This window comes from Cinclus cinclus, chromosome 10 (genome assembly GCF_963662255.1).
Source record: "Cinclus cinclus chromosome 10, bCinCin1.1, whole genome shotgun sequence".
NCBI classification, from domain to species: domain Eukaryota; kingdom Metazoa; phylum Chordata; class Aves; order Passeriformes; family Cinclidae; genus Cinclus; species Cinclus cinclus.
In genome coordinates, this window is record NC_085055.1 from 21,294,158 (window position 1) to 21,414,948 (window position 120,791).

Consider the following 120,791-nt stretch of genomic DNA (forward strand, 5'->3'; position numbering starts at 1 on the left):
CTTAGTATTCCCCCACCTCCCACTCCCAGGCCCTCCCAGCCAGGAGATGAGCCCACGGTGGGCAGAAGGTGCCCAGGATGGGCAGCATAATGCCAGAGGTCTCCTGAAGAGCCCAAAGGCATCTCCACTCTGAACTTGGGAGCCCTTGGGAGTTCTCCTGGTGTGAAGACAGAGTCTTCCAGCCTGCCCAGTGTCTGGGGTGGGTGACAGCAATGGCCCTCCTGACACCAGGAGGTGAACCTGAACCCCACGCTCCAGGGAGTTTATCCCTGACCCTCTAGAGTGTGAGCAAGGGATTACCCTTGACCAGTCCTTCCAGACCCACCACTCTTTATCTTGTTTCACCAACAGCTGCTGGACCCTCTGGTCCCTGGACGGTGTGTGGTGCTTATCTCCCTTGGGATGGCTTCTCCAGTGACTTCAGATGGGAATTGCCAAGCTGGAATCCTCAGAGCACTTGGAAAAGCCCTGGAAAGGGATGGTGCTGGCTTCTGGGAAAGGGCTGCACACTCAAAACAGCCCTGGCAGTGTTCAGAGAGTGCTGAAACCATCCACATTAAAACAAATGTTTACTGGGACAAAACCAGCTCCTGAAGGCTGCATCAATGTCCCAGCCATGAGCTGGACATGAGTTGGAAGGTTCTGGACTGCTGCTGGTGATGAGCAGGGGAAAGAGAGAACAGGAACTGCTTGCAGGAATGATATGATGTGCTGAGATTCAAACCCTCAATCATGCAAGCCATGATCCCGTATCTGTATCCCATGGAGCACCCCCAAAGCCATGGGGGACTCTGGGAAAGCTTGGGATGCAGGAGCGGGTCTGGGGTGAGATTTTTGGGGCAGGCAGCTTCACTCATGCCTGAGCATGAGCTGCACTTTGGGATAAGGAACAGGTTGCCTGGGGAACTTGTGGCTGCCCCATCCCTGGAAGTGTTCAGGCCAGGTTGGATGGGACTTGTGTGTCTGCCCATGGCAGGGGGTGAAAGATGAATGGGCTTTAAGATCCCTTCCAACCCAAACCATTCCAAGAGTTTGTGATCTCAAGCACAGGCTTCCCCTTAACTCTCACTTTCACCAGGTGATTTATTTCCCTATCAGTCTTTCTGCTCTTCCAGAAACCATCCATGAGTGCAAGCCAGAGCATCCTGCTGGGACAAGCCACTGGCAGCTGGATTTGGAGCAGAAGTGAACAAACCATATGTAACAGGTGAGATCCAATTGCACTCTCTGTGGTGTGGTTTGCAGAAAGATGAGACAGGAGCTTTTAAACAGCCCCCAACCCTTTTAGAGGGAGGATATTTCCAGCTCACAACAATTTCAGAGCCCTCTTGCTTTCTCACCCTGCTTTCTTACCCCTCAGCAGAGGCTGTCCAGAGCCCTGTCCAGCCTGGCCTTGGACACTTCCAGGGATAGCAGTTCCCTCCTGCCTTTCTCATGTAAAATCCTTGAACCAAAATACCAGTGTCAGACAGCAAAGCTGTGGCTTCTCCTGAGCTGGGAGATGGGACTGGAGAGGATGGGAGTGTTCCCACTCTTTCCAGAGCCCTCAGGGCAGGATGGGAGCTGACAGGTATCACCACAGCACGATGAACACCACTCTGAGCCTGAGGGTCTGGGGGCTGGAGCTGGAGCAGAGGCTCTCTCTGCTCCCCTGGGCTCAGATTCAGCACTCCGTTTATTCAGAGCGACCCTGCCTAGCTCACCCAGGAGCAGGGCTGAGCCTTTCCAAAAGGAAAACTCACATTAAGCTCTGCCACAAGGCTCTGGTGACCATATGGAGCTGGGAGAGGGGTGGGGGCCAGCCCTGACCTCTATTGAAGGGAGGGCAGTGCCACTGACCCTCTCCCTGCCCCCTGGGGTGGCTGTTCCCAGGCGGCTCAGGTTGTTCCTCACTGCTAAAGAAGACAATTAAATCCTTGAGCCCAGGTTTTAGTGTTTCCATGTGCAGCCAAGTGTCTTAATCTGGGCTGTTTGGGGAATTTTTATCCCGTGGATCCCTTGGTATGCCTGGAATGTTTGCTTTTCCTACTGTGTGCGTGTGTTTGAGGCACTCCTGTAAAAACAAGAGCTTCCTGCCTGCCTTGTAAATCTTTCCTTGATTGGCAGAGTGGCCTTTGGTGATTAATCAAGGGGCACGACAGAGCTGGGAGCTCACTCCTAGCAAATCCCCGGCACGGTGGTGGGAGACCTGGGAAGGGACCCCGGGAACTGGCTGCTCTCCAGAGCCGTGTGGTGACATCGGTTTTCGGTAAGAGCCTGGGAGAGGAAGGACCCAACGGAAATTCCAGAGAGTTAAGGAAATGCTCCAGAGGGCCGGGACTTGAGAGGCATTTTCTATTGTATCATCAGGATAAAACACACGGCTCCGCTTGGAGGGATTCACCCAGTGGCCAAACAAACCTTCCCACCTTGGCTGGGATGGGAAAATTTGTCCCAACCAAACCTTCCCACCTTGGCTGGGCTGGGAATTGAGATATTCATCCTAACCAAACCTTCCCACCTTGGCTGGGCTGGGAATTGAGAGATTTGTCCCAACCAAACCTTCCAACCTTGGCTGGGCTGGGAATTGAGAGATTCGTCCCAACCAAACCTTCCCACCTTGGCTGGCCTGGGAAAGAGGAGATTTGTCCCAACCAAACCTTCCCACCTTGGCTGGCCTGGGAAGGGGGAGGTTTGCCCCATGCATGGATTATCCAGGAGACGGACACAGGATCGGGGACAATGCAGAGAGGAACCACCTTGTGTTCTTCATGTTCCCACTGGAGGCTTTCAGGTGTCACAGGCTCTGCCTGGATGTGGCACAAGGGTTCCAAGTTAGCTCTAACCTCCAGAGCAACAAAAACATCTCCAGCATCTTGGCCAAAGGGCTCTAATTTGTCCCAGCTAACACAGCTACTGCTGTTCTGACCCCAAGCTTGCCTGGAGCTGGCTGTGGGATCCTGCACTGGTGTTGTGTTGTGCAGGCCACACGTGGGCCTGTCCCCATGTCCCCATGATCCCAAAAAGGTTTCAGCTTGGGAAAAAAGCTGGCAGGGCTGCAGGCTGCCAGCCCTAGGGCCAGCCCTAAAATCGTGGCTGTAAGAAAGGAGACCTTCAGTGTGGGAGTCTGGTGGAAACTTGCCATGGGAGAGGTCAGTACTCAGCATTTTAGAGGAAATTGTGAGATACAGCAGGAAGTTTTTTACAATGAGGGTGTTAAAACATTGGCATGGGTTATCCAGAGGAGCTGTGGCTGCCCCATCCCTGGAAGTATTGCAGGCCAGGCTGGATGGGGCTTGGAGCAACCTGGGATGGTGGAAGGTGTCCCTGCCTGTGGCAGAGAATTGGATTGGATGACCCTTAGAGGTCCCTTCCAACCCAAACCATTCTGTGATCTTCAGGTTCTGGTCTTCCCACTTTTTTCCTTGGCTTTTACTCGCTGCTACAGGCAGGATCTGTGCTGTGTGCCAGGACGGGGTCAGGATGAGGAGCACCAGGAACAGAGCACTGTGAGCAGGCAGCCCAGGAGAGTCTGTGTGTCTGTCCCAGGGGAGCGTGGGAGGAAGGACAGGTGGGAAGGAGCAGAGGAGCACTCAGGACACAGAGGAGCACTCAGGACACACAGGAGCACTCAGGACACGCATGCTGGTTGCTTCCTGGATCACCCCTGCCCAATGCTGTCCTTCCCCTTTCTTGTTTCACTCAGCCCATCCCTGCACTGGGGACAAGCTGCCTTTAAAGTGTCATCACTGGGCATTGGAGTGAACAGCACTTTTCTCTCTCTTCAACCTCTCCCCAGTCAGGGTTGCTCTTCCAGCATGGATAGTTCTCATTTATGCTGTATTTGGGAACACAAGGCTGAGCTGATTTTGCCCTGGATGCAGCCCTGTCAGGTTTTGCTCATAGCCAGGAAGATGTGAGATTCCTTAGGGATCCAGATATTTGCGCTTATTTTCATCCCCACAGAGAAATGGGGACCGGGGTGTCTGGTGTCCCCCTGCCCCTCTGGGTTCTGCCCCCTCCTTTTGCAAGTGGTGGCTCCAAATTGGGGTGCAGATTCCCCACATGGTCGTGGGGAGGGGGCACGGACCCATCCATCCAGCTGGATGTGCCCAGTGGGCAAACGAGGAGATGCTGCTGGTGGCCACCTGCCTGTGACACTTGCCCTGTGTCTCTGTGTCACCCCACATCCCCACCTAGCTCTGGGGCAGGGGGTGGAGCCTCCCCTCTCCCAGAGCCATGGGAGGTTCCCTGCCAGGTGGGCAGGAAATCACACCCAGCGCTTTGAATTTCTCAGGAAAAAGAGAAAATTCCTCAAAGGTGGCAAAACAACAGTGAGGGGCTTTGCTATGGAAATGCGGAGCTCTGTCCCCTGGGGCTGGTGGCTCCTGGGGTCTCCCTGGTCTCCACCTTTGTCCCTGCTAACATCTCTTTGGCAGTTCCCTGGAATGGGTCCCACTGGTGCTGGCAGGTCAGGAACAAACCCCTTGCAGGAAACAGGGAAATAAAGGAAGGCAGAAAAGAACAATTTAACATCCAGGAATGGAAATTACTCAGGAGGGGGTTAAAATGCAGGGAAGATGAGAAACAGGAGGGTCCTGGCCCTGTTTTCAGCCACATTTTTCCCCTCTCAGAATTCCTAAGAAGGGGTTTTGTGAAGGTGCTTGTGGCATCATCTCCTTGAGTGTTTGACTGATGAAGAACTGTGTCAGGAGTTACTGGGAGTGGGGATGTGCCCTGGGTTATCTGTATGGGACCTATAGATCAGCTATAGAAGAGGAGAGAACCCAGGAGAAGGTGGGAGGGGGGTGGAGCTGGAGCACTCCAACTCTGTCATCCTTACCTGGAGCAGATCCAGCATCCCCCTGAAGCAAGAGGAATCCCAGGGGTCTGACTCTGGGACAGACACCTGAGACATGGAGGAGCTGGCTGTCCCCAGAGCGATGGGACAGGTGGGAATAGTGCTGGATTCATGTCTTGAGGATGGCTGCCCGTGGGGACGTCCCCATCAGCCTCTTTGGGATGGGATCAGTCCTGGTCCCCTCATTGCTCCAGCTGTGTGCCCACCAAAGTTACTGGTGTTTTCCCCTGGGTGGAGAGGGATCTTTCCATTCCTGAGCCATATCAGTCACCAGCTCACAAAACAGCAACAGGAGTGAGGGGACTTGGCCCAACCAGGAGCATCCCAATCCCACCGATGGCCTCCCCAGTCACACTGAAGCATGTTCCCTCTTGGAGTTTTGGGAATGGAATTCACCCTGTTGCACAGCAGTACCCCAGGCCACGCATTCCTGGGGAATGGGAGTGGGATCAGACCTGGGACACCCCGAAATCATGCAGATTTCAGAGAGAGGACACGGAAGACAAGTTGGCCTCAGGCCTGGCAGCTTGAGGAGGTGTCTCCAGGAGGATAGGATTGCTTTGGGCAGGATGCTGGGAGCAGGGGGAGGGCTGGGGTGCTGCATTGGCTCCCTGCCCATGGGGATGCAGTTCCTGGCACTGGGAAACAGCACCTGTGCTACTCCTTGAACTCCATCTCTCCTTCCCACCTGGCTGCACTTTGAATCCAGAGTCTGGGACAGAAGCAGGTACCTGGAGGAAGCTTTATCAAGAAGATTGCCATGGAGAGGTTTGAGGGGTTCAGCATGGTCACAAGACAGTGCCATTGGTCACGGGACGCTGTCACCAGATGTGCTGAAGCTGCAAACCTCCCCTCCATCCCAGGAACCTTCTTCTGCCCACAATGCTCCAGTTTTCCAGGCTCAGCACGGCTGAGGGCTGAGGCATTTTGGGAGCCTGAAGACAGCCGAGGTGATCTCATCCCACGAGTATTTTCTTGGCTCCCTCTCCTCGCTCCAACGCCTCGGCGATAAGGCTGGGCTGAGGTCAGTGGGAGGGTTTGGCATTGTGGAGCCGTGTGTCACCCCACGGAGCCTGGGACACGGTACCTGCACTGCCCTGGCTCCCGCCAGGTCCCTGACTCCCTGCCCCATCCCCCAGAATGCTCCACCTGGGAAGAAGGTCCGTGCAGGCAGCCAAAGGTGCCCCCACCACGCCCACAGGTCTAGCTGCTATTTCACCTTCTCCTGGGGAAAACAAAAAGGTTGAGGCTTTACTTACTTCCAGCATTAGAAAGAAGGAGAGGGAACTCTTCAGATCCCTTTCCAAAGGGGTGTTATCAGCCCAGGAGGGGTTTCCTGCTGCCAGAAATAGAATGGTGTTAAGATAGGAAGGGAAGCAGGATGACACAGGCATAGATAAGGCTGGGGGGACGAGCCAGGAGAGGAACCCTGGCTGCTGGGGGAGCTGGGCTGGCTCCCTTGGAGCTCGGGTGAGAGCCCCATTCACCTGGGAAAGAGCAGGGCAGAACCACAGCTGGGTCCTTTTGGAGATGCTGCTGCTGGGCTCGGTGTATTGGAATGGTGCATCATCCCTCCATCCATCCATCCATCCATCCATCCATCCATCCATCCATCCATCCATCCATTTATCCATAGAATCACAGAATCACAGAATCACAGACTGGTTTGGGTTTAAAAGGATATTAAAGCTCATTTTTTTTCACCCTCTGCCTGGGGCAGGGACATCTTCCACTAGACAAGGTTGCTCCAAGCCCTGTCCAACCTGTCCTGCCCATCCATCCATCCATCCATCCATCCATCCATCCATCCATCCATCCCCCCCCCCTGTGGTGCTGAGCCTGGGCCAGTGTTTCCAGACTCTTTGTGTGCCTGGGGACACAGGGACAAGTTCTGTGCTCTCGCCTCCTCCTCACACAAAACTTGACCCTTGCTGAGGCTTCAGTGTCGGTGCCAATTCCCACATTTCATCCTTCATCCATGAGGATTGACTTGTCACTGGGAAAACTGGGCTGGAAAACCTGTTTCCTGAGCTTCCAGGTGCTCCTCTTCCTCCAAGCACTGACTCCATCTCCCTGCACTTTCTTTCCATGCTCTCCTGTCTTTGAGTCTGGCACCCGCCACATGTTAGAGATTTATTTTTTTCCTTATTTTTTGGGAGATAACCCAGAGGCAGTGGGCTGTGCTTGCACCCTGGGTGCCCTAGGGGTGATACCAGAGTGTGATGGAGCAGAAGAACAAGGAGACAAGGCTGGGGACCCCCATGTCCCCCTCTGCAGATCAGCCTTCTGGCTCTGTGCCAGTCGGAAGATGCTGAGTTCCCTCAAAAGAATAGGAGCTTAATGTCCCGGAGCTAATAAGCAATTTTCCCCTGCACCTGCCTCTCCCTGCCGCCTCCCCTCCAGCCATCTGCTGTCTCGGGACCTCTGGACTCTGTGCCGGCAGCTTGGGGCACCCGGGGCTGAGACGGGGCTGGTGTTTCACTGCTTCGGGCTGGGGGTGCTCAGTGTCCCCCCCAGAGACGAGCCGGGGTGCTTTGAAGGGGGAGTTTGGCTTCCTGCATCCCTGTGTCCGCCCAGGGAGGCGAGTGGCTGAGCCCAAAAGGGGAAACTGAGGCTGGGAGAGCAGCAGGGAACACCCAAAAGTGCCAATTGCTGCATCCACAGGGAGCTGGCGTCCCCAGCCAGGGAGATGTGAAAGAGGGGCTGTGAGGAAGGGGATGCGAGGATGGAGGACACAAGGAGCTGATGCAAGACAGAGGAATGCAAGGAGGGGGAAGGTGAGGAGGGGGGATGCGAGATGGGGGATGCAAGAAGTGAGACGTGAAACACGAAGAGGGGGACATAAGGAGGGGGATGTGAGGAGGAAGACACGAGGAGGAATGTGACATGGGGAATGAGAGGATAGGGGTGAGAGGGGGGGTGTGAAGAGGGGGATGTGAGAAGGATGTAAGGAGAGGGACACGAGGAAGGGGGATGAGAGGAGGGGGGATGAGAGGACGGAGAATGCGAGGCGGGGGAGGGATGCGAAGAGGGGGAATGTAAGGAGGGGGGGCCCGCGGGGGCAGAGCAGATGGGGCCGGCAGGCTGGGGGTTGCCCCAGCCCCGCAGACAAAGGCTGGGGCAGATTTACGGCCCGGGACAGCTGGCGGGCAGAGCCAGCCCCCCCTGCCCGCAGCTGCCGCTCCCGCTCCCGGCCGCGCTCCTGCGCTGGCGGCGGCCCCGGGGCGGAGCGGGGCGGGACCGGCCCCGCATTCCGGGCATAGCAAAGCCCGGCCCGGCCCCCGCGGCCCCGGGACGCTCAGAGCCGCCGCAGCACCGCTCCGCTCCGCCATGCCCCGGTGAGTTCTGCCGCCGGGACCCCCCGGCACCGGGAACTCCCCGGCACCGGGACCCCCCGACCGCCACCGGGACCCCCCGGCACCGGGAATCTTCCGGTAGTGGCCCCATCACCCCCCCGGCACAGGGAACCCCCCAGCACTGGGACGCCCCCCACAGGCACCGAGACCCCCCCCCCCCCTCCCCCGGCACGGGGATGCTCCTCGGGGAAAGGACGCTTCCCCGATACCGGGAAGCTCCCAGCAGGGATCGGACCTCCCTCGGTACCGGGACCCCCCTGGACCGAGATGCTCCCGGCTGGGTCTGGGACACCCCCCCTGGGACTGGGACTCTTGGACAGGGACCGACCCCCTCCCGGTCCAGGGTAAACCCCCAGCCGGGACTGGGATCTCTCCACGAGAAAAGACGGCAAGACGGCCCCGGGAACCGGGACGCTTCTCCCTGGGAGCTGGACTCGCCCACCCCCCCCCCCCCCCCCACCCCCGCCGGCAGCTGGAACCTCCCGGGGAAAAGACCCTCTCCCATGCCGGATCCACCCCCAGGGACTGGGAGCCCTCCCGGCAGCCGGGACAGGAACATCCCCATGGCACCTAGAGCCCCCTCCCCGGAAAAATCCCGGGACCCTCACCGGGACTGGGACACCACTACAAGTCCGGGATCCAATGGATGGGATGGGAGATCCTGACCATCTCCCGGTCGCTGTGCCCGGTACCGTGGGGCCGCTCCATCCCCCATTCCCGGTCCGGTGCCAGCCCCAGGTGCCAGCCGCTGTCCCGGGAGCGCTGAGTGCCGGTGCTCGGTCACCCCACTGCCGCCACGGGCTCCCACCCCTCCGGCACGTCCCGGATTCCTGACAAACAACCCCGCGTCCATCAGGATCCGCACCTTCCTGCCCCGACTGCTTCCCAACAATCCCGCTTTCCCCTCTTGCAGGTGTCTCGGCGTGGCCAGGCGCTGTTGAGGTCCCCCGGGACGCCCTTCCAGGGTGGAAACGTGGCTCTGCCGGCGGCACGGACGGACATGAGGACGGCGGAGGACTCGAACGGGACGGTGCTGCACCGGCTGATCCAGGAGCAGCTGCGCTATGGGAATCTCACGGAGAACCGCACTCTGCTGGCCATCCAGCAGCAGGCCCTGCGCGGCGGCGGAGCCGGCAGCCCCCGCTCCTCCCTGGAGAGCCTCAGCCCGGAGGAGAGCCAGATGGTGCAGCAATCCACGCGGCAGGAGCCGCAGGGCCAGGAGCATCACTCCGACCACATCTACCTGGAGAACAGCGTCTATCGGCTCTGCCCGCCCAAGGGCGAGGAGCTCCCCACCTACGAGGAAGCCAAGGCGCATTCCCAGCTCCTCGCCTCGCAGCGGGCAGCGGCCGGCGCGGGGCTCCGGGCTGAGACCGCCCAGCGCGGGGCCGAGAGCGGGGCCCGGCGCCCCGACGAGGGGCTCAAGGACCTGAAGCACGGCCACGTGCGGTCGCTGAGCGAGCGGCTCATGCGGATGTCGCTGGAGAGGAACGGGGCCAAGGCGCAGAGCCCCATCAGCGCTTCCCACAGCTTCCCGCAGCTCTCCCGGCAGCTCGTCCCCCTGCGCGGGCAGCAGCATCCCGAGGGCACGGAGCCGCGGGGACCGCCCCCGGAATATCCCTATGTCATCCCGAACCAGGACGCTTACCTGGCTGAACCCCGACCCTGCTCCCGGGAAGGTCCTGGATTTCAGCATCCTGAGATCAGGTAAACTGTGGTCCCTGGGCTCTGCTTTTGGATGCCTCCCAGGAATGTCCGGGATGGATGCTTGGAATCTTGAGGGGTGTGAAGGGCAGTGGGGGCCCAGAGCAGCTGGTCCTGTCCTCACTGGCCCAGGCCATGGGGGTGTGCTGGGAGCCCCCCACTCTGCTGCTGTCCCCAGTTCCCCCAGCAGGGCTGGGGGGAACCAGCGATGAAAATCCCATTCCCACAGCAGACCCTGTCTCCTCCCCATGCACCAGGAGGAATCTGGGGTTAATTTAGGGGATAATCTAGGAGCTGGAAGCAGCCCAGGAAACAGCTAAATGTGGAACAGGTATGGGACAGGGTGGAAGACAAATATACTCCCTGCTCCAGAGAAACCCGTGCCATGGTCCTGAGCTGGGAATGTCCATGTAACTCGGAATTGCTGCTGAGCAGAGCCTGGGCTGGTGCCAGGTGGTCTGTGGTCCCTTTGGCAGCTCAATGCCTCTGGCAAAGCCCCAGAGTGACTGTGAGATGGACATCTGGGGCTCCAGGCATTGCCTGGAATTTGAGGAGGACTGGAAACAACCTCTTCCAGTATGGAAAATCATGGGAAGAAAGGAATTGGCGGCTCAGTGGAAGGACACATTGCTCCCAGCCCTGCTGATCTATCCAGGCAGAGAGTGATAGCATCTGCAGCAGGAAAACCTTCTCCTTCCAGGGAACAAAGAGGGGAAGGGGAGCTGCGAGGAAGATGTATTTATTCTTCCTTGCTCCTATATCATCCCGCAGGAATGCAGGCCCTTGGCGGGCAGCCCGCGGGGGAGCGCAGCGGGGCTGGGCCGTGCACAGCCACCCTGCTCAGGGTATTCCAGGGGGGATGTTGAGGTGGGATGCTGGAGCTTTGCCACAAGGGCCACAAAGCCAGGCCAGCCTGGCTTCTCCGAATATAAAAAGGACATAAGGGCATATCCATAGTTTAGTGGTGAGGAGGCTTCAGTGAGGAGCCCTTGCTTTGCCCAGAAAATAAGGAGAATGTCAGCTTCCAAGGTGCATCCTGTGCCGGGCTGCCTGCAGCACTCCCAGGAAGAGAGGGGCCTGGGGGTTTGGGAGCCCATCCAGACCCACTGGCCAAGTCCTGGAGGGGTCAGGTCCAGGCATCCCTGCAAGATGGGATTTGTGGTTAGAGAACAAGCGCTTCCCAGTTCTAAAAAAAGCAGGATAGGCACTTGCACCTCCTTTGAGGTGACTTGGAGGCACTAGATTGGATGCTGGAGTTGCAGCCAGCTCTCCCACCTTGCCAAACCTTGATCCCCTCTCCTGACTCCCTGCAGGGTGCTGCCCACCCCGGTCCCAGCCGCGTTCCTGCCGCTGTGTCCGGGCGCTCTGGGCCCGGCTGGCGTGGAGGCGCTGGTGAGTGCCCAGGCGGTGTCTGCCGGCAGCCGCCTGGCCCGGGCAGACGCCGTCCTGCGGGAGAACGAGAGGCTCCAGCGGGAGAGCGAGAAGCTGCGGCGGGAGCTGGAGAGCTGTGCCGAGAAGGCGAGCCGCATCCAGAAGGTGAGGGAATGGTGGCTGCCCCGTGCCCCCCCTGCCAGCGGGGGATGCTCGACCAGCTGCTGTGAAAATTCACCCCCTTTAGCGATTTAATCCCTTCTCCTCCTCGCTCCGGCGGCTCGTTCTCCTTGGAGCAGCTGTGGCGCAGCAGCCGGGATTGGGGAGAAGGAGCCCATTCTCCAGTGTCCCTCTCCCTCTGCCTGTCCCCCCATCCCAGCCGCCACAGAAAGCCCTTTGTGTGCCCTTGTACAAGGGGCGGCTGTTCCCCGTGGCCGGGCTATGGCAGAGCCAAAATCTGTGGAGAGACTCTTCTATAAGAAAAAAGACCAAAAAAATCTGTTTTCCTCCCCAAAGCATGCGCTGGGGGTGAACTCGAGGTGCACCGAGCTCCTCCAGCAGCTCAGGTTGTGCTGAGCACCCCAGCTGAGCTTTGACCGGCATCTCCCTTTCCTTTCCTCATTCCATGAATGTCTAACCCTGGCTTGTCCCTTCCTCCACCCCAGCTGGAGAGTGAGATCCAGCGCATCTCGGAGGATTACGAAAACCTCGTCAAGGCATCTTCCAAGCGGGAAGCCTTGGAGAAAGCCATGAGGAACAAGAGAGATTGTGAGATGCGACGGCTCCAGGATTTCAACCGAGACCTGAAAGGTGAGGGACCCTCTGTGTCCCCATCTCTGTGGGTGCTCTGTGTCCCCCGGCTGTTTCCATGGGAAACCCGGCTTTTCCCACTTCCTCCAGCCAAAATCTCCTGTTTAAATCATAACTGGGTTTGATTCTTTTGGACCAGAGCGACTGGAATCGGCGAACAAGCAGCTGGCCAGCAAGACCCAGGAAAACCAGGACAGCAACCAGGGCAGCGTGGCCAAACTCCTGGCACAGAGTAAGTCCCCGGGGGACATCCATCCTTGCCCAGCTCCCCGTGGGAGCTCGGCTGGAGGAGGAGGCGGGTGTCGGGCGGCAGCTCTCGCCCTTCCCCAGGGAGGATGGAGCAGCTCTTGGCGCTGGACTCGAGCCATTAATCCCGGCGGCCGGCCGGCGGCGTGACCCGCATTCCCCACATTCCTGCCGCAGCTCCGGCTCTTCCAGCACCAAGCCCGCACTCCCGCCCCACGCCTGCCCGGCCGTTCTCTCCTTCCTCCCTCCTGCACTTCGCAGCCATGCCAGCCTGGGCTTTTATTGGAGGGAAAATATACTTAAACTTTAGCAGAGAGACGTGATTTTGGTGTTAGTAGGAAGAATTGCATCCTCTTCCCCTAAGGTTGCTGGATTCACACCAGGCAGGTTTCGCCCTTCCCGAGCTAAAATTTAGGCTGGAATGTGGCACGTGGAGACCTTTGGCCATCTGCCCAAGTGGCTAGAATGCCCCTGACCCCCATTTGACAGAAGACCTGGAGGAAAGGGTGTCGTGAAGCAAAGAATCCCCGCTGGGCTTCGTGGGCCGGCCCTTAGGGAAGCCAAATGTCTGAGATTTGTGGGGTTTCCTCGCAGGCTACGAGCACCAGCAGGAGAAGGAGAAGCTGGAGCGGGAGGTGTCCCTGCTGCGCAGTGCCAACGAGGACCAGCGGCGGCGGGCAGAGCTGCTGGAGCAGGCGCTGGGCAGCGCCCAGGCACGGGCGGCCAAGGCAGAAGCCGAGCTCCGGAAGAAACGAGCCTACGTGGAGAAGGTGGAGCGGCTGCAGGCAGCCCTGGGGCAGCTCCAGGCCGCCTGCGAGAAGCGGGAGCAGCTGGAGCTGCGGCTCCGCACCCGCCTGGAGCAGGAGCTGAAGATGCTGCGGGCTCAGCAGGTGGGTGCAGGCGAGCCGAGGTGGATCCAGCGAGGCGCGGCGGGTGCTGCGTCCTCCCCGGCACCTCCTCGTTCTCACCGGGGCTTTGTTTTCGGCCGCCGCAGAGGCAGGCGGGCACCGCGAGCGGGGGGACGCCGGAGCTGAGCGCCCACACGCTGTCGGAGCAGCTGAGGGAGAGGGAAGAGAAGATCCTGGCGCTGGAGGCCGACATGACCAAGTGGGAGCAGAAGTACCTGGAGGAGTGCACCATGCGCCAGTTCGCCATGGACGCCGCGGCCACGGCGGCCGCCCAGCGCGACACCACCCTCATCAGCCACTCCCCACGGCACTCCCCCAACAGCAGCTTCAACGAGGACCTTCTCCTGGCCAGCCACAAGCACCAGGAGATGGAGAACAGGTAGTGCCACCTTGCCAGAGGCATTTGGCTCCCATCAGAATTTTCTGGGGTCTGGTTGGGCAGTGCCTGGATCCTCCTCTCCCCATCCAGCTCCTCTTCCAACTTCTGCCTTTCCTCCTCTCCAGGTTAAAAGCCCTTCATGCCCAAATCTTGGAGAAAGATGCTGTCATCAAGGTCCTGCAGCAGCGCTCGCGGAGGGACCCCAGCAAAGCCCTTCAGGGCTCCCTGAGGCCGGCCAAATCCGTGCCCTCCATCTTCGCTGCCTCTGCCTCCCCAATCTGGCCGGGGGCTGGCCAGAGTGACCGGGCATCTGAGGGCAGCTCCCGTGGCAGCACAGGTAAATGGGGACACCTGCCCACTCCCTACCTCACCTGGCTGTGGGGACCTACTTGCAATTTTCCCCTGTGGTTTTGGAGTTAGAGGGTTTGGGGAGGGGTTATTCCTCCAGGACCAGCCAGCAGTCACAGAATCCCAGGATGGTTTGGGTTGGAAGGGACCTTTAAGCTCATTCCTGTTCTACTCTCTGCCATGGGCAGGGACACCTTCCATTAGACCAGCTTGCTTCAAGCCCCATCCAACATGGCCTTGAAAACTTGAATCCCTTTCCTTGAATCCCTAACAGAGTCTCCTCCAGCAGGCAAAGCCGCCGCTGAAGGGACGGCAGTGTCCACCACCCTTCCCTTGCCATCCCACTCGAAGCACGGCAGCAAGGATGGCAGCACACAGACGGACGGAGCGGCCGGGAGCAGCGGGCAGGGCGAGGGCACCGCAGTGCTGGGTGAGTGAGTCCCCCTGCATGGCACGGGGCAGGGACTTGGGATGCCCCAGCACATGGGCTTAGCATCCCTAGGGCGGGCTTTGCACGAGCATCAGCAATTTTTTTAAGGCATTTTTAAGGCCCCAGCTGAGTTGGGTAGGTGCGAATCCCTGTAAATCAAATCCCTTCTTTCTCTGCAGAGAGCTCGGCCACTGCCAGAGCCCCGGACCTGTCTGACATGGTGGAGATCCTGATTTAAGGCCGCCCAGGGCTGAACGGTGGCCACTCAACCCTTCTTGCCAGCATGTCAGGATGGAGAAGCATGTGGGAAGGAGGGACCGAGCCGGGAGCTCAGCGGTGTCCCCTCGGCCGGTTTCAGCAGTGACCCTGGGGTGTGGGAGGGTCACTGTCCCCCTCGGTGCCCGCACGCCTCCCCAGCTGCGCAGGGCGCGCTGGAGCCCGGGGACTCTGCGGTGGGTCCGTCCCCATCCTGGCTCCATCCCCATCCTGGCTCCATCCCAGCTCTCGCCTCTGGGTCTTGGCCATCAGCAGTCTCCCAGGTGCTTGGCCTCTGACTGGAAAATCCCTCTCTGATCGCCCGAATTGTACCCACAAGCTGAAGTCTCTGCACGAGGGCAGAGCTGGGAGGGATCCCTTGTGGGTCCCATCAACCACCCAGATCCACACGGCCAAGCCAAGCACCAGGAGCACCAAACTTCCATCACCTGCACCCTGCCTCTGGATTTTTCATCATGTGATGGGGTGACAGTGAAACAAAAATGACAATGGAGGGGATGAAAGGTGCAGGAAAAGAGGAGGTGAAAGGCTCCGAGGATGCCGATGGAGGCGGTGGGATGTGCCTCCCTTCTCCTGGCTGCATCCCCTGGCTAGTGGCAGCTGGCTTCTGCCCATAGCCAGAGCCAACATCCTGCTCCTCAGAGCTTCCCATCCTTGCCCTTCGTGTAAATATATATATTTTTCTTTATTTCTTTCCCCTTTCAACGTGTGCATTTGCTGGCCAACTGCATTTTTTATTTTTCTCTCCCCAGACACGTAAAAAATGCGTTCGGTTCTCGTGCATTGTTTACAAAATGGAAAAGAAACAAAAAATTATGAAAGAGGAAAAAAACCCCAAACCCTACGACTTAATATATTTTATATTAATATTGGTATTTCTTTTTAAGTATTTTTTTCGTGCTGTGAACTTTTTTCCTGCCAAAGACGACAAGTTCTCGTTTGTGCGTTTTAAGTTATCTTTAAGTATTTAAACATAAACTTGGCTGTTTCGTTACGCCGCCCTATACCGAGATTGCTGTAGCATTCCACTTGGTATAACAATATTTTAATAAAAAAACCCAAATATCAATCCATGGACTCTCTTTTTCTTCCATGCAACGTGGAGAGATGGAGGTGCCACCAGGGAAAGAGGGTCTGGCAGTGCTGGCCCCCTGGTTCACATATCCTTCCCAGCTCCCCAGGGCAGAGATTTGGGGTGCAGTTGCATGGGAGAGGGGGAAAATGCTCAAGAGCATTTCTGCATTCCCCAAAATCCCATTGGGATCCCATTCCCCTCACCTTCATGGAGGAAAAGGATGGAGCATCCCTGCATCTCTCGCGTCCTTGGTTTCTGCATCCTCGTGACCCTCCATCTCTGTGTCCTCAATCCTTGCCCCCTGCTGTCCTTGATCTCTGCATCCCATAACTGCATCCTGATGGGATCCTCCTCCTCTTCCTCACAAAACCCCTTCCTCTCCTGCCACAGGGACTCCCTGATGTCTTCCAGCATGGATGGACCTGGTCCCCAAGCTCTCCTTGGCTTTGTCAGCCATCTCCGAGCCCTTCCTATTCTGCCTGGCTCCTCCATCTTCTGGAAGACCAGAAGTTTTCCGGGGGCTGGACTTTTATTTTCTGATAGCTGTGGTGTTAATGCTCCCCAGGGAACAACCCTGGGGATTCTGCCATCTCCAGCCAGGCCAAGGCTTTCCCTTTGTGACACCCTTTGGCATTAACTGGGAGCTCATCTTTGTGATCCCGATGTCCCTGGGGACCAGGAGCTCTTGTGCTCTGCTATGGGGTTTAGCTTGGATTATGCAGAACAATGGCATCAGAAACCAGTTTTGCTGCCAGCTCTCCCATGGACTCACAGAATCATGGAATCATTTATGTTGGAAAAGCACTTTAAGACCATCGAGTCTGAGTGTTAACCCAGCACTGCCAAAGCCACCGCGTCCCCAAGTAGCACATCTGCATGGTTTTCAACACTTCCAAGGACGGTAATTCCATCTCTTCCCTGGACAGGACTCCATTGAGGATCACTGGTCCTGGTGGGACAGCTGAATTCCACCTGTGCCCCAACCTTCCCACTCAGGAATCTGGAAGAAGTATGGGTAAGAAAATGAAAATTTGGGTCTTTCTATGTCTGTGGGACAGGTCTCTATCCCTGAGGAGCAGGTTAGGGAAACTTGGAGCAATGAGAATCTTGGAGCTGGGATCCTCTTTGCACCTATGGCTTCTCCTGGGTGCTGCAAGCAGGGAAATCTACTCTGCCCATGCAGAAGGCTGAACAGAACCCTGAACCGGGGCCAGGGATGGGAAGAGCAGGGTGGAAGCTCACAGGGAACTGCTGGGGTTGGGAATATGTCTGAGCGATCCTGGCAGCCTCCAGCCAGGGCTGTACCTGCCCTGCTTCCCCCAGCTCCTGCTGCTCCAGAGCCCGGGAAGGCCAGCAGCATTCCTGGCATACCACAGCTCTCACACCCCACGCTTTATTTACCAGAATCCGGATGCAGAGTGGCCTGGCTGCAGGTCTGGCTGTTTGCAGGGAGCGGAATGGGCTCCTATTGAGAGCTTTGCCCATTGATCCTCACCCCCAGGGCTCTCGATCTTTTCAGGCAGTCAGAAAAAAGTACAAAGCCCACCTGTGGATACAGGAATTGGGCGGTAGGGAGAGGATTCCTGAATCCAGCAGGTCCCAGCTCCTCCTGCCACACATTTTGAGGAGCCGTGTGCTTTGGTAGGGATGCTGCTCAGCCAGAGCACCATCCCAAAGGAGCTGCACACCTTGGCCATGGAAGCTGCTCTGGGGGTGTTATCACCTGCTCTGTCCTCACAGGCATTTCTGCCCGCCCTTCCCACACTGTCTCCCTGGATTTCACCATCGGCATTGCCTGAACCCACTGTCCTTTCTCCCATGTCCCTGTCATGCCTGAAATGCCACGTGGGAGCCAAACCTCCTGCTCCCATCCCTTTACCTGTGATCTCTGCATCCTTGATCCTTAGATCCTCGAGTCCCTGCATCCCTGTGTTCTTCTGTTTCTGTGTCCTTAATCTCTACATCCCTGTATCCCTGCATCCCTGTGTTCTTCTGTTTCTGTGTCCTTAATCTCTACATCCCTGTATCCCTGCATCCCTGTATCCTCAATCCTCACGTCCTGTCTAGGACACTGGGTTCTCACGCCCTGGAAGGGGTGCTGCCTGGGCTGGCACCTGGATGCAACTCCTCCCGTGGGCTGCACATCCACATCCCTGGAGACTTGGGAAAGGGCCAGGAGGCTCTGCTCCAGGTGGCTCCAGTGTCACCTTGGTGGCTTTGGGTGGGATGGCCTATCCTGGGGCAGCAGCTCTTGTGGGTGGCAGGGAGATGGCTCTGCCCCTCCAGGGCTGTCTGGGGAGCTCTGGTCTGTGTCCCTCTGTGGTCACAGTGGGCTGGGACAAGGCCAAGGATCTCCTTGGGGCTCCCTGGCTGTTCACCAAGCCCCATTCCCAGCCAGGAAAACTGGGAATAATTCCCTTGGTGCCACAGCACAGCAGCCTTTCTGCAGCTTTGGCTCCTGCTTTTCCTCATTTCCCTTTGGAGAATATTAGAACTTGGTCCTTGGAGCGTCCTTGAATTTTGGCATGTCCTCTGTGGGCCCTGGTTCCTCCTCCTCATCTCCTTGTGCATCCCCGCTCCTTTTCCACTTGCTGAATGCTGGAGATGAATAGGGAAATACAAGCTCACCACACTCTCCTTCGTATGGAAAACTGTTTTAAAAAAAACAAAAAATCCTTACAGGAATTTGGGAGAAAGGGAATTTCACACCCCCCCACACCCCCCTTCCAAATAATCCCGATCCTCATGGGGGATGTCTGGCAAGGCTGCGAGCCAGCCCTGCAGCCACTTCCCAGCAAACCAGTCAAGCAAACCGGGCTCTTTCTCTCGCCTCAAGTCCCGGCTTGCTCGTTGGACCGGCAGGAATGAAGCTCTCCCCGCTGGTCCTGCTGAGCTCTTCCCTTCCCCCTCCCTCCCTCTCGCATCCCATCCCTTTCCCGGAGGTCCCCCAAGCTTCCAGGCTCCTCTCTGTGTCCAGAGATTGTTGGGGGGTGCCCCCCGGGCTTTCTTCTGCCAGGGTGTCAACGCTCCCTTCCTGAATTCCTCTCATTGGCATTTGCATTCCATTGCAGAATGAGCCAGCCCAAGGTGCCCCCTCCCTCCAAAACTTCAGCATCTCTTGATTTTTGCATTCCCATGACCCCGCACCTCTGTCTTCGATCCCTGTATCCCCGTGTCCTCGGTCCTTGCATCCCTGTCCTCCTGGCTTCCCACACCCCTGCGAGGGGGGGGTGGCTGGAGATGCCTGCTGAGAATCGGAGATGGATGGGATGGGATGGGATGGGATGGGATGGGATGGGATGGGATGGGATGGGATGGGATGGGATGGGATGGGATGGGAGTTGTTATTTAGGGGTTGGCCATGACACCCTCCGGGATGCTCCATCCACTCATCCTTGGAGCACATTCCAACGTGGGAGCCCCCTCCTCGTCCTCCCCAGCCCCAGGGCCACCTGAACCCCTTCCTGCAGGACCCTTGGGGAGGGGTGGGGCCGTCCAGGTGTCATGGTGGGGCTGCCCAGCTCCTGCCCTCACAGCCAGGTTCACCACCCGGGCTTTGCTGGGCTCAGCAGAAGTGGTCGGACCCGCGGTGCAAGCGCGGTGAATTCCTCATTCCTCTTCCCTGCGCTGTGCTGCCTGCCTGCCATCTTTGCATGCAAACAGTAAACAGGCTGTTATTATCCTGGATGCTTTGAATAACTGTGGCTATTTTTTCTCTTCCCAGTATTCTAAAAAGGCAAAAAATTCCCTGCGGTTTCTGAGTCAACTTTTTTTTTTTTTTTCCTCGCTCTCTTTTCTTTCCTTCCCACCACCTCTGTGACCTTGAAAAACCAGGCGGAGGAGCTCCCTGGCTGGCTCTGCTCGTACCCCGCTCCCCGGCCGTGCTCCGCCTGCTGCTCCTGCTGCTTCCCGTGGCCGGAATTCGGGACTGAGCCCTGTGGTGGCGCGGCACTGGCGTGGGAGTGGTGGGCAGGATCCGCCCTGACAATCTTGTTCATCTCCTCCCCTGGATGAGAAGCTAGGGATGCTCAAGGAGGTGTTAGGGATGCCAGATGAGGCTGGGGATGCTGGAAGTGCTGGGGATGCTCGAGGAGGTTTGGGGCGCTCAAAGACGCAGGGAATCCTTGTGGTTCTGGGGATCATTGAGGTGCTGGGGATGCTGGAGGTGGTCAGAGATGCTGAAGGCACTGGGGGTGTGTTCCGGTGGGTGCAGCTCACACGGACATCTGGGCCAGGGACATGGGATGCTGCCTGTGCTCCTCAGTTTGTGTCCCCAAGAGCTGGAAGGCGTGTCCAGGAATGATGTGGGCAGCTGGGAGTTGAGGGACATGAGAACAGCCTGACCATGCATCCTTCCACAGCTCCCCTGACAGGTCTGAGACTCCTTCCTTCCCTTTCCTGCCTCCTCATCCTCCCTTGGAAAGCTTGGGAAGGGAAGGGAAGGGAAGGGAAGGGAAGGGAAGGGAAGGGAAGGGAAGGGAAGGGAAGGGAAGGGAAGGGAAGGGAAGGGAAGGGAAGGGAAGGGAAGGGAAGGGAAGGGAAGGGAAGGGAAGGGAAGGGAAGGGAAGGGAAGGGAAGGGAAGGAAAGGAAAGGAAAGGAAAGGGAAGGAAAGGAAAGGAAAGGAAAGGAAAGGAAAGGAAAGGAAAGGAAAGGAAAGGAAAGGAAAGGAAAGGAAAGGAAAGGAAAGGAAAGGAAAGGAAAGGAAAGGAAAGGAAAGGAAAGGAAAGGAGCATCCTGCTAGATCTGATGTTTTCTTTTTTTTTTTTGTTTTGTTTTGTTGCTGAGTTTGGCAGCAGCAGGAAAATTTGAGAGGTCTGTGGCAGGTCCTGGCACACAGGGCTGGATCCAGCATGGAGAGAAAGGCAAATCACCAGGGTGATGGGCCATGTTCCACCACAGGGTGCTGCAACATGCTCTGGAATATTATCTGGAGGGAACCAGGGATTAATTAACTGGATGGACAAAAATTGTACTCATTAGAAGCTCATTTGGAAGCAAAGAGGCTTGGAAAGGGCACTTCCTCTGCTGGAGGGGGAACAACATCCAGCTGCAAGAGATGGAGATGTCCAGAGCCATCACTCCAGGCAAGTAAAGTCTTCAAAACCCACCCAGCTTCATTTCTCAGGTCTCTCTCTCCCAGTACAGAGTCATTGTACACTAATACTGCTCAGGCCACTTCAAGTGAAACTCCAGTTTCAAGTGTTTTCCCATACAGAAGTAGTTCCTTGGTTTTTATTTTTATTTTTATTTTTTTTAAATTTTTTTTTTCTTCTTCTTCTTTTTAATGAAAAAAACCTTGTCTTCTTCCTTCCAGGAAAAATTGGATATTTGGCCTCTCTGCCCACTGCAGGGGAAATATTTCATTGTGATTTTTCTTTCCTCTCTTCCCCCCTTGGGAGCTGAAATTCTTCCAAATAAACAAGAATTTAAGAATGTGTGTTGGTTAAGGAAAGAGAAGGGGCCCATATCCCATTTTCCCAGAAAATCACAGAAATACTGAGTTTTCAGGAAAACATTTGGCTTCAGGCCAAAGGAAAGTTTTAACTCCCCACACTTGAAATTGTATACGTACGAAGTTTCCTTGAAACATGGTAGGGGGGACAATCACTTTCCTTGAATTTCCTAATTTTTCATTCGAGAAAGCTGGAGAATTAAAAAAAAAAAATCCAAGTTTCAGGGAGAAAAACACAAACAGAGAAAGGCAGAATGTGAATTTTGGCCTCCATGGAAAATGACACAGGCTGGAAAATATTCCCACCCGCATTTTTACAGCCTTAAAGTGCAATCCTGTTATTTTTTTTTTTCCCTCTTGCATAGGGTCCAGCATGAAGTAACACTACCCAGCCTAGAGATCCCATGGCATGTCCCAGGAATTTGTAAGCAATGTTGTATTTGCCAAGTAAACAGGGGTCGGGACAGAGGGTGCGTCAGGGCCACGTGTGTCCAGAGCCACTGGAGAGCAGCTCCTGCCACTTTTGGGAAGGGAGGGCAAGCCCCTACCACTCTGACTGGCCATCCTGGAACTCCAAGCATGTCTTGGATCCACCAAAAGTTTAGGAGCGTGTTTCCAAGGCAACCAAAATATTGTTTTTACCAGCTGCCTTTCCCCCCCCCCCACCCCAAAAAAAAAAAAAAAAAGAAAAAAAGAAGTGGAATTAGAGGGGAAAAAAAAGGAACCATCAGAGGAAATTCTAAGAAAATGAAATCAGATGGAAACCTGGCAGGCTGGTCCCTCTCCCTGGCCCTCCCTGAGGAATGCTGGATGCATACAAACAGGGAAGATGCTTGTGGCTGTCTCTAAGTACACCAGGGCTGCCCTCACCAGCCGAGGCTATTCCTGAGCTGCTGCCCCAAGCCCAGACCAGGAGTGGCTCCATCCTGGAATAGAGACCATGGAGACATGGTTACCCCATGGCAGCTATTTTGGGTTGTGTCCCGTCAGAGTTTAATGTGTCTCCAGCACTCGGGAGGCTCTGTCCTGTGGCCCAAACACAGCTTGTCCTGCTCAAAAGCCCCAGTATTTTGGTCCTTGCTCCTTCCTCTTCCATTCTTTTTTTCTCCCCTTCTCCCTTGGCTTTGTGCCTATTTACTCAGCAGCCTCGCTTTCCTTCTCCATGCTCACCTGGCTCCAAGGCTGAGCAGTGCCTGGAGCCATCATGGTTTGGGAATGCCCATGGATCAGTGGGGAGGAATGCTCAGCATCGCCCAGCACCCCAGCACAGAGCTCACTGGCAAATCAGGAAGACTTGATTGCAAATCCCAGGAATTTTTTTGCACTCTGCTCTCTTGTTTACGGCTGCTTGCAGGGTGTAATCCCTGCTGTCCTCCTCTTCTATGCCAGGCATTTGCTGGCAGTGATTCCCTGCCCTGCCACAGAGCTGCATCCAGGAGAGTGTGAGGGAAGCTGGGCAGACAATGCAGGAAAATCCACTCCAGCATTGCAAGGTCCAAAACATCTGTAAGGGAGGAGAAAAGCCATGGAAAAGAGGGATGTGTGCCAGGTTTGCAGCAGAGCTCAGGGAGACAGCTCATGGCTCTGTGGTCAGGGGAACAAGAGTGAATGGGAATGGACATCTCCCTCGAGACTGCTGCACCATGGGCTGGCTTGGGAGGCTTGGAGAAAGTGTCATTTGTGGTGAAGCAAGACAGTCATCCCATCACATCACCCCCCTCGGCCTCCGCCTGCTTCCAGGCAGGAGAACCAGTCCCAGCCCTTCCAAACCACACGCTCTTCATGCTCCACCAAACACCATCCCCACTCCCATGGTCCAAAGACCATCTCCAGTCCACGGTCCACCTACACTCCCAGTGCTTCTTGAAGGCTGGTGCCCTGCCAGGTGGGAGAACACTGAAAACAACCCCAAAGCTGGAACATTTCCAGCTCCACAACCTCTCCTGGCTTCAGCACCAGGGATCATTGGGGCTAGAACTAGAGATCCTTGGGGTGGCCACGGCACAAATACTTAGGGATGGAATCCTGAGCATACAGGCTCCTGTTGTGCTGTGGATCCTTCTGGATGCCCACACACACAGAGTCATGTGCTGCACAACCAAGGCACGGCTACGCATGTCCCCGACTGTCACATCTCACTCACAGCCCAGGGAACAAAATCCTGGAATGACAAAATAGGAGAATTCCAGGGTGACCTCTACAACCATGAAACAGTGTGAAGAAGAGAGAACTTCGGGGTTACCCAACTGCAGCCTTCTAGTTTCTAAAGGGGATCCAAGAGGGCTGAAAAGGGACTTTGAACAAGGGCATGGAGGAACAGGACAAGGAGGAATGGCTTCCTGCTGACAGAGGGCAGGGTTAGGTGGGATATTGGGAAAAATTTCTTCCCCAGGAGTGTGGTAAGGCCCTGGCACAGGCTCCCCAGAGAAGCTGTGGCTGCTCCATTTCTGAAAGTGTTCCAGACCAAGCTGGATGGAGCCTGGAGCAACCTGGGCTAGTGGCAGGTGTCCCTGCCCATGGCAAGGGGTGGTACGAGATGCTCTTTAAGATCCCTTCCAACCCAAACCCCCCTGGGATTCAATGCCTCTCTCCTGGAGACAAGAATTTGCCCAGTAACCCCATGTGCTCCCCAAGCCTGACTTTCAGAGCATGACTAGAAAGCTGTGGCTGGCTCCAACGTGCCGAGGCAAGAGCTGCCTTTTCCTGCAGGTTCTGCAACAAACTGCTGCTGCTTTGCTATTGTGCAACACCTGGAGCCTTTCCAGAGGCTGGGCAGGTAGGGAGGTATGGGAGCCTCCATAGGTGCTGGGAATGCTGCCGGGTCAGCTTGCAGCCCTGCAGCCCCGAGGTTGCTGCTGAGCCCCGTTCCTGGCACAGCAGGTTGGGAATGCTGCTGCACTCACCCCCTCCTCAGGAGCAGATTTTGTGATACCTTCTTTTATTTTATCCTGCTCTCAAACAGTCACCCATGGGCAGGGGAAGACTCTCTTCTTGTTTTCAGGTTCTGTGCAAAAAAAAATTCCACAAATTCTTTCAAAACTCCCCAACTTTCTCAGCTTCGCTGCAGTCTCAGGGCTTTACCATCCTCCAAAATCTGTGGAATGAGCAGCATTTCCTGGTGTGTTGAAATGCTGATGTAACAGGGTGGTCAGTTAGTGGGAATCTTTCTGCCCGAACCGTGTTGTATCGCAGTTAGTGCTGAAATTTTGCTATTTTAATCCACAAAGCCCCACACAATCCAGCCGGAGTAAATGGCGAGTAACCCTGCTGTATCCAGTTTCAAACCTAGGAACTAGTGAGAACTACATTAATGCAAAACTCTTCTGGTTCATGGGACCCTGCTCCAAACAGACTGGATGCCATGCAGTAATCCAAGAGCTGTGTAACATTGTGAAGTGTATAAATAGCCCTCGCCGGGCGTGTCGGAGGGGCACGGGGAATTAGAGCAGTGTGTTTGCCTTGGAAAGAGGAGCTAAAAGCTAGCTATGGGTCTGGGGCTTGAATTCACACTCAGTCCTGGGTCCTGCCATGTTACAGACATTAAAACAAGTTGGCTTTGCTTAATACCTTCAGCCTGCACTGCCTTACTTTAAGTAACACCCATCAAACTGGGCTGCTGGTCCCTAGCTGCTGGTCCCCGCCCCTGCCAGCAGCTCACCAAGAATGAGTTTGGCTTCTCCAACGTTAGATCTGCCTGCTGCCTTGGACCCAACTCCTCAGCCAGCAGCATCCTCATGTTCTCCCAGCTTTTCCAAGAAAAAGCTGACGCAGCTGCAGATTGAGGGGCAGAGGCCACGGAGCCACCAAAACAAGGACGAACGAGTCCCCAGATGCCATGGCATGACACGGGGACATCCTTGGAGGTGACAGGGGAGCCCATCACTCCTAGATTATGGCAGCCTTGTCACCGAGGGCCAAGTCCTGCTCAGATCCCAGCGTTCCCCTCCTCCAGGGTGAATGAACTCCAGTGCTGGAGTTTGGAGTGGACACTATGTCCACATTCTTCAGCCCAGGGCCGGGAATGTCAGCTCCTGTCCCGACGCCAGGGGCTTGCATTCCTCCCCGATGCTGCTCCCAAAGAATGCCAGCCCAGAAGGTGACAGGGAGAGGGTGCTGCTGGCTCTGAGGGGACCAGGGGAGATGTGCTCAACCCGCAGAAAAGCCTTTCCCGAGCTGGCAGAGCTGGGCAGGGGTTAGCACGTGTGTGCAGCCGTGTGTTTACTAAACACTGCTCCCTGCGAGAGGGAATGGCTGGAATTCACCCCCTCGCTCCCCAGCAGACCCCAAGGACATGCAGGCGGACCAGGGGAATTTGCTCCTCCAGCCTGTTGCCATGGCTGCATATTTCAGAGACTCAAGCAGCGAAAAAAATAAAGGATGAAAACCAAAACATTTCAATGGGAGGGAAGAAAAATAGGAGGGGGAAAAATGCAGAAGAGTAATGAGAAGGATGAGTGAGTCCAAGAAATGTATTAGATCATCCCTAGAAACTGGTGTCTGAGGAGTTCTCCACAGCTCAGGCTGTTCCAATATTTACTGTGTGTTATTTAAACCATGACTCCTGGCACCAGCTGGGGCTCCGCAGCACTGCTCTGCTCGGGAACGTTGTTAAAAGCTTGTCCCGGGCTCCAGGAGAGCTTGAGAAGGGCTGGAAGCAAAACATCCCTGCTGGCTCCAGATGAGCTGCTGGCAGGATGGCAGCAGAGCTGGATCCTGAGAGTGGGACCCAGTGTGGAGCTGGCAAACAGCAGTGTGGGATGTAAACTCCTAAGTTATAGGATCAAATCCTTGGAGAGGCTGAGCAAGGACAGGCAAGGGCTGGCTCTGGCATGAGAATGGAGCTGAGCCGAGCAGAAGCTGAGCCTGAGCGAGGGTGAGATGCACACCTGCAGGCAGGAAGGTATCTTGGCTCCTCTGTTCCTGGAGGGATTGTAGCTATCAGTGCACTGGGCATTTAAAGTCACTCTGCGGGCAGTTTTTTTATGAGAAGGTCTTGGCACGTGGATTATTCCCTGTGCTCCGTGTCTGTGGTACTCTGGAAAAGCATCCCCTTCTCGTGCAGGGGCAGTGCACAGCATTGGGAGCCTGGAGTTCCCACTCTGGCCAGGGTGATGCAAGTCTGGCTCATGTATCCTTGTGGTACCAAGTGGAGCTTGCAGGGGAGCCACAGGCATGCCAGAATCCAGCTGGATTTAAAACCCTGCAATGATCTGGCACCTTTGGCTCCCATATCTCCTGGAGGAATCTGGATCTGCAGCAATGTTTATTCTCTCGTGGGATTCCCACTGTCAATTACACTATAAGGAGAGATGGTGCCATGGCCTCTGCTCCATGCCAGGAGTGCCAGGGCTGTCTGACCACATGTAAGAGTTGGTCTGGAACTGGATGCGAACAGGAATAATTTCCCAAGGGATGAAATCAGAGAAACAGGCCTGGGTGGGAAGGGACCTTAAAGATCATCTATCTTCACCCCCTGCCATGGGCAGGGACACCTTCCACTAGCCCAGGTTGCTCCAAGCTCTGTCCAGCCTGTCCTGGAACACTTCCAAGGATGGAACAGCCACAGCTTCTCTGGGGAGCCTGTGCCAGGGCCTCTCCGCCCTCACAGGGAAGAATTTCTTCCTAAGATCCCATCTAACGCTGCCCTTTGGCAATGGGAAACCATTCCCTCTTGTTTTCCTACTCCAGGCCCTTGTTCCAGGTCCCTCTACAGCTCTCCCGGAGCCCCTTTAGCTCTGGAAGGTGCAGTGAGGTGATTTCAGGATTCTGAAATCACCCAGGAATGGCTGGATGGGATGAGGACAGGTTGCCTTTCCAAAGCCTTTTTCCTGACTCTTCCCACAATTTCAAGATGAGGATCTATGAAAACACAGCAGCACTGAAAGAACAGAATAGAGCCAAAGGCACAAAGTATTTTAATGAGGCAAAAACTAGGGCAAGACTTTTTCCTTTCCTTTCCTTTCCTTTCCTTTCCTTTCCTTTCCTTTCCTTTCCTTTCCTTTCCTTTCCTTTCCTTTCCTTTCCTTTCCTTTCCTTTCCTTTCCTTTCCTTTCCTTTCCTTTCCTTTCCTTTCCTTTCCTTTCCTTTCCTTTCCTTTCCTTTCCTTTCCTTTCCTTTCCTTTCCTTTCCTTTCCTTTTTCCTTTCTTTCCTTTCCTTTCCTTTCCTTTCCTTTTCCTTTCCTTTTCCTTTCCTTTCCTTTCCTTTCCTTTCCTTTCCTTCCTTTCCCTTTCCTTTCCTTTCCTTTCTTTCCTTTCCTTTCCTTTCCTTCTCTCCCGTGCCTACAGCCGACACCTGGCAGCCAGCACCGCCCCCTGCACCCGCGCACGGGATCCGCAAATCCGGGGGCTGCAGCGTGCCTGGAGAAGGGAACGGAGCTGGGGAAGGTGGCTGGAGCACCAGAGTAGCTGAGGGAGCTGGGAAGGGGCTCAGCCTGAAGAAAAGGAGGCTCAGGGAGAACCTTGTGGCTCTGCACAGCTCCCTGACAGGAGGGGACACCCCGCGGGATCAGGGACAGAACAAGGAGGAAACGGCTTCGAGTTGTGCCAGGGGAAGTTTGGATTGGATATGAAGGAAAGTTTCTTTATGGAAAGGTGTTGTTCGGCCCTGGCACAGCTGTCCAGCTGTTGGAGTCCCCACTTCTGGGGAAGATTTAAAATCTAGGAGGGATTTAAAAAGCCATGTGGATGTGGCAGTTCGGGATGTGGGTCAGTGGAATCCTTGGCTGGGGATCATTTGGACTCTTAGAGGGCTTTGAAATGGTTCTATGAGTCCATCTTTATATTGCATTTAGTCACCCATTCCCCACGGTGGAGCTTGGCAGAGGTGGTTTTCCCAGCCAGGACTTTTCCCCATGATTCATTCAGGAACATTCCTTCCTGCTGGTTTCATTCTGCTCACAAAAACAAGTCTTTAATTGACAACCCCTTTGCATGTTCAGGACAAAGATTAGAAATGAGGGATAGGGAATCTGTTGCCCTGTCCAGAATGGATTATGAGCACGGGTGGTGAGATGAAAATAGCACCAATCTAAAAGCAATCTTGAAAGTGAAATGCATAGCTGTAAACTGTCCATACAACTTTCACCCCATAAAATGCCTGTGGATGGTTTTCCAAGACCTGCCTTTTGCTTTTCATGGTGTTCAAGAGATATTAAGCTCCAGAAAGTTCCTTTCCAGCTGACCTAACCCTCACTCTGCCCCACAAGGAGATGCCTCCAGTAGGAAACATGGGATGGAATTAATTGCTGTGACCCATCAGTGTCCAGCCCTGTCACCCACAGCTCAAAAAATGCTGAAATAAGACCCATGGAAGTGGGTCAAGGCCAAACTTCTGCTTTCATAGGGAAAACCCAAGGAAATTCAGCTTATTTTACTCATACAAACAAAACAGCTGAGCACAGTGATCACAAAGCAAGAAAATGCCCGAGGATTTTTGCCATGGAGACAAAATTTTAATCAGGTGAAAATGTATGAGGATCCCGCAGCCGTCATCCAAACTCGGGCAAGACCTGGCCTGTGCAAGTTCCTTCTTCCAGGATCCCTTCTCATTGTCTCTGGGGCTTTAAAAGTTTTCCTAGCACAGAAATCAATGTGGGAATACCATAGGTTTTATGAGAAGCATTTTAAAATGTTTTGCTTTTTTTTTTTTTTTTTTTTTTGAAAGGAGTTTACATTGAATTTTGGGTATACAGGGCTTCATGTGGTGGAAGCTGCTGGAGAGCAAATGGTCTAGCCAGGATTCTGAAATCACCCAGGAATGGCTGGATGGGATGAGGACAGGTTGCCTTTCCAAAGCCTTTTTCCTGACTCTTCCCACAATTTCAAGATGAGGATCTATGAAAACACAGCAGCACTGAAAGAACAGAATAGAGCCAAAGGCACAAAGTATTTTAATGAGGCAAAAACATCCTGCTAAGTCTTTTGGTTTATTGGTGTTGAGCCTGTTCCAAGCCTAAAGAAAAGGACTCCGAATCTATTAAAATAGTTGGCTTGTGGGATCTGCAATGTAAGCATGATTAAAATCCATCTATTTTTATCCATATGAGAATATATCAGCCAGAGGAATCTGTTTTTTTCAGAAGTAAAATATATCTGCCTTCAATAAAAGCGTCCAAGTGAGCTCAGTGTGTAACAGCATTGCCCAGTGCTGGGAAGAGAAAGGTACCAGGGTTTGCTGCTTCCCAGCCCCTTTGCTGACTGGTGCTAGAGACATTCCAAGAATTGTAATGCCACTTGCACAGAAAATGGGAGATAGGAGTTAGATCTCTGCAATCTTAAGAAATTCAGGTTTTCTTAGAGCAATCTAAGCCCAGAGTAGGAGAGTCCTGCTCTTTCCTGCTTCCAGTTTTGATGGATCCAGGGGCTCCACAACCTCTTCTGTAGAGGGTGTGGGATTTGCTCAGTACTTTTTTCTGCTTCTCATTTATCCCGGTGAAAATGGGGATTTTAATACTTTCTCAGAAAGAAAGTCACATAAATATTTTCCACTTCCTGGGCAAATGCTCCAATTGTGCTTTTGTAAAAGAGGGATGGGATGCAGTGACTCCTACAATTAATTATATCCATTCCTGTATTGTGTGTGGCCTCTGAAAAACTGTGGTAAACCATAAACCAGCTCCAACTGCCAGAGCACAGGGAAACACTTGCATAAGTGACCTGTAAAACACAACCACATCAGTTTATAACTGCTGCTCTGTTGGCTTCCCAGGGGAAAAGGGGAAGTCATGGAGAAGACTCAGGTCTCTGAGGATGGGTGCTGTGTTTGGAGTCATGTGCTGAACTACAATGAAAAGTCCACTGTTTGAGCAGAGACTAAATAAAACCCCTGGAGACAAATTTTGAAGGGTCATTTGCTGAAAGCCAACAAAAGACCAAGCAGGAGCAGGTTCAGGTGCCTGCTTTTATTCTCCCTCTGACAGATACTCATCCAGTTTTCCCTCAATTTTTCCATTGAAAATGGTTTGACTTGCAATTTTCTGTCCCAATACCAACTCTCACCTGAGCATCAAGCTCTGATCGAGTGCAGAACAAATTGTAACAGCATTGTAAGCCTTATTGTGCAACATCCATGGCCCCAAATCCTGGCATCCACTGGCAAGGAAAATGCTCCCAATGACACACGCACGTCAGCCAGCAAGCCCTGGGTGTCCTGGGGAGGGAAGAGGTGAGACAGCCAGCCCCCAAACACAATTTATTTCATATTTAGCAATATCATGGCATGCACACTCCCCTTATAAGGCAAACAGAGCAATGGCATGTGCCTTCCCAACCACATGCTGAAACCATATTCCGAGGCTCTGCTCTCCCCCAGCCTCCCTTGCTTAATGCCACAGCAGCTCCAGCCTGCTTCATGTTCCCAGGATGTTTTTTCCATTATATGCTAAATTTCCAGGAACTTGTACAAACATTTCCCTCTACTGCTGTGTGAGTGACTTCCTCCCTGTACATCCCAGCACAAGCAGTCTGACTGCAGCAAAGAAGCAGCCAGCCTTTCCTTCTCCAGGGCAGCTTTATGGACTTGCATGTACAATTAAGAAATAAATAAATGAAAAATAGAAGTCTGGTGCAAAGGTGAGCAGGTTGGAAGTCTGAAGGCTTTTATCTTTGCCTCAGTGCTATTCCAGAAACAGGGGACACCAGCCTTCCCTATGCCACCTGTTTATAGTTGATGTAACAGGACAAAAAGAGTTTGTGGGAAGGTCTGTACATTTTGAACTTTGAAATTTCAGCTCTTCCCTCCCCTGGAAGACTCCACGGGTCAGTGCTGATTTGAGTGAAGCCATCTGTCTATTTATATTACTCAATACGTTGCTCATTCCTTCATTCTCAGTTCTCCTCATGGTTTGGGAAAAGGCATGGCAAATTCAGAGATGTGGGAGAAAACGAGCAGCAGGCCGCCTGTTTGTTCCACCCTGGTGAGCAAGGAGAACTGCAAATCCTGGGGCACCGTGCTCTGTGAAAGACAGAAGTGGGAAACCCCTCAGGAAATGGCAGGAAGTGAAGCAGAGCAAAAGAATGGGTTTGTCCCTGCAAAGAAGTATACAGATGCATCCTTGCCCATGGAAAAGGGTAAATAAATACTAAATAAAGGGGAATACTAAATAATAAAGAGGTCAATCAATACTAAATAGCTTAGGAAGCCTTCTGCTTGCACCAGCTCAGCACTCCTAAATCTGAGGCCCCTCTTGCCCATTTCTAATGCCCATCCATGAGCAAAGCCAAAGCTCCAGAGCACTTCTGCAGAGAAGCCTTTCGGGCAGAGGTCCTTGTGCAAATGATGCGCTGAAGATTCCTAAGCCATGGAACCAAGGTGCAGTTGTGTTGGAAGCCATCCAAGCACTGAAGTCACCTGGTACTTGTAAAGGAGAGAAGCTGTTTGAAGGGAAAAATGCTGGAAGAGTGATTGGAAGAGGCAGCAGGACTTCATTCCTGTGTCTGTGTGAAGGGGCCAGCTCTCCTCTCCAGGGAGTGCTGCACAGTCACTTACAGTCATAAAGAGGAGGTGGGAAAAGCCACCCCCATCAGAGCAGCGTGTGCAAGCGAGTCTGGACATGGAGCAGTCGCTCCCAAAGCCCTGTCTCCCATCCTCCAGCACCCACGTAAACATCCCTGTATCATGTGTCTTCCATGAGGCCCTCGTGTATCAAATTCCTATCAGTGCCATTAATTGTCAGCTATTTGCTTTTACAGATTTGTTTTACATCCAGAAATGAATCCCAGCCCTTCCGTGCCTCTTGGGACCCAGTGGTGGGAAGTGCTCATACAATCGGGCTGGGAGCACATGCAGTGAGGCATCCCAGTGTCTATCCAAGCAAAACTTTTCCATGTGAGTGCTGCGAGTTCACAGCTATTGCTAGCAGCTTGCCACGGACAGACTTTGTGTATCCTCTTGCAATATAATCTGCCCCAGAATGGTTTTGAAAGACCGTGAACTCGATCCTGCCAAAAATAGTCTGTGCAGCCAAAAAAAATCAACACAAGATCTTCAGTGTTTGAGCTGGCCTGTGAGTTGCATTTTTCACCTTTTTCCAATGAGATGTTTCTTGACATCCATGAAACCTTCATTTGGCTTATAATACCCCCAATTATCCTTGCAGCCTGCATTTTAATTACAACATCAGAGCCCAGCAAGCAATTGGCTTCGTGGGCAAGAGGGGCCCAGCCAGGCCTGTAGCCCCGTGAGCGGCCGTGCACAGGCTGGCAGCTGCAGCCCAAGAATGTGTTTATTTGTGTTTGGTTTATGTGGTTTTGGTGACCTTTTGTTAAAATCAGCCAGTGGCTTCCAGGAGGCAAAGTTACATACTCGCTGAAAAGCAATGCAGGGAAATAACCCCACACGGGCCCTTCTGCTGAACGTCACATTTGTGCTGAATATCGTGTCCTTGTGCCCAAGGCAAGGGTGGCTAAGGTTAAGGTTAAAGTCATGTTTGTTATCCATGGTGGCTGCATGAATATTGTCCCCTTAGTCCTCGTGAAGAAGAACAGCCCAGAAATAAGTTTGGGGAAAATGGGGCGCAGTGGAAAATGAAAAATGGACCCCCGTGTTGGGGTTCCTGTGAGTCCTGCCACCATTACAGGGTGTTACAGCTGAGGAGTGTCCATGGTTTTGTGTCTCTTCTTCCAACTCCATGACAAACTCATGGATAAAAAGAGCTGTTTGTCTCCTGCCTGGTGCCTACACCATGCTTTCAACCTCACTGGGCTCACCCAACCTCCAGAGAGCAGCAGCAATTTCTGCTGTTCCTTCACGCTCATTGTGAGTGAAGCAGGGATCTCTCCATGTGATAAATTCATGCCAACACTCAGGTGGCTTAGGCAGTGTCTTCCCACATAAGATGCCTGCTAATGTCACCAGAAAAGGGCATCAAAATTTTTCTTGGGCTCTGGCTGGTGATCCTCAGTCGTGGTTTTGATCACGTCAGATACCACACGTTGTCTGTCTGTCTGTCTACGTGTCCCTGAGGTGCATCAGCAACCACGTGGAGTCTGGGATTTAGGCTACATCTGCAGGGCAAATAAACACACATGGCGAGGCGCCGGGTTTCCAGGCTGAGGAAATGGCCTGTGGAGAAGCTGTGGTGTGGAGGGCTCTCTCAGCAACCAGCACTGTGCAGCCCGGGATACATCCCCCAACTACAAACCTGCATGCAATTTCCAGCTCCATTCCAGTTTGATCTTTTACTTTTTTACGACTCACTGCTGTTTAAGTTAGTGATGGATATCGTGGGGAGAAGTGCGAACAACTTCTCTTTCACGTCAGTGATTAGAAGAGCAGAACTTCCTACACACTTTCCATTCTTATGATTATGAGCTGAAAGACTCAGTGATTAAACCCCACCGTAGCCAATTAGCCTGCAGTGTCCTCCTGTCACGGTGTCCCACAGGAAAAAATTCCTCCCAGCAGGTCAGGAGGGAGCACAGAATTCAAAGACATTAAGGGATTTAGTACTCCTAAGTGAATATTGTGATGCTTCTGCTGAAAATCTCAACCAAGCAGGCAGCTCCCAGCAATGGATTTGCTAAGAGCGAAGTTGTCACTGCTCTGGGGATTCCCGAGGAGCTGGAGAGCAGCCAGGTGTGACAGCAGGTAGGAAGATGACAATGCAGGTGGCTCTTCAGCCTGGAGAAGTGAGGAACGAGGTGTATTTAGGCCAGTAGCCAGCTCAGAAAAACAAAATCCCCTACCTATGCCAATTGGAACAGAGGTTTTGTGTTTCAGGTGAAAGGTGGACACCTTGAAAAAGGGTTTTGCACCAGACTGCCACTGAAATCCTTACTTTTGAAATTCTGCACAGCAGAGGATTTTGGGAAAAGGTCAGGAATGTTTGTATAGGAGATTCAAAGCCTCACACTGGAATTTAATGTTGTTTGCATCGTTGGACTTGATTATTATTGCATTCTTTTAAAATATATCAGCTGTCAAGCAGTCCTGCTGCTGGCATTCCATATTGTAACAGAACAGGAGATGTGTTTACAGTTTGGATTTTACTTCAGGATCGTTACAGGCAGCAATGGCTTGGCTGGAGCTGAAATCCCCATCCTCTGTGGGCCAAAGGCCCTTTGTTACAGTGAAATGAAATGCTGCTGCTTCTTAACTCTGAAAGGACTGTAAGATAAAAAAGCAGATTAAAGTATTAAATATAACACCAGTATGTTTTATATACTTATAAACAGCACATTTTAAAAAACCCTTTTTTTGTTGTTTCTAAAAATTTACTAAAAAAGGAAATTCTCTGAAATGAAACACTGGTATTCCAGCAGTATTTCCAGTTGGGAAAGCTTCTGAGCAGTGTGCTGGGTTTTGGGTAGTGGGGGAGCTATAGGAGTGGCTTCTTTGAGAAGCTGCCAGAAAATTTCCCCTGTGTCTAATAGAGCTGATGCTGGCTGGCTCCAAAACAGACTTCTCATTATCCTACCAATCTAATTGGTAATAAATTCCATAGATATCCTCAAACTGAGTCTGTTTTGCCCATGACAGCAATTGCTGAGTGGTCTCTCCTGTTTTTATCTCAGCTTAGGAGCACTGTATTTTCTCTCCTGTCCAGCTGATGGAGCAGCCCTAGTGGGCACCAGGCATCCCACAGTCTGTCATTCTGGGATTATCTTTTTTCAGGGATATTTTGGCAGAGCATTTCCAGTCATGACCCTGGCCCATCCTGGATGGATGGCTGGTGCAGGCTGGCAGGGTTTGGGGATGGAGGCAATGACAGCTAAGTAGGAGCATGGGGATGTGCAGGGCCTCAAGTGAGCATGAGGTGATTCAGTGGGTTACCACCAGGATGGGTCAGATGCCATAAAGCACCTGGACAAGGCTTTGGAGATGCTGGTCAACAGCAGCTGGACATGAGCCCAGGTGTGCCCAGGTGGGCAAGAGGCCAATGGGTCCAGCAGGACCAGGGCAGTGACTGAGCACTGTGAGGCCCCTTGAGTGCTGTGTCCTGTTCTGGGCCTCACAAGGACATCGAGGTGCTGGAGCGGAACTGGAGAAAGGAACAGAGCTGGGGAAGGGGCTGGAGCACCAGGAGCAGCTGAGGGAGCTGGGAAGGGGCTCAGCCTGGAGAAAAGGAGGCTCAGGGAGAACCTTGTGGCTCTGCACAGCTCCCTGACAGGAGGGGACAGCCGGGGGGGTCGGGCTCTGCTCGCAGGGAACAGGGACAGGAGGAGAGGGAACGGCCTCAAGATGTGCCAGGGGAGGTTCAGGTGGGGCAATGGAGGAATTTCTTCACTGTAAGGGTGGTCAGGCCTTGGAAGGGGCTGCCCGGGGAGGTTTGGAGTCCCCATCCCTGGAGGTGTCCAAGGAAAGTCCGGACGTGGCACTCAGTGCTCTGGGGGGGATGACAAGGTGGGCATCGGTCACAGGTGGGACCCGATGGTCTCCGAAGTCTTCTCCGACCTCAGCGATTTTTTCATTCTGCGACCGGCACTAGGCAGGGACCGGGGACGTTCTCCCTCCTCTTCCTCCCGGCGGCGGGCGGGATGCGGGAAGAGGCGGGAAGAGCCGTGAGGGGGATCCCGCCCCTCCGGCCCGCGCTCAGGGGGCGCCCGCGGCGGCGGGAGCGGCGCGTGCGCGGGGCGGGGCCTGGCGGCGGCCGCGCCGTGCGAGGGTCCGGCGGGGCGGGGGGGTCCCGCCCGCTTCCCCCCGGCCCTGCGTCCGTCCCTCCGTCCCCGCGGAGCGATGGTGCCGCGGCGCCGGGAGCCCGGCGGGGGGCGGCGGGGCCGGCCCCGTGAGGCGGCGGGGGAGGCGGGCGCGGGGCCGCGGCGGGGCCGGCGGGTGCGGGGCCCGCGCCGCCATCTCCTCCGCCTTCTGCCGCCGCCGCCGCTGCTGCTGCTGCTGGTGCTGCTGCTGCCCGCCGGCGTCCAGGGCCAGCCCGGTCCCGGACCGCACTCCCCGGACTGGCCCCCCGGCGGCCCCGGGCCCAGCCTCAGCATCTACCTGAGCGAGGAGGAGGTGCGGCAGCTGATCGGTGAGTGTGCCCGAGGGCGACACGGGGCCCGGCGCGTTCGGGGCTGAGGCGGTGCTGCTGAGGTGGGGGGAGTCCGGCCGCTCCCGAGGGGCTGAGGGGAGTTCTGTGGGCCGGCGTGGAAGTTTGGGGGGCTGGAAAAGGATATGGGGGGCTGTGGGACGGGGCTGGGAATGGTGGGCGTCGGCAGGACCGGAGGTCGCTGTGCGGTCCCAGGAGGGGATCGGGGGTGTCTGTGGGAATGTTGGGAGGGAAGCGGATCTCGGATGCAGGGGAGGGTGGAGAGGGCTGTGAGTGGGGATGAAGGACCTCCAGCTCATGAGAGAATGGGGGGGGGGGGTCTGTGAGACTGGGGTGGCAATGGGTGAATCCAGAGATTTGTGTGGGTTCTGTGGGAGTGGCTGCGAGCGGGGATGAAGGACCTGGGGCTCGGGAGATTGGGGGGCTGAGGCACTGGGGTGGGGATGGTGGGTGTCAGCAGGACCAGGGGCTCGCTGTGGGGTCCAGGAGGAGGGGCACCTCTGTGGGACTCCTGCAAGGGACGCAGATTTGGGGGTGCAGAGGAGGATGGAAAGGGTCATGAGCAGGGATGAAGGACCTGGAGCTCAGGAGGGGATGGAGAACTATGGGACTGGGGTGGGGATGGGTGATCCCAGGGATCTGTAGGTTTTGTAGGATTGAGGCCATGGTGAGAATGGACGAGCCAAAGAGGTCTCTGTGCTGCCTCGTGTGTGTGTGGTTGGGGGAAGAAAAGAGCACAGGGCTTCACCCTTATGGAGAGTGCTCCCCAGATTGGAGCAACTGGGAACGGTGTCTTGTGGGAGCAGGGTAAGCCCTGCAAGAGGTGAGCACAGACCCATGATTTAATTAGCCAGGCAAGCGACATGCCGAGGGCAGAGAGGAGACCTGGCAATAATTGGGTGTGTGTGTGAAAGGAATCTTAATTTTTAGGCAGGCTGACAATTGCTGCGCAAGGACTTGGAGGCAGTTCCTGAAGTCCCCCATCTGGCCCGCTGTGGAAGGCTTTCACAGGAGTTCTGTGCTTGGAGAGTCTGACTTAAACAAAGATTTGTTTTCTGTAGGCTTTGGCTTGCATAGGCTCTTGTTTAGAGTCGGTGGCTGGAGTCTCAAAACACATCTGTTGGTGTCCCTAGAGTTTTGTTTTTCCCAAGGGCCCTGTATCCCTGCAAGCTGGGAAACTGGCAGTGCAAGGCTTTATTTGCATCAAATGGACAAAATAAAAATATCTCCAGTTAATTTGCGCTCTGTGAGCACACAGCTGACCCGAGTCAGGGGATCTGGGGACTGAAGAACACTGTAAACATTTTTTCCCTCATGGTTTGCCCTGGTGATCAGTGTCCTGCTGTTGTCATTTGTGTGTGGCACGTGCTTTCTGCCAGATGCTCCTGTACAAATAGAGGGTGAAAACGTCTGGCTTGGTGGTGAGCTGGGATTCTAAATAAGTGATTAATCTTGGGAGTATGGAATGGTAAGGCTTGAGTTCTCCCCTGTCTAGTGCCTGAAGTCTCTGTTAGTTGGATTTGTTCAGGCTTTTGTGTCCCGCTGGTATTACTCATCATGAACTAGCATCTGAGGAGGCAAGACGTGCTGTTATTATTTTTTAAACTCAGTTTCTTCCTGTAGCCTCACTTATGGGTGTCTGTTACTACAAGGCCGAAGGCATTTACTACTCAGATGTCTGTAGCTGGGTTATATCACTTTAAGTATCTGACATGAATAATCTGTTCTGCCTCTGTGACCCCGGAGACTTGGATAAATTGGAATCTAATGTGGAGGTAAACTGGGAGTTGTTTCAGTTAGTGGAGTTGAGATCACTGGAAATCTGTTGCAAACTGAACTTCCAAGATCTAAATTGCATTGTTGGCATGAGCAGATTTAATTTTAGGGGTATCTTTACACGTGCTCTCTGCTGTAGGTGAGATGTAGTTTAAAGGAGGCATTTAGGCACAGGTCAATTTACCTATAACTTCATGTATTCCTCTGGCAGAAGAAAATCCAGAGGGACAGACAGTTTTGTTCCGGGTCTTCATAATTCTGAAAACAAACACAGCTTTTCATATGTTCCATTTTGTAGTATCTGATTGGGGTTTACAAGTTCATGGTTTAGGGATTTGTGCTGATGTGGGAACTTGCAAAGGAAAGCAAGGGGGTTCAGCTTCTGGAATTTCCCTGAGAAAAGCTGTGGTTCTGCAGATGCTGGGATAGTCAGTCACAGGGGATAGGAAAATGAGGTTGCTTGTGAGGTGAAGTGTTAAGTTCAGTGAAGCTGCTAATAGAAACTGGATTCTTTCACCTTTTGTCTCTAAACAAGCTCTTGTCTCTGCTACTGTCTTGCTGTGGCTGAGCAGAAAAAAAAGTGCTCATAAACCCAAATGTTGCAGGAGTTACTACAGCTGTGCTGTTTTCATGCTTCTAAATATAATCTCTATACATCTTTAGGTGACAAATTTGATTAGGAATAAGTGTAAGCACACATGTGGCTGCTGAATCAGTCACAGCCAGTGATGCAGAGCTGGAGCATCCCCAGGGTCTGGTGGAAGCTCTTGTGGGGCTGTGTCCCCACATGGTCTCTGCATCAGCCAGGCTGACACAGTTCAGTGGAGTGTCTGGTGCTGCTGCTTTCCCCAGACCTGGGGTTTGGTGTCTTGCAGAACCATGGGTTGTATTTTAATCAAGTTGTGGCTCTTGTAAGTGAAATAGGAACTTGTTGCAGAGTATTTGTGGCTGCTGTTCTTTGTGGCATGAAGGAGGGACAGATATGGTGATTTATAGTGAAAACTGCCTGCTCCTTTCCTGTATGCTCACGCCAGATTTCCACTGTCAGGCTGTGGAATTCTGACCGTGTGTCTGCCTTAGGAGGAATTGTTTTGTCGTCTTCATGACTTTATGTAGAAGAAAACTAGAGGAAACTGGCTCGTCTCGTTGTGTGAGGTGGATTTTATTTCGAAACGCTGCGGAGTTCTCAGGGTCTGAAAGCAGGACTTGCTATATGGCAGGCATATGGTGTCTCCGTCAGAAGTATTGCCATTCCCATGGAAAATATTCCCAGCCATCCAGACTACAAGCCTTTGGGAAGAATAATCTGTGGTTTTCACGTAGCTGAGTGTGTCAGATTCTGCTTGCGCCAGGCAGGATTCGGCAGTAGAGGGGCTGGAGTAGGAAGGAGTTAGATGGGGGGGACTTGGCTGAGATGATTCCAGTGATGGCAGCAGGAGCCAGAGGTGCCAGGGTGAGAGCACTGATGAGGTACAGGGTGAGGGGGAGTTGGGGAGGAGGAAGGGAAGTGCTGCTTTTTGGGGGGAGACATCCAGGGCACCACAATCATTTTAAGGGTGTCTGTGAACTCTCTTGACACCACGATCTGTAGCTTTTTGGAGCTGGTTCGTCTGGAGAATCTTTTTTGGGCCTGTGTTTAGACCTGAAGAAAGTTTTGTTAGTCTTACACAGTGACTGTACAGGTGTGAGAATGACACCTGATCCTATCCCTTTTTCCAGTGACTGTGTTGTGGTGCTGAACACACAGGTGGTGTGAAGGTACTGACGAGTTACTCAATAGGAGGTCTCTGCTTAATTTAGTGACTTTCATTCCAGTTTTCCCATGAAATCAGAATGTGGTGTTTGCCTCACGTTGAAAAGCTCCTTTGTTCTGCTTTTCACGGGATCCTGGGATGTGAAGACTGGTATATCCCTGTTTTGCAGGTAGCAATGTAAGGTTTTGGAGAATGAGGTAGAAAATACTCATTACTAGACAGCTCGCTTTAATAATTAAGGACTGGATCTAGTCAGTTGGCTTACGTGGTGCTGTTTGGCACTTTGTGCATTCCTGGTGTATCTGTTGGACCTTGATTGTGAGCTCCCTGTGATTCTGAGGACCAGAATCAATAGCTGCCTGTGAAAACTTGGCTTAAGCAGTTCTCCTGGCATTGCAGGCTGTTCTTTTGCAGCATTCATGGCAGCAGTATGGTGCTTAGGCAGTGAGGACAACCCTTTCTGACCCTGTGGGGGTTTTTTTGGACACTATGTGCCTTTCAGCTGTGAAATTGGTCTTGTGGATAGCCCTCCTGTCACATGACTCTGGGTCTTTTTAGGAGTCTGGTCCAGATGTTAACTGAGACTTTAGTCCCATGGGGGGAAAATACCACCACATTATTGTGTAACTAAGGGCTATCATAATGCATCTATACGAGGCTAAATTAGACTTGTAGGGGAATTTTAAAGTCAGAAGTCCTACAGTGTTTACATTGAGTTTCCAAATTTAGTGTTCTCTGGCCTAGTTTCTTCTGAGCAATCACTGAATGCTGTCTGTTGTTAGTTTTATATTTGCACTCACTCAGTTACAGAGTTAAATTAATTTCACTTAGGTGACTTGTACTTACGTGTTCTTGAATTTCATTAAAAACCATTCTACAGTTTACTAAAATAAGTTGTCTGGCTGGAAGATGCAACATCGATGCAAAAATCTGTTACAGCAGAGGGTTGTTTGTTTGGTTTTTGAATTGTGCTGCTGACTCACAGGGTGGTTGAGGTTGGCGGGGACCTCTGGAGGTCATCTGGTCCCATCCCCTGCTCAAGCTGGGCCACCCAGAGCTGCTTGTCCAGCACCACATCCAGGAGCTCTTGAGCATCTCAGAGGATGGAGACTTCACTACCTCTTGTGGGCAGCCTGTGCCAGTGCTCAGTCTCCCTCACTGTATGCGATTTTCTTGCTGTTCAAGCAGAGCCTCCTGTGTTTCAGTTTGTGCCTGTTTTTTGGATCTTGTCACTGGGCACTGGTGGGAAGAACCTGCTTCCAAACTCTCTGCACACACCTTTGAATATTTATATACATTAATGAGCTCCCCCTGAGCCAGCTTTTCTCCAGTCTGAACAGCTCCAGCTTTCTCATGGTAGAGGTGTTGCAGTTCCTTTAATCCCCTTTGTGGTCCTTCACTGAACTCTCTCTTGTAGTTCTGTGGCTCTTCTCTTGGGAAGCCCAGTGCTCCAGGTGTGCCTTCACCAGGACTGAGCAGAGTCCTGGGAAATTACAGGCCAAATGCAATTTTGTATGTTAGAAATGGGGTCTAAACATCATCTTATTGCAGCAGATGATCTTAATTGTTTTCATTTTATACTGTGAACCGGGTTTGTTGCTGTCACTCTTCTGGGGAGTTGGCTGCCGGAGTTCCCATCAAAAGTGCTTTATGGTACTTGTACTGCATCTATAGTGGCTGGAAATCCTCTTGTTCCTTTGTTGCCTGGTTGTTATGAAAGGGAGCTGAAAGTGTGTATTCTTTGTGATTCTTGAGAAGCTTCAAGGCCTTGTTAAAGCCCCACTCAGCCTGTCTTGGACAGCATCACAGCCTGGAGCACCATGAGCCAGCCAGAGCTGTGCTCTGAGTGAGGGCTGTTAGCAGCCCAAGATCATTTTCCATGGGAGCTGGGGAACTCACAGGTACTGGAAAAAATACAGCAGAGAGCCTCTAAGGATGCAGGAGGATGAAAGAGATGTCCCCCAAGAAGCAGGTGTTCGAGTACCCCAAGGTGTAGAAGCAGATGTGTGTGATACGTGACTTACAGGTCAAGATCTGGTTCTCTTGTATATGTGTTCTGAAATCTTCGTTTCATAGCTTTTAAGTGCTTGGCTCTGAAGTACAGAAGCTTTTTGCAGTGCTGTATTTTTGCTGTGGTCTGTATGCCTGTCTTTGCAGGAGCACAAAATCCCACTTCATGGCACCAGCAGAAAGGGAAGATTTACATGGGTGCACACCTGGGTGGAAAGCATACTTCTGATCCTGACATATACCTGAAACAAAAACTGAACTGCTGAAAACATTCTGATATATCCAGTGAAATGCAAGTGCTGTTTTTAGGATAATAATTCTGTTACCTCGCTCTGTAAAGCCGTTTAGCCCACTGACAGTCTGTGATGGGTGTGCAGTAGCCAGTGGGTTTGGGATTATGGGTGGGTGTTACCCAGCCTGCTCTGGAGCAGTGGGGCTGGGGACAGGCAGATGTTCAGGGCTGTGCAGCAGCAGCAGGTTGTGACAAGTCCCCTGCAGCAGCCTGTGTTCCTTCTGGAGCCTCCCGTTGTGCCTGGGTGCCTGTTGATCTGATTGACCCAGTGCCATGGTTTGCATCCATATTGAGGCTTCTGAGAACGAGGCGCAGTTGGGGTTTGAAGAGAATGCAGTTTCCATTCTGTTCCCTCCCCTTCAGCTTGCGCAGTTCTGATAACAGTGCACCGCCATTTCTCTGGAGATGTGCGGACTCCTATAATCCACTGCAACATTGTAATGCTTGCAAACCTGCAGAAGAATGAGCTTCTAGAGGCTTGAAATAGCCAGTGGAAGGCCTTTGTCCTAGAGGAGGCAGCCTCTATCTTGGATTAGGATTGCTTTGAAACCATATTCTGTGATGCCACTAAGGCAGAAGTCTGAAATAAACTTCAGTCCTTGCGTGTGTTGATCTGCTCAGCTGAGGTGGGTGGTTGATTTCTGAATCCTGCTTTACCGCAGCGGATGTGTTGGGATTTAAACTGCTAGGGGCTCTGTCTGAATCCTGCCTGGAAAAGGCTCTTTCCTTCTGCAAATTGGTGTTCAGACGGGACTGCACGGGCAGAGCATGGCTGGGCTGCCTCGTGCAGCTCTGTCTGTGCTCAGGCCTGGGAGGAAACAGCCATTTCAGCTCCCCAGAGGCCAAGGTCTGTCTAGTGATGAATGTTTGTGGCTCTTGTAACATTTGTGTGTCGGGGATTTGGAAGAAACCTGACCTCTGAGACTGAAGGCTGTCCTGGTGGTGGTGAGAGGGAAAAATTCTCAAAGCTGCATTTCTCACTCCTGTGACTTTACACCTGCATTCAGTTTGGCAGCATCCTATTTATCACTGCTGATTGTTTGGCCTCTTTCTCCCTCCAGTGCACAGACAGAATGGGAACGAAAGAGAGGGAATGGAGGCACAGCTCCCTGCATGCATGAGAAAAGCCAGCAAGAAGGGCTCAGGATACTGGGAGGAAGGCAGGGACCGAAACTGCTGCTAAACACCACCTGCGCAGAGGGAAATACAGGAGATAGGGATCATGTTCACTGGCATGAAAAATCCCAGGGTGGAGTTTTCCTGGGAGCAGGAGCTGTGGAGGCAGCTGTACTGTACACTCTGGGTATTTTAAAGGATGAAGCCTTGTGTTTTTCTCCTCCCCTTCTGCTATTCAGAGTTGTGTTTGGATACTGGAAGAGCTGAATTAATGAGACAGATTCCAAATGTGTTGATTCAGGGTTCTGCTGAGCTCTAGTGAAATGACTTGATGACTAATTCCTACCTGAAGCTATCCAGACTGGAATAACACGGAGGCTCCTACTTTCCTTGCAGTGGAGGGTGTTAAGTCAGAGTTTCTCCTCTCTACTTTAGTGTGAAAAATTGAATCGTACTCGATATCTCAGCCGTGAGAGCAGGGAGTACAGGCCGAAGTGCATTTAATGAGTTGTGCCTAGTGAATGGAGTTCTTTTCCCTTTTTTCCCCCGGAATGGCAGCAGCACCAGCAGCTCCCATGTGGGGATGAATGCTAACACTCTCTGCAAACGCCTTGTGGTGGCACAAAGGGCGTGATGGCAGAGACTTCAAACACATTATTCCTCTTCCATCGCTGCCTTTGTCCTTCTTTCAAGCGGATAACTCACATATTTGCACCGACTGCTCCGGAGAGCTGGGAGCAGAAGCAACAGCATGAAACTAATGTGGTGCTTTAGAATTTCCCTGCCACTTACTGGGTGTTGAATAGCTGTAATTAAATTAACCAGTATATTGATTTCAGCACGCTGCTTGGGAAAGAGCAGAGCAGGAGCACAGGCATGGGAGCTGCTGCTTGGGAGGCTTGGAAAGCTGGAGCAGGATGATAAACTAATGATGGTTATCCTCTCCAGTCTCTTTGGGCCTTTGTTGAAATAAGTTGATGGCCTTGCAGAGTAATTCCTAATAAAAGAAACAAATACTAAGCTCTGTAGGTTTTGAGATGACCACAGGAATTGACAGACCTGGCTTAGTTTTAGAGCTTGCTTTTGTGTTAACAACCTGTGTCACTCTGATGAAAGTGTTCAAAGCATCTCAAAAGATGTGGACAGTGCATTATCTCTTCAGCAGTCCTGTTGGGCACAGAACCAGGAGTATGGACTTCAAGGTTGAAGCACTGAGGGAGGGTGTGTGTCTGTTCTTCCTAATTAATACTAAATTTATTCATACTCTTGTCAGGTAGTCGTTACTGGAATAGCCATGACACTGGCCCAGTTCTGGGGGTGACTTAGGGTCTTGTCTACAGGGATAACTAAATCAGCCTGCAGGTGCTATAACTAAATGAAATTAAAAAATAAAATGGCACAGCTTCTCTGTAGTGACACTGGAACACCACAAACACGTTATTCACAAGCCCAAATGACACCTGGCATACCTGTGTGAGGTGGTGTTTTAGCAGGGAAGATGACAGCAAGTCCCTTCCAAAGCTTTGGGGCACCACTGAGCATTTGATCAGAGGTTGTTTCATTTTGAGGGCTGTGCTCTTGGCAGCTGCAGATCATGAGGAGGGAAACTTTTGGTTTTCTATCCTCGGTGTTTGCTTTAGTTTTAATTCAAAAGGAGCATCAAACTTCATATTGCAGTAATGATGAGATTTACCATAGCTGCTAAGTTAAATTTTTATTTCATAAGTACACCTAAGAATAAAGTTCTTTTTTATTTTTCCCTAAAGTTAGATTTATTTTTTTAGTTTATTTTTTTGTATTATAGAGTTTCCTTTCATTTGCTTCCAACCCTGTACCTGTGCCATTCCTATTCCCACTTGTCCTATTTCCCCTAGCCCTCTCTGTGGGTCCTTACCACTAATTTTTCTCTGCTTTCAAGTATCCATTTTGTACATCTCTACTGCATGTTTCCTTTGCAATCAGCACTTCAGGTAACTCATGTGAACCATCCTGCCTGTTAACAGCAACGTGGTTGCTGGTTTTGGTGGGTCTTCTAGGTTTTCTATTTTTTCTTGAAATGGCCAAATTTCATTTAGAACGGTGTTCTCAGGAGCAGAGGTCACTTGCATTTTGCTCTGAGGTGAGATACACGGTTTGGGTTTCCCCCCCCATTAAAAAGTGTTTAATTTAACTATTTCAGCAGGGATCTTTATATCCTACCTAGCAGAAAAGTGGTGATTTTTTTTTTCTGTAGGTGAAGGTGAGAAGAACAAGCAGGTGGTTGAAATATTATTGTTGCTGTTCAGAGACAAATAAAGGGTAAGCAGGTGGGTCCTAGGAACAATAAATATCTTCTATTTAGTATGGATCAAGTTAAATATTGATTGTATTTCAGCAGGTGGCATCTCCTGGGGGAGCTTCTTTGGAAGTGAAGAAGTCCTCCCTCTGACTTCTGAAAGGCCTTTCAGTGGAAAAAATCCCCTTTGCTTGGGGTGTTGAATTTGCAAATTGTATTTAACAGTATCAATGAGGTGAATTGGGGGTGAACTGCCTGTGAAGATTCACAAGGACTTAATAAAAGATTTTCTCTGTTTGCTGGATGTTGGGAAGCTTCCTGCTAGGATTTCCTGCTGGGGAGTCTTGGTCGATTTTCAAGGGTGCATTAATTGCCTTGAAGTTATGTTGAGTATTTCCTCAAATTGAATGCCTTGCACGTTGTATTCCCCCTCCAGCTCGTGCAAAGCTAACTCTGCACAGGTAACAAACAAACCACAGCTCATGTTCCCTCTGCTGCTGCTGCTGCTTGGAGTTGGGTGAGCTTGCAGAGCTGTGAGTATTGCTGGGTTTGTGCTGCATTTGACAGTCCCTGGTGCCTGTGTTAGGAGACTGAAAAGCTGCTTCATCATCTCGTATTGCTGAAGGTTTAACTTGGTTTTGCTCTGTTTTATTTTTCATCAGTCATCTTTTTCTACAGACTCCCAGCATGTAAGGTGTTTAAAAACAAGTATTTTAGCCCAATATCCTGACCAGCTACTCATAACTGGCAGACTGTAGCTTTGTGGAAAACTCAAGTAAAAATGCAGGTGGAAGGTTGTGGTCAGTTACTTGTTTTATTAAAGCAAAGTTCACTTTTGTTGTTGTATACACTGGCTATGCACAAATATGATGTAAGTAGATTTTTGTGCGTCTGTATTTTCAGAGGTTTAGTGTTGCATTCTGGGTAGTTTGCTATTTTCTAAACTAAATTGATCCATGTGGATCAGTCTGCATTTTTTTCGTTGTATCTTTGAACTCCCAGCTGTAGTTTCAGCCCTGGGCAAGCTGATTGTTGAATTAATTAGGTGCATTCAAGCTAATAAGGCTTGCTCTGAGAACGTGTTTTTTCTACCCTGTAAAAAAAAAAAGAAAAAGAAAAAAAGAAGTTTCAGTAGTCAAGAGCTGATTTTTAATTCTGCAGTCACATTTCCTTGTTGTTTGGGCTATGTTTTCCAATGGACAATTTGTAGAACCTGCTACAGAAAAAGCAAAATTTAGCATTTTAAGTCAGTGTTTCAGACTTAGGGTGCACTTCAAAAAAGAAAATGGAAGTAAAAAGAGGCTGTCTTTCTTTAGCAAGGTAAATTGTCCAGTGGTGGAAGAATCCAAGTGTGTTCATGGGATGGGATGAGCAGGCTTGGGAGGGAGGTGATTTTGGAGGGGTGTTGAACCTTGACGTTTGTATTCTCACATGAATGTTCATCCTGGTGTGGAAACTTCTGGTCTGTCCAGAGGACTAACCCAGATGAGCTGCTCAGGAGCAGAGGTCTCATTCTCTGGAGTACATAACAGAACAAATAAAATGTTTATATAGAGGTCATAACTCACTGAACTGGATGACTCTTCCCTATTAATTGGTTTCAGTGGCTGTGAGTCAGGATCAGGAGTGGCTCTGCACTGGGTGGGCTGTGGTGGTTTGATGTCACACTGCAGAGATTTCTCAGCTGCTGAATGAAGAAACTTTTAAATTACAGACTAGAGAATTAAGAAAACAACCCCAAATTTCAGTAATTTCTCTGCTGGCGAGCCACTGGACAGAAAATTGTCAGCTATTGTTACCAGACTGCTTTTAATAAAAAGCTGTTTTTTGTAATATTCTAGCCCTAGTCTAACAGGAAGCTTGCATTGCATACTCACTTTGGGTCTCTCCATATAAGACAAAATCTGCCAGAATTATGTGATGGAGATTTGAAGTGATTCAGTAATGAAGTGTAACCCTAGGTAAGAGGCTCCTAAACACTGCTGTCATCTTTAAGAAGAACATGTTAGTACTGGTGCGTGTTGCAGGGTAGATTTGCTTCATAAAAATAAAATCCAATTTTCCCATAGTGGCAGAGGCAAGTTTCTTTTGTATGTTGTGCTTAAAATGAAAAAAAAAGAACAGTTGAAGCTAGACTGCATTTGCACAAGGACATTTAAAAAAGTGTTTTGTTAGGCTGCTAGACTGACATGATTCAATTTTGTCATGAGCACAAGGGCTGCCCAGCATCCTTGGCATCTGGGAATGAAAGTTGGCCTTTCCCCTTCCTTTCTGAGTTTCTTCAGATGCTTTGTTATGTTAAACAGTGCAGAGAATGACAGACTTTCCCTGTGCTGCTGCTTAAATTTACCTTTTTGTTTGCCTTCAACTTTATTCTTTCAAGTCTGTGCCCAAGGTACAAAGATGGGGAAGTTAATAGTGAGATTTAGAGTTTGCCTCAGTAAAAGGTTGGTAGTTTTGCCTCAAAATGCAGCAGAGCATTGCCCTGAGCTGTTTTCATGTGTGTTGGTGTAGGTTAGTCAAGTCCAAGCAAGGAGAAACCAGATCCTTCTGTGCTATGCCTTGTCTGCATATGGACTTGTTTAGGGAGCTTTGCCAAAGCAGAACTGCAGCCCAGCTTTTCAAACCGGTCAGCATCGATCACCAATACCCTGCTTAAAAAAACAGGAGCTGCTTTTCCTCCTCTGCATTTTGTGACATTTCTTTGTAAAGCTCTGCACCCCTTTCTTTATGTTTTGCCATTTTGCCTAGAAAATGATTGAGAAGCTTCCCATTTCCTGTAGCTGTTTGTGTTGCATCTCTGTTTTCCTCCTAGAACCACCTGTTTTCTCCTTTTTTTTTACATTCCATTTAGGACACAAAACATTGAATCCATCTTGGATTTGCCCTGCTTAATGCAAAGGAAGAATTGAGCACCTTCAGAGGAACCTGGCACCTTGCAGAATGACACTTTCCTACATTTAGTGGTTCACTGAGCATTCTTGAAATCTGAAACAACTGAGAAACTAGAACTTGTTTCTCTTTTTCTCTGCAGCCTGCTACCTCAACTGGTGCATCTTATGCTGCTGCTGAGTTTGAAAGAAATATACACCAAAAAAGTGAAAAGTTGAGGTCACAGCTCAGGTGTGTACTCAGCTTCAGGCTGTGTATTGGCAGTGACCTGCTTCATTTGATGCTGTTTTTCTAAGCTACCTATGTCCAAAGCATGCTTTGGAAAAACCTTTCAGTATCTGATGAGGTCACAGGACTGTTTTAGAGTAAGCTCCATCTAAGTGCTGCTGCAGTCTTACACCCTCCATGTGGGATGCTCCTGGTCGTCCTCACTAATCCAGAGAGTTAAATTCACTGAGGAGTGTTCCCCTCCTTGTTTTCTCTTCTTGCATAGTGCCAGCTTGACTCCTTGCACTTGGCTTGCTGAAGGCTTAAACACGGAATGTCACCAGGCACGTGTGAGTGTGCAAGTCTGAAGGAAAAGGGGAAAATGCAGAATTAAAGCAATTCTGAGTTGCACTTCGGCACTGTCGTGGTGACACTCGGATGCCACCCCCATCAGTGACCCGGGGCTCTCACTGCTGTTCTCTGCAGTGCCCACTGTCATTCCTGACCTGGCCCTACCTTCCCAGTGCCTCCCTTAGGGCTGGAATGTGGTGCAGCCCCAGGCATTGGGATCAGCACTGGGCTCCCCTGTGGCTGCAGGATACACTTGCCTGCCTGCAGCACAGGCTGGGGCTTTTTCTCACTTCTTCTCACTGCAGGTTCAGCTGCAAAGTTTTGTGTATTTTGCTGGCCTGATTGTGATAAATTATGCAGAGTGCTTGGGGAATTCAGGATTGAGTTGGGGAGCTAGTGAGGGGATGAAAAATTAGGAACGGAAGGATGGTTTGGAAGCAGATTTGTCCTGTGGTGGATTGGAGGGGGGGAGATGGGAGATTGATTATCTGGGGAGGACCCTGGTTCTTAGCTGTGCATGGGAAATGGAATTTTGTCTGTAGTTCACTGATGGGAAGAGATGTGCTAAAGAGGAAATGTTTTAATTGTTGATAAGCTTAAAATGTTTCCAGGCTTGGAGAAAACATTGACCCAGATTCCTAGGAGACAAAATATCTAGTGGGGAGCAATTGGGAGATACTGCCTGTGACTTTAATCACAGAATCATGGAAAGGTTTGGGTTGGAAGAGACCTTAAAGCCCATCCAGTCCCACCCACTGCCAGGGGCAGGGACAAATTCCATTAACCCAGGGTGACCCAAGCCTCATCCAGCCTGGCCTTGGACACTTCCAGGGATCCAGGGGCAGCCACAGCTGCTTTGGACAATCCTCTGTCTTTTTTAGGAATTCAGAGCTGTAGTACAAAACCTTCAAAATTATTTTTCTGTGCCGGTCTTGAAGCATAATATTTTGAAACAATACAACATGACATTGATTCTCATGCAGCTCTTACATTTTGCTTGTGAAATTCATATAATTAGTGTTTCCTATTAGTGCGGAGCTTTTTTTGGCAGTACAGGCACAAAACATTAGTGTCCTATAAAATGAAATTACTCAGTGTTGTACCACAATGAAAGCTTAGGGGTTTGATCTTCTGCAGAGTAATTTGGTCTTTTACACCTTTAGATGATATTGCACAGCAAGGTACTTCTGACAGCTTCAGTTAGGATTGCATTTTGTATTACTTTTATGAAGCTGAGTTTCTGCAATAGGCAATTTTATTGTCATGTACCCATTTGATTACAATGACCAGTTTCTCTACAAAGTTTCTGTTAAATCATGGATCATCATCCTGAAATTCTGAAATGTTTCTGTGGACCTCTGGTTGCTGGGACCGTTTATTAACGGGAGAAGGTTTTCTTTATTCCAGAGGCAGATTCCTTGTTCCAATTGCATTGTTTCACATTGCTAATCCTTTTGTTTCCCTATTTTTTTAAAAATTATTTGTACTTAATGGGGTTAATGAGAGCCTGTAATGACTTTCCTGGATGTTTCTATGAAAAGTCATGTTTCCTTCCATTACATTCCAGCTTTTAGGAATGTTCCTTAGGCTATGGCACCTCTCTGAAGTGATTGCTCTGTAAGGCTCTGGAGCACTCTGTGGGAGCTCACAGCTGGGAGCCTTGGTCTCCAAACCTGCCTCAGAATTTATGGACTGGGGGGGAAGTGTTTGCTTAAACATGCAGATATAAGTGGAGCTGGTGCTCCTGAAAGTTGTTTGCTCCAATGTGTTTGGTCCTGTTCTTCCCTGTCTTACTCTTTTCTTTCTTCTTACAGGTCTGGATGCAGAGCTGTCTTACGTGAGGAATGATGTGGTTAATCACTATGCCCTCTCTTTCAATCTCCTAATACCCAGCGAGACCAACAATCTCCACTTCACCTGGCATGCCAAATCCAAGGTGAGCAGGCATGATTTCTGCTCTGGGTACTTGACACACGAGCTGTTCTGCTATCATTTAATGGCTTTTTTCTTCACAAAAATTAGCATAGGCAAGGTGCAAAATATTTATATGACTGCAGGCAGTTAGTTAAGATGGCACACATCCAAGCTATTCCTTATTTTAGAAAGTTGAAGCACTTATTTCAAAGTACTTTATGCTTCTTGCCCTTGGCCAAGTCTGTGTGTGCATACAAGCCACTTGGCTGTGGAATCTCTTCCCTTGGTGCATTGGACACACAAAAGGGCAGCCATGAACCAAGGCCTCTGGAAGTCATATGTAGAGCAATTGTTGTAGAGATTTCTAGAAACATGTGCTTGGAGACAAGGACAGCCTATAAAAGCAGCATCCAGTATGTTATTACTGAGCCCTGATTAAATGGAAAGGGTTTTCATGTCACTTAATCACCGTGCCTGGAGCATGCAGCAGCAGCTGTCAGAGAGATTGCGTATGCTCTTACATTCTGAAGCATTTCCAGTTACTTAACAATTTATTTTCATGTATGAAATGATCTGTTTAGTCTCTGCCAGATGTTCATTCTGGTTTTTTTAAAAAAACTTGAGTGATGGTTGTTCTTCTGCCCTTAAGAAGGAAAGGCTGCAGTAGAAGCAGTAGCATTAAACAACTCCACCAGTGCAGGTCCTGAGGATTCCTGCTGTCATTGTTCTTCCTTTTGAGGTGTAACTTGTTAAGAGGAGTGACTTTTGGCCTGCAGTGGAGTGGGCTCGAGTGCCAGCCTCAATCCCATGTTGCACATGCACAGTCACAGTTCAGTCACTTGTCATTGGAGTAGGAGTTCCCTTGTCACAGCTTCAGCCGAGGCTCCCTGCATCCCTGGCCCTGCCCTCTGTTTCCTTGGGCCTGCCTGTGAATTCTGAGGAGGAATTTTGGAGCTTCCCATTCCTGTGATTTCACCCCTTGGCATCTTCTGTTCTGACTGGGTGTAGTGTGACTTGGAGGAGCTCAGAAACTGGGTTGTGTCTCTTCCCTTGGCATCTTGACTGAAAAATAAATTGATAGCAGAAAGGAACCATATCAGGTTTTAGAAAGGGAGAAAAAACTAACTACTGGGACAAAGTCAAATTCAGCTGAGAGTGGAGGGGTAGGATGAATTTCCAAGAGGAGCTTGTGACTTAGAGTAGGCCCTGTACCTTTTTTTTTGAATGCATGTTTGCAGAGTCAGCTTCTTAAGTGGAAATAAATTCTTGACTATAGTTGAATAAACTATTTCTAAGCAATTTTGTTTGCAAAACTGACTGTGGGAGGGGGAATTTTTTGAGTTCTAGCAGCTTTAGCAAACTGACTTTTGAACAAGTAAGTTTAAAAGTATCATCGAGTGAGGTTTGTGCGGGAATTTTTCTTAATACAAGCACTCTGAATTCTGCCCCAGATATTAAGGCATGATTTCAAGAGTAGCTTCTGTTTTGGCTTTCTTAATTTGAACTGTCAAAGAAGTCTTGATACTAAAATGTCACATAAGAAACTTGGAATACGGACACCTAAAATTACCAGCACTTCTTGAAAATAACATTTTTTTTTTTATTTTCAAGAAGAATTATGAAAAGGGATGTTGCATTTCTTTCTACTCCTGGACAGATTTCTGATGTATTTTCTCTCTCCCAACTGTTGTTACAGGTTGAGTATAAACTGGGATTTCAGGTCCATGATCCCATGGCTATGGCTCTGCCCCAGGCCAATATTTCTCTACAAGGAGAAGTTCCTCGCACCCTCTCAGGTAAACTCCCCACCCCCATCCATCTCATGGATGAATAATGGTCATTTAGCCACAAATGCAGTTTTAGTAATCTGTGAATACTTACTAAAATCAACAAAAATGAATGTAAAATCCATGTCCTTTAATGCTCTAACAGCTGAAGTGATGAGGTGTGAAGACTAAAACAGCATTTCTTAGTATCGAGTTCTTTATAATGTGATAATCTATGATGCTTACAATGTACTTCATAATCTCAGAAGGCCCTCATTGAAATGTTCTCTCATCCCAGGATCTGAGAATGTCCCACTGCCCTGTAACTCCTGTATTGTATTCACAGTGTTCCGTGTCGAACTCTCCTGCACCGGCAGACTCGACTCCGACGTCACAATACTGATGCAGCTCAACTTGACAATAAATTCCTCAAAAAACATCACAGTTTTAAATTTCAAACGGAGGAAAATGTGCTACAAAAGTAAGAGATTAAATTTCAGGTTTTTAAAAGTTTTTTTTACTGTTTAAGTATGATAGGAAAAGGGAGTGGGATGGTGCACGAACTAGGACAGGAGTAACAGTGAATTTTGGGGAAGATCAGAAGAAACCAGGTAAAATTCTGTCTTTCAGAGAGGAATGGGGACTTTTGACTAAAGCAGAAGCTGGTGAATGAACAACTTTCCCCAAGAGTTCTGCTGCATTGGTTGACCTTTTTATAGATATATAGCAAAAAGCATTTTCACTCTGTTTGGAAAGAAAAATCCAGTTCCCTCAAAACTGCAACATTCTGAGAATTCACATTGTTCTAAGAACTACCAAGAAAATCGACTAACTTTATAAACTGTGATAGAATTTTCTGCTTAGTGAGTGTAGGAGGTGCTAGTCTGTTAGATGCCAAGTACAAAATTATCTTGGGAGATAATCCAGATTTTGAAAATCCTAAATTGGCTCTTCTGTGTTACCACTTGGGAATCTGCATGCAGAATTTATTCTTGGGTTGTTCCTGTTTACTCTTGCTGCTTCCTAGGATTTTCATAGGATTTTCTAGTATTTTCATAAGCATCAGAAGAAAATTATTTTGGAGAATCCCAAGAGCTGTGCCCTCCTTAAAGACAGCTGTGGTGTCCCACTCCTAGGCAGTATTTGGAGATGGGCATCTCCTTCTCTGCATGTTACTCATCTTACTGGAGCCTTTGAGGACACTAGCTGTCTTTCCAAAAGGGGATTTATCACTTTCCTTGAGTGTAAATATCTAAGGATGAGCTCAGGGGCAGTGTGGATGGAAGAGCACATAGCAATGCAATACTCATGTCCCTTTCATTGAGGCTTCAGGGACACCATTCTTAATTCCAAGTGTGTATCTCCTTCTAGTAAAATGGAGGTCTGGCTGATAATGTTGATATTTTTACCTTTATTTCATGTTTTCTTGGGTATTTTTTCAAATCCTCCAGGTGGGGGAAGTCAGCCCTGCTGATCCATTCACAGCTTACTGAGTTGTGAGTGTGTGATGGAGCTTTCCATAAGCACCACACAGTTCTCTGGGGGGTGAGACAGAGCCACTGCCTGAACCATCAGAAGTGCTCCTTACAAAGATCTCATTTCTGCAGGTTCATAAAAACAGAAAAAGGCTTTGTTTGGTGTGTGTTGATTGGTGTAGAGCATACAGAGGTTTCTGATTGAATTTAATGCTTAAGTTAGGAATACGGAGCAACTTGCTAGTGGCTTTTTTCAGGGCATTCCTGATAGTTCCTCCTCAGGTTCAAAAAGGGATAAAAAAGGAAAAAAAATCTTCAATTTTTCACTCCCTTGGATTGCTTTTTTCCTGAGCTGCAGTGGCTTACCAAGGAGTGGCAAGGGGCTGTGCTGGGTTGGACACAACTGAGGGCAGGAAGGGGGATGTGCAAGAGGGACTGTGCAGAAGTCCATGGGATTCCCTCAGCTGCCTGCAGATCCTCAGGGGGTTTCATCTGGAGGCATCTCCTGCACTCCCCAGGTTTGCACTGCTCCTCTTGGTCACCAGTCTCAGAGTGAGCTTAATGAAGATTCACCCACATTCTAAAGGACTGCTACCACACATGAGCTGAGTTATTGTCCTCCTGCCTTCACTTTCATATTTATCAGTATTTAAATAGACATCACCTCTTCCATCCTTCTGTTTTAACTCTTTGAATTCTGACTGGCATCAGCTGTAAAGGCACAGTGCCTGTGTTTGCTTCTCTGACCCCTTCCTAGAATGAGCAACATTAGACTGGAGCCAGGATTTCCTGCAAAAGATCAGGGTAGCCTTGACTGAACATCCCAGCAATTATTTTCTCTCCTGTAGGAACTGATTCTCTGAAGTCTTTGTTTAGTGTCTTAGCAAACGCATTCTCTCCACCTCTTCTTTCTGCTACTTTGGACCTTGTACAAGTTGCAGAGTTTTACATGGATTCAGTGGGTTCAAGCTTTGCCTCCCTGGACATGTGTGTCAATGGTAAAATAGCTGACCTGTGTGTTTCAGTGTGATTTTAATTCTACCTGGCTAGGTATTTAAATAGAAATGTAGTGATCAGTGTAAGCCTTGAGTCAGCTCTTCCATACCTGAGGCAATGAAGGGCTGCAGTAATTAATGTACTCCAAACCTAATGGCTTTCTCTCATTCTTTAGAGCTGGAACCAGAAGTCAAATCTCCAACAGCTGATAAAAACAGCAGCAAGGCTATCTGTAAGTAATCCTGAATGTACAACTTGGGGTGTAAAAACTGAAAAACGTAACATAAGATTTGATTCCACAGCTTTCCCTGTGAAAACAGTCCTCGAGTAGTCTGTCCTATAGTATTGCAGTGGGTTTTTTTGGTAATTAATTGTTTGAACTGGTGAAGAGGAAAAAACCCTGTTCCAAACCTTGTAACAACTTTTGTGTCACATCTTAGGGTCTCTGGTTTCTGTACATGACTCTGATCTATTTTCTTGACATTAGGACCTGTCTGGTTTGCTGTTTTAATTTATCACTATGGAGGGAATAGAACGAGGCAGTTTCCTTTCCTCCCCTTCTAGATGGAAATTTCATTGGCTGACTGTGGCCCCATAATACCCAAAATGAGAGTGGTTTTTGCCAAAATGCTGTTGGAAAGCAGCGGGAAAGAGTCCTGAGTGCTCTCTTTACCTCCCACTGTCTCTTCCAGAGTGGTTGTTCTCCAGGATGCCTTATTGAACATTTGGGATGGCTGAGGCTGCTGCCTCTCCCTTTCAGCCCCTCTCCTTGTATATCTGTAACAAACTAACAAAATGTGGTTTCTTGGGCGTTGTGTTTGGGGATTTTTGTTGTTTTTTCTCCTTCCTGAGAAGGATTCAGTAACTTTTTACATCTGTTGCAGTCGACCCAGTAAACGCAGCTCCCACCACTTCAACCCGGGTGTTCTATATCAGTGTGGGTGTGTGCTGTGCTGTGATATTCCTGGTGGCAATAATCCTGGCTGTCTTGCACCTCCACAGCATGAAAAGGATAGAGTTGGATGACAGGTATGTGTTCAAGCTTTTCCTGTGTGGTTTTTGGACATATTTACTCAGATTTGTGGGAGTTTGGTTTCAAAATGAGCACTCTATGGTAGTTTGCAATTTCTGCTCTCAATGGCAAGCTGTAGCAGGTACTGCCTGTTTGGGGCTGTGGTGAGAGCTGTGCTGCAGAAAGGCAGCAGTTGCATGTGCTCTGCTGTTTATGAGATGGAAAGTTGTTCAGGTTTTGCCAGAATATTTGTGTGGAATGGGAGGATTCAGTCAGAATCAGATCTGCAGGGACTGTCAGGATTGAAGGAAAAAGTGACTTGGGTGCACTGGAAAGGCAGGCTGGGAGAGCTGAGGGTGTTCATGCTAGAGAAGAGAAGGCTCCAGGGAGATCTTAGAGCTCCTTTCAGTGCCTAAAGGGGCTCCTGGACAGGAGCCTGAGATGCCAAGCAAGGGGGAGTGGCTTCTCACAGACCAGAGAGTTTTTACCTGTATTTTACTGGAGGTAGGAGACTGGGAAGAAATTCTTCCCTGGGAGAGTGCTGAGGTCCTGGCACAGGGTGCTTAGAGAAGCTGTGGCTGCCCCATCCCTGGAAATGTTCCAGGCCAGGCTGGACAGGGCCTGGAACAACCTGGGCTAGTGGAAGGTGTCCCTGCCCATGGCAGGGGGTGGGACTGGATGGGCTCTAATGTCCCTTCCACCCAAAGCATTCCATGGTACATTACTGGATGGAAACATTTGGGTTTTACTGACACCTGCAGGAAAGAGAATTTCAGTTTTTCCTACTTTGATAGATTTTCCAGTATTCAGTTTGGCCTTAGGGTACAGTCTAAGCATTACAACTGCTTGGTTATAAAACTGGCAGTGTTGGGCTCTCCCAAATATATTTCCAATCTGGAAAAACCATAGCAAATGTATGGAAAAGGGACTTGTAACATGAGTCCAAGGGCACTGGAGTGGGGATTAAACAGGGAGGAGAAGGGAGGCTGGAAAAGCAGGTGGACTGAGCCTGCATCACATACAACTGTTCAGGGGCAGGCAGTGTGAAACTGGATCCTTTGGAAAACAGCCTGTGGGTGGTCACCCCTGTGAAAGGATATCTTGAACTAAAGGATGTCTTGAACTGCTTCTGTGCTGCCTGCAGCCTCATGGAGTAGTTTTATCTTTTCATCCTCCTCTTTATCCATTCATCTGTTCCTTTCCATTTTCTGCCTGCCATTCCCTCCCCTGGTGTCCCCAGCCCATGTGGCTTTAGTGATGCCACTGTGTTGAGCAGTTGTGGTTTCTCAGTAGATTGTAACCAAATGAACTTGTCAACCTCCCTCAATTCCTTTGTGCCTGGTTGTCTGATGGAGGGGTTTTAATCAGCTGAAGGTGTTAAAGGATGTGCAGCTTGCTTTAATCCAGAAAGGGAAAACATTACATTTATAGTGTGGGACAGTGTCACCTGTGAGGTTTTGAGGTGTCCAGCCCAGCAGTGTGATCAGATATCCTTCCATCTACTCCATTGCACTGGATTTCTGTGGAGACATAAGGTAAAAATCCTAAAAAAACAACTGACTTTCTCTGGAAATAAAGCTAAAATTCCATCTAATGTTAGTCTTCTGTGGTTTGCAGGTGTTAATAATTTGCTCTGAATCACTATATATACTACCAGATAAACTGATAAATTCAGGGGGCTTTCCCTGTCCATGGAAGAGGATTGAAACGAGATAATCTTCAAGGGCTCTTCCAGCCCAGACCATTGTATGATTTTATGAAATTTGTGCATCTCCTGGGGTTTAGCTCTTCAAGCATCATATGATGGCTTGTTTTTTGAGCCTGAAGGTGCCTGGCCTGGCAGAGCTGAGGATGTGCTGCTGTGCAAAAGCTATTTCTCAGACAGTGCCAGAGCAAAGGTGTAAGCAACAGAAGCAAAATGTGCCTGAAAATCAGGAGCTGTGGGATTTGTTTTGAACAAACTCACCGAGGGAAACAAGAACTTCTGATTTGGTTGTGAATAATAATCTCAAACTCATTCTGTAAGAGGTTCCTGAATGGAATATGGGTTAATGAATGTCATTAGGGCTAACGACCTCCCAGGAGCAACAGAGCCTGGAAAACCCACTGGTGCTCTTAATTTCAACCCCCAGAACTAAATAAAACCGAGGAGGGATGTTAACTGGAAGCTCAAGCCAAGCAGCCGAGTTTACAGGCTGCACATGGATTATTTAGGAACATTGTATTGGAAGTCCACAGCAAATGCTGCAAACCTCGAAGCAAAGGCACTGGAAAAGTGCCAAGGAAAGCTGACATGGCTTAACAGCAGGATAATGGGAGTCATTAAAGCAAGAAGGCATCAGTGAAATAGCTGACAGAATATGGAAGCGAGGAAGCTCAGGAATCGAGTTAAACCTAAAAATCAGAATGAAGCCAACCCAAAAGGGAGTTTTTCAAACTTGCAATAAGGCATTAAAAGAATGATTCCTTCCTCACACTTGCCTCCAGCCAAAGGAATCCGCAGGGCTAGTGGGTGATCAGGTTACAAAAGGAGTTTCCAGCCAGAGCAAGTAAAGGAAATGCAAGTTGTGCCTTGGTGTTTGATGTGGTGCCCATGCCAAGACTCTCCTTCCTGGGGAGCTTGCTGCAGAGTGGATCATACTGAAGCAGCTCGTGGATGCAGTAGTGGGAGCACTTCAAATAAGTAGTAATAAATTGTCACCACCAAAGAATATTCATTCAAAAACTCTGAAGGAAGTTAGAGGGGAGGAGCTAAACCACATCTGTAGGATCCTGCTAAATGCTGTCCTGGAACCCTGCACCTGGAAGACAGGGAATATGGGAATAGCTGTAAAAAAGAAAAGGTTCCAAGGAGATATTGAGGGCAGCTATAAATTAATATGTTTGTATTGTGAGATTCAGTAGATATTGTTCCAATAAAAATTTTCAATGGGTGCATCCATGGGGAAGAGTGGACTTGGATTTCTGTTTTTTTAAAGGAAGCCTGGCTTCAAAGGTATCTGGAGAGCATCAGCCATGTCTGACAATCCTACAAGGGTAGCTGACACTGCTTGGTCAGTGCTCAGCAGCAGCCCAAGAAACCTTAAATATTGATTATTTGGCAGAACAGAGGTTGTATCCCAAACCAGTTTCCTCTTTGTCCTCCCAATACAATGGAGAAGCTTTGAACTTGGATCAAAAGTGGGGACATTTGTGTGTGTTTGGAGGAGAACATCAAGAAGGCTTCTGGCCCTGCCATCTGACCTGCTAACAGATTTTTGGTCCATTACAGCTGTAACAGCCCTTTTTGTTGGGTTTTGACTATGAAAATATGACAGAAGCCAGCCTGCTGTGGTTTAGGCTGCAGTTTACCTATTTCATGGATACTTTGTGGGCCCCTGGTCCTTCTGCCCAAAGAAAGCATCTCAAAAAGCACATTTTAGGTGGTGCTGGAAGGGACAGCAGGTACCCTTAGGGAGGGGAGTGACAAAGTGGGGTAGAGGAGTTTGGGCTGTAAAATAGAGCCCTTGTCTCATTTGGCACAATAAGTGTCATGAGAGAAACGTGTGTGAATCTTCTCTGGAATATAAGGGGTGTGCTTGGTATGACAGGGTGGTTCTGGCAAGAAGTGTTTTGTCACTCGGATTATTCAAAAGTGGGGACAAGTACTAGGAAATAGAGCAAATTCTGGAAAACAAAATAGGAGGAAGCTGTGTGTGCTTAGTGCCAAGATTTTTGAGTTACTTGAAATACATTCTCATGTGTGAGAGACTTCAAAAACTTTGCCCTTTAAAGTCTTGCCTGGAAAATCTCCTGGTTTTGACCTCGACCAGTTCATTTGCAGTGTGTTGGAGTGGCAAGCAGCAATGTTGATCTGTGTTTTTGTTTCCCCACAGCATCAGTGACAGCAGCAGCTCTCAGGGGCTGTCTCAGCCCTCCACGCAGACCACGCAGTACCTGCGAGCTGACACACCCAACAATGCCACACCAGTAACCAGTAAGTGTTAATCTAAGCACAGACCCCTCTGCCACGCTGCTTTGGTGTCAAGTGCAGGAGAAAAGCAGGAATAATTCTCTGGCTCTGTCACTTTGCCTCTTGAATTCACACAGTGTGTGTTTTATCCACGCCGTAGTCAGGAGTGAGTTTGGGGGCATGTGAAAGGTCATATGAGCATGAGACTGTGCTCGGCCCTTGGGTTGTTGTCCCTGCACCCAGAGCAGTCAGCCAGCCAGACTTCACCAGCAGCTGTGAAGCTGTGTTTTAACACTGGGAAGAGCTTGCCTTGTGCAGTCCAAGCAGAGGAGAGAGAACAGGATGTATCCACCCAGCCCTGGGATCAGTTTCCAAAGCAGGTGATGCCATGTGCATGAATCTTGATGGCTGTGTTATTCTTGTCATCTCCTGTTGCTTACAGCTTTGCTTGAAACCATATAAAATAGCTGAAGAGAGCTCTGAGTGGAAAGGAAGGGTGGCAGCAGTTTAGATACTGATCTGGTAACTGATACCACAGGATCACAGAATATCCCAGCTGGAAAGGACCCACAGGGATCATCCAGTCCAACTCCTGACCCTGCACAGACACCCCAACAATCCCATCCTGTGCATCCCTGGGAGCATTGTCCAAATGCTCCTGGAGCTCTGGCATCCTTGGGGCTGTGCCCATTCCCTGGGAGCCTGTTCAGTGCCCCAGCACCTTCTGGGGGAAGAACCTTTTCCTGATATCCAATCTGACCCTCCCCTGATATGGCTCCAGCCACTCCTTGGGGTCCTGTTTGTGGTCACAGAGTGCAGAGATCAGAGCTGCCCCCCTTGAGAGGAGCTGCAGACTGGGATCAGGTCTCAGTCTCCTCCAGGTTGAACAGACCAAGTGCACTCAGCTGTGTTGTGAGTTAATTCTGTAGTTAATTAACATATTCATTTCCTGTGGAATTTTTGATCCTCAAATTATTGTCTGGTGGAGGGCTATCCCATCCAGCAGTGCTCCAGGGAAGGGGTTGTTCCAGCTGGAGGGAAGATTGTCAGCACAGGGACACACATGGGGTTTCTTTAAAGCAGCTAGGAAGACCCTAAAGTCTTTCCCCTTGTCCTCTGACTGTCCCATCATGAGGGAGCACAGCAGAAAGGTCATCATTACTCTCAGCCTCCCTGTATTCTCCTTTTTTCCTCTCCATGTGTGGAAGCAGGTGTTTACCTGAGGTTGAACTGCACCTCTGGGAGAGATTTGGCTCGCTTCTAAATTGTTCTGTATCTCTCTTAAAAAACAATAAATCTTACTTGTTCATCTTTCCCTTGCAAAGAGCTGCTTTTAAAATGTATTCGGTATAAGCATTTGTTTAAAAACAGGCTTGTAAAATTTAATGTATGAAATGTTAAAAAATTCCTTCTCACAGAGTTTAGAAGAGACCTGATCTGCAAATTATTCTGGAGCTGGCATCCCTCTTGTCATTTGAGTCCCTCCCCAGCCCTTTCATTTTCTGTCTCTTAGAATCACAGAATCATTTAGGTTGGAAAAGCCCTCCCAGGTGATCAAATTCAACTTTTCCCTCAGCATTGCCAAGGCCACCCAAGTGCTACACAGCTTTTAAGTCCCTCCACCAGTGGGGTCTCCATCAGCTGGGCAGCTGTGCCAGAGCTGGACAGCACTTTGGGAAATGGAATTTTCCCTCATGCCCGATCTAAATTCCCCCTGGCACAACTTGAGGCTGTTTCCTCTCATCCTGTCCCTGTTCCCTGGGAGCAGAATGCAACCCTCCCCAGCTGTCAGGGAGCTGTGCAGAGCCACAAGGTTCTCCCTGAGCCTCCTTTTCTCCAGGCTGAGCCCCTTTCCCAGCTCCCTCAGCTGCTCCTGGTGCTCCAGCCCCTTCCCAACTCTGTTCCCTTCTCCAGACACATCCCAGCCAGCCCCTTGATGTCTTATCCCAGCTCAGGTTGAGCTGTTGATGTCCTGCCCACCTCAGGGTTTTTGTTTGGCTTTCCAAATGTCTGGGGTTAATTTGGCTGAGTTCCAGTTGCTGGAATGTTGTCCCCCAGAATCCTCTGGCCAAGGGCAAGGAACCAAGCCCAGGGTGATGGTTCAACCCTCCTCACCCTGCCCAGGGTGGTGGCCACTGTGCCCAAGTGGCACCTGTTTGCTGAGGGCAGCCCTTGCTTCACAGCCTCTTACCTGCTTTGGGACACCCCCAGTAGCACTGGAAATGGTGAAAATTAGGAGAAGAAGAAAAAAAGGTTGGATGTGTGAAAAAAGCAGGATTGGCATTCTTGGTTATTCCACAGTCGCATAATTTTGTTTTCAGTAATGTTTAAATTTTGAAAAAAGTATTATCAAATTTGAAGATTACTCTAATAATTCATGCACATGTACGAAAGTGTTCCAGTCTTTCTGACTCCGCTGGTGTATCCAGATGTCTGGAAGTGCCAGAAGAGGGCACTGGTAGTTTGTTAATGTCCTGCTGGGGTAAGGCACCTTCTTCCCAGCTCCAAGTTTTCCAGCAGTCTGTTTCCTCCGCCTGAGGGCAGTGCAGTGTTGATCACCTCCAGTACAGGAGTTTCCTTCACCTGGAGTTAATAATAAAAGGTGTTTGTGTGACACTACAGAGAACTCCTGTGTGATTTCTTTCCCTGCAGATGATTATTGTGTTTTTCACTGCTAAATACTACAATTTTTAAAAAATGAATTTATGACATATTTAAGGTCGTGCTGCTCCCTTGTGTGTGGGGTGGTAGGTGGTCAGAGGTGAAGGCCTATTCCTGTTCTCATTCCAAGGGTATTTATGTTGGATTGTTTGGCTCTGCTGGCTCCTCAGGTTATCCCACATTACGGATAGAGAAGAATGATCTGAAAAGTGTCACTCTCATGGAGGCCAAAGCTAAAGTGAAGGACATAGCCATCTCCAGGGAGAGGATCACCCTCAAAGACGTGCTCCAAGAAGGTATTTACAGCACTCAGACACTTCATTCCAACAACATGAAGATATATAAATACAAATACAGCGATATTTATTTACAGGTTTTTCTGAAATCATTCACGTATGACGTTTCTGATCTTTGTGGTTTCGGTGGATGGGAGGAATGATGAGTTGTGTTTGCATTTGGGGTGTGGGGGGGTGGGGAAAGCAGCTTCCAGAATTCATTAGGCTGGGGGAACAACCAGGCGTGCTCAGTAAATAATTCAGCTTGTCTGGCTTAATAACCCACTCCCTGAAATGAAGGGTGGATGAGGAGAGAGCTAATCAGTCAGGGCTCTCAGTGCCAAGCTAACTCACTTCTGGGAGTTCCTACAGGAGAGCTGCTCTTAACAACATAAAAATCAAAGCAAAACCAACCCAAAGCCCAGAAAAACTTCAGTTGTCCAAATTTGGTGTCTCAGTTTGATAACTTTGATTTGGAAATCTAATTGGCAGATGCAACGTTTACAGCCCCAATATAAAAGATTCAGAGATTACCTGTTCGTTTTCATGGAGTATCCTGAATTGGAAGGGCCCACAACGATCATCCAGTTCCTGAATTGTGCTCTTTTTAATGTCCACTTTGAAAGTGTTCATGCACAACATGAATTGATTCTTGTTGATACTGAATTAGAAAAATAGTTTTAAATATTTAATTTTTATTGTCATTCACCTTTACTGCTGCAATTTTAAGTCCCTCTTCCCTGAGAAATCAAAATTCCCAAAGGTAGAGATTGGAGATAATCACTCTTTGGAGGCAGAAAGCTTGGTGTTAGTCTGAGCAGCAGTGGGGGATGTTCCCATTCTCTTTCAGTGTGTGCCTCTGAGGAGGCAGCTCTGTGCTCCCTGCTAGTGTGGGATCTGCAAAAACCTTCCTTGGCATGTGGCATGTGCTTTGTGTTGCTCTGGGCTGCCTGGAGCTGGGCTGTTGGGTGTCATCCATGACTAGAAGTGACTCAGTGCCCCAGCAGCACTTCAGATGTTTGGTGACAGAGCTGCTCTGTTCTGCCAGATGAGGCATAAGGAGCTGTTAAATGCAGTTTGGACCCGGTTAATCCTGGGACCTGGTTTCTTAGCCTCCAGCTGTTAATTTGAGTCAGAACCTTCAAAGTTAATCACAGAGTCATTAAGGTTAGAAAAGCCCTTTAAGGTCATGGAGTCCAAACACTCCCCCAGCACTGCTGATTTCATCCATGTCCCCACGTGCCACATCCACATGTCAGAGGACTTAAAAGACCTGACCAGTTTTAGTTCAGGATCGTAGTGGTGTTGAGTCTCTGCCATTGAAGAACAAAAGAGCTTCAGATGGGAAGAAGTTGATAAAGTAAATACAGATTATGAGATATTTTTTACAGATCTTGGCCACAGATTCATTATAAACTTCACATAGCTTCCATCGCTTCACCTGCTTTCTCATTTTGGAAATACATATTTAGGCTCTTTCTTGAAATCTTCCAAGAACAAAGACAGGAGGATTTTAGTTGCTGTTAAGTAGTTCATGGTGTTGTGGTTGCCTGAGAGTCTCCTGAGTTCAGCTGCTGCTTAGTGAGATTGCAGTTAGAAACCCCCTATCCTGCAGGGTTTCCTTGAAGCCCCAGGGTAGGTGACAGATATGTTGCACTGCCCCTGTTTAAGGTATTTAGAAACAAATAAGACCTGTGTTTCATACTGTCAAACATCTTTCAACCTAGTCAAGCACGAGGAATCTTTGGGAAGGGGCTGTAATGCTGGAATAGACTGTGTGGAGATGATGCACACCTTGGTGCAGAAAACTGTTGCCAAGCTGAACAATTCTCTGTGTGTTACTAGTTGTTCTCAGCCCAGCTCCTCTTCCTGCAGTCACATCAGTGACATCTTGTGAATGGAAAAATGCTGGAGAGTCTGAAAAACCCCCCAGACAAACCCAGTGCCTTCCAGCTGATGTGAAACTTGTGAATAATGTGATGCTGGTTATTTCAAAGTGTTCCATGCGTGCTGGCTGGCCAGAACTGCTGTTTCCTTGTGAATATTTCCAAAAAGCCCTAGTCCTTGTGAGAAATGCCTTGGCTTAGAATTCCAGACTGAGCGGATGAGAAAATGGAGCTGGAGTTCTCTGTGCAGGGAGTTGACTGAAGTGCCACAAATAAACCCTCATCATATTGATATTTAATTTCACTGGGCTCTGCTGCTCTCACTAGTTCACTCTCATGCTTGTCCCCTTAAGTTTTATTTATGCAAAACTTGAGCATTTGCTGCCTGAAATTGTGAATCCCCCTCGTGCTGGAGAGTGGTTGGGTTCTCTCTTAGTTACTTTAGAGGGTTTAGAGACACTTTGCCTGCAGGCATTCCTCACTTTCTGCTGTGAAAGGTATTGTTTGCTTAAGATACTCCTAATGTTATCAGTGTTTCTTAACCACACATGACTAATTGGATGTTCTGTTCCTAGGCACCTTTGGGCGCATTTTCCATGGAATTCTAATAGAAGAAAAAGACCCCAGTAAAGAGAAACAGGTTTTTGTCAAAACTGTTAAAGGTATGTTTGCATAAAGGAGCGGGGTTGTTTGCAGGGGTTTGAATTGTGCTTCAGGCTGAGGGTGCCAAACCTGGCTTTACAGCAACCCCCTTCTCCCCAAAATACACAAATGATGAAAAGCAAAAGCAATTTGGATGCTTCCTTCAGCCACAGAGAACAGCAATCTTATATGGAAGAAAAATGCATGTGTTCGCCACCAGTGTTTTCAGTCATCACCCTTGAATACTTCTGTTTATTACTCTTCTAAGTAAAAATTATATTGTTTTTATTCCCGAGCATGTCATTGTCTTCCCAGTCACAGCCTCGTCCCCTGCAAATTGCTGAAAAAGGCCTGAAATGCATCTTAAAAATCTTTTACAAATGTATGGCTCTACAAAAAGTTTCTGCCCTCCTTAAGCTTTGCAACTGAAGCATGAGAGTTGTCCTTTAGAACTGAATTTATCGAAGTACAGCACCAATGTTCAGGAAATATCTTGTTGGAGTGGTTGAAATGGGGATAGGTAGACTTAAGGAGCAAGGTAGGTGTAAATAAAAATATTGCAAATGTCCTACAGGTCTGTCACATGTATCCTAGGTGTAGATTACAAGTATCCTACATCTGTCCCTTCCTCTGCAATCCTCTCAAATTCTCTGGTAGGTCACAAGAATTTTGCCAAATTTCCAGTACAGGGGTTGTTTTACCACTTGTTTTTGTCATTTCAGTTGGACGTCTTATTGCCTTTGGTTTCTCATTTGACAGCTTCTTTAATTCATTCTTGTAAAAAAAATAAGCATTTGTAAGAATTTCAACTCCTTCTACTTTTTTTTTTTTTTTTTTTTTGCCTGGCTCTTAATTTTTGAAGATACTGATTGGGAAATGGTGAAACTGCTGAATTTTGTTGTTGAATCTTTCTGCTACCCATTTATTCTCTGCCACCTTCAAGAAGGATATGTTGCTTAAAGGAAGCAGCTACCTTGGTCTGTGTCTGACACAATCAGATGACTGTGGTGCTCTTTTCTTTCACATGACACAGAATCATAGAACAAATCATGGAATGGTTTGGGTTGGGGGGGGGACCTCAAAGCTTCACTCCCTGTTGGGGCAGGGACAGCTTCCACAATCCCAGATTGCTCCAAGCCCCATCCAACCTGGCCTCGGACACTTTTAGGGATCCAGGGGCAGCCACAGCTTCTCTGGGCAGCCTGTGCCAGGGCCTCACCACCTTCCCAGGGAAGAATTTCTTCCCAATGTCCCATCTAACCCTGCCCTCTGGCAGCTTAAAGCTTGTCCTGTCCATCTATCCATGGTCCCAAGTCCCTCTCTAGTTCTCCTAGAGCCTCTTTAGGCTCTGGAAGGGGCTCTAAGCTCTCCCTGGAGCCTTCTCTAGTCCAGGTGAACACCCCCAGCTCTCCCAGCTTGGTTTCTCCTATTTAAAAACCAAAAAAATAAGCTTCTTTCCAGTATTATGGGAACGTTTTCTGAATTCTGCCTTCTTCTGTTCCCTTTCCCTGCCAAACAGTTCTATCTTTTTTTTTTTTTAATTGGCTTTTATTTAATACAGTTCTCAAAAACTCAGCCCTTGGCACGCGAGCTACTTTTTATAGCATTGGATTAAACAACATAACAACATTTGTCAAAAGTGATCTTAATTTAGCTGCCTCCCATGACCTCTTACTGAATTGCTTTCCCAAAATGGGACTTACAATGCACTCCTAGATCCATAATTCTCCCTTAAAGTGGCTCATGTCTGTGACACAGCTGTGTCCTACAGGAAAAAAGCTCTTCCCTTTGCAGGAAGGATTTGCTGCAGTGAACTGGAGCATGATATTGAAGGGATTGATGGCATTCATAGGATCACTGTAGGGAATTTCCCAGCATTAAAAAGTATCTATTTCCCAGTATCTAAAAAGTGTAGAGTAGGTTTTGCTGATACTTGGGCTTGGGCAGCAGAAGTTTGCAAGGCAAAAAAATAAAAAATAATATCCCTTCTCCTCACAGCAGCTTTCTTGCAGTGCTGATACTACACAGCTTCATTTTCACACCCTGGCTGTGATTGCTGTGTGTGCAGCTGGGACATGTAATAGGTTGAGAATTTGGTCGGGTTGGAAGAAAAAACCTGCAAAAATTCTCTTGTAAGCAGAGTTTTTCCTTGATCTCAGTCATTTTGTGGCCACACACACACTGCTCTTCTGGCATGAGCAGGAGCAGGGCAGGACCATAAAAGCTTGATGGGTATGAGAACCATTAAAATGACTTAAGTATCTCTTTGCTGAAGGCAATAAAGCCTGAGAGTCATGAAATATAGACAAGGAATAAAGGCTTTGTCTATGAAGTTAAATTATCCCTTCCCAAATATACAAGCTGCTCCAGAACTGTCTTGTATTACCCAGAGATGTACTCTGAAAGTGATAAAATGAAGTCCAGTGGTGCCCCAAATGTCAGGAAACAGTGGGGAAGGGGGAGATGGAGTATCCCATATCTTTGGAAAATGTGAACTGAGGTTCTTTCTGTAGGAACCATGAGGAAGAATAACCTCCTTGAGAGAAAAACCACCTCTTTTTTTCTCAGCAGGATCAGATCTTGAGAAACTGAAGACACTGTTCTGACATTAGGGGAGTTGTTACGGCTTTAAACCTGGAATTTCAAGAGAGTCCTAGAATCCCAGAGTGGTTTGGGTGGGAAGGGACCTCCATGGCCATCCACTCCCATGCCTGCTGTGGGCAGGGACGCCTTCCATGGACCAGGTTGCTCCAAGCCCCATCCAACTTGGCCTGGAACATTTCCAGGCATGAGGCAGCCACAGCTACTCTGGGTGACCTGTGCAGCTATCTGACTTCACAGGGAAGAATAAGTAAACAAAATTTTAAAAATTGTCTTCCTTATGTCCAATGTAAATCCACCCTTTTAAAAAAATCTGTTTAAAGCCTTGTCATGTCGCTGCAAGCCGTGATCAAAAGTCAGTCTTTCTTACAGTCCACAAGCCACAGAAAGGTGTCCTTGGAAAATTTTCTTCTTCAGGCTGAACCCCCTCAACCCTACAAGTATTATAGGTGGGCCATGAGCCTGACTTTATTGGCTGGTAGAAGAGCTCTGCACCACTCGAGCAGGTGTCAAGGTTATGCTGTTCAAGGAATGGTTTCTGAATGAAAATCCATGAAGAAAAGTCTTGTCCCAAGTGCCTGTCACAGTGGATCTCTTTTCATGTGTCCCTCCTTCAGGTGTCAGTGTATTATAGCATCCATACCCTTTCAAGAGGGGTTATTTCAGTCATGGGGGCAGAGGGAATGTGCTGTCAGTTTTCCCATTTCCTGTGCCAGGGAAGGTGAATTTTGTGGCTGTTGTGCTTATCAGGCAATAATTACAGCTGTGGGTATTTCCTGCTCTGGAGGGAGAGTGATTGCAGCCCTGTCAGTTTGTCTCTTCCCCATATAATTTCCCCATGGTTGATTGTTGCCCCCAAAGGATCAAAAGCACCGGTAGTTGACTGCAGTAACTTGCAGCAGCCCTTCCCACTTTCCTTCCCTGATGTTTTAGGGGATGCAGAGCATTGCTGTAAACCAGGGGAGTGCTCAGTGGAAACAGGATCCCTGGATTCCTCTAAACTTCGTGCCTGTTCCCCTTCTGAAGTCATCTACTCCTAAAGGAGTCAATAACACATGAAAACCAAGAGAGCCTGGACCTGCCTGAGAGGTAGAAGAGCCCATCCAGAGTTTCCTGGAATATTCTGCATTCCCTGTTGTCTCAAGCTGGGGTAGAACTATTAGGTCAGACTCTCAAACAGCAAGTTTGAGCCTGATTAAGCAGTATCAGAACAGGGGTTGAATAGGTTGGAGTGTGCTTATTCAGTGTGATCTGACTGGTTTCTCATCTGCCACAGAATTTGGGGTCTTTCATTTGAACACTTCATGAAGTTATTGAAGTACTTTTGAAGTGATTCAGGGATTATTTGTTCTGTAGCTCTTAAATTGGTGGGGTGTAAAAGTTGGAGACGCTTCTCTAGAAGTCTCAACACCACATCTCTTATAAAGACTGGCTGAAGGAGAATTCATGCCTGAGTTACACTCCAGATCCTTAAAAGAGTTTTGTCTTTCATGAAACTATAGTTCACTCCAGGGAGAAAGTTGTAACATGCCCATGGCAGTGACAAAGTTTCTACGTGCAGGTTCATGAAATAGATGAGTTTATAAGGTTTTTTAAATGCTGTATCGTCTGGGTTGTCTGAGCCTTCTGATACATGTAGTGCCTTGTGCCAAGGAAAGCTTAAAAGGAAAATGGATCTCTCATGGCATTCTGGAAGCTCTAATAACTTCGGACTACAAAGATCCCAAGATCTGGGGAAAAGGTGTGACTTGTTCAGACTGTCCTACATCCTTCATGTTTGCCATATAGTTGTTGTGTTGTCTTTGCACTTTGCACTTCTGCTGTGTTCATTTGCTAGGCAAGGTGCTCAGTCAGTTATTCTTACACTTAGACATTTCAGTGGAAAATTCACCTTCATTCTGTCTTCAGACAGACACTGGTGAAGATTGAGGATCTGTGTCATTGCCAGCTAAAAGAAGGATGTGTTATCTAGAATATTTGGGACTTTGGAATCTTTGGATCAACACAACCTGAATAAGTTCTTTGATAGAAGGATGAGAGACTTAGCTGGCACTGGCTTTCTTCATTGTGTTTTTTGTTTTACAGAAAAAATTGTGTTTATGGGGGTGGAATGCTTCAATTTCGAATCAGAGGTTTCCAATCTCTCTCAGTTTTGGAAGTGTCTCTGATGGCATATTTCTCCAAGCTGGCATTGCATCTCTTGCCAGGTTTTAACAGATCCCTTCAGCCTTTCTGGGGATCTTTTAAATCATCTGATGTCAGAGGAGGAAGAAAATCAAAGGTGAAACCTGTGTGTTTAAAGAACACATTGTTTAATGGTGCTTTTCCTGTGAAGGAGAAAATTCTTAGCAAAACAAATGGAATTGTGTTATTCCAGGAACATATGAAGTGAGGGTGAGCTGTGCAGAGCCCTGACTCATTTAGGATGTTCTGGCCAAGGTACACGTTCAGTAAAAACAACCCAGTGTGCTGTTCAAGATAACCCGGCTGCTCCCATTTCATGTTCTAACCACTTAACATTTTTCTATGTACAAGGAAGGAGAGTTTGGAAACAAACCACCCGTGGAAAGCACTGGAAACAAGGCCAGTGTTGACAAAGGTCAGCTCATTAAGCTTTATTGTTCTACCAACTTTTAACAAAGCTTTGAGTTCTGTCATCTTAGGTCACTAAAAGATTTTCAGCATTCTTGGCCATCTCTGACATTTTGCTGTTTAGAAAAATTTATTGCTAATCTAGTTAAGAGGAGATGCCTCATCCCTGGAAGTGTTCAGGCCAGGTTGGACAGGGCTTGGAGCATCACAGTCCAGTGTTAGGTGTCCCTGTCCATGGCAGGAAGTGGAGCAAGATGGGCTTCTTAGGTCCCTTCCAACCCAAACCATTCCATGATTGCAACACTGGTGACCCTGTAGGACTTCATGCAGTTGGGAAGTGTAGGAATAGAAATCCTGAGAATTCAGGCCATGCCAAGCAGGAGAAAGCAGTGGGCACAGTTAGAGGATTTAAGTGTGGACAAGCAGCTCTGTGTTAACCAAGGTGCAAGTTTCTTGTTCACACAAAACAGACACCAGAACTTGGAGCATCCACTGTTGTTCTCAAGGGGTCACTTCTAAATTGATGGAATTTGCTATTCTTGGCAGTTCATTCTTAAAAGCACAGCCATGTAAAAATAGTTCTAAGTTTAAGTTCATACCTCAAACATACAGTATTTGAATTAACTGTTCAAAGTATTTAACCTCCCAAAATTAGAGTGCAGGATCCTGTTTCTGAAGAATATAGCTTATGCCAAAGAAAAAAAAATCAAGAGCTACTGCTCATCTGAGCTAAATTCTTGAGTGTCTTTATAAAGGAAGATACCTGAATTTAAAGAATTTGGGATAGGTAGCAAATTTCTGAATATCAGCCTAAAAATGCACTAGATTTGTCATTTAATCCCAGCTCTTTAAGAAAATATCCTGAGATACATAAGGCAGTACTGTATTCTTCAGAAAACACTGAGGGGATAGTTTCCAGAGTATTGTACTACATCATTTAAATATTTATTATTCCATGTGCTAAAAAACATTCACCTGCAGGACACTTTAATTTACATACAGTTAAAATCTCTACTTGTACATCAGTTTTATTATGTTCTGCTCCTTGACCTTTCAACCATTACATCTCTCATGTCTCCCTTTCCCAGTTTCACTTTGCACTTACTTAACACTTTTAGGTTCATTTTGAGTTAAATGGATTATTGAGCAAAGAGCCTTTTGCTTCCTCCTCTTTGCTACTGCTTCTTGGATTCTGGTGTTATTGTTACACAGGGAACTCAGATTATCCCCAAATCCTGCTTTTCTCTGCCCTTTTCTGTGCTCTAAAACTACGTGCCCATTTGGAATGTAGGAAAACCAGAATAGCATTCCCTATTTTAGCAGTATCATGTCAACTCACTCCCAGGATTTATTAAAATTAGGCTTGGATTTGTCAGTGTGATGTGCCTTGCTTTGCAAAATAAACTCATGTGGTTGATACTTGATGCCTGGATACCAGGGTTGGAAGAGAAATCCTACTCTCTGGAAATGTTAGCAGGACTAAGTGCAGTGTCCTGCACTGTAACTTCCTCCTCCTGTGGTTTGGAGTGGATGTCTTTTCAGAAGACTGGAATTCTGTAGGATGAAGAATTTTTTTTGGAAAAAGCAGGGGGATGTTGATGTGTGGAAGTGATGACCTGAACACCTCCCAGGAGCGAGGTGTCCTGTGCTCAGTCTGTGGTAGGAAGAAACACTGGATGCTCCACTGGCTCCACTTGGCCCTGTCTGACTCCTGGGGCTTCTGGAAATTTTAAAGCTGAAATATTTTTTTTATGTGTACTTCCCTTTCTGCCTATGAAAAAGCAGGTTGGATCATGACTCCTTGCATTCCATTAGCATCCTTGTGGTGAAGGAAAGTTGTGAAAGTTACCTGCTAGGAGCATTAAAAATGTCCTGTGCAACAGATGTGAGCACGGGCGTTGAATTTCTTCCAAAGACTTGTGTAGAAGGGTTAAAGCAATACTCAGGCATGCATTCTCTTTGAACTGGGGTGGAATTCTGCCTTGGGAGCAGTTTTACCTAATTAATTGCCTTGCAGAAGCAGCAGTAATTAACAAGGATGTGTTGATACTGGGAGCATTTCTCACCTGGAGCTGCTCTAGTCCTGGACTCTCAATTCCTGTGGCCACACTGTGTGACCACTGTGCCTTGCCTGTGTGCCTGTCACACTTCAATAACTGGAGCTTGTGCACTTTGTCATAGGGTATTTGGCAAAGCCCACAGAGCTCAAAAATATTAAGGGTAATAGAAGCTTGTGAAAACAGGCAGGTGTGTAGAAAATGGGCTGTGTGATGTTAAATACTGCTGTTGGAAACATTCATCAGAAGCCTTGGAGCTCCTGGCTGTAGAATATGCAGAGCGGCTTCTGACAGGAGAGCTGAGAGAATCTGCTGTTACTGCCTTTAGTAGGCTGTGAGAGGGTTCAAATGTGACTCGGTTCAATTTTGAAACCCGTGGTTACATGGATTTTCAGGTTTTGCTTTGTCTTCTGAAGAAACAGATGTCAGTGACCATTCTGTAATCAGAATTCTTTGAAATTGTGATGCTGCCCGAGAGGGGATTGGGGTGGGGTGGGTGTCGTTCTGTTCTCCCAGGGAACAAGGGAAAGGACAAGAAGAAATTGCCTCAAGTTGTGCCAGGGGAAGTTTAGGTTGGATATCAGGGAAAATTTCTTCCCAACAAGGGCTGTCCAGCCCTGGCACATCTGCCCAGGGCAGCAGTGGAGTCTCCATCCCTGGAGGGATTTAGCAGACTTGTAGATGTGGCACTTGGGGACATAGCTTAGGAGTGGCTTTGGCAGCACTGGAGGAATGACTGGACTTGATGATCTTGGAGGGCTTTTCCAACCTATAGGATTGGGGGTCTGAGTTTAAAAGTGACTCATGAAAGCATCCAGCTAATCAGTTCCCCATTGCAGTATCCAGGTAATTGCTGCTTTTCATCTCTGCTACATCTTCTGGGGTGTGGAGTGACTTTTCCTGGTGAAGCAGAGCCTGGTGCCCTGCAGCTAATGAGTGCCTCAGAGCTGATGAGTGGTCTCAGAGCAGGCAATTTCCTTCGGTTTAATGTCATCACAGAACTTCCCCAAGATCATTTCACCTGATGATTCATGTGATTAGTGAATGACAATGAGCAAATATTTTAAAATACATTTTTGCAACTGAATTTTAAGAAGTTGGTAAAAATGGAGTAGGTGTTTTTTCTCCCTGTGAACAAGGCAGGGCCCCAGCACAGAGGGATCAGCCTCTTCTGTAAAATCAACAGTGCCTAGAGCCCCGCTGTGCCTGGCTGCATATAAATCCTGTGGTATCAGGAGATGAACCTGCATCAGAGCTTGGAATCCTGCCTTGTGCTGGGCCTCAGGGCAGGCTTTCACAGCCAGGCTTTTGGGTAAAACCAGGGCTTGGAGAGCATCTTCCTCTCTGGAATGCATTTACATCTGTCTCAGTCTTGGTTTTAAGCACCGTCTGAGAGTTGGTCCTAACTGAGTATCTGGGATATTTCTGAGTGTTAAATCCTCCTCTGAACTTACCTGAAGTTGCTGCTCTTTGGTTTCTCAGTTCTTGGTGCATGATCACCTTATGGAAACCTGGCTGCTCCTCATGACTATCCAACTGCAGCTCCATTCACGGCTGAGCACTGACATGTTCTTAATCACAAATATCTTAGTTTAGCTTTTTTCAGGGCTTTGAGGAAGTTTTGCAACGAGCCCTTTTTGCCTCGCCCTGGAGCACTCAACTTAAATTCAGGGCTGTTCCTGGTGCCCAGATTTAATAAATGGGAGACTGTGACCTCCTCAGTTGTGTCTCCAAGTAGCTGTTGTAATTGCAGAGGTTTCTGGCTCTGTGGGAGGCTTTCCCCCTCTCCCTTCTGTAGCTGTGTGTGGCTGTGCTGCTATCTGACATCTTCACAGATGCAGGGCAGACAAAAGGAGCCACAAACGCCTGTGGGCATCCCATGAGTTTGACGGGATGCTTCCCCTGTTTTGAGTGGCTTCACAAACAGCCCTGAGAAGAAAACAAAGTGTGTGTGTGCTTATGTGTAGCACTCAGGGATTGACACAGTTTGGGGAATTTGGGATTATATATTGGCCCAGGCAGGAGGATGAAATCTGTAGGATTTCATCTCACTATATCCTTGGTAAAATGTCTCAGCAGGCTGGGACTGCTGTGGCACAGCTGTCACTGGCTTGGTTCTGGGACTCTGTTTCTCTTATCAAAACTAGAAATCGTGGGTTTGCTGGGTTGGTTTTAAGGGTTTTCAGTACAGGATGGTCAGATTCACCAGGCCCTCACAACAAAAAATGTAATATTGCCAAAATCACCTTTGTCCTGGTCTCTGAAGAGGTGTGTGTTGGTTGCTCAGAAGTGGTTATAATCTACTAAATGTGACAGGGTTTGTTGAACTGAACTTTTTCCTTTGTAACTGATGAAAATGGCCTTAAAAGGAATCCAGTTTGCAGTGGGACTGTTGCAGTGGCAGTATTTTTGTGTTCTTTTCCCCCTTTTGACAAGAGTCACTCAAGAAGTGGTGATTAATACTGTGTTTTGAATTATATCTAGTACAAACCCACAATAATCAAATTGTGTGGTGGCTCTAAATTGGCACTAGGGGAGGATTAGCCTTGAATACTATTGTTTGTTCTGAGACTGTTGAATTTGTTGGTGTTGGGTAAGTTTTTTTCCAGGCAGAAAACAAGGAAATAATATTGATAAGCAAACACAATACTGATGGTGGGACTGTTTCACAAGATAAGATTTCAGTTTCTGTATTTACTTGCCTGGGAGTCAATCGTCCTTTTGGGTGCTCAACCACTGTAACATGGAGAGAAAACAACAGAACATCACAGTGACCTGCTGGAAACTTCCCTGAGTGCTAGAAAGGGAAAGGCATCAGCAGAAGAGCCACCATGAGGAGATGAATGGGTGCATTGGCCAAACCAGCCTGACTCGTTCTGTTGATTTTAAATCCATTCTTAAACAATCTATGATTTAAAGCTTCAAATTATTGCTCGGTGGCTCTTATAATTAAAAGCAAACCAGTTCAGCAAGCACAGGGCCAGAGAGTGTGTGAGGAGTTAATCAGCTTAAACTCACACCCAGGGATCTCTTTCTTTCCTTCATCATGTGCTGGGTGAAGAGGTTGAGGTCTTTGGACCCTGTAGTTGCTGCTTTTGCACCTGAAGCTCTTTACAGGAAACCTGCTCCTCTGACTTCTCAGAATCTGCTTTTCCACCTCCATTTTTTATGCTGGCTTTTAGAATTGCCTGATTCAGTCATTCACGGCAGTGTAACTTTGTTGTAATATAGGATCTTGGTTTTTCTTTCCTCTTTCCAAGCCTTTTGCAACTGTTTCATACATAATCAAATTCATCAAGTGTCCAGTCCACAGGGCTAGGACCTTCTCTTTCTCATGCTTCTCTTGGAGTGCAGACCAAAGACTTCAGCTGGCCATGGCTTCAGCGTCTCCTGCACTGTAAGAACCTGTTCATGCCATCCCCACCACACAGACTTGTTATCGAATAGAAGGGAATTATAGATTTGTTTGTGTTGGAAAAACCCTCCAAGACCATTGAGTCCAACCATTCCCCCAGCACTGCCAAGACCACCACTGACCCATGTCCTGAAGTGCCACATCCACACAGATTTAAATCCTCTACCGCTGCCCCAGGCAGCCTGTTCTAGTGTCTGACCATCCTTTCTGTCAATAAATATTCCTCAGTATCCAGCTTAAACCTCCCCTGGCACATCTTGAGGCCGTTCCCTCCTCTCCTGTCCCTGTTCCCTGGGAGCAGAGCCCGACCCCCCCGGCTGTCCCCTCCTGTCAGGGAGCTGTGCAGAGCCACAAGGTTCTCCCTGAGCCTCCTTTTCTCCAGGCTGAGCCCCTTCCCAGCTCCCTCAGCTGCTCCTGGTGTCCAGACTCTTCATGGATGCAGGTCCTTGGTAGGCCCAAAAGCACTGGCTGATGCATCCCATAATATACCACAGCCATAATTGTCACTAATTTAGTGGCACCTCTGAGCTTCTCCAGAGTGCTCCCATCACTCTTCACTCAGCCGCAGTCACATTTTCTTTTGCAGGGCTCAGGCTCAGTTGGGAAAGGGTGTCGGGGCTGCACAGGGAGCGGGATCAGACCTTGGAGGAAGGAAAAGAGCAGAAGATTTTTTTGCCTATTCTTCCTCCCAGGGCAGTAAAACCTTGGCTTGACTCATCCACAACATGTAAATTCTCCCTAATGCAGCAAGAAGAGCACCTTGGGCTGTGCTGGGCTCTCCTGTGCCAGCTCCTTGCCAGAACTAGTCCCAGCAGGAGGGAGACAGGGAAAATGCTCCCAGGTGTGAGGAGGGTGGGACTGGGAGAGCTCTCATTGATGTCTCCTTAAGCTTCCCTGGAGCTTCTTGCCACCAAAGGGGGGAAGAAACCCCAAATACACAATAAACAGTGGTGGGAAAATTGTTCCAGGCACCTATTGTGCTTCTGCCCAGTGGATGCTCTGATTGTGCTGTGTGTTACTGGAGTTATCACAGGTGCATGAATATTACCTGACAGCAGTGGTTTTATTTATTTATTCATTTCTAAAGGTGGGGGAGAGAACAGCAAACAGTTCTAAGGTTATCAAGAGTCAAGTGTGTCAGAGAGCAAGGAAATAAGTAAGTCTAGAGATAAACAACCTCCAGCCATGTGTCAGTAAACACAACTGTACCTGGAGTGATAACTCAGCAGCAAAGCAGTGTCCTTGGAGCACATTCGTGCTTGAGAAGCATTTGGCACATCCCACTGCTTCGTGGGCACCAGTCCTGTGCAGGATGGGACCACACTGCCCAGTGCAGCCAGCTTGTGCCTGCCCAGAAGCTGTCAGGAAGTGCAGAACCATGGCCCATCAGTGCCTGGAATGTGCTTGATTTCCTTTCTGGGCTTTACCCCACTCTTGAGAAGAAATGAGCCTCAGAACTTGGCCTTGAACTTCAGGTTTTTTTTTGGAAGTGCCATTTTAAGAAAGGAGGCAAACAAGTTCTGTTCGTGCTCAAATGACCTCAAGTGACTTGCAAATCTGGACTGAATTGTAATTAATACGTTGATTTGTTTCCAAAGTTTATCTGTGGTTCTTTTTTCCCGCAGATCAAGCCTCGGAGGTGCAGGTGACAATGATGCTGACAGAAAGCTGTAAACTCAGAGGGCTTCACCACAGGTAGGGCAGGCAGGGCTGGTGACAAATCCATGTCACTGTGAGGTGGAAGTACCTGGGCTAAAGCTCCCTGAGGAGAGGGAGCACTTTGTTGGGGAATTCAGCAACACTTCTGTAGAATCATGGAATGTCTGAGGGGTTTGGGTGGGAAGGGACCTTAAAAGGGACCTTAAAGCTCATCTCTGCCCTGGGCAGGGACGCTTTCCAATATCCCAGGGTGCTTCAAGTCCCATACAATCTGGCCTTGGACACTTCCAGGGATGGGGCAGCCACAGCTTCTCTGGGCAGCCTGTACCAGGGCCTCAGCACGCTCCCAGGGAAGAACTTCTTCCCAAGATCCCATCTGACAGTGGGAAGCCATTCCCCCTATGTTCTGTCCCTCTCCAGCTCTCCTGAGCTCCTTTAAGCACTGGAAAGGGCTCTGAGATCTCCCTGGATCCTTCTCCAGGCAGGACTTTCCCAGCTCTCCGAGCCTCATATAATAGAGGCCTTGCCTACAATACAGGAGTAGCAGGGTCTTGGTGGAATACACCTAAAATAGAAACAAAATGAACCTGCCCCACTTTCATCATTCCAAATGAGCTGTTGTCCTCCCTTTTTAAAGTTAAATTTAAAAAAAAAAGTCCAAAAAGCTTTCCTTCCCTGCACTGCCTGTAAATCTGGGATCTTCATGGGTCTCTAGAGCTCATGAATGTGACACCCAGCTGTGAGAAATTTTCAAGAAAAAAGTAAGAAAATTCAAAATTAAAAACAGTTGTAAGTAATTGTTGACTTTTACTAACGGTTTTCAGTGGAAAATACAGGTATTTAAAAAAGTGATAACAGAAATTGAAACTGTATCCAGTTTGGTTTGAGTTTCTGTGAATTTACCTATTGATATATATATATATATATATATAATATTATATTTCTTCTAGGGAAGATGTGCAGAGACATTGCAGTGTGTGGGTTAACTGAGCCACAAAAAGCTTGGAAAGGCCCTTAAAGTGGCTGATTCAGAACTAAAATTTTCTGTTCTGTCACTTTACAGCAGGTCAAACATGATGTTCTAAATTTTTTTTTTTTTTTTTTGTCAAACTGCCGTTATGGAAGTATATGTTTAATATCTGTAGTTGATTTAGAATGCTACACCTGCCAGTTTAGGATATAGCATTTCTGTGTACAGGTGGTAATCTGTATTCACAACAGTTTATGTCAGCCCTCTTGGGCCAAGTGAAAACATTTGGAGGGTTCTTCATAACGGGAAAGTAATCAAATATTTTGTTTATTAAAAGAAGTACTAGTACTAGTCTAGGGCTTCAGTGATTTGGACACGTTGTGCTCTGCAATTCCTAATACAAAATTAAATGCTTTTCTTCCACATTGAATCAATTTTATTGCTGTGTCTAGGAATCAAGTATTCCTATCAAATTTCAGTTCCATAACATAAGGAATTTCTCTGTCTTCCAGGAATCTGCTGCCCATCACTCATGTCTGTATAGAGGAGGGAGAGAAACCAATGGTGCTGCTGCCCTACATGAACTGGGGGAACCTTAAACTCTTCCTGAGACAGTGCAAACTGGTGGAGGCCAACAATCCTCAGGTATCCTCGGGCATGTGAGACTTTGTGCCCATTAAACCCCCATTTGCTCTGGCACCTGACGTTTGTGCCACCAGAGGAGTGGTTTGTGGCACTCTCCTGCTCAGTGTGATGGCAGGAGAACTGCAGAGGTGGCTCCCCAGCAAGAGTTTGCCTTGATTCCCACCAGGAAAGCCTTCCTGGCTGTTTATCCTGGGTGTTCAAAGGGCAGGAAGCTGAGTCAGCTCTCTTTAGGGTAGGAACTCAATCAGTGCATCCTAAAATTGTATCAACAAATAGAGAAAATTCTGGATTAAGTTAAGGGAAATCATGTGTGGAGAAATTTCAGATTTACTGATACTACTTTTGGTATCACAAGCTATAAATACGTGCAAGATTTTAATTATGATGGGACTGTGAAGTTGCAAAAGGAGCTGAAGCAGCAGCCTTTGATACTAGTTTGGGAGAGCAGCAAGGATTTTGACTGTGCTGCTGCCTGGAAATGAGCTGGTTTCCAGGGAAGCAAAGTGAAAAAGGTGTGGGAAGAGGGGTAAAATGGACCATTTTTGCCTATGTCCACTTCCAGTCAAAAGAAAAGTAGGTACAGTGAGGCACTTGCAGGATGGAAGTGTTTTCCCTTGGCACGACAAAAAAAGAAGTTGAAATTTAGAGTAATGCATCATCATGAGTGTCCATAGGTGGTGGGAAGGGAAGGGAAGGGAAGGGAAGGGAAGGGAAGGGAAGGGAAGGGAAGGGAAGGGAAGGGAAGGGAAGGGAAGGGAAGGGAAGGGAAGGGAAGGGAAGGGAAGGGAAGGGAAGGGAAGGGAAGGGAAGGGAAGGGAAGGGAAGGGAAGGGAAGGGAAGGACTAGAACACAGCAAAGCCAGTAACCCTGCAGGTATTGGACTGAAGGGGCTGATGGCTGCTGCTCTGGGCTCTTGCAGGCAATTTCCCAGCAGGATCTGGTGCACATGGCCATCCAGATCGCCTGTGGGATGAGCTACCTGGCCCGACGGGAGGTCATCCACAAAGACCTGGCTGCCAGGAACTGTGTGTAAGTACTGTCCCCTGTGCAGCTGCAGCTCCCTGTGCTCAGCCTGAGCCCTGCTTCAAAATGCAGGTTTGGGGTCACTGGGGTAGTCGTGAAGTTGTTTTCCTCCAAAGCAAGAGGATCCAGGAATCGTGGTTCTAAAGGACACAGAGCATCCTTTCTGTGAATGCCTCAGCTGAGTTTGTCTATCACTTTTTCAAAGGCTTGAAAATAATTAAAACTTCCCTTCAACTTTATTAAAAACTTGGAATATCTTCGACAGTCTGTCGATGGATAGATTTTTGTTTAAAGTTGGTTTTCTTCATTTTTTCTCCTTAAAAACTGAGTTAAAGACTTTGTTCATTGGTAGATTTCTTAGTTGTCAAATGATGGGTAGATACAAATGTGCTCTGGAATGGCAGGAGTGCCAGGGAGGGGTTCGAGGCCATCTTCAGCCCAGAATACACTATAAAATAGAGGGATGGAGGTGTTTGGTGGCCTCCTAGGAACCCAGTCAGTCAGTTAGTGACCACCATCTCTGCTCTTGTGCCTGTAAGGATGCTCAGGATGATGGGGTTCCTGACAGATTCTGTTCCTAATTTCTGTTGCTTTTCCTCACTGGTGAGCACACTGAGGAAGAAGTGGGACCAGAGGAGACAGAGATCACAAACATCACCTGGAGCTTTATATTTGGAAAGAGAAAGAGGTGCCAGTAGCTGAGGTCCCCTGAAGGACTTTGTGCCACATGCCCCTATTTGTTCCCCAGGTTTGCACTGGGTGCTGAAAGGCTGGGAAGTGCATCAGACCCGTGTCTTAATTTTGGGAAGGGAGCCAGGATTCCAGTGATTTTGGCAGGTTTAAGGGAGGAAATGCTTTTGGTCTCCCGTGCCCATGGCTAATTACAATGGACATGAGCATTACACAAGTCAGGGCTCTCTAATCACTGGGGAATTGCCCTTTGGATTGAATTTGTTTTCAAACGGGTTTTCTAGGAATTTCTCTGAAGTCTTAAAATTTACTAGATAGGAAATTTCCTGATGTGTAGATTTTGAGGATAATGAGCTGGCCTGAAAGTGCATAGAAATAAAATAAATAAAAAGGTATCTGAGGTAGTAAAGAGGGAAACATACAGAGCATTTATATTTCATTTTTTCACCAAAATAAAGAAATAATTGGGAAGATGAGAAGTCAACAAAAAACAATTTGTTACCATACCCCCAACCCAATGTTCCTTCTCTATTTTTGTCATACAATGTTGAAGAGCCAACATCTTTGCCATATTCTGAAGTCAGCTGTTTATGAAAACACTGAACTTTATTACACACAGTTTTAAGTTCAAAGAGTTTGAATCACATCCCGGAGGGGGCAAATTCTCTGTACTGTTTTGAGTCATCTTTTCTTGATTAAAGTAAGTTTCCCTTAGTACCCTATTTCTGACAAGCATCAGTATCTCATGTGGAGGGAATAAACAGTTTTGCAGCAGATGGCTTGATTTGAGACGTGCTTTTGGACCACAAAGAGTACTGGTTGCTTAAAGATATTACTGACTCTTGCTTTGCTTAGATTGTTGCCTCATTATTGCCACAGAGCTGCAAGGTGTTTAATTGCTGTGATAGAGGATCTCCAAAAGAGCAGGAGTAACTTGAGGAAGTTATTTGTTTGCTTTAACGGTATTTTTTACACCTGTAAATGTTTGGTTTTATTTAATCAAGCCTGCTGATTTTTCTCGCGCTGTTATCAGTTGGCACAGAATAAATTGGTGCTGTGATAATATTTGCTAATCAGAGAGTAAGTGTGTCTGGATGCAGTAGAGTGCCAGTGCTTGAGATGTGGATTAGTTAGATCCTGATCTAGGGCTGAGCAGAGCTGTTTGCTGGGGTTGCTGAGCCTGCTGTTCTCTGTGCCCCAGCATCGACGACACGCTGCAGGTGAAGATCACGGACAACGCGCTGTCCCGGGACCTGTTCCCCATGGACTACCACTGCCTGGGGGACAACGAGAACAGACCAGTCCGCTGGATGGCCCTGGAAAGCCTGGTCAACAATGAATTTTCCAGTGCTAGTGATGTGGTGAGGTTTTTTACCTCTCTTACGTTTTGGAAATATGTTTTGTTGACATTTTTTTCTCTTTTTTCAGCTGTTGGAGAATCACAGAATCCAAGAATGGTTTGGGTTGGGAGGGACCTTAAAGCCCGTCTCATTCCACCCCCTGCCACAGGCAGGGACACCTTCCACTAGCCCAGATTGCTCCAAGATCTGTCTAACCTGGCCTTGGACACTGCCAGGGATAGGGCACAGCTGCTGCTGGACACACTCTGCTAGGGCCTCACCACCCTCATAGGAAAGACTTTCTTTCCAATATCCCATCTAATGCTGCCCTCTGGCAATGGGAAACCATTCCCCTTGTCCTGTCCTTCCATCCCTTGTCCATAGTCCCTCTCCAGCTCTCCTGGAGCCCCTTTATGCCCTGGAAGGGGCTCTGAGCTCTCCCTGGAGCCTTCTCTTCCCCAGGTGAACATCCCCAGCTCTCCCAGCCTGGCTCTAGCCCTTGGAGCATCTCTGTGGCCTCCTCTGGACTCCAGCAGCTCCAACATCCTGCTATTGAGGACTCCAGAGCTGGAGGCAGGGGATCATGGCACTGAGTGACTTGTTCAGAGCAGCATCTCTACTCCCACTCCTGCATCAGCTGCTCGTGGCAGATGGTTCAGGGGTCAGTCAGGCCCTTCATGCACAGCAAAAGTGCCCCTTGCTCCATGTTCCCTTGGTAGTGCTGGCAGGGTGCACAGTCAGATTCAGAGAGCTGCACTGGGACTACTCTGCTTTTCCTAAGGTATCCCACGTTGGAAGGGACCGACAAGGATTTTCCAGTCCAGCTTCTGGCCCTGCACAGTACATCCCAGCAATCCCATTCTGTCCCTGGGAGCATTGTCCAAATGCTTCTGGAGCTCTGGCAGCCTTGGGGCCGTGCCCATTCTCTGGGGACCCCGTTCAGTGCCGGAGCACCCTCTGGAAGTCAAGGTGGACATCCATTGCTCACCCTGTGCTTCATCCACATGGGAGTGAGTTCCAGGATAACAAGCTCCCTAACATTAGCAGGAGCTGGTGTTTGTATGGCCCATAGCCCCCTGAATCCCAGCTCTTCCAGAGGATGCCTTCATTCCAGTGGTCAGGAACCTCTCCCAGCTGAGGTTGCCTTTAAGAGATAGCAGTGTTGCAGTGACCTCAGCCTGCTCCCTCAGTGCCCTTGGATGCATCCCATCCAGGATAGTGGTCTGGTGCCAGTGTGGGAAACTTTAGAGAAGTTCTGGTTGTTTTTTGCTCTTCATGGTCTCTGTACTAGTGCTGCAGCCATGTAAACAAGAAAAAGAAGGAAGGGAAGGTGCCAGTTGTGCTCCACGTGTGTATTCATTGGAAAACACACGGGGGTTTGTGTTATATCAAACTTGAAGACAGAAGAGGAAAGGGAAGCTGCCTGTAAAAGCATGATTTTAGAGAGCTAAATTAACTCAATCAAATGGTGGTGGTTTTTTATTTAGATTTTTTTTTTAAGACATCTGGAAGGTGAAAGCATTTGCTGTTTGTGAGGAGTGGGAAATCAAAGCTTATGTAACAGTGGCAGTGAAATGCGGAATTTTATTAGGATGAATAAATCTCAGTATTGTAACCATTTTTGAAAACTCCAGTGCAGTTCAGTATCACTTTCAACCCATTTTAACCCAGAAGTCCTTTTTTCATTACTTAGGGATAAATGCCACTCACCTTTTAACACACATTTCTAACTGTTCTAACGTGTCCATCTGAGTTTTTGCAGAGTTCAAAAGTGAACAGTTTTTCTGGGTGTAGAAAACACCATGTGCCCTAAATATCATCTTTGCATCTACCTGGACTCCTTTCACAGAAAAGCTGATGTCAGATGTTTTTGTGGGTTTGGTAGGAACAAACCCAGTGATCCATTGCGTGTAACAGGGGACGGGTGATGAAGTGTGGTACAAACAGTGTCTGTGTCTGCAGAGATGCCATGGGATGTGTTCCAGGCTTGCTTTTTGGATGACTTTCTTTCAGATGTGTTCGCTGGCTTGAAACTTTCCCAATAATGTGTTGCTCCCCTGCCAACAGCTCTATCAGTCAGCCAGAGTGCAGGAAAACAAACCACGATTCCTGCTGAATCTTAATTCTGTGGTTTCCCTGCTGTTGAGCATGAAGCTCTGCATCTCTTCATGGCATTTTTATGTAGCTACCTATAGAATTAGAACAGCTGTATTCCCAGAGTGTTTTTGCTTGAATCACTTTCATCTTCATGGCCAACCCATGTCTGTCAGCACTATTCTCCACTGCAGGTAAAACAGGGCTTTATTTCCTTCAGTGGCTGTTTGGAGCAGGGCCACATCTGCACCCCTGCCCTTCTCTGCCCTTTCCACCTGAAAATATCCCTTTCCTAAGGCTTGGGTCAAAGCAGTGGTGGGATTTCTCTTGATTAAAACAAGAATTGTCTGCTCCTTGCAGGCTTCTGCCCCTTTTTAATGAATGATGATGTGTAATTTGAGTAGTGAGTCATGAGCGTGCAGTATCAGCCCCATCTCTGGTCTCCTGGGTCTCTGGATAGATAATAAATCTTTTTCCTTGTACTCAGCTTGTGTGTGGATTAATTGATGGATTTTTCATCACTTTAAGCTCCTTCTGGCAAGAGTTGACAACTGAATGTGTTGAATGCTGATCCAGCTGTCAGGTTTACTGAGATGAAGTCTCTTTTTTTTTTTTTTTTTGTGAGTCCTATTCCTGAGCATACTCTCCAAATATACAGATCATTTGGAATCAAAAAATTATCATTTCATTCAGTTTGCCTTTTGTATCCTTCGAATTTCACAGATTTTTGGAGGATTTTTGAGGCATTTTAAAGGAGTAAAATGTAAAAAAATAAGTAAGAGTTTTATAGTGGACAATCATTCAGTGTTCAGTATTGGTTAGATTTAGGTGTTCTGTAATGTCATGTTAAAAAATGCATAATTTTTAGCACTGATATCTTAGTGCAGTAAGATTTTAACCTTAGTTGGACTTCATAGAATCTCAGGTTGGTTTGGGTTGGGAGGGACCTTAAGACCATCTGGATCCTACTCCCTGCCATGGGCAGGGACACCTCCCACTAGCCCAGGTTGCTCCAAGCCCTGTCCAGCCCTGTCCATGGACACTTGCAGGGATGGGGCAGCCACAGCTTCTCTGGACAGTTAAACTCCAATTCTGTGATCCTTAATTAGCCCAGTTCAAGACATGTTGAATTTGTTTAAATAGAGCATTTATATAAAGCTTTCTTACTGTGTGTAATCTTCCTTAGAGCTGATTTTGTGGCCTGGCTGGAAGAGCTCTGGGCATTCAGCATGTGATGTTAATGTTGCACTGTTCATTTGCAGTGGGCCTTCGGGGTGACACTGTGGGAGCTGATGACCTTGGGACAGACCCCCTACGTGGACATCGACCCCTTTGAGATGGCAGCTTATTTAAAGGATGGCTATCGAATAGCTCAGCCCATCAACTGCCCCGATGAACTGTGAGTGCCTCTGCTGGGGAAGGACAAAGGTGCTGATTTGTGGTTGGTGTGATAAACCAGGCTGCCCAAAGAGAGAGCCAGGCTTGCCTTTCCCTGCCTGTTTGTTTTGCCTGTCAGACAAACCCCGGGGTGAACATTGCTCATGGAACACTGCTTCCTGCCCTGGGGTCCCCAGCAGCAGAAGGATTTGGAGATGGTGGAGCGAGTCCAGAGGAGGCCACAGAGATACTCTGATGGCTGGAGCCCCTCTGCTCGAGACAGTCTGGGAACATTCAGTCTGGACCAGAGAAGGCTCCAGAGAGACTTTACAGCCCCTTCCAGTGCCTAAACAGGCTCCAAGAGAGCTGGAGAGGGACTTGGGACAAGAGGTATAGTGACATTACAAGGGGGAATGGCTTCCCACTGCCAGAGAGCAGGGTCACATGGGATATTGGGAAGGAATTAGCCCCTGTGAGGGCCCTGGCACAGGTTGTCCAGAGAAGCTGTGGCTTCCTCTGCATCCCTGGAAGTGTTCCAGGCCAGGCTGGAGCAGCCTGGGCTAGTGGAAGGTGTCCCTGCCTCTGGCAGGGGGTGGGACTGGATAATCTTCAAGGTCCCTCCGCACCCAAACCATTCCATGCTTTTATAGCAGTGGAACGTTTTCCAGTGAACTACGTACTGACAGCTCCTTCCTGGATTGCCATGGGTCATATCCTAAATCAAATCAGGACCTCTGGTGACAGCCCCGTTGCTCATCATTCCAGGTGTCTGTCCTTGGAAGGAGCTGTTCAGCATTACTACAAGATCCAGGGCTCCTTACTACAAGATCCACCTCCTGTCTCTGGTGTCTCAGCCAGCTTCCCAGTGACAAGTGCTGTTTTGCCTTTCAGGTTGGGGCTGTGGTTTCCTGGCTCACATTCCTCTGTGCTCCCTGTGCCTCTGTGTTGCAGGTTTGCTGTGATGGCCTGCTGTTGGGCCCTAGATCCTGAGGAGAGACCCAAGTTTCAGCAACTGGTGCAATGTCTCACTGAATTTCATGCAGCATTGGGAGCCTACGTCTGAAACAGCAGCAGAAGATGGAATTCCCTGCTTGGGAGAAGCCATGGCATCCATCTGCAGCTCCATGCATCCCTCGGACTCACACACGTGATGTGTATAAAGCAACACTACAGGGAGAAAGCACTTCTTCCAAAACACTGTGCCTTAGAATGCCTTAGTAGTCTCAAGTTTTTTTGTAAGACCTCTTGGTGTTGAATATTTTCTAGGTATCACTTTTGCTAAGTTAAATCGAGACCTTTTGGTTTCCCATCAGGATTTGTAAAGTGTAGAGATAGTGAACTGAAACACGAGATTTGGATGGACTTTGCACTCTGACAACAGACACGTGATTTTTTTTTTTTTGAAGGGTTTGTGGAACTGCTAGAAAAGTGAGGTGAGGAGAAATGAAAAGCCACACTGCAGAAAAATTTCCCTGCTTTAAAAAAAATGTTGAAACTGAATCTTTCTGACCAGCTCTAGTGTTTGTACTCGTATGTATCTGGAATAGCTTTTTAGTATCAACTTCTTCTATTTTGAGACAACAGCACATTATGGTTGGATCCACATGTCTTACCTTTTTAACCCATTCAAAAATGTTCTTTGGAAAAGCTGGTCTTCAGGATACAACATCACCTTTCTAAAGAGATGATGTAAAAGTGATCCCAGTTTACCTCATACAGAGAGTGGTGAAGGTGGGGTAAGAATGGTGCCCCTCCTTTCACTTCAAAGGATTTTTGAGATGGTTTTATGTGCTAACAAAAGGCCTTCAGAGAAGCACCAGAGCAGCCCCTGTGTGGGAGTCTGTCACCTCAGGCTTCTGCCCCACAGTTTCTCTTGTTCAAAAAGGTACTGGTTGTTTTTTATGGGCTATTATGGCCTGAAATGGGCTTAAATATATAAATATATATTTGTAAAGACACTTGCAGAGTAAAGAATGTTTTTCTATTATACTTAATGTGAAAGCTTGGTCCCTCACCTTGCCCTGTGTGTGCATTGTGCAGGTTGGTGGTGGTTAGGTTGGAGTTGGCAGGAAGGGAAGGTGGATTACCTGCCTCCCTGTCACTGGTCCCTGAGACTTCAGGTATTATCCTGCTGCTTTCCTTAACCCGGAGATCCACTCCACCCCAGATTGTTTTCAGTTGAACATTGCTTAAGAGGACTGAACATGTTTCTTAAGCAACATGTGTGATGGATTCAGGCTTTTTCTATATGTAACAAAGTTACTTGCAGGATAGCTCCCAGTTCTCCTGGTGAACTGTAGGCAGCATCCTCTGCCGGGTGGCACCACGAGGAGGATTGTGCTTCAGCACAATGTGGGACATGAAAAGTTGCTTTTTGTCTCTCGCCTTCTGCCTGGAGTGTTTGTGCAACTGCAGGGGTGGGACATTGCCCTGACAGGCTCTGGAGCCATCAGTGCTTTTTAGGAGACTGCTGTGCAGGTATGAGCAGCTGGATTTGGCTGGGTTGTGCAGATGCGCAGCTTCTTTTCTTTCCAGAGTTGTGAACCTTGCTAAAGAAAATTAACCCTCTCTAATTAGTGTCACATGAGGCAGAGCCTTTTGTGATCCATGTCCCTCAAAATGGCAAAGCTTTCCCATCTGTACTCCAGACCTATTAACTCCTGTTACCTGTGGCCAGTGATCCAAGCCTTGCTTTATCCTGGAAGGAAATCTGCCTGCTGGCTCAAGTTTGGGCATGTTGTGATGGGCTGTGCTTGCCTGACAGAATTGGAACTGGTTTTGTTTGGTTGAGTTTGGAGTGGCTGAGTCTGGGGACAGCAGCAGGGCCTTGAGTGTGTGGTCTCTCCATTCTGACCTGGGGAACTGGTACCAGTGGCAGGACTTGATGGTGATGTGGGTGTTGGAGTCAGCAGTGGCAGTTCCTGACATCCAGGTTAGTGTCCCAATGGGATCTGTGGGGATCACAGCTGTAAAAGTGAGGTTGGAGAACAGCCTGGGGTGAAAATGATCCACCTGTTGTATGTGCCTAGGGCAGAGTCATGTACACACAGGATGTGCATTGTGCAAGTTCTGCTCACACCCCAGGGGTGTCACAGGTGCCTTGTGGTGACGATGGGCTGGACGTGGCTCAGGGATGTGCTGCACCTGAATGTGCTCCACTCCAGGTTGTGGGAGTGGGAAATGCATCAGCTTTCTCTTCCCTGGGCTGCTTCTCCCCTGCTTTCATCCACAGAGACTGGGAAGTGGTTCAGTGTAGGTTAGGGTACAGATACAGCTCTTAATTTTGGAAATTTGCTTTTGTTTAATCAGGGTTCATCAACAGGGATGAGGCTGCCATCTGCTCCACCCAGAGCAGTGGTGGAGTCCCCATCCCTGAAGTGTTCAGAAAACAGGCAGATGTGGCACTTCATGTTACAGTTTGTTGGGCATGTTGGGCTGTGGTCAAAGGTTGGACTCAAAGATCTTGGGTGTCTTTTCCAGCCCTAATGATTCTGCTGATAGCAGAGCTACCTTGAGTACATTCCTTGCAGGAATTTGTTGTACCTGAGACTGCAAATAGTTTCCTGCAGGGATTTTGCTGCGTGTACTATATCTTAGCTCCATAGGCTTTTTGGGAAACTCTTGAGGAGCAGGTCACTTGGGTAGAAGATTGGAAAGACAGACTTCCTGGAAGAACATTGTTGGTAACTTTTAGTCTTAAAGTATTTGGAAAAGTCTCAGTGTGACTCGGGGATGGGGGGAGCTGGACAGAGCATGGCTGGGAGGTGAGACAAAGAGATGAAGAACAGAAAGCTGTGGTTACAGGAAAGAAGAAATGAGGAAGATTTTGTCTCTCAGGTTTCTTGTTCTTGGCAGGGTAATGCCAGAAGTAGAAACGAGGCATGAAGGAGTAAAAGGCAGGAGGTTTTGAGTGTTAGGTTGGTGGCTTAGGTGGGAAGCTGGCTGAAGGGCAGGGTAGGATGGGATTCCCTTTGAGAACACAGGGCTGAGTCCTTGGGTGGACTCAGGTGGAGGAGGGATCACTCTGGAGTGAACAGAAGGATCATGCTATGGGAAGAGGAGAAGGCTAAGAGCTGACAGGGCTTCAGAAGTGATGGGTTGAGAGCTGTGGAGGTGTTCAGGGAGATGAAGGGCACCTGGAAGACAGCACTCAGAGAATGGCTGCTGTGTTTTTTTCATGTAACTCAAGACACCTTGGAGGATCAAAGCACTTTCCTTGTTCAGCCTCAAGTCCTTTGTTTCCCATTGTAGCTGTGTCCAGATTTGCAGCAGAGGGCGAGACTGACATGGCAAAGGAAGGTGGGAATTAAGAGGTGACCTTGTTTTATTTAATTATTTCCTTCCCTGGAGTTTAACACTTGGAATTAGCACTCCAGAGTGTTAACAACCTTTGTGCTGGGATCTGAGAAGGCTTTAGGCTATTCTGTCTGGCAAGACTCATGTGTTCTGTGCTCTAAACTACAGCTTGGAAACATCAGCTAGTGCTTGTCAGAGGGAAGTGGAAATACTGCCAAAATAGTGGAATTCCTGTCAGGGCATTGAGTTTAAACGTTTTTTGTGGTAGCTGATGGACGAGAATCATCTTGAAGAAAAGGAAGACTAAAAACAATTCGGAGAAAAGGTCACTAATCCAAATGCTAGTGTTAAAACTCTCACCTAGGCTGTGGAGGGTGTCCATGCAATTCCATTGGGAAGCCACACCCTTGAAGTGTTTTGTGCCTCTCACGAGGTATTTTTTCAGTACAACACATGTGCAAATGACCCATGGATTTTGAGTGCTCAAGGCTGTGATGACTCAGCTTGAGAAGTCCGTGTCTGTCAGTTGAATTCCTGCTGGTGCCAGTGGATTATCACAGGAAGCTGTTTGATCTCAGTACAGGATTTTCAGTGAGGAGTCACTGGAAGAAATTAAAGAAATGTGTTTAAAGTACGCTAAAGGGCTCTGAGAACTGGTGTGAGGGATCCAAGTGTGGCTCCACTGGGGCCATAGAGTGCCCAGTAAGGAGCCTGCCTGGCAGCTGGAATCTGTGGAGCTGCTGTTGGGGGAGTGAGGCACTTAAAGCCCTGGCACATCCAGGTTCTTCCAGCCAGATAAGGACATTCCTGCAGCCATCCGTGGGCTCCACGCAGTGATGCTCCTGATAATTGCTGCTTCCTCGTGGGTGAGGATGTGAAGAACCTATCTTTGCTCTGGGAGTGCCTTGAAAATATCAGATGGAAGTGGCATTTGCAGAGAGGGAGTGTTTTGGGGTGGAGGGAATGTGCATTATTCCTCATGGCTCACCCCATTCCTGCAGGGAGTGTGCTGTGCCTGCCCTGACCTCGGGCCTTGCTTGGATCTTGACCTTGGGTCTTGCTTGGAGTAACATCTTAGTGCTGCTGAGAAGGGGCTTGTGTTGCTTTGCAGCAGCTCTGAGCAGGAGGCAAGGTTTGGCTGGAAGATTTGGGGGGTGTTTTGGGTCCATTTTTGGCCTGATTGGGCGCTGAGTGTTGGACTCAGCAGAGCTTGGCATGTTCTCACGTGGCTGAGCTTGATGTCCTGCTGCCAGATCTGGTGGCTTTCCAGAAGCTTCCAATGAAAACATTCTTCCATTAAGAAAGCCAAGTATTAGACAAAATTAAACAAAATAGCATCCCCAAGTGTGTGTTTGATCCATGTGCCAGCTTCTGTGTATTCCTAGGGTCAGAGAGGCTGGATCATCATCCCGTCTCCTCCTCTCCCTCCTTTCTGCCCCCAGCCCCTTCTGCAGCTCCATACTCTTAGCTTCCACCTGGGTTTCTTAAACAGGATATTTAAGAAACATCCCATAGCTTTGGACCTGGTATGTTGGGTTATGTCTGGAAGAAGCTCTGGGATCCAAGAACCCTCTCCTTGCCTTGCATCCATTATGGAACCAAAACACAGAGGAAGCAACCAAAAACCCTGGCACTGGCTGGGCTGCAAGGAGTCCCCCAGCCCAAGGAATTTGGCTGATGGGATCAACTGGAACCAGCTGGTAAGGATCTGTGTGGTTCTGCTCACGTCACCCTGGAGATGACAAGATGTCTGGGACCTGTCCTGATGTGGGAGAGACCTAGAGCAGAGGCTGGCACTTGAGGCTTGCTCCTGGAGCTGTCCAACACCTTCAAATGAGGCATTTTCACTGTTGGAATGGGTTTGAAATACAGGTCGCAGGCTTGTACAGGTCCCAGGCAACTGGCCCTGTAAAAGCCAGTTGCTCTAAGGGTAGAAGTTAGGGGAGGTGGCTCCAATATATTTGTGATGCTTCAGCCTCTGGAATAGACTTGGAGAAGCCTGGAAGCTGAAGCTGTGAGTGCTGAGTGCATTTCTGCTGCAAAACTGGGATGAAAACCAGTCGGAATCTCCTCTGGATGTGCCTGAGATGTGATAGCCTGTGCAGGATACAAATCAAGTGCTGCAGCCAACATACAAAAGCTCTTTTCAAGCTTACCTGGTCCTGAGACTGCTCAGCCCAGGCCCTTTGAGTCCCACTTCATTCCAGGCACCCTTGGGTCATCACTGCTGTGAGCACATCTTGGTTCTTGAAGCCTCTTGCCCACAGAGAAACCAGCTGTTCTCAATCTTTCCAAATGGAGCAGAGCTGGTGGGATTTGTAAATAAAGCTGCCCCTCTAAGCCTTGTCTCTGAGCCAGGAGAAACCCAGGAGTGGATACACCTCTGTGTAAACCTCCCCTGTGGAGTCAGGCTGAGGAGGTTGGGGCTTCAGCCTGGAGAAAAGGAGGTTGTGTGGAAGAACTGCCTTCCAATATCTGAGGGGATCACAGGGAAGCCAGAGAGGGACTTGTCAGGAACTGGAGTGACAGGACAAGAGGGAACTGATTCAAACTGAGAGTAGGTTTAGATGGAATATTGGGAAGAAATTCCTTCCATGTGAGGGAGGTGAGGCCCTGGCACAGGTTGCCCAAAGAAGCTGTGGCTGTCCCTGGATCCCTGGAAGTGTTGCAGGCCAGGTTGGACAGAGCTTGGAGCAACCTTGGCTAGTGGAAGGTGTCCCTGCCTGTAGGAGCTGGAACAGGATGAGCTTTATGGTCTCATTGAACTCCTGACATTCTCAGATTCCATGCAGGGAAAGTGCCATGCTGGGGGTGATTCATGCTCTACAAGGAGAAAAAAAAACAAAACAAACATTGTCTGGCTGGGTGATGCAAATGGGACAGAGGTTGGGAACAGCTCTCTAGGAAACACTGAAGGACAGTGAAAATAGGGTTTAGTGCAAAAGGCTTGAAGGAATAGGGAAGTGGAACAACTAAACTTATCTTTGCAGACATGTCAAAGTCTTAGGAGGTGGAGAGACAAGAAGGTGCTGTGGAAAGAAGATACTGATACCATAGGTATGACAAGCATGAGCCAAGCAGGGAGATGGTCAAGTCCCAGGGGACAACAGCTGTGTTGGCTTCAGGCTCTGTGTTGGGTAAACGTCATGTTTGGAGCATGTATTTTTGTATATCAACTGTTCCATGGAGCAGCTGGATGGGACACACCTCAGAAAGAACCCTGGCTGATGCACAGGACCAGGCATGGAATTAGTGGAGCGCTGCTCTGTACCAGTGACCAAACTGGAGTTGGCTCTGCAGTCCTGCTGGGCAGGGAAAGAAAAAGAGCAAATGGGAGTGGAAAACAGGAAAAAAAGCCCAATGAAAAACACACGCAAAAAAAATCCAACAACTAAATTAATATTTAATTGTGAAAGAAATGGTGGCTGATGCTGCATTGCTGAAAGATTTATAGGAGCACCAAGAAGTGGTGGGGAAGAAAGCCCAGGGGAGGTTTAGATTGGATATTAGGGAAAATTTCTTCACCAAAAGGGTGGAGACATTGGAACAGGCTACCCAGGGTAGCCTATGGAATTCCTGTCCCTGGGGTGATTTAAAAGCTGCGTGGATGTGTCACTTGGGGACATCGATAGAGGTGGCCTTGGTGTGGTTGGACTCAATGATCCTGGAGGGCTTTTCCATTGTCAGTTAACTGGAATAGCACAGGGGAAAATTAAACATGGGAAGAGGGAGTTGCTGGCAGCTTCTCTGGGAATGGGAAACCTGTGCTGCATCTCCAAGGGGCCCTTCCATGGGGTGCCATTGTAGATTAAAATTTTACTTCTGAAGCAATGGGGTGGTTTGCTGGGGGCTGAGGACACCATTGGCCTTGAGCTCTTACAAAACCATGAAGGGATGGTGAAAACCCACTGAAAAGTTTGCTGGTTTGAGCCTTTCTCCAGCAGGATGGTGCTGGCAGCTGAGTTGTGGGCCCAGCTGGTCTCCAAATGCCCTTTGTAGCCTGGGTGATGCCCAGCAACTCGTGTGGGAATCAGGGCCATCTCCATATAAAAAGGTGTTTTCAGTGCCAGCGTCCAGTAGAAATCCCAGCTGTTGCCCTTGGAAGACAAGTGAAGCTTCAGGTGATGCTGTGTCAATCCTTCCTTGTCCCACATCACATTACCTCAGGATATCTTGGTCCTACCTGCAGAGGCCATTCTTAGCTTTGTTTTGGCACTGTTGGGGTACAACAAAGAACGTGGATTCTGGGAAGAGCTGTGAGTTCCAGCTCTGCTCAGCTTTTGGGTAAACAGGATCACACGTCAGAGCTGGGTTTGGGTGTCTGCAGGGAGTTGTTGTGCCCCGGGGGATCCGTGCTGGATCCTCGGTGCCGGTGCCCTGGGATGGTGTTGGCTGCTCCCCAATCCTGCCATGGTGCCAGCGCTGTGGAATGTCTGAGTCTTGGCTTTTGCGATGTGTCCTCCAAAGGCTCTCAGCCAGAAAGCTGTACCTGGGAGCAACAGGAACGCTGCTTCCAAGAAACAGGAGGACGTCCTGGGACAGACCCAACCACCCTTGCAGGGTGCAGGTTTGAAGACATGTCGTCACCCAGGCTGGTGACTTCTCCTCCTGACCTCCAGTGTGGTCCCTGGACCTGCAGAGGAGATGCTGTTGTTCTGACTTTGTTGTTCTGCTCCTTGTTCTGACTTTACTTACCGGATACATTCTTGTTCCCTTGGATGGTAAAAATTGGTGTCCAAGTAATTTTTGGAGCAAAAGTCTGATGAGGAGTAGCTGGGGGGGGTTCAGCCTGGAGAAAAGAAGGCTCGGGGGGGACCTTCTCACTCTGTCCAACTCCCTGATAGGAGGGTGAAGCTGGGGGAGTTCGGTCTCTGCTCCCAGGGAGCAAGTGGAAATGGCCTCAGGTTGCACTGGGGGATGTTTAGGTTGGATATTAGGAAAACATTTCTTCACAGAAAGAGCTGTGGGGCCGCAAACACCCAAACAATTCCTGATGTGAGTAAACTCTGGATTTTACCTATCAGTGCAATGAAATTTGTCCTCTTTTCCCCTCTCTGTTCTATTCCACACAAGACCTCACATTCAGTTCCTTGCTGAGGAGAGAGTGACATTGTGGAGCATTGAAATTGCAGAAAGTCTTTATGGAAAAAATGAAGCTAGTGCAGCTCCTGACCCAGATGTCAGGTTTGTCCTTTTCCCTTGTGCAACACTGGTGTAATGAGGAGTGCCCCGCACTATATACAATTATCCATACTGGAAAGCTTCAGCATGACTCCCAAACAAAGGAAAAAAGACTTTAATAATGAAAAGCCTAATGCCCTAAGTTGTGCACACAGGGTTCTGCTGCAAGAAGGGACTTGTGGATATTGTCTCCGAGTCTATAGAAATTATAGAAATAATTCTCTCAAAGCTCCTTTGTTCCTTTGGGTAGCTCCAGCCATGCTGGGTGTGTGTCTCTAATCTTGAAATCTATGAGCTTTAAGGAAAAAATTAAGTTAATTAAAGCAGTTTTTACATGTATTGTCAGGCGGTGTTTCTGAGTGTGGGACCAGACTGCCTGGATCCATGATCACAGGAATCTCTTACCATTATCCCCTCCCAAAATCTGCCTGATTTGGACCAGAGCAGTTTGAAACTCTGGTGATTAGGGAAATAACATCCTATTTCTCAACATGTCTGCTCAATAGACACCGAATCCCAGGGGGAAGATTGGGAACCATAGGAAGGAGAGGTGGGTGGGAGAGCACATTAAGCAGCCGCCACTCCCACGAATATATTTCCTCCTGGCAAGTAGTTGATGAGATGCTCTGGATTTGCAGGAAGCTTGAGTGCTGCCACTTCTTTTTATCTCCTTCCTGTATCCTGGCAGAGTTCATCTGACAGTAATTGGTGACAGGTTTGTGTTTTCCTCCATTCCCTGGAGCAGGAACTTTCCCTTCCCTTCGCTGCTGGCAGCAAAGTCGTGGTTCCGAGGGCCTTGGTGGTCAGACCCCCATGTGGAGATTGTTGCCCCCCCCATATACATTCCTCAGCCAGGAGCAACATCCTGTACCACTTCCAAACTTCATTTGGGCTTCTTTCACCTGACATCAGTGCTGGGCAGGTCCTTGGGGTTCCAAAACCTGAGGGTTTCCTCATTTTCCTCTTCTTGTGGGGTGAAGTGGCTTCAGGGCCAGAGCCCAGGTTTGGTGAGCTGCTGTTGCTGCCTCTGGCAGCCACCACAGATTGGAGGTCAGAGCCACAGAAAACAGCAGGAAACTGCCAAATGGGGCTTTTTTAGCATTGCTTTAATTTGCTCCCTTAAAAATGTCAGGATCTCAAGTCCCATCCTTATGTAACACCTCATTGAAGTGCTGCAGCAAGTTCCCAGCCCTGAAGAACCAAAGCCTGGAAAACAAATAGGCTCTAATATGAAAAATGTCTTTGTGAATGTCATTTTATAAAAAAGATTTAATTAGTTTTGGGGGTTTTTCCATGTTGGAGGAAAACTGTTTTCCTTCGTGCGTGGTGCAGATGCCAGTAACACATCAACCCTTGAGCATTGCCTGGAGCTTGGACACTCTCAGCACAGGAAAGAAGGAAATTGTTTGTGTTTGACTGCAAAAATACAGTAATCTGGGAGGCCATTTGGTGGAGGAAGCAGCTCTAAGTGTTGATTAATTGCTCAGGGTTTGTTTTTAATTTCCCAATCTCAAATTTTCATTCTTTCCCTGTGCAGCCCAGAAACCCCCCCTGTGCTGGGCTGATCCCCCAGTGTGGGCAGCAGGAGAGGGATTGGGATTCTGCCCCTCTGCCCCACTCAGGTGAGACCCCACCTGCAGAGCTGCCCCAGCCCTGGGGCCCAGCACAGGTATGGAGCTGCTGGAGAGAGTCCAGAGGAGGCACCAGGATGAGCAGAGGATGGAGCAGCTCTGCTGGGAGGAAAGGCTGGGAGAGCTGGGATTGTTCAGCCTGGAGAAGAGAAGGTGATTGTGGTCTTTGAGTATCTGAAAGTCAGAGAAGGACTTTGGGCAAGGGATAGAGTGATGTGGCAGGGGGGAATGGCTTCAGACTGAAAGAGTAGGTTTAGATTAAATGTTGGAAAGCACCTGTGAGGGAGGTGAGGCCCTGGCACAGGCTGTCCACAGAAGCTGTGACTTCCCCATTCCTGGAACGTCCAAGGCCAGGTTGGACAGAGTTTGGAGCAACCTGGGTTAGTGGAAGGTGTCCCTGCCCATGGCAGGGGTGGGACTGGATGGGCTTTAGGGTCCCATCCAACCCAAACCATTCCATGACTGCATGAAGACAAATCACCCACTTTGCTCAGCTGCTGTGTCTCGCTGCAGGCCTCCACAACCTTCCCAGGAGCTGCAAAGGGCAGCTCAGGAATCACAGGAGAAGCTTCCCTGAGTCTCTGCTTGCAGTCGATGGTACTTGTAAGGATAAGGGGAATGTGTCCTGGGAGGGGCTGGCTTGTCCTGGGGCTCTCCCTTCCGGTGAGTTCTGCTGTCAGGACCTACGTGGGGCTACTCTTTTGGGAATTCCATCCCTAGGATGCTTCAGGCTTCTTTGGCCTCTACCAGCAGCGAGGTGAGCACATGCCATGCAAATGGGATGCTCTTGGAGAGTTCAACCCACCTGCCCTGGGACTGCTGGCAGGGTCTGCTCCAGGTGGTCCCTAAAGGTAAATGAGGATAAAAAGGCTGGCAGAGACTCCCTTTCTCCCAGCACAGGGCACAGGAGGACCTGGAATGTGCAGCCCTCACAGGTGAGTCCTGGTGGGATGTGGTGCAAAGCAGGCTCTCTTCTTTCTGCCCCTGTGAATTCTCTGCAAAGACATGGCTGTGACCATCCCACACACCCCAGGATTTCCTTCATCAAGGATCTTTAGGGTAAATTCCTCTGTAATTGAGTCATGCAAAGTCGTCAAATGAGATGTAAACTAAATTTGTGTGTGTGGGCCCCTTTTCTCCAAAGGGATCCAAAATTTCCCAAGCCCTTTGGCCGTGCTTTGGGGAGGGAATGCTCAAGTCCTAATATAGTTTTGCACTGCTGGGCTCCATCCTGGTTCCACTGCAGAGGATTTGATGCCACCAAAGGCTTATGAACTTGCCTGACGTGTTCAAAATGTGTTTCCCCATGGCAGCTTGTGCCAAGCTGTCCCTGTGGATGGCACGTTCCAGCCTGGCAGCACACTCCAGCCCTGAGAGCCTCATTCCTTGGCTTGTCCAAACAAAGGCAGGTGGCTGATGGGCTCGGCGAGGGAAGCAGGAGCAATGCTCCGAGATCGGCCTGAAGGAAACAAACGTGTGGGAGCTGAACCCTTTGTGGGGAGGCCTCCAGAAACAACAAAGTTGTTAGCCAGGCTGAGGCCAGGGAAGGGCCAGGAGAGAGGTGGGAGCAGTCAGCACAGCTCCAGAGACCCCTGGGCAGCTCTTCCACGTGCCCTGGGCAAACAAAGCAGCATCTGCATGGCAGCAAGAGGGCTGGCAGCATTCTAAGGTACCTTTTCTAAGCTCCCAGGAATGTCAGAACCCAGAGCAAAACATGTCTGCATTACCCTCTGACCCAGCAAGGTGTGGAATTCCCAGGAACAAGGTGGCTTTGCTTTCTGGATGTCCCTCAGGATTCCAGCACAGTATTGGGTCACCTGTCCTTGCTGCTGTGTCCAGGGCTGTTCCATAAGAAGATAGTAGAGTAGATATTATGAATTATTTCTTCACAGAAACGGCTGCCCAGGGAAGTGGTGGAGTCAGCATCCCTGGAAGTGTGTCCCAAAACATGTGGATGTGGCACTTGAGGCCATGGGTTAGTGGTGAACTCTCTGGTGCTGGTTGATGGTTGGACTTGGTCATCTCAAAGGACCTTGAGGATCCCATGACTGATGGGAGCAGGGCAGTAAGGATGCTCCTCCATCACACAGAGGTCCTCAGCTTGCCTCTGGCAGAGGGATCCTCCAGCCCAGCAGCACAAAGGACAATCACACCTGGGCTGGGAAGGGCAGGCAGGTGTCACCCCTGGGGACCTCGCAAGTGCCGCAGAACCTCGAGAGGCGTGCCCTGCTGGCACCCCTGGCTCCAAGCTGGGCTCACATCAGCAGGGTGGCTCCACGTGCTCCAGGACAAGGCCAAGCTGTGGAACATCCTCCCCATGGAGTCTCCTGGTGGTTTGTTTGCTGACGGAGATAAAAGCTGGCTGGGCTCGGCCGCACGTGGGGCTGCGGCTCTTGCGCAACCCCGTGAGAATGAAAACAAACCCCACTCCTTCCTCTTCCCTCTACCCCTGGCATTTAGTGGAAATGCTAATGGGCCTGGTTGGTATTTTTATGTTTGTTTGTTGCTTTCCTTCTGGATGAAGTCCATGTTGCCGCAGATTTTCAGTTAAGCTTTTTCCTGGAAAGCTCTGCTCTGGAAGAGGAGTGCCCAGAGAAGACTTGGGGCTCTGTGCAGGTGCTTCAAGAGAGGTACTGGTGGGATGCATTGACCAGGGCTCAAACAGGGCCACCTCCTTAGGCCAGCAGGAGCTTCAGCCTGGAAGATGGAGGAAAACTTGATGGAGGAAAACTTGGATGAGACCAAAACACTTGAATATTTTGAAGTTCCCAGTGGGGAACACACAAGGGAATCATGGAATTCTTTGGGTTGTAAGGGACTTTTGAAGGTCATCCAGACCAATCGTCCTGGTGTGAGCAAGGAGTTGGACCTGGGAGAAATTCAGATACCACTGAGGGTATGCAGGGAGAGCTGAGGAGCAGCAAATGTCAGCTGAGTGACACAGTGCCGGGGGGGGTGGCTGCCTGCCACCTGTCCCCACCACACCCTGGGATGGAGCCAGGTGTTTGCTGAGCTGCTGTGTCAGGATGGGTCAGCGTGTCCTGCCCTGGTCCATACCCTTACAGTAAGGGATCTCCATCCAGGAAGCCATGGGGGCAAGAAAAGGGCCTCAGCAGCAGAGGTGGTGCTGGAAAATGGTCTCCTGGGCTGTGAGGATCTTGCAGTGACCAGAGCCCAGCCAGAAGGGCAGAGCTGGGTGTCACACCGTGGCTCAGTGGGCACAGTGGGTGTTATTTGCAGGGTGTCTTGGTAGGGTTGGGGTGTTCAGTGCAGCTTTCTGTGAAAAATCTCACCCTGGGGTTTTTGTAGAGTTTCAGAATGGTTTGCTTTGGAAGGGACCTTAAAGCCCACCTCATTCCACCCCCTGCCAGGGGGAGGGACACCTTCCACTATCCCAGGGTACTCCAAACCCTGTCCAGCCTGGCTTTGGACACTTTGAGGGATGGGGCAGCCACAGCTTCTCTGGGCACCCTGTACCAGGGCCTCACCTCACTCACAGGAGCAATTTTTTCCCACTATCCAATCTAAATCTCTCCTCTTTTATACTTTAAAACCCTTTCCCATTATCCTATCACTATTTTCTTGTGTTAAATTTTGTTCTCTCTCTTTTATAAGCCCCTGTAAGAACCAAAAGGCTGCAATAAGGTCTCCCCAAACCTTTTCTTCTCCAGGTGAACACCCCTGGCTCTCTCAGTCTGTTGGTGGGAGCTGCTGCTCTTCCCAGTGCTCTGTTCTTCTGCTCTTGTCCCCTCCAGTCACTGGTGACCAGCAGCCCAGTGATGTTTCTGCAGAGAGGAGAAGGCATGGCTCATGTTGACTCATGGCATTGTTCATCCCTCTTGTCATCCCAGCTCCTGGAGGGAACCTTCTCTGTGGAGGTGATGTGAAGTGTTTAAAGTTTTAAGGTTTCTTGTCAGCCCTGGATTTGGATGTTCCCCCTGCGCCCCTCTGGTCAGACCCTTCTCCTGGAGCTGTTTCCTCCAGCACAGCCCCTCCTGATGTGAGCTGTGCTGGATGTCCTCATTGGACCAGAATAGAACAATGACTTCCAGGGTTTTCCTCTGAGAGTGTCTTGAGGGAGAACAAATGGGAAGGACTCAAACAGGTCATCTGCTCCCCTCCCATCCGGCCACACTGGGCCAGGCCCTTGATAAGGGTGGGTGAAAGGCAGGGCTTGCCAGGAGGGTTGGTGTGAAGGGCGTGAGAGGGGGCAGCACGCAGGGGCCCCTTGAATCCCACCTCAGCAGGGACCACTCGGGAGGACAAGTCAGCAGAGCCCATGAGAAAGGGCTGTCCCTGCCAGCCTGCTCACCTGGGGCACCTCTTACCCTGGGCACCTCTGTCTTCTCTGAACCCTGGCTGGGCTGTAGAACAGGGTCTCCAGCAAACACAGTCAGCTTGGATTGGGCCTGACCTGGTCCTTGGAGCTGGAGAAGGGGAGCCTGGGAGAGGGAGCACCTCCTGATGTCCTGGATAGAGGCAGGACCTCACCAACAGGGCAGGGTGAGTTACAGGAGCACAAGGGGATGCCAGGGTCTGGCTCTCCTGTTGGTGTCTGGGGTCTGGAATTCCCAAACTGGTGCAGAGGGAGTGGGCAGAACCTGGACACTGGGTGTGCTGTGTCCTTGTCCCCAGGCAGCACTCTCTGTCCCACCTGGGTGAGCCACCTGCTTCCCTCCGGCACCTGGCAAGACCCAGTTTGCCAGCAGGATCCTGCAGCTGGAGTGGGAGGCACACCAAGCTGGGAGATCTTCCCAGAAAGCAGGGCAGGAGCCCCACTGGGTTTGTTGCTTGTGGTGGAGCTGTCACATCCTTGTGGGTTCCTGTCTCTGGGTATTGTAGATTATGTTTCTCTGACCTCAGGTGCCCTCCTGGCTCTGCTTGTTTGGTGAGGAGTGAATGTAGGGAGAGAGGCTGGTGCCCTGCTGGTGGCTCAGGTCCTGCTCTGCTCACAAGGGTGTTTCTGTCTCTCCTCTGGCCCTGAGGGCCCCCAGGTCACTGTTGAACCCAGCCTGGGAGCTGAGTTACATTGGCAGTGCTGGGTGAACTTGGTGTTTGCAGTTCTCCTGCCTTTAATTTGGCAAAAGACAGGTCCTGGCAGCCCTGCTGGCAGTGGGGCACCTTGTGCCTGCAATGGGAATGGGAAGGTTGGCATGCAAAGCCAGGACGATGGGACGGTCAAGCATGATGACTGCTGCAAAAAGCAGCTCCCTTCCTGTTTTCCAGGAGTCTTTCCAGCTGCTCCCTCAAGTTGGTGCCAGCCTGGCCATGTCCCAGACATTCCCTGTTGCCCAGGCTCTTGCTGTGGGTCGGGTCTGAGCGTCCTGAAGATGTTTGTCTGCTCCAGGAAATACCCCAGGGCTGAACCTCCCGAGCGGGGAGCGAGGTCTTGGCTGCACCACTCCTCTGCAAGAGCCAGCACGTCGTGGCCTCTGTCCCTGTGCTGGGCAGAACAGGGAGGGACGAGCCCCGGGCCTGTTCCAAGCACTGCACATCTCTTGGCACGCAGGATAACCCTCCCGTGGGCTGGAACCACGAGCAGCTCCTGCCAGGGCTGTGCCTCCTCCAGCCCTGTGCCCTGGCCGTGGTGGGTCCTGCTGGGTTCACCCTGGGGCATGAGCCAGCCCCTGGCAGGGATCAGGGCCAGGTCAGGTGTCCAGGTGCAGCAGATGGGTTGCTGCAATGTGCCTGTTCCTGCTCGGCAGGGAATGTTGCTCACCTGCCCGGGGAGGCACAGGCGCTCCATGGCTTGGCGCCGCCTGCCAAACCTTAATCTCCATTGTTTGACAGCTGGAGCGCTGCTGACGTCAATGCCATGGCTCAGGGGGCTTTTGGGGAAGAATGGGCAAGTCTCCACACACGTGGGCTTAGCAGGAAAACATCGGGCTGAAACCACGGCGGGAGTGCGGGGAGAGGGAGAAGCTGGAGAAAGGACAAGGGGTGCAGCGCCGAGGGACGCTGCTGCCGTGACTCACAGCCGGCTCTGCCCGGCTGGGCACCATCACTGATGCACGAGAATGCCACCCTGTGTGTCCAGCTTGCTGGGAATCGCTGCTGGATTCCCTTCCTCACCCATGCTGAGGGGCTGTATGTGTCCTGGAAACATCTGGCCAGCCTTCCTGATCCCGCTGGGACCAGCTGGGACCACTGCCGTGGGAAGCTGGTTCTGCTGGGTGACAGCTGCTCTCGTCTCATCCCTGTCTCAAGGCCTAGGGAAGAGGTGTGGATCTGTCCCTCCCTTCAGTCTATGTCATTAAAGAAGCTGCTCGCCCCTGTCTGGATTGTGCCAGCTTTGGACATTACTGTCCTGCCTCAAGGAAACATTTCAGGATGCTCCTTGGAAGCCATGCCCACGTCACTTTTGGCTTTGGTCAACTCAGCTCTGCTGCTCTCCTCATGAAGGAAACAGGTCCCATCAATATGTTATGGAAACAGCACTCTGTGTTTCCTATGGACTTATCCTCCACAGATCCACAGGTATCCAGGGTGATCCATGTGGTACACTCTGGTCTGGGGAGTGCTGAGCATCCATTGTTTCTCTTTGCAGGAAGGGTCTAGGTCTTTGTGTCTATCTTGCAAAGCCTCATTTATCTTTGGAACCTGGATAAAGCTCTCTGGAGAGTCTTGGCATGGAAATCATTGCTGCTTCCACTTGTGACCTTAGCAACACATCCTGATGGCAATTGTTCTCCAAGCTGGAAATCCTGTCTGCTCTGCTGCAGGACTTGTGCTTCCCAAGCAGCTTGAGGTCTTTGGCCAAGGCAGTCAATCCTTCCTGCAGGGAAATCACTCTTGTCCTGTGGCACAGGGAAGCCACCCCTGGCACAGGCTGCTCCACTCCCTGGGCTGGGCTGCTCCACTTTGACATCCTTAAAAATATTTTATATATTAAAAAAAAAAAAAAGGCAGAAACCCAGGGAGTGAGGAGACAAAAGAAGAGGAAGTCAGAAGTTACCACAAGTAGCTCTGAAGAGATTGTTTTTTTTCCTGGCTTAGAAAGCAACTTGGTGGCAACTGTGCTGAAGCTCAGCCTGGGTCATACCTGGGAAGTGGAAAGCCCTGAAAGCCATTCCAAGTCCTGAGCTGAAAGCCAGGAGGGTGAAAGAACCCTGTAAATAATTCACTTCTCAAATGTAAGTTGTTTTCTTTTGCCCCTCACCCCTGTCAGCACAAAAAAACCTGGGGAATTACTCGACATCTTGCCTTAGGTTGCCTTTGATTCTGTTTGCACCACTGGCATGGGGCTGTGTTGCTTTCTGAGCACATATTTTTGAGGCCTTGGAAACTGAAACTTGGATGATATCCACCAGGCAAGGGTTTTAGCAAAGTGTCTCAGTTTTCAGATCTCTGGGGAAACATTGATTATGGCTTGGTCCAGAGGAGGGGAAGTAGCACAAGTTGTGCCATGGTGAGTTTTTCTGGAGAAAGCTGGATTCCTTGCTGTGATTAGTCAAATGCTGTGATTCAGCCCTCTCTTGGTAAATGAGGCATCCGAAAGTATGCAGGGAGTTTCTCTTCCTTGAAATTCTGCTCCAGAGGGTACATGTGGGCTGTATAACTCAAGTCTTCCTTCATAGAGATAAAAAATGCACTTGAGTACCCAAAAATCCTCCTTTGATCACTTTTCTTAGGTAAGCATCCTCTTTATCTCCTTGTCCACCTTGCCCCAGGGTGCAGTGGCAAACCCCACCATTTTCTAGCTGATATTCCAACAATATTTTTTGTCTAATATCCCAGCCAAGACTTCATGTGTGCAGATTTCTGTAGCTCAGGGTGCAAGACATGCTCTGCAGCCCAGCCCAGGCTTTGAGGACCCATGATCAGTTCTGAACGTGCCAAGGGCAGTTCGAATATAAAAATAATTTAAAAATCAGAGGAAATTACTGTAAGCATGCCAGAAGCTTCGCTAGAAACTCATCTGGGAAGACTTAGGAGAAATCTGTGTGCATCTTTAGCAAGATGAGGTTGAGGAGACGTGATATTTTGGTTAGAAATATTAATAAAAAATATTGCTTTCTCCTACAGACCTGACCTACTGCTCCAATGACCCCGGTGTTGGCACATGCTGTGATTCTAGCCATGACTTACAGGATTTGTGCTCACCTGAAGCATCAGGGAAGATGAGACAGGGAATTGAGCAATCTCAAGGAAAAGATGCAGCCCAGTGGCACAAGGGTGAGGGGTCTTCTCTGGAATCCCTGAGCGCCCTTGTCCATTAAAAGGGGGGATCTGTGCTTCAAGTTTCCTTTTGAGCTGTTCTTTGTAACCCCTGTGGGTGATGTGGGGGTCAAGTTGCTGCTGGTGCAGCTGGGTTTGCAGAGGCTGAGGGGATCCTGGACTGCTCCCTCTCCAAAGCACCCCCAGCCTGGGTTTGGGCTGGGTCTACATTCCCCAGGTGGGAGGTGTAGCACGGGAGGGAGAGTCGCCTAATCACTTCCACTGCTGAATAGCAGCATCTCATCAGGATTTGGCTTTCTCTCTGAGCCACAGTGGTAGATGCCTCCACTACCAGGGACCACTGGTGGTCAAGGCCCAGGGGTCCCAAACCCCTCTTTGAAACACTGACAGCCCAAAAACATCAGCACAGGCTTGGCTCTGCTTCCTAAAGAGCTCCCGTTGTTTCACTGGCCCAGGAGCCAGGGATTGTCTGCCTGAGAGCTGGTTCCTTTGGGCTCTTCTCAAAAATCTGTTTTCCATGGAAGAAAGGTTGTGAAAAGCTGACATCTGAGAACTCAGGGGTTTTGGTCCTGCTGCTGCCCACCTTGGTCATGGGGCTCCCTCTGGGCAAAGCCTGGCCAGGCTGGGTCAGTCTCTGCTGTGTCCTTGCAAACTCCAATGGTTTTGCAATTCCTTTTCCTTGTCCTTTGAGCTCTGGGAAGAGAACTCAGCCCAGCCTTTCCTCTCATGGCTTCCTCCATTTCAGACAGCTCCAAAGCACACGTAGGCAGTGTCCCCTCCTGTGCCTGAGCTGCCAGGACTGCCAGCACTGATCCCACCCTGCCACACTTGCCCGTGTGATGGTAAGGTTCCAGATGTGGAACACAGAACCCCAGATGTGGAACACAGCATCCCAGACTGGTTTAGGTTGGACAGAACCTTAAAACTCATCTCATTTCACTCCTGCCATGGGCAGGGACACCTTCCACTATCCCAGGTTGCTCCAAGCTCCATCCAACCTGGCCTTGGACATTCCAGGGATGGGGCACCCACAGCTTCTCTGGGCAGCCTTAGATCTGTTTAATGAGACATCCCCTTGAATGAATTGCAAAGGTTCTGGGATAATTCAGCTCCCAAGAAATGGAGGGAAGAGACGAAGAAGCATCCCAAGGAGGGAGAGTCAGAAGGATTTTCCCATCCTTTGCTGCCTGGACTGAGTGTTGCATGTCCTTGGTGCTGTGATGGGGGCCACAGGGTAACAGGCAGAGCTGTGGGATAGTAGAGGAGAAAAGTAACATATACAAACACCAGACTCTTAGACCCCAGGCTTCTTAGCCTTTCTAGTAACTCAAACTTAGTTCAGTGTTCACCCATTTCTCCAAACCAGGGGCTGACACTTCCCTGACCGTTCACTTCTGAGAAATGCCCTTTCCTGTTCACTGAGGTCATCAGACAGAACGCACTCATCTGTGGCTGGTTGTGTGGTTTCAGAGTTCTTGCTAGCAGAGAATGTTTTGGGAGGAATTATCTTACTCTGTAAAACCTCGTCTTCAGCCCCAAACCCAGCAACTTTCAGAGAAAAATCAGAAGATGTGGGTGAAGCTTCCCCCTTCATTCTCCCCACCTCCCTGCAGACTTCCTAAATCCATGAAACTGGGTGGAGGAGGCTGTTCCTTAATCTCAAAAATGCAAGGCTCAGGTTAGTTGTGCCAGACTCTTGGCCAACCCCATTTCTGTGATCATGAAAGACCTCATTGAGAAGCTCTCCCCATCACATCAGCCGATATGAAAACCTGCTTCTGGAAAAGTACTTTCTTCCTGCCTTTTAAAAGCCAACTGCAGGGTGTTCCTGGTGGAGCCGGAATATTTTCCAAGGGCTAAATAATTATGTTTAATTAGTTTTCATTAAGGTGATGCCAATCCACCCTTCTCTTTGGAAACTCATCTTCTGAAAGGGCTTGAAAACAATGAAGCATGGAAAATATTGTACCTGTACCTCACTCATTTCCATCTGCCATGGAAAAGGACCACCACACTCTCAAACTCCTTGGGGAAAGGGACCAACAGACTGCACATTAGATGTCCATCTAATCTTGGGAAGCCGTGAATGTCCTGCTGGGGGACACAGGGGTTTCCCCTCTGGCACCGGTGTTACAATGTCTGCTCAGCCAAGCCAGCACAAAAACAGCTGTGGCAGTGGATCCTTGGCACACAACTGAGTCACTGGTTTCCATTTCATAGAATCACCATTCCATCTGGAGCATCAAACCCCAGAATCACAGAATGGTTTGAATGGGAAGGGACCTGTCCATTCCATATCATTCACCTGCCAGGGGCAGGGACACCTTGCACTATCCCAGGGTGCTCCAAGCTCCATTCAACCTGGCCTTGGACACTTCCAGGCATGGGGCAGCCACAGCTTCTTTAGAAACCCATTCCTCTGTTTGAATCTATGGTGTTTGAACAAAAAATGGTTTCCTCAAGTTCTGCCTCTTATTGGTCTCATTTCTGCTGTTTTCCATTGAGATCGAGTGCAACACATTCCCATTTAATTAAGGAATTGAATCTGGGAGCAAAACATCTATGGATCTGCTTTTACCTGGGCACACACTTGTCTGGAGCTTTTCTCTGCTGAAATGATTGATTTTCTTCCTGAATCCTTCCTGAGGAGAATCCTTCCCACAAGTTTCTTGTACACAATGTAATGGTGGGAGAAAACAAAGCCCACCACCCAGATGTCTCCACACCTCCAGCTGTGTTACTAACACAGCCGTCTCTTCGTCTGGTCCCAGTCCGAGCCCCAGCAGTGGCAGGGGAAATTCCCAGTCCAGAGGAAGCCATACCAGCATTCCAATCAGCCTTTTCAAAATACTTGCTGAGGAAGAGCACACACCCTCTGTTTGAGACCATCGAGTGTCCTGTTTACCCTTCTTCTTGGACGCTGCAGGAGAATGTCCTGGTATCACCTGACCCAAGAAAAAGGGAATTATCCATGAAGGCTTGAAAAATCCCCTTCTCTGAGCTGAAGAGGTGCCAGCAGCCCAGGTGAGAATTCCTGGGATAGGGATTGCGAAAGAGGCTAAAAAACATTTGAGACTTGGCACTGCCACTTGTGGTTCTGCCCTAAGGAGCTACAGGTCTGCCTTCCCTCTTTGCACCCCATACCTGTTGGGTTTGCTCTGTGCCATAAGATTCTGCTTCTGTGAATTGTGTTGCTGTCCAGCGAGTAGAAAGGGACTTGGTGCTGCAGAGGGAAATGTTGGCCTGGGAACCCATCAGAGACACCTTGTGCTCCTGGACAGGGTGGCAGGAGCAGGAGAGGGGCTGGATTTCCCTGGGTACGTTGTTGTGCGAAGAATGAGAAATTATTTCTTAAAGGACCTCACCATATAAACATTGAGTGTGTTACGCTCTGGGTCTTATGTCCTTACCATTGCTCTGTGATTCCCAGAAATGCTCCCAAAACCAGGCTGGCAGTCAAAGCACAGCACCCTGCACACTCCATGTGGACGGGCTTGCAGCAGCCTGGTCTAGTGGCAGGTGTCCCTACCCTTGGCAGGGCTTTGGAATGAGATGGTCCTTAGCATGAGTCCTTCCAACCCAAACCATCCTGGGATTCAGTGGCTCTGTGATCTGCCTGCAGCAACCCCAGGGAACTACAGCTTTCCCAAACTCTCCGTATGGAGCATCCCGAAGATAACTGGAGCACCCCACGCTCCTGTGAGACCCCAACCCAGTACTACGTCCCCAACAAGGTTGTCCCTTCCCCGTGAGAGAGCACTGCCATGCCCTGGCGTGCCCTGGGATGTGTCCAGGGCTCTGGGAGGAGAGCCACCCCTGTGGGTGCTGGTGGGAGGCGTGCAGCCCCCGCTTGGTGCCCTCCTCACAACGAGGAGCACGACCTGCTGCCCTGCCCTGGGAATTTGGGTGCTGAAGGTGATGTTCCCGAGGCTGTCCCTCCAGGGGAGATGTTGGCTGTCGCTCAGTGCTCCGTGAGTGGCTCTGCCTCTTATCTCTGGTGATGGAGGGCTGTGCTGCAGAACAAGGAGTCCCGGGCCAGCATCCAGCTGGGGATGCCAACAGCTCTGGACAGGCTGTTCACAGAACAATTCCTCCCGGTTCGGTGCTGCCGTGCTCTCTTGTGAAACCTCCTGGCTGCATCAAGGATCAGGACTGGCTCTGGGCACACAGGCTGGAGGAGGCAGGGAAAGGCTGGGTGCCTGGAGGACAAAGACAGTGCCAAATCCTGCTCTTTCATCCCCTCTGTGCCCATGAGCTGGGAGGAAGATTCCCCGTGTCCTACATCGATAGTTATTTTCCCAAGGATGTCTCTAGACCATGGCACAGCGCTGCTCCATGAGAACACAGGGATGTCCATCTGGATGGCACCAAGTTCATTAAAGTGCCAGAGACCTGCTGCCTATACCTGCCTGTCTGATGGGTTCTGTCCACACCAGGCTGTGATCTTTCCCCTCTAGGTCCCACTTAGCCCCAGGTTTGCATCATATCCTTGGGATCTCTTCTGGGACCTTTCCTGGCTGATGGGACAGGTTGATGGGCCTGTCCTTGGGGTCTCCCCAGCATTTTAGAGGGGTAGCAGCTGCTGCCAGGGCCAGCACCAGCAACCTCTGCAGGAGTTAATTTTCCTTAATTTGAGTGAGTTAGGAACCTGCTTCCTGAGGCATGGATGGACCAGGCAAGATCTACACTGCTGTTTGTGGCAGCAGAGAGGAACTGGCTGAGTCTTAATTCCTCGTGGCATCTTCCCATCCTTCTGCTGCTGCTCTGTTTGTGGCCAGACTGGGCTTGAGTTGACATCTGAGAACAAACCTCCTGGTGGGACTGGGAAAGGAGATGAGTCTCCAGGTGCCTACGGCCTTCTGTTGACATCAGGAGCCCACAGAGAGGGCAGCTTGGATCCCTGGAAGACCCCAAATGCCAGAGCCTCTGGGGATGGGAGGAGGTACAGCCTGAGTCATGCGAGAGAGGAACTGCTGCTGTGCTCCACCTATTCCAGTTATGTTCCATCCCCTGCCTCGCTCGCTCCAGCAGGGGAGCAGGCAGCAAACGATGAGTCAGGCATTGCCCAGAGAGTCTCCACGGGACAAACATCATGCTATCATCTTTCCTTGGCCATCTCCTCAACAACTGCATCCTACAGCTGGCCTGGCGGCTTCTCCCCTTGTTTTGTTTGCTTCCTCCTGGCTGCAGACTGCTATCTGGAAATGGAAGTGTCCACGGTGCCTCTCAGTCTATTCTACCTAAATTTAAACCACTATTTTTGTCTTTCCAGGCGCATTGTGTTTTAAATTTGGAATAAAGGAGTCACATGAGGGAAGCTGTTGTGTGATGTTTGATGCCTTGGTGATTAAGACCTCGGGCTGGGACAGCCCAGTCTTGCCACTGAGCATCCTGACTGCGAGGGGCAGGGCTGTGGTGTGAAGGTTTTATTCTGAATCCTATTGTTCTTTTAGGTTGTTATTATTTTAGGTCGTTAATAAAGGGGTTTTTTTACATCAATTAAATTTTAAACCTGCCTTACTTTTGCTCCTAATCCTATCTCACAGCAGGGAATGAGTATATTGAAATCAGTAAATCAAAACCACTACATTAAATTGGTGTTTCTGCCTGGTTTTGAACTGGAACCGGGATGCAGACATTCCCCAAAGGAGCAGGGAGGAGGCAGGAGTGGGGTGGGATGTCCCATTTCTTTTCCCAGTTGAGTATTTCCAGTCAGGAGGCTCCTTCAGCAGCGTGTCAACACAGAGATAACAGAGGTGGGCACGTTTTGGGAAGCAGTTCCCAGAAGTGAGTTGACAAATTCTGACCTGGGCTGCGGGGTGACCTTGCAAAAGAAGGAAAAGCAAAGCCAGAGGTCAAACAACAGGAAGAGGCATTGAGGAAATGACCCCTTGCTGAAATTATTGAGCTCATGTGGATAATAGTCTTTGTGTGTGAGTCAGAGCTTTTCCCTTCATGGTGCTGAGGGGAGCGCTGGGGTGTGGGGTTCCTGGTTACCCTGGGCTGCCATGGATGCTGGAGTCTGGGCTGAATGGGATGGGCACTTTGGTGACTCCTCACCGAAAGAAGGGCAGTTCTTGTGTTGGGATGGGATGGCTGCTACTGAAATCACCCCACAGGCTGTTTGTGAAGAGCTCAGCTGGCCCCAAAAAGCATGGTGGTGTCCAGGCAGCTTCCCATTGTTCTGGCTAGACGGTGCCTACCCTGCCAGGTGAGCAGGGAGATCAGGTGAACAAGGAGATCTGAAGAAGGGAGGGAGCTGAAGGACGACTGTGAAATTCCAAATGCTGACCAAACTCCCCCAGTGGCTCTGCCATCCCTTCAGCAGCAGTGTGTGCTCCCCCCTCAGGTGAGTAGCTCAGGGGAGTTTCTTCTCTAAAGAACAGCAACTCCTGTCCCTCTCCTTTTCCTCAAGGTGCAGGAAAACTTTAAAATGCCGCTTCCAAGGGAAAACAGGCAGCTTGTTCCATGAGCTGGCAGCTCACTGTTGAAATGGTTGATTTTGAGAGAGCTTCAGGGGACCACCATCGACCACATCCTCTTTACTCTGGAATGTATCTTCCCTTACAGCTCTGTGCTGGCCTGTCAAAGAGAGCTGGAGTGGGGTCTCTGTGCAGCCAATATGGATCCAGCTGGGGGGGTCCCAGCCATGCCTTTTGCTCTGGAATTCCAACCTTATGACAGATCCTTTATCTGACTGTCAGCTGTCAGATACAAATGAGGAACACAATGTCCCTGATTCAAAAGAAGTCATTTCTAAGGTAACTAAAGTCAAGCCCATCAGGAAGACAGTTGATCAAAGGAGTTCTTCTGGGTGGGAGTGCTCCATCAGGGCTGTCAGAACAATTTACTGATTTCCTTGTAAAAATAAACACCTGCCTCAGTTTTTAGGGTGAGGCTGAGCAGCCGTGGCAGAGGCTGAGAAGTCAGCTAGTCAGTCACTCTCAGTCACATGGTGGGGTGGCTCTGAAGTGGCTCAGGTGGAGTGTGAAGACAAATTGTGTGTCACGGGAGCTGGCAGCTCCTCACCACACCTTCCCCTCGCTCCAAGCTCGCTCCCTGCTTGTGTGACTCGGGTCCTTGCTGTCCTTGGAGCACCTGGGAACAGTCAGGTTCCCCTATTGACACTGGTGTGCTGATACCCCGAGGCAGGGACTGTATGGGCTGGTCCTGCCCCAAGGACGTGGTGCTGAGTTGCTCCTTCCACCAGCCCATCCCCAGCACAGTCAAGGGGACACGAGGTGTGGGGCGGGCTGGGAGCTGCAGCATCATCTCCATCAGGTTGTTCTTGAAGGATCATGGAATCTCAGAATGGTTTGGGCTGGAAGGGAGCTTAAAACTCATCTCATCCCACCCCTGCCACAGGCAGGGACACCTTGCACTATCCCAGGTTGCTCCAAGCCCCGTCCAACCTGGCCTTGGATACTTCCAGGGATGGGGCAGCCACAGCTTCTCTGGGCAACCTGTACCAGGGCCTCCCTCACAGGGAAGAATTTCTCCCCAATATCACATCTAGCCCTGCCCTCTCCCAGTTCCAAGCTGTTCCCCCTTGTCTTATCTCCTACAGGAGAAGAGGAAAGAAAGCATCTTCTTTCCAACAAGTTTGACTGGAGTACTGTGATATTTTTCCATTCATGTTAATTAAAAAAAAAAAAAAAAGAGGAAAGAAAAAAAGGACACATTTTGTTTCAAACCCAAAGATTTTCATAATCATTTAGAATGTGGGTGGAGGATGATGAGGGGAGGAAGATGTTTCAGAGTCCTCAGCCCATTTCTGAAAGGGAACAGCAGCAGATTATTTTGTTCAGAAATGATTGTTTAGGAATGTGAGCTAATCACATAGTGCTAAAAAAGCCATGATCTAAAGGAAATGTTTTGAAATTGTGAAAGGGCAAGGCTGCAGCTAACCTGAGACTGCAACTTTCTTCTGCTGCTGAAGCTTTCCAGGAACAGAGATTTTGTCCGGATTGGAGATGGGAGGGGTTGTTGGAGGTTCCTTGAGTTCTCCAGGTACAAGAAACCTGAGACTACAACAAAGCAGGGCTCAGATTTCTCAGTTACCTGTTTTCCTTCCATTTTTTTATGGAAAACTGTCGGGGGTTTTGGCTTCTCTCCTCCAGTTCCCTGGACGTGGGTCCATAGGGACTTGCTCCCGCCCAGTCCATGGAGGAAATGCAAAAAAAGGCTCCTCCTCCTGTCAGGTAGAAACCAAGAGCTTTAAAAACCACTCCCAGGTCTCCTGTTGACCTGTTCTGTGATATGTCACATTTCAGTACTGTTTTTCTCCTAATTTGTTGGCCTTCCCTCAAGGTGTTACGGCTCCTCAGTCCAAAACACATCCCACTGGGTGTCTTGCCCTCCATTTTCCACATTCAAATGTGTGTTTCCACGAGCTGTGCCCATGAGGACTGCTTGGATGGCTCTCCATCCCCCTGGATGCAGTGGTTGGATGGCTCTCCACTGCTCCTGCCTGTGGTTCCATGGATCCCTCCTGCTGAAGTGGGACAGGCCAGAGAAGGATGGAAACTGTGATGGGAACGACTCCCGTGTTTATCAGCAGAAACAAAATGTCATTTCCATCGGAAAATATTTCAAGGTGTTGCAGCCTTTCAAGATGAAACAAAATCTTTCCTTGCAAAATGTTGATTCCAGCCATTGTTCCAGTTGGACTTGCCTGTTCCAAGGAAAATAAATTTCACTTGCAATGGCTCTTGCCGATAGCAGCTCCAAATCAGCTCTTCCCTGCCCACACTCAGATTTTGGAGAGGCCCTTGTGATCCAAAACCTTTTCACTGTTTTGATTCCAGCTTCTCCAAACAGAAAGTTTCCAGCACTCTTTGTAGGACGGACATTGCAGTTTTCCATCCTGCCCTGGGCAACGCCCGCATTCTCCTCTTGGAATGATGCCCAGGATGAGGCCAGAGCTGCCAGTACCAAGGTATGGCCAAACCTTCACCTAAATTCTGGGTTTTGAGCTGCTAAATCTCAGTGCTGGAGGGGACCCCATGGGAAGAGACACCTTCCAAAGGTGTTTTGCGTGGGGACGTAAAGAGCTCATAACGGTGGTGTCTCCTTGGAAAACCTTGGGGGAGGAATGAAGAGATCCAACTGCTTTGAGCATCCAGGAATGGGTCTTTCAGCCCTGATTCCCAGCTGGGCTCTACAAAACTCGGTGTCAACAGGTCTTGGTGGCTGCAAAACCTCTGTGCCTCGCTCAGAGCCGCCGCTGGCTCATGCCCAGCCTGAGCAGAGCAGGTTTCATGGCTTTGTCCTGGGGTGTTCTGCTGCCTGAAATCCAGGCTGGCTAGTGGAGGGGGATTGGCCCTTCCTCGGTGACAACCAAACCCTGCAGTGAGTGATACACCACAGCACTGGGGAGATCTGCAAGATTTCCAGCCAAAGAAGGAGTTTTTATGAAACTTCTGAGCAGTTGAAAAACAAAATGGAAAAAAAAAAAAGGAGAGATGATTACACAACTTTGTCGGCACTCCTGTTGCCATCATCGTTTAATAAGTCAATATATAGTATAATAAAAATATTTTGCTGCCTATTAGTGGAGACTAAAGCATTTGCCTTGCAAACACATAACTCTCATTCCATATTTAACAGTGCCCAGAGCTTCAGGACTTGCAGCAGTGTGAGTGCAGTCAGAGCCAGAGATAAAAGGAATTAGATGTGATGAATTCACTCTCACTTATCCTCCTTTTATTGAATTTAACCTTTTTCCCCAGAGGGAAGCTTACAAGCATCCAAAGTTTGTGGTTTTACTGTCCTTAGAATGGCTTCAGGAGGGATCAGATCAGAGCTGTGATCTTTGCACAGTGCTTGGACCAGTTCCTGTCATGTAATGGGGTAAGAGCCATTAAAGCTTTTGGATATTTTGCTTTTTTTAGTTTAATTTCCATTCAGTGGTGGCTGCCAGAGTACTCTGAGGTCTTTTAAAGGAAGCAAAACAGCTAAAGAGAATGATTTCTAAGTTTAAGGATCATAGAAGCTGTGGCCACCCCATCCCTGGAAGGCCAGGTTGGACAGACCTTGGAGCACCCTGGGCTAGTGGAAGGTGTCCCTGCCCGTGGCAGAGGGTGGCACTGGATGGGCTTTAATGCCCCTCTCAACCCAAACCATTCTGTGATTCCATGATATACTCAACAAGGAGCAGCTCTTGGAGGAAGTGAAGGTTTCCAGTGGGACGTGACCAATGTGGGCACGTGGGTGTCCCATGTCCAAACCCACAGAGACCATCCCACCCCTCCTGGCCCTTCCCAGGGACTCTGTGGGGACTCTGTGCTCACGTCAGTCCCTCGTGTGTCACAGAGCAGGGACTCCTCACCCGCAGTGAATTAGAGGGTGTCACACGGTGACACATCTCAGGTGTCACCTGCCAGGCCATCCCGAGGGAAGCAGGAGGCTGACATCTGAGCTCTCCATCTTCTCCTGGGATGCCCAGTGCAGCTGGATCACATCCAGCTGGGAGCAGCTGCTGGGACAGATGATGCTGAGATGTCACCACCTTCCTCCCTGGGCTGGGATGAGCCCCTGGGGTGTCCCTGTGGACAGGACCCTCTTTAAGCTGCTCGGGGTCTGATGCAGTCCCACGTCTCACCCCTCGCAGCTCTGCAGACCTGCAGGGGTTTAGGACACTCCTACAAAGCAGCAGCAGGCTTTGATGCTGCTGGATGCACCAGCTGCAACCCATTTTGAGGCAGAGGAGAGCCTGGAAAATCTGCCTCTCCAGGGTGTAAATCCATGGAGGTGTGGAGGTTAGGGAATTTTACATAAATATTTGACTCTGCCTTTTCAGGTAGCAGAATCGTCGCTCAGGGGCACTGTTCCTGAAATATTTACCAACTGTGCAGTTTATTGGCAGTGGGCAGAAGTAATTTAGATTGTCTCATCGTGATCACTTGAAGCAATTTCAAGGAAATGCATTCCTGCTTTGAATGGCTCTGTCAGATCCTTGTCTGCCTCCTTTAATTGCTTTTCCTACAGGATACTGATACTTTAGATTGCAGATCCTCCGAGGCAAAGACTCTCTCTTTGTTCTTGTGTGCAGTGAAGGCCGGGGCTCTGGCTTGGCTACAAACATCTGGCTCTTGGAAACACGGTGCTGGGAGAGTGCCAGGAGGGTGTGAGGGCTGGGGGTGTCCTTTGGGTGCTGGGTGACCCCTGGAATTCACAGCACCCGCGTTCCACCGAGGGACGCGCGTCATCATCCCTCCTTCCAACTGCCCTTGTGTATGGCACAGCACAGATGGGCAGGGCGTGGAATTAATAATCTTAATTCCAATCTCCCACCTCCTCCTTTAACCAGCCAGAAGAGTTTCTCCTCTGGAATGTCCTGTGCTAAAGAAGGGCCCCCCCCCCCTCCCCCCACACGTGACACCTTGGGGACTGGCATCTCCAAAAGCTCTTGGGGAGAAAGGAGAGGTGGGAAAAGTGTCATGGAGAATGGAGAGTTGGCTCTCCCACCAAAATAATCCACCCCTCAGGCCATCCCCTGTTTCTGGTGTACCATGGCATTGACTTAACTGATGGTGAAACTCAAAACAGCCTCAGAATTAACAAGACTTAGTGGAAACAGAAAAGGCAGAAGAAAAGAAAGTGGCTGTTTTAAGAGACACAAAGCACCACCAAGGCTCATTTAAACACATTTTCCCCCATTCCCACATTCCCTGGTAGCTCTTGAAAATGGAGGAGCTTCTGCTTTCCCCTCTGCTCTTCCTAAAGTCTCAGCCTGCCAAAGTCGTGGCCTCCCAGTTCCTCGGCTCCACAGCCACCCTGCAGTCACAGCCTGGCAAAACCTGCCTTCCCATTTATTGCCCCAGAATGCACCTTCCTTCTGCTGCTGCCCTGCAAGAGGTTTGATTGCCTGGGTTTGGATATGGGATGGAGTTGCTTGACGTATTTATTAGTCAGCACCATGGGAGGGAAGGTCTAACCCTGACAAGCAGCTCTGCCATCACCTCCCGGAGGAGCTCTCTGCCCTCCACCCCACCTTGACCTCACTCCTAAGGCTGGGCGTAGCTCTGGCCGCCCTGCAGGGCTGGTGGTGGCCTCAGATGGAGGACAGGCAGTGTCACCTCCTGCTCTGGGGCTCAGCTGTTGCTTGTCCCTAAAGCAAATCCCCTATGGGCCTCTCCACTGTGGGGACAGCAGTGTTCCCCCCCCACGGGTGCTGGGGATTCACCTGCCCCATGCCCAGGATATGTGAGCCAGCCAAGCCTGTTCTTCAGGTACAGCTGTGCACTTCCCCTGAGCAGTATTCCTGCTCCAAATACTCACTGCTGGCAGATCAAACCCAGCTCTGTCATTCCCAACCACAAGCACTGGCAGGAACCACAGATGCCACTCTGGTCCTTGTTCCCCCCCGTGCCACACCACCAGCCCTGCAGAATAAATGGGGGGCCCAGGGGTGGGGTTGGTGTGCTGCTCTGCACCCCCAGGGACTAGCTCTGGTAACACAGAGCGGGCTCTAATACTTGTACTTGCAGTTCTGAAACCTCCTGGGAGCCCAGGGGCTTTGTGTTTGCATCCCCAGCAAATTAATTTCCATACACTGGTGGCTGTCAAAGTACTCCGAGGTCTTCTAGAGACAGCAGAACAGCTAAAGAAAATAATTTCTTTAGCTGAATAAATAAGTAAATAACTAAAGTTTAAAGTTCAGAGAAGCTGTGGTTGCCCCATCCCTGGAAGTGTCCGAAACCAGTTTGGACAGGGCTTGGAGCAACCTGGGCTAAGGGAAGCTGTCCCTGCTCATGGCAGGGGGTGGGACTGGATGAGTTTTAAGGCCCTTCCAAACCCAAACCTTTCCATGATTTCTGTGTTTTTTAAAGCCCAGTTGGCAACCAATAATTGAGCGGGACAGGATGGAAATACCACGGAGGAAAAGTGAGGTGCTTCAGTCCCTGCCAGATTGAGGATGGGTGATGAAGCAGAGTGAGCCTTGTCCTCAGCCCAGGAAAGCATCAGCCACCACCACCCAGTGGAAATTGAGGAGGGGGATGTGGGCAAAGAGTCTTCTCTTTACCTGTGGTCATGTTGAAGCAGTTTGACTCAATCACCTCCCCAGCTGCAGGAAAGTGGATCCAGAGGGTTCTGATGTTCTGTGGATAAGGTGAGCACCCCAAAGAGGGGCTTGTCTTAGCTCCTGCACTGCTGCACTGGTGAAAGTTTGCTCTGGCCATTGGAAACGTGCAAGGTGGGCATGGAGACAAAGCATTCCACCAGTGGCTTGTTCTGGGTGAGGGAAAGGGCTGGGTCAGAGGATGAGTTGCTGGGTACATGGGGAGCTGTGGTCTGACTCAGCCTTGCTGGCTGAAGTAGCTGATTCCCTCTCAGTCAGTGGCATGAGGGGTTCTCCTTCCCTGATTCCTTGGCCAGGGGAGCGTGGCTGCTGGAGGAGGAGCTCATTTCAAGGGCTGAGGATGAAGCACAGCCCAGGAACACTGCAACGAACCAAACCCTACCAATGTGGGATCTCTCCTGCCAGGCACTTTAACATCAACCCTATCACCCTGACCAAGCATGAGGAGCAGAATGTGAAACCCAGCTCTCATCCCCTTGTCAGATCCACCACAAATCACTTCCCTACTGTGCACTCATCTTCAGGATGAGCCACTCCTTGCCAAAAAAGTGAAATGCAGTACAGAATCCTCAAAAAGAGGCAAGAGACCCCCATTTTCTCACATGCAGCTCATTTTATTAACTCCTGTTTCACGATCTGAAGCTCATGATTTAAATGCAGTGTTGTTGTAAGAAAGCTGGAGATGAACGTGTGTCCAAGGGCTGCAGTTTCTCTTCCAACAGGATAAAAGCTTGGGATATGTCAGCAGTGCTCTCTGATGGTCAGAGATGTCTGGATTTTAAATTCAGACTATCAGCTTTTATTGTGTTTCTATGGCTATTTCAGCTGCCAAGGCTTGGCCAGTGCTCCCTGCTCGGGAAAAATGTTCACTGGGAGCTCTTCCTGGAGCACAGGCCAGGATGTGGCGTGGGGTGGGTCAGCAGGGCGTGCAGCCCCTGGGCTTCCCAGTGCAGTCCATGGCTCATGGCTGAGCATGAACCAGCTGTCTTCTTGCCTTTCCTATTGCAAGAGCTGCACATTGAGAAATACAACGGCAGCGTGGTTTGCCAGCATCATTTCTCCCTGCCCTCCAGCAAATCGGCCCCGCTGGGGCACCTCTCCATGTCTGACATCCAGCAGGGGCTTGCTGGGGGTGGCCAGACCCAGGGAGGACAGCGGTGCCTGGGGGGACAGGTCCTGTGCTGCCGAGCACATCTGAGGTTACTCCACTCTCCATATGGGGTTTGTGGTCAGTTCCCACCAAGGACCTGCATCCACGAAGAGTCTGGACACCAGGAGCAGCTGAGGGAGCAGCTGGGAAAGGGGCTCAGCCTGGAGAAAAGGAGGCTCAGGGAGAACCTTGTGGCTCTGCACAGCTCCCTGACAGGAGGGGACAGCCGGGGGGGTCGGGCTCTGCTCCCAGGGAACAGGGACGGGAGGGGAGGGAACGGCCTCAAGATGTGCCAGGGGAGGTTTGGATCTGATATCAGGAAAATTCCTTCCCAGAAGGGGTGGCCAGGCATTGGAAGGGGCAGCTCATGGCAGTGGTGGAGTCCCCATTCCTGAAGGGATTTAACAGAGGTGCGGATGTGGCACTTGGACACATGGATTAGGCAAGGGTGGGGGAGCAGTTGGACTCCATTTTCCAATCTAAACAATTCCAGTGGGGCAACAACATCCAGCCCCCAGAGGCAGATACAGAGGGTCCCAACTCCTTTTTGACCCACCAGAGCCTTTTGCCTCCCCTTGTGGGGGTCACCAACCTTCCCCATGGGGTATCCAATCCCTTCCATGGCACAGGGCATCAGGGCAGAGGTGTTTCTCTGCTGTCAGGCCAGGCTCAGGCTTGTCAGGCATCTTCCCCTATGCTATGTTTTGCCGTATGGAGACAAATTTGCAGGGAAAAGCTGGAGTCAGTGGCCAGAACAGCTGCTGCTCGAGGGGGTTGTTATGACAAAGTGAGCGTCACGGCTGCTGCAAAATAAACGGAGTAAGGAGAGGGTCAGGCACTGCCAGAAAAATTTAGGTCAGTGGCACTCTGGGATCCAGGGAGGATGGGAGAGGAGCAGAGATGTTGGTTTGCTTGGGCTTTTCTCTTGGTAAGGCTGAAACTTCCACGTCTTGCCATAGACTGTTGGGTAAAAGGGCTTGGGTAACTCTGATGGGGAATAAAAGGTCTCCTCACGCCACATCCTGGCCCCAGATCCGGCAAATTCAGGGATGAGAGAGGAAAAAGAAAGCTGAAGAACAAGGATTCTTCTTTTGCCACCCCAAAGGCGGTGATGCCCACCCATCCTGGGACAGGGTTCAGAAACTGGGAAGCTGTCAGCCAAAACGAGCTCTTTTCATCTTAGCAGCGCGGATTGTCACTCTGCCCTAGGCAGGGTCAGATCCCAGGGTCCTCACCTGGGGGTCGTGCGGTGGGAGGGAGGACAGCAGCACCCGGGAAGCTGCTTCCCACGGGTTCCAGGCACCCTCTCGTGGTGAGCGGGACGTGGGGCCGGGGGTGCCACTGAGAGGGGCTCGGTCCTTGGCACCGCACATAGGGAC

The 120,791-nt window shown here is 49.5% G+C and overlaps 2 protein-coding genes across 2 annotated transcripts; both read left to right on the top strand.

Moving 5' to 3' along the window:
- The first annotated feature begins 9,187 nt into the window (after positions 1-9,187).
- AMOTL2 (angiomotin like 2) lies at positions 9,188-14,630 on the top strand. Its single transcript, XM_062499160.1, has 9 exons — positions 9,188-9,903; positions 11,214-11,436; positions 11,937-12,081; positions 12,221-12,313; positions 12,922-13,217; positions 13,322-13,614; positions 13,740-13,951; positions 14,237-14,392; positions 14,572-14,630. The coding sequence occupies exons 1-9, from the start codon at positions 9,197-9,199 to the stop codon at positions 14,628-14,630; spliced, it is 2,184 nt and encodes a 727-aa protein (XP_062355144.1). The 5' UTR covers positions 9,188-9,196.
- A 21,240-nt stretch (positions 14,631-35,870) lies between these two features.
- Positions 35,871-86,955, top strand: RYK (receptor like tyrosine kinase). Its single transcript, XM_062499152.1, has 16 exons — positions 35,871-36,159; positions 50,665-50,786; positions 52,461-52,560; positions 52,877-53,011; positions 55,177-55,233; positions 55,886-56,030; positions 59,889-59,993; positions 61,916-61,920; positions 62,797-62,922; positions 65,363-65,449; positions 77,720-77,789; positions 79,236-79,368; positions 80,288-80,397; positions 82,283-82,442; positions 85,778-85,914; positions 86,844-86,955. Exons 1-16 carry the CDS (start codon positions 35,871-35,873, stop codon positions 86,953-86,955), a joined length of 1,893 nt encoding a protein of 630 aa, XP_062355136.1.
- The last annotated feature ends 33,836 nt before the right edge of the window (positions 86,956-120,791 follow it).

Excerpts from the sequence above, each read along its gene's own strand:
- AMOTL2 (XM_062499160.1), top strand. The coding sequence starts at position 9,197 with ATGAGGACGGCGGAGGACTCGAACGGGACGGTGCTGCACCGGCTGATC. Across the intron at positions 12,314-12,921 it reads GGCCAAACTCCTGGCACAGA|GCTACGAGCACCAGCAGGAG; the intron begins GTAAGTCCCCGG and ends GTTTCCTCGCAG. Across the intron at positions 13,952-14,236 it reads CAGCTCCCGTGGCAGCACAG|AGTCTCCTCCAGCAGGCAAA; the intron begins GTAAATGGGGAC and ends AATCCCTAACAG.
- RYK (XM_062499152.1), top strand. The coding sequence starts at position 35,871 with ATGGTGCCGCGGCGCCGGGAGCCCGGCGGGGGGCGGCGGGGCCGGCCC. Across the intron at positions 55,234-55,885 it reads AAACAGCAGCAAGGCTATCT|TCGACCCAGTAAACGCAGCT; the intron begins GTAAGTAATCCT and ends CATCTGTTGCAG. Across the intron at positions 85,915-86,843 it reads ATCAACTGCCCCGATGAACT|GTTTGCTGTGATGGCCTGCT; the intron begins GTGAGTGCCTCT and ends TCTGTGTTGCAG.